Source organism: Cavia porcellus, unplaced genomic scaffold, assembly GCF_034190915.1.
Source record: "Cavia porcellus strain 051 isolate PalLab524CR breed Dunkin Hartley unplaced genomic scaffold, mCavPor4.1 scaffold_8, whole genome shotgun sequence".
Lineage (NCBI taxonomy): Eukaryota > Metazoa > Chordata > Mammalia > Rodentia > Caviidae > Cavia > Cavia porcellus.
Genome location: NW_026947491.1, coordinates 16,471,671 through 16,612,744, shown reverse-complemented (window position 1 = coordinate 16,612,744; position 141,074 = coordinate 16,471,671). Strand labels below are relative to the sequence as shown.

At 46.7% G+C, this 141,074-nt stretch overlaps 5 protein-coding genes, 5 long non-coding RNA genes and 1 pseudogene across 20 annotated transcripts in view; 4 read left to right on the top strand and 7 right to left on the bottom strand.

The window, feature by feature from the left end:
- Window positions 1–2,828, bottom strand: part of LOC100723344 (zinc finger protein 878-like) — a 9,946-nt gene extending 7,118 nt beyond the window's left edge. The window contains exons 1-3 of one of the 2 annotated variants that reach the window (XM_063254442.1): window positions 2,672–2,819; window positions 2,412–2,498; window positions 1,557–1,706 (exon numbers count right to left, since the gene is read on the bottom strand). In XM_063254442.1, the coding sequence (XP_063110512.1) occupies window positions 1,557–1,697 (141 nt within the window). In that variant the 5' untranslated portion in view covers window positions 1,698–1,706; window positions 2,412–2,498; window positions 2,672–2,819. Of the gene's footprint in view, window positions 1–1,556; window positions 1,707–2,411; window positions 2,499–2,671 lie in introns of both variants that reach the window. The other variant, XM_013147231.3, reaches the window with a different exon arrangement.
- Window positions 2,829–7,315: 4,487 nt separating this feature from the next.
- Fam110c (family with sequence similarity 110 member C) lies at window positions 7,316–19,879 on the bottom strand. Of its 6 annotated transcripts, none has more exons than XR_010049172.1 (3): window positions 18,751–19,879; window positions 15,193–15,358; window positions 7,316–7,894 (listed from the first exon to the last, which is right to left on the bottom strand). XR_010049172.1 is itself a non-coding variant. In XM_003464993.3 (2 exons), exon 1 carries the CDS (start codon window positions 19,868–19,870, stop codon window positions 18,830–18,832), a length of 1,041 nt encoding a protein of 346 aa, XP_003465041.2. In that variant the 5' UTR covers window positions 19,871–19,879; the 3' UTR covers window positions 7,316–7,894; window positions 18,802–18,829. The 6 variants fall into 6 exon arrangements, 1 of the variants encoding a protein (XP_003465041.2); XR_010049173.1 differs by having other exon boundaries at window positions 15,216–15,358; XR_010049175.1 differs by having other exon boundaries at window positions 18,802–19,879.
- A 5,305-nt stretch (window positions 19,880–25,184) lies between these two features.
- LOC111755486 (U6 spliceosomal RNA) lies at window positions 25,185–25,283 on the bottom strand (annotated as a pseudogene).
- Window positions 25,284–29,105: 3,822 nt separating this feature from the next.
- LOC134477250 (uncharacterized) lies at window positions 29,106–30,781 on the top strand. The gene is made up of 2 exons (XR_010049170.1): window positions 29,106–29,213; window positions 30,098–30,781. It is a non-coding gene; the product is annotated as an uncharacterized LOC134477250 (long non-coding RNA).
- On the bottom strand, window positions 30,026–33,368 carry LOC134477248 (uncharacterized). The gene is made up of 2 exons (XR_010049165.1): window positions 33,260–33,368; window positions 30,026–30,479 (listed from the first exon to the last, which is right to left on the bottom strand). It is a non-coding gene; the product is annotated as an uncharacterized LOC134477248 (long non-coding RNA).
- An 875-nt stretch (window positions 33,369–34,243) lies between these two features.
- Window positions 34,244–42,619, bottom strand: LOC134477249 (uncharacterized). Of its 4 annotated transcripts, none has more exons than XR_010049167.1 (5): window positions 42,439–42,619; window positions 37,886–38,016; window positions 35,755–35,879; window positions 34,444–34,543; window positions 34,244–34,353 (listed from the first exon to the last, which is right to left on the bottom strand). It is a non-coding gene; the product is annotated as an uncharacterized LOC134477249 (long non-coding RNA). The 4 variants fall into 4 exon arrangements; XR_010049168.1 differs by lacking the exon at window positions 42,439–42,619 and adding an exon at window positions 41,865–42,427; XR_010049166.1 differs by lacking the exon at window positions 37,886–38,016.
- A 10,198-nt stretch (window positions 42,620–52,817) lies between these two features.
- Window positions 52,818–83,086, bottom strand: Sh3yl1 (SH3 and SYLF domain containing 1). The gene is made up of 10 exons (XM_003464994.5): window positions 82,517–83,086; window positions 70,683–70,793; window positions 66,710–66,823; window positions 64,735–64,799; window positions 58,874–58,986; window positions 57,576–57,704; window positions 55,772–55,934; window positions 55,094–55,172; window positions 54,680–54,736; window positions 52,818–53,181 (listed from the first exon to the last, which is right to left on the bottom strand). Coding segments are annotated over exons 1-10 (1,023 nt in total). The 5' UTR covers window positions 82,518–83,086; the 3' UTR covers window positions 52,818–52,990.
- On the top strand, window positions 71,546–74,263 carry LOC111755475 (uncharacterized). The gene is made up of 2 exons (XR_002790029.2): window positions 71,546–71,987; window positions 73,923–74,263. It is a non-coding gene; the product is annotated as an uncharacterized LOC111755475 (long non-coding RNA).
- A 40-nt stretch (window positions 83,087–83,126) lies between the features above and the next one.
- On the top strand, window positions 83,127–93,885 carry Acp1 (acid phosphatase 1). 2 transcript variants are annotated; one of them, XM_005001496.4, is made up of 6 exons: window positions 83,127–83,282; window positions 86,162–86,235; window positions 86,475–86,588; window positions 90,457–90,518; window positions 92,063–92,168; window positions 92,276–93,885. In XM_005001496.4, exons 1-6 carry the CDS (start codon window positions 83,174–83,176, stop codon window positions 92,351–92,353), a joined length of 543 nt encoding a protein of 180 aa, XP_005001553.3. In that variant the 5' UTR covers window positions 83,127–83,173; the 3' UTR covers window positions 92,354–93,885. The 2 variants fall into 2 exon arrangements, with proteins under 2 accessions (XP_005001553.3, XP_003464987.4); XM_003464939.5 differs by lacking the exon at window positions 86,475–86,588 and adding an exon at window positions 86,325–86,438.
- A 1,067-nt stretch (window positions 93,886–94,952) lies between these two features.
- On the bottom strand, window positions 94,953–103,500 carry Alkal2 (ALK and LTK ligand 2). Its single transcript, XM_003464926.3, has 5 exons — window positions 102,659–103,500; window positions 100,999–101,052; window positions 100,837–100,917; window positions 98,105–98,170; window positions 94,953–95,504 (listed from the first exon to the last, which is right to left on the bottom strand). The coding sequence occupies exons 1-4, from the start codon at window positions 102,918–102,920 to the stop codon at window positions 98,106–98,108; spliced, it is 462 nt and encodes a 153-aa protein (XP_003464974.2). The 5' UTR covers window positions 102,921–103,500; the 3' UTR covers window positions 94,953–95,504; window position 98,105.
- Window positions 103,501–103,606: 106 nt separating this feature from the next.
- Window positions 103,607–105,948, top strand: LOC134477152 (uncharacterized). The gene is made up of 3 exons (XR_010049064.1): window positions 103,607–104,422; window positions 104,593–105,157; window positions 105,719–105,948. It is a non-coding gene; the product is annotated as an uncharacterized LOC134477152 (long non-coding RNA).
- Window positions 105,949–141,074: the final 35,126 nt, after the last annotated feature.

The window sequence follows — 141,074 nt, the reverse complement described above, 5'->3', positions numbered from 1 at the left end:
TCAATGTATTTATTTCATATTGAAAAAGGATCTTGACTGATAACATCATAGCACAGTGATATATGTGCACCCATGTTTATAGCAGCACAATGTGTAATAGCCAGATCTTGGAAACAACCTAAGTGTCCATCAACTGAGGAATGGATAAAAAAGCTGTGGTATTTTTATACAGTGGAGTACTACTCAGCTATAAAGAATGACCACATTGAGATATTTATAAATAATGGATGCAACTTAAGACCATACTCATAAGCGAAATAAATCAAAATCACATGTATAAATACCATATAGTCTTCCTAGTGTAAGAAATGGTAAGAGTAGATATGAGTTTATAGTAATCATGATTCCCCATTACATTGCTCTGAAGCCTTATAATGTCTGCATTCATTAATTGGAATGGTTTTATCCTAGTTTGTTTGATTTTATTATCTGTGATAGTATAAACAGCTATTTTAAAGAAAACAAGACATTCGAATAGCCAGTGCTGATTTAGTATCATCTTACTCTGAAGTCCTACTATGCTTTTGTTTTTCTGTTGCCTTTGGATCTATCCTGTTATATCTTATTGGATATTATTATGTGTGATAGTACAAACAAATTTTCTATGGAAAATGATGTAATATAGTAGCCATTGTTCATTCTTTGCTATTTGGTTCTGAAAGCCCTGTAATGCTTTCATTCTCTTGAATGGTTTTATACTGTTTTGTTATGTTTGATACTATCGTATATGAAGCTATGCTCAACTATTTCAAAGAGACATTATGGTAGTTACTGTTAATTATGGGTTGTCTTGTGGTAAAATGCTATGTTACTTGCATTGTTCTGATCTGGTCTGCTTTGTTATGTTCTCTTTTGTCTTAATCTCCTTAAAATAAAAAATAAAAAAATAAAAAAAAATGAAAAAGGGTCTGGGTCAGTTATCCAGATTTGTCTTGGTCATTTAATACCCCTAAATTTACCAAGTGTCTGATATTAAAAGTGTACACCAGCATGCCTCAGTGATGTTTTCTTTATGCAACCACTATAATCTTAATAACTCATGATGATGTGTAATCCCAATCTTAAACTACCAAGGTAGCACATATCTATGATCCCAACAGTTAAGGAGATGGAATCCATCAAAATTTCTCCCAAGTCTGGATGACTTAGTGATATCTGGCCTTAAAAATTTAAAAAAAAAGTTTTGCAGGGTCAAGATGTAGTACTGTAAATTTCTTACTTTCAGTGAAAAAGATCAAACATCTTGCCACGCAGAGTGTTTCAGTTTTTAAAACTGTGTCTAGAAACAGTCCACGGACTACAAAGCAGTCAGTTCAGAAATGATACCTCTTTGCCTTTCCAATCATAGCAATACCACATGTACACCTCCGTGTTGATGCCCTAGTTCAATGCATTTCTCAGTGTGGGTTTAATAGACAGCCCCTTCAGGAAGTTCTCCTTAGCAGAAATACTTTCCCCACCTTTGGTAATACATGAACATCCCTGAATCTTTCCCAGCACTCTAAACTATAGAAATCCTCCCTTAAATAGTCTGATTGTAAAGAATTTTTACTTACCTTATAAATAAGACAGCGAGAGCCAGGTGTAGTGGGGCACTCCTGTAATCCCTGCACTCGAGAGATTGAAGCAGGAGGATCATTGCAAGTCTGAGACCAGCCTGGGCTACAAAGTGAGCTCAAGACTGGTCTGAACTGCATAGGGAGACCCTGTATCAAAAGACAAAAATAAATAAGTAAGACAGCTAGCAAAAGAAGAGCCTGATACAGCGTTGGGAAATGAGCTATTCTACTAAGAATTAAATTGAGAATAACCAATTACCTAGGACGGTGGACCAAGGGCATACCTTTTGCACAACAGAGAATGCAGCTTCCTTCCTAATAAAACAAGTTGCAGCCCCACTCAAGTAAGTTCCTGAATTTCCAGGAACTGAGATTACAAAATATCCAGTGTTTTCCTAAAATTTCAGTTTCGATTTAACAACTACATGCTGAGGAAATGGCTTAGAGTGTGTGAGTTTAAAATGCTGTTTTAAATCATGAGCCCACCGTGACAGATGGTCACTAACCAACTGAGCACAGTAAAGATGTGCTCTGTTTATCTATAATTAACTTTGGATAGTGAGGCCATAAGGCCACCCACTTGGGGGCACTTCTGAAAATCACGGAGCTAGTCTTATTTTCAATAAAATCCCTAACTCCCTTCTTCGGGTTGGCGACCTCGTTCTTCAATGCTGTGAAGACCACGAGCCCTGTTTATGCAGTATCATGGTTGACAGTAAAGATTTCAATTGAAGGAAACGCCATCTCTTCAATTTCTCACGTGAGAAATTGAAAAGATGGCTTTTCCATCGCTGAGGAAGAATCCCAGCGTCCCACAAAGCCGCTGCTCTCGGCAGACCCGGGGATATTCACCTCCGCCTGGGCCGCACAGGAAGGGACCGTGGGGCAGCGGTGTCACAGCACAGTGTCTGCATGCTGCGGACCCAGCACTGTTCCTGCCTGGGCAAATGGGAAACGTTTCAGAGGGTGACACGGCGCTGAAGACCAGGAGACTTTGGCGCCTGCAGCTGAGCAGGGGTACGGCAAGGAGACCGCCACAGCTGTTTCTGACCACTTCCGTCCGGAACGCACCCTGCTCCATCCCATCCCCTTATCCCTTCCCGTATCGTCACCATTGCGTGCTTCAGGGTCTCCCAGGACCCTTCCAATGCAACCGGCAGCCAGGAGAAATCACAGAACAAGGCGTTCTAATCAACGAGGTCTTCTCAGCTTCGCACTTACGATGGTCACCGCGGCTCCATGACACCGGAAGGCCCTTCCCCTTGCCCCACCTGATTGGGTAGTCAGACAGCCCTCACTGCCGATTGGCTCCTGTTCCTTGGCCTGACAGCTGAGCTGAGTGTGACAGGCGAAACCAACCTGTTCCAGCAGGGGTGTAGCGCAAATGATACATTATTTATTTTTTTGTGTGTTTTGGAGACAGGTTTTCCGTATGCAATTCAGGCTTCCTTGAGTTCACTTTTTACACCACGCTGATCTTAAACTACAACAATCCTCTTGTCTAAGTGTCCCTAGTTGTTGAGATTACAGGAATGAGTCGCCAAGCCCGGCTCAAATAATAAATTGAAACCCAGAAGTTTCTGAACCATTGCAGCTATTTTAAAGACATCAAAAGGCATTATGGTGACTATTCTTGATTTCGTAATCTTTTGAAGTCATATACCTTTTATACTGGTTTGTTTTGATTGGTTTTATTCTGTTTCATCCTCTTTAAAATAAAACAAAAAATTAAAGTACTCAGAGCACAAGATAAAAGTATAAAGAGTTTTCCAAATGATACTAACGCAAAACTTTCTTTTCAATGATCTAGAAGAAACTCATAGTATAACTATCCTTTCTTTACCTTCCTTTTTCATTTCCCCCAGCCTATTTCCTTTTCTTTTTGAAAATATTCTTCCCATGTCACAATATCTATTGTGCATTTTGGATCTTATTTACTTTGTTTCTCACACCAAAGAGAAAATACAGTGTTTAAACGTGTGACTGTGATTTATTTCACTAACCAGTATGGTCTCCAATTGCATCCATTTACCTATAAAGCTCTCAAGTTTATCTTTCTTTATGTCTGAGTAGTATTCAATTGTATAAAAAGACTACATTTTTTTAACACAGTCTTGTGTTGATGGGCATTTGAACTGTTTTCTAGATTGAGTTATTATAAATTGTGCTACTATAAACATGGGTACGCATATATCCCTGTGGTATGATGTTTTTGTTTCTCCTGAGAAGACACCTGGAGGGAGAATAGCTGGATTGAATGGGACCTCTAATTCTAGTTTTCTGAGGAATTTCCATGCCAATGTCCATAGTGTTGCACCATTCTGCATTCCCACCAACAGTGGGAAAAGATTCCTTTTTCCCCACAGCTACTCCAGTATTTCTTATTCATTCATATCTTTCTGAGAGCCATTCTTACTGGAGATGGAATCTCAGTGTCATTTTAATTTACATCTCTCATATGATGAATGATGTTGAACATTTTTTCATATATTTCCCATTTGTATTTCCTCATGTGAGAAGTGTGTATTCTTTTCAGATGCCCACATTTGGATTGGATCTTTAAATTAGGGAGTCTGATTTTTTCAACTCTTTATGTGTTCTAGGTATATCCTTTGTCTGAAGGACAACTGAATAAATTTTTTCTCATTGTGTGGGTTGCCCATTTGTTGGAGAGTGTTGAAGCTGAATGCAAGTGCAGGACTGTGGTGTGGGCCTAGCATGGCTGAACTGAGAATGAGGAGACACCTCAGGGGCAAGATAGGCCACAGCTGAGGACATCTGGAGACTTTCTGGACAGTTTTCTTTAATTAGCATTGTCTGTTAATCTGAGAGGTCCTTGAACTCCTCCCATGATCCTGCTAAGGTTTCCCGCGTTTTCCACTCAACTCCTTGCTTGTTCTAATTAAATACGGGCTGCCTAGAGTCAGTCGGACAGCTGGCTGGCAGTTAGGAGCTGAATATTTCACTCCTGCAGCCCTAAAGACCATGCATGCAGCGTGTCTCATTCCTTGGTTCTTTGAAGCATTTCCTATGCAATCTGGGTTTGTTCTTGAACTCTCTTCCTACACTTATGTCTTCAAGATTTCTACTTACTTTCCCTCAAGTAGATTTGATGTTTCTGTTTTAATATGTAGATTATTGATTCATTTGAACTTTAGTACATGGTGATAGAAATGGACCTATTTTTTGTCATGTGATGTTGAAAGCCAGTTTTTACAACACCACTTACTAAAGAGGTTATCTTTCTTTCAGTGAACATATTTGTCCCCTTTGTGAAAGATAAAGTGTCCGTGGAGTTTTTTTTTGCACCATCTATTCTGTTCCACTGATCCTCAGGTCTGTTTTTGGCCAGTCCCATGCTGATTTTATCACAGAGCTTTGCAGGCAGAGCAGTAATGCCTTCTGCCTTACCTTTGCTGCCAAGAATAGTTTTTGCTATTCTAGATCTATGCTGTTTCTAAATGAATTTTAAGAGTTTTTTCTCTAGCTGTGAGGTATGCTAATGGTATTTTCATGGGGATTGCTATAAATCTCTTTAGCAATTTTTTGCCTATGGCCATTATAACTATATATGTTTTCCTCTACATTTACAACACATATATTTCCATTTTCTGATATAGTTTTTGAATTACTTCTCAGACTACTGCAATTGTTTATGCATAGATTTTTTACTTCCTTTTTTAGATTGATTCCTAAGTATTTCATTTTTTAGGTACTATTGCCTAATAGAGTATGCTTTCTCTGATAACTTTCTCAGTGAGCTTACTATTCGTGTACAGGAATGCTATTGATTTTTGAGAGCTGACTTTGTATCCAGCTCCACTACAGAATTTGGATATTAAATCTAGAATTCTTCTGGTGTAGTTTTTGGAATCTTCAATGTAGAATAGTATGTCACCCACAAATAATGATAATTTAACTTCTTCCTTTCCTATTGTGATTCCTTTTATTTCCTTCTTTTCTCTAATTTCTGTGGCTAATGTTTCCGTAACTATATTAAGTAGGACTGGTGATAGTGGACATCATTATTTTGTTCCTGAAGTAAGAGTGAAGATTTCAGTTTTTGGAATGCTTAATGTGATGTTGGCTGTTGTTTTGTGTTAGATGATTTTTATCAGGTTGAGATAAAGTCTATTTCAATTTCAACAGAGTTTTTATCATGAATGGGTGATGATGGACTTTGTCAAATGTTGTTTCTGCAACTATTGATATAATCTTGTGTTTATCTCTATTAATATGATGTATTACATTTATTGATGTGCATATGTTGAACTATCCCTGCATCCCTGGGACGAATCCTCCTTGTTCATGGTGTGTAATCTTTTCATGATTTGCTGCATTGTTTTCCAGTATCTTACTGAAGACTTTTGCATCTATGTTGATTAGCAAGATTGGCCTGCAGTTTTTTTTTATTGGGTCCTTCTCTAGTTTTAGTAGCAGGGTAATACTTACTTCAGAAATAAATTAGGAGTATTGTTTCCTTTTCAATTTCATTAATGCATTTGAGATGTAGTGGCATTAGTTCTTCTCTACATTTCTTGTAGAATTCAACAGTGAATCTTTCAAGTAATGTCCTGGTTCCCAGAAGGGACAGATGGGCAGGGAGCAGCATTCCTCACTGACACTGGTGATATAGTGTCTGATCACATGGTTGTCCAGGAAGCTGCTGCTTTATGATCTTGTTCATCTCCATGATGGGCGCCTAGGTTCTGCAGGACACCCTTGTCACCAAGAAGGACCAAGTGACATCCTCTTGGGTGTCATTTACTGATTCCTTTCCATTTTGCCCTCTGGACCCAGCACAGACATGGACACAGAGCCAAACCTGAGTCTCCCTATGTGTACTGCCTTTCCCCATGTGTGTGAAAATGTGTGTGTCATGATTGTGCAACTTTCGTTATCCCTCATGGGTTCACCTGGATGTTCCAATAGCCCCACGAGGAGACAGATCTTGCAAAGGACACCAAGAGGAGAAGGAGCAATGAGCCTGAAGCAGGGTCCCTGAGCAGGGTCAAGAAGGTGGTGGAGGAGGAAGCTGCACAGGGTTCCCCTGTCCTCTTCTCTTTCTCTGCTGCTCTCTGGGACTAAACTGAGTTCTGCTCCAGGTGTACCTGGTCCTGGAGCTCTATCAGCTGTGATCCACACTCACCACACTGCTGTACCTATGAAGATTCCGTGTGCTTATGGTGAGATCTCTGATTCTGTCCCAGCAACTATCACAAGGAATCTTGAGCTGTTTGCCTCATTTCCTTTTGACATCATCTCTCTGGGAAACAGTATGCTTCCTGTAATTTATTTCTCCTATAGACTACTTTGACTCTTTATGGTCATACTTGAAGAATAGGTGATTGGTTATGGTTATGGCAATTCATTTCCAAAAAAATAGGGTAAGTTTCTGGATCTATCTTTCCCTGAGGATCTTTCTGGAGAGGCAATTGGTCCATTTCTCAGTGTTCAATTTTCCCTTCCCTCCAGTTAGATTTTTCAGTCCAATCTGGCCGCCCCTTTTCCTCCTCCTTTGAGCACAGGGTTCCTCACCATACTGGGGCTGAGCCTGGGAACCAGTTTCCTGAGGTCACTAAGGAGAGGAAAGAGCTGTAAGGTCTCAGACCATGTGCAGAGACATAGGAATAATTTAATTTTCTAATCGGAAACATTTACTCCTGCAGTAGACAATCACTCCCCATGATGACAAAAATGACAGTTTCATTTTTAGATAATAATGATTTTACATTCAAAAGACACTTTTCAAAATGTTCAAGTTACTTTGCAGTTTATTGCTGTTTTAAGAAAATTCATATGAAAGGAACCAAAGTGGGAGGAAAATATATATAACTGTACTTGAATCTCAAATACTTTATAAGTCATCTGAACCCCGTGTATTTCGGGTCCCTTTCAGTTATGTGATGTTCAGACAGTCAGGAAACCCCAGCTTCCTGCTCTGCAGTGCTCTTGAGGCCCTGGCCTGTGCCCCCTGCTGGTCTTGAGCACCCCTGCAGGGTGCTTACATGGCCCACCTCTCACTGTGTCTCTGGCACAGTGGTACACGGCTGTGTCCTCGACTCTCAAGCTGCTTATTTGCTGATACAGCATGTTCTTGCCGTTGTCCCTGGAGATGGTGAATCTGCTCTTCACAGAGTCTGCATAGTTTATGTAACTACTATTACCACTGATGCGTGAGATCCACTCCAGCCCCTTACCTGGAGCCTAGTGGAACAAGTCCATGTAGTTACTACTGAAGATGAATCCCAACGCCATGCAGGAGAGTCTCAGGGACCCCCCAGGCTGCAACAAGCCTCCCCTGGACTCCACCAGCTGCTCCTCACACAGGACACCTGCAAACAAAGAGACGTCCTGTTCAGGAAACTGTCACACAGGTCGTTTATCCCCCTCATGCCACTGACACACTCACTTTCTCTTATTTTTCATGAATTACCTTGGAAAACAGCAAGAAGGAAAATCCAGCTCACTGTGAACTCCATAGTGAGCGGTCTGTGCTCAGTTCTGATTACCGACTGGGAACAGCTGTGCACCAGTGCTGGGCTTTTCTGCAGAGCAGCAGAGTGAGGACTAGGCTGGTTTTCATCAACACAGGGAGGCCCTATTTGTATGGCCTCCTCCTATAGATAGCTCTGGGGTTGGATATGAGAGAGATCATCACACACCACAGCTGTGAGTGTCCTGAGGAAGTTTGCTAACATTGATAGCATTCAAGGAAAAAATGACACACATTGTGATAGAGTCTTGTTCTGTGTGTATCGCTCAATTTCCTTTCACTGTTATGCATGTACACAGATCATAGATTCTTTTAATTGTTGTTGCTTACTTTGTAATCATGTAAAATAATGAAAGTGTCATAAACTGCTGTATTATCTACATAGTATCCCATGTCTTATGAGGTTATGTCCACTGTCCGGCCCTCTGCTCTCCTAAGCTGGGAAGAGCCTCCTCATACTGACCAGAGGGACACAGCCACTGAAGTTCATATCCCCTCTCCCTATAGTGAGAACATAACCCCCCTACTTTAATCTCTTGAGGTGCGAAGATTACAAGCATGCACCATCACAGCCTAGCTAGAGTTCATATTCCACCCTGTCCTCTTGCTGTTAGGAATGAGCCTGATGGTTTCATTGCCAAGATTTTCACACTGTCTCTCAATCTTCTCATTTTCATCCAAGAAAATGAACATATAGCCCTTAGAGAAATACAATTATTGTGTAAATGAAAAAATTAGAGTATATGATAGCCATATTCTGAAAAGAAAAAGTGAAGATGAAAGAAAAGCAAGCTTTCCATCTCCCTCGGACAAGCTTCACACTTTATCCAGGGTCACAAAAAATACCCAGATTTTAAAGGTAAACACATTTCCAAGCATGAGGGCCAGAAAGATTGCTGAAGCAGAGTCTTCCTTAGACCTAAGGAGGTAACTCACTGGATCCCTTAGTGGGGATGAGACTGGGACACAAGAGGACACTGGGCCACAAGCTCCTCCTTCCCTGTAAGGACCCCCTCCCATGACAGTCTCCACCTTTCAACAGTAATCTTCCTAGGAGGAAAATCTCACATGGATTCATGAGACACACTCGTGTTGATAACTTGTTTGACTTGAGAGATGAACAAGACATTAGTGGAGCACATTTCTAAGTTGAGTCATTGTAGTGTGACCAGAGGGAACAAATCTGGACCCTGGCCGCTTCCTCTTGGGATTTTTGCCTTTTCCCTCCCTGGATCCTGGCTCTCACAAAGTAGTTTTCCTTTTTCTTCATTTCCATTTCATGTTTCTGGCATGGGAAGCAATCAAATCAAGATTGCAATCTTTGGGGGCTGGGGATTTAGCTCAGCGGCATAAGCACCTGCCTTGTAAGCAGGCGGTCGTGAGTTCAATCCCTGGTACCGGTAAAAATGAAAAAGACCAAAAAAAAAAAAAAAAAAAAAAAAAAGAGAGAGAGAGAGAGAAAGAAAGAAAGAAAAAAAAAGATTGCAATCTTTGAAATAATGAGGAAAATAAACCTTTTCTTTTTAAATTCTACTTGTCAGGTACTTATCTCTGTAACAACAAAAACCCTAATACAACTCATGTTTGGTGCCAGTTCTAAATAAAATTCCAAATGCCTTAATTCTTTCTTCAGAAAACTATCTTTGTCTTTTTTTTTTTTTTTTCTTTTTTCTGGTATCGAGAATCGAACTCACGATCGCCTGCTTGCAAGACAGGTGCTTATGCCGCTGAGCTAAATCCCCAGCCCCCAGAAAACTATCTGAGTTTTTCCCCACAAATATGCTAAATAGAGTTCTTTCATTTGGACATATTTTGGTCTGACCTTAGTAAAAAATACCACTCCTAATATTAAAATTAATAAACATTTATAATCTATCCTATAGTTAAAAACCAAGTTTTTTTTTTAAGCTAAATTCAGCAATTTATTTGAGCAAGGACAAGAAAGCAACCCCCTACCTGGAAGTCCAAAGTTATAGCAGGTTCAAAGAGTTAGGTAAATTGACAGTTTCTATCACACTCTGCACCTGAGTGCAGCGCCTGTGATTAGTGGAGACTCAGCTACTTAGGTCAAGGAATTTAGACTTAACTTTTTCATTTACTTTAACTATGAAATTCGATTGCAGTTTGTGTTCCAAGGTATCCAATGTAGGGTCATCCTGACTCCATAGCAGTTCAATTTAACCTTACCAACAGAATTTTGAAGTGAGTAGCACATTTGATTTACACAAATTTGAGAAATAATACAGACTGGGATAGTTTCAGTTTATGACTTCAAATCAAAGCAAAATGAAGTTGTAGGAGCACTGGCTCCTCCACCTGCCAACCAGCCTTTCCCATAACCTTCGGACACAGCGATCCAGCAGTCCTGGCTTAGCACCAAGCGGTGCCACACAGAAGAGGCCCCAGGGCCAAAGAACTGCAATTCCCAGAAGCTCAGCCTGACTATACATTGGGCGGACCCCCTTAAGGAGAAAGTCAACTTCAGTCCTCGGCAGGCTCCCTCACGAACTAATGAATCCAGATTGCTAAGTGAGACAAGACCCAGGACAGGGCACGCAAAACGCTGGCCCTATTTGCAGTCTCCCCAAATGGAATACAATATCCTGAATCCGCAGCATACCCCCAGAACACTACAATACCCAGAACCTTTAGCATTATGTCTCCCCCCTCCCCCGCCTCGCCGGGACCACAGTACCCAGAATCCTTGGGGTGGCCCAGTACTACTGTAAACAGGGTCGTCAGACAGTGCCTACAGATTTTTGCCCAGGACTGAAGGACAGCCTCCACTGGTTTTTATAGTACAATGCACTTACGAGACATGCTAGGGAGTCTAAGGTCCATTAGTCCCGTGGGGCGTTCCTTTTCGAGACCCTGATCTCTGTATTTTTAGGAGCTTTACAAGTAACATTGACAACATTCTCCGTTTCTGTGCTACAGGTAATTTTCCACTGTGTCTTTGGACTTTGATCTTAACTAGTTTTGCTATGCAAAACTTAATTTTTCAACCTCGTGTGGTGGTCCATCCCTGCTGTCCCAGTACTTGGGAGCCTGAGACAGGAGGATCCCTCCAAGTTCAAGGTTAGGTTGGGCTACGTGGTGAGTTTGAAGCCAGATTGAACTATATAGCGAGACTCTGTCTCAAAAAATAAACCATACTTTCAATTTTTTTCATATTTTTCAATTTCTAAAAAACTAATATTCTATCTGCTAAAGGTGAGTATTTATAATGCTTGAATACCTCGTATCTTTCAGAAACCATTACTAGTTTAGTGGCATGTGCAAAGAGCTCACCCAAAGGCGACAGCGTTTGCAGAACTAGAGACAGCTGCGACGCTGAGGAAGCCAGGGTTGCTCAGGGGTGCCTCTCCGAGTGCTAGGGTTTTTCTCCTCATTAGCTTCACCCTGCCACTTCCAAGAGCAGGGCTAGGAGTACCTGGAGAGCCACTCGGTTTCCCCCTTGTTCAATATTTACAACCTGAGACATTTAAGTATTATGCAAATATATTTAATTCATCAATGAACATGCACGTTGAAACATGTAACCGTTATAGGTCATTTCATTACTCCCTCACCTGTTGAATTTTCAAAAAGTAACTAAAAGGTGAGTCCTCAATACCTGAAGGGATGGGGCTGGGGATTTAGCTCAGCGGCATAAGCATCTGCCTTGCATGAGTTCGATCCCTGGTACTGATTAAAAAAAAATATTCAATACGTAATGGGAAAACAGCAGCTGCTTTCAGATTACAGCCAGCACTGCACCTAGTACAGGAGCTATCTCCTGCAGTTCCAGTGTGAGAGTTTCTTTCTTTTTTTTTTTTTAATTTAAAAGGAAAAAGAGAAAAAAACAGAACAAAACAAAACAGTGTAAGGATACAAGTAATACAGAACTACAAAAAGAAAAAAAGAAGTAAGATATCACCAGTGAATAGATTACACACTATCATCTTTGAAATGGTGATTCGGGTCACAGCATCAAAGCATACAAAGTGAACATTCAAATAGACTGCAAATAGTTGTGTTCAGTGATCCAATCAAAAATATTAATATGGTCATCTATTTAACACACCTAAACATACTTGCTGTTGTATCCTTTTGGGCACTTTTTTTTTTCCTAAGTGAAAGAGTTTCTACAGCACCTGGGATTTGTCCAAGTTCTCCATGGAAGCAGAGAAGCAATGCACTTATTTTCAGAGATGCCCCGTTATCTATGTTTTTGCAATTCAGGCAAGACTGAAAATCAAACCATCCTGGCTTGTGGAGTCCAGTGAGATGGAAAGCTGGGCTTCCTTGTTGCTCCTCCTACTAGCCAGCCCCCCTTTCCCCACCCGGCAGCTGAGCTGGCAGATACCCCAGGCAGAGTGAGATTGGCAGAGTTTGCCTTTCCCGCGTGAACTAATGGGAAAGGTACAGACTGTACTTTCACTTTTATCTCGGTGCCCATTATCCAATGATATCAGCAAAAAGTGAAGAAAAGTCATTTTTAAGCAAAAGACTGATGAAACAATTTAAGAAGAACAAAATGCTAAGTATTCAAAACTGTTTTCACTGCACCCCATCTCCAGGAGCCCAGTGCAGCTGGCCTCAGCCGAACCCCAGAATGTGTCCCTCCTTTCCCCAAATCTGCAGAGGTGACATTGGAAAAGAAAGGGCAAAAATACAAGACAGGAAGGATTGGTGGGAGCACGCTCTCACTTTAAGATTGTTTTACCTTGGTCAAACACACAAGTCAAATGATATAAGTACTTTATTTCTTTAATACAGTGTATAAAAAATATTGCATGCTGGTTGCAAGTAGCCTGCAGAAAAATCCTTTCTTAGAAACTGCCCTTGATGACAGTCTATTCTGTTGCTTTATGGCACCACCAGCCATAAGATGGCAATGGACTCTGAACCACCGCGAAGGGCAGAGTCCAAGGAAGCCACCCCTTACTCAAGCAGCAAGGGCCTGAGGCTCAGCACCATGTGTGCAAACCCTCCCAGAAGGAGGAGCTCTACAGACATATGAATGCCTTTTATCCTAGGCCACTGCTGATCTGCAGCCGCAAGCAAATGAGAAAGACCACAGTGAAACTATTTTTCTTGCTTTGCAATCATCTATTTTCGTTCCATTGCATTTAATCATATTTTTGCATGCTACTCTTGCCTGAACAAATGAAAGCATCTTTCAGCAGTTAATGATTGTGCATTCTTGTGGGAAGTAAGCTTTTCATGGAGACAGAGTCACATTTGGTTTTTTCTTTATGTCACTCAGCAAACTGAGGTAATTGAGAGTTGGAAAAAGGCATGTCTCTCCTATCAGGATCCTAGAGACACAGGGTTGAGACATCAATCTGAAAGGACAGAGGTTACATGCTGCTTCTGCTCAGATGCACCTTGTTACCCTGTCCTCAGGTCCCATCTCTGACATCTACTCCCAGAATTCATTCCAAATGAACACGATGCCATCCCCCAGGGTATAACTCAGGGCAAAGAGCTGGTGACTCCAACCCAAACCAGTTTGATTTTTTATATTTTCCATCTATTCTGTGACTGATAAGTCTGACCCTGTTCTAAGCGTGAAGTGTTTCACTTACACATTCACCTATAAGACTAATGGAATATCTGAAAAGAAGAATTGGGTGTATAATCCTTTGGGAACTCCTCTCATCGTTGGTATCTTTTTAAACTGTGATACAGTGAACAACAAAATAGCATTTGAAGAGTAAGTGTAGGGGCAGTTTCCTCAGGCAGATCCCCTTGTTGTTCAAACATCTTACAGCTACTGAGCCCTGGACTGTCTTCTAGATTCAGATAAAACAGATCATGGCTATACAGAGCACTTGGTAGGCCATCAAGCATTCCACTTTTGCTCAAAGTATGAAAGCCCAACAAAACAACGAACGAAGAAAGACAACAAAGGAGAAACAAGGTTTAAAACCGAACTAATAAGCCAAAGCCATGCGATACAAAGGAAAACTGTCTGAAGACCAGCAACCATAAAAATAAATATTCAGGTATCTCAAAGAACTATCCTCACTATAAACATAGCACAGAGCATACTTTTAAACAAATACGTGAATATATTAAGTGGAGTAGTTTGTAAAACACACTACCAACGAGAAACATTTCTTCCCATATTTTCTCAAATAACTATGTGCTAGAAGAGATTATTTTCATTAAACAGAATAAGCTTTGAAAGAGTTGGTGCAGTGACGAATTTTTTACGTTCTCTTGGCTGCATATTCTCGCTGAAGGTTCTTAACCCGAAATCCCTTCACCCCAGGCGTCATGAGCAAGCTCGGAGTCAGCGGCTCCAGCACGCTCGGATTCCAATCGGCCAGCCACAAGTCCCGCCCCTTGCTGCAAAACACGCGCTGGGCAGGAGAGAGCCAATGGGCGCCGACTCTGTGTAAATCCTGGGGTGTGGGTGGGGCAGGACGCCAAATCCTGGAAGTGCGCCTGCCTCAGTTCCCGCCCCTGCGTGAGCCAGGTTTCCGGCCCTCTCGGAAGCGGTGAGAAAGAAATGTGGAGCCCCTGCTAACGGGGAGGCTGCAAGGGACCTAGGCAAGGGACCCCAAAGTTCGCCCTCACCTCTCGGGAAACCGCCCGCAAGTATGGAGAAGGGTTCCATCTGGCAGGAGGGCAGCTCTCACGGGTGTTAATGGATCCTTCCACACACCTCCAGCCACACGGGAACGCTGTTCCCAAAGCAACTCTCAGGCCTCTCCTGACTCATTAAATAAAATAATGGGCTGATTGGGAAATAACTCTGGTTCATAGAGGAGAGGTGCCCTGAAAAAATATTTCTCTGTGTGGTAGTGTTTGCGCGCGCGCTCTTCATTAGCTGCGGTTTTTAAGTAGAGCACCTTCTCGTGGTTACAGAACCGTGAGCTGTGCGTGCAAATCAGTTGAAAGGCGCACTTGCGATGGCACTCAGCCTTGATACTTATGCTTCTCCCCCTTTTAAAAACCAGTTCAGGGACTGTCAGAATGCATTGCGGTATCGTTCAGTTAGGGAATCAATCAAAAAGACGCCCCAGAAAGTGTTTCTCGCAGCTTTCCTTTCTCTGGCTGCCTTGCGTGAATAAGACATTGGCACCGGGCCCTTCTGCAGTTTCCAGTCCTAACTGAGCCCGTGTCCAAGGTTGGCGTTCCCACCTTCTCCACGACGCTGCTCCCACCTAAGACTGCGAGGCTCCCTTGAGACGACGCTACTTTGCTGGAAAAGCAGCAGTCCCTTGGCGCTGAGGTTCACTGCCCAGCCTTGGGGATCCGCTGTCTTCCCTGGCATCAGGATCCCCTGGCCGTTGGGCACATTGGCTTTCTGAGGAGCAAAGAGATAATGTGATTGGGACCCTGTCTGCTACAAAACATTATTGTACCAACCTCAGCCTTAGAGTCTTTGGTTTTGTGACATCTCTGCGTTTTAAAATACCTCCTTTGGTTTTAGAAATGCTGAGTTTTATTGAAGGACGCCACCCTCCAGCTTCTCTGACACAGCAAGTCTCCCACAGGCGTTCTTTGGATTCTGAAATTTGTCTTTGCTTCTCCCTCCCTGCTCCTTTGAACATAGACAAGGCCAGTACTGACTGCCAAGGGCCTGAACAACACAACAGAAATCAAGGGAGGAAGCCCAGTTAAATATTTGTAAGCAAACAGATTCCACCCTTTTCAAACACCAGTGTCTCCAAAAGGCCCCGGCACTGGCCCAAAGACAGGAGCCAGCTGTCAGCTACTCAGGTGTCCACCCTGGCTGTCTTCCTCAGAGTGCCTGCAGGAGGACACAGGAGCAGAGAAGCAGCCTTTGAGCAGGGCACCCCGTCCACGTGTCCAGTGCTGCCTGGGTGTCCCTACCCAATGTCCCGAGGTGATGGCACCTTTCACGTATGAGATGTAGCCTGTTCCATTTGTTCTACACTAACCCCTGTCTTCACCACAGGGAAATGTGGAGATGGCTGTAAAGAGCTGAATTTTTTGCTCTTAAACAATGTTTCTTCCTAATTCTCCCACAAGACAAATCATTAGTCTTTTGTACCAATATTAAAAGCAGTGATTTATACAGTCTATGTGAAATCCAGAAAGACCTATCTTTTGGCAAGTATTCAGTTTGATGAATTAAAGAACAGGAAGATGACTAATAACCAGCGAATGGAGGAGCGATTTTTCTGAGTTAAATGATGAGAAAGAATACACAAATCCCCTGTGTAACCATACCATACACATGGTCCGAGGATGCCTAGAGATACCCTGCGGTTCTGATATTTTCACTTATGACAAACATTTTTACCTCAAAGGGCAACAAACTTAGAAACGTGTAATTAGTTCTGGGTGGAGTAATTTACTAATCTGTCTAGTAAGCCAAACCTCCATATAGAATACATATGAATTCTTTTACTTACGAAGTTTACTTTTATTCATCTCCAAGTTTTTTAATTTTTCATAAGATCCTACAATGAATCTTTAAGGAATCCAACACAAATGGTAAACCACAGAAAGGGCAGAGCATGAGTTCTTGCTTCCCATGTCCTGAGGGCTCAGATTCGGTCCAGGAAAGCAGGTGTGAGTTATGTCTGTCTGTGGCCTGGGGTCCGGGTCCCCACTAGATCTCCATAGAGGAAAGAAGCATTTGAGGCTATGAGTCCTGCGTGGACACCATGAGCTCTGGGACACCAGACACCTATTCCCTCCTCTTGGTCCTCTAGGAATACAACAGTTTCAGAGTGCGCACCCTGCTGTGTGAGTCTTGGGGAGTAAGTCTGTGAAGGAAATGGGATGATGGTGACAGTCAACAGCACACAGGAGCCAGGGCAGGCCACAGGTGATGGTTCTCTGCCCTGAGCAACAATGCCAAGCAGGTTAGAGGACAATAACACGTCCCCTGGATGGGCCAAGTGGGATGAAGGTGAGGAGCAAGTCGGGTGAGAAGAATAGGGCCAGTGCTCTTGGTCCTGTATTGTTTCACTCTGGGGACTTTCCAACACCCACCCTCACTTTCCCTGTCGCCTTAGCACTCCTCTTGTCACAAGGTGGGAGTTCTTCGCCTAACCAGACTTCTCGTGTATTCCATATCTTTAGATTGCCAAGGGGTCTGCAAAGGCCACTCTGCACACTAACCCCAGATCCTGTCCAGTTTAGGATTTGACCCTGGCGCAATGGAGACGGGATCTGGAGGGGTCAGAGGGAGCTGGCTTTTATTTTTACATTGTCCCTTTTTATTTATGTTTGTGTGCATGCTATCCAGTCACCTCACCACTATCGGAGTCTACCTGCTGCCTACTGAAACAGACTTTATCACTCTCCAACAACCCAACAGGCAGTGGGTTTTTGTTTTGTTTTCCTAGTTTCCAAACTACAAAGGCAGATTTGCAGACTGTTGATTGCACACAAAATAAATAAAATGAAGGGACCAGTCACACTCTGGCTACCTCCCTTCACTGTATGGACAGGCAGGTCTAGCATCATGACCAGGTACCAGCAGGCACAGAAGAAGCTCCGACTCAGGGCCACTCTCTCTGTACCAGCCCTGGTCCCCTGGCACCACTGTGTCGCACAGGTGCCCTCATCACTATCCACTCATCTCAGCCCCAGAAAATGATTGGTAAAAAAAATTACAAAATAATCTTTTGTGTGTTTCTAAAAATTTGACTGCTTATCTACATTATTTGGAGGCTCAAACTAGTGTAAGGTACAAACGTTTTCATAGATTATAAGGAAGAGCTTCAGGCACAAGCAACCCCTTCTTGCTATTTCACGTCCCTACTGAGGGCACCGAAGAAGTTCTTGGGGCGTCTTTCTGTCCTCTGGCACAGGTGGGCGGAGCACAAGCAAGTATGTGGGAACCCTATGGGCTTCAACCCTGATAATGCTGCATCCTCATTAGTGACTCAATGGCCGACAAAATTATGATTTTTTAAAAAAAAAATTACAGACATTGCAATGTGTAATTCCTTGGTTCACAAAGAGAAACTGTGAATATTGCCTTCTCCTTCAAGGGGCTTCACGGGGCCTCAGCTTCCAAGAGAGAGCAGCAGTTCCCCTGGCAGAAGACCTGGGGCTCGGTTCTGTTTCCAGCATTTTCAGTGAACTATAACAACTGGGCAGTGCTGAACTAATTTGGTCCAATGCACCAAGAAAATGAGTTAGTCCAACTCACCCAGTTAAAAAAAAAAAAAAAAAAAAAAAAAACAAAAACGAAACCCTCAACTCAGTTTAAATAAACTACCTAAATAAAGATCTTTTCTTGCTAAATGAATGCCGAACTGCCCACAAGGTCTCATGGAAAGCCTTCCCACACTAAAGGTGTCTGGGAAAGTGCGCACAGCCTGTCTTTGTCCTCAGGTGGGGCAGCAGTGCCCGCCAGGGGGTGCAGGGGTCACGGACCTTACTTGGGGCCACAGCAAGCATGGCCCATGGCACACGAATCATAGGCTCTCGGCTCTGTGACCAAGTCCACCGCAGGGAATGGTGGCAGCCAGAGGGTGGACCTGCTGACTGACAGCAATGCAAAATTCTGATTTCTACCTTTTTCGTAATAATAAGCTGAGTGAGAGCGCGACCTTCCTGACGGCAGAGTCCACTGAAAAGAACCCTAGCCCGAACTCAGCTCTGGCTACAGTGACTATCTGGAACCCCTGCATCTCCACGTCTGGGCCCCTTTTGGCTGCAGGGGCTGAACCCCAAGCGCAGCTGGAACCCGCCCCCCAGCCGGGTAGCTACCTCTGGCCCATGCGCACGCGCAGCCCGCGCCGCCAGCTCTTCCACGAGCACCTTGATTCCTGGTCCGCGGCAAGGGCAGTCACGCAGGTCCTTGTAGCCCCTGGTCCGGGGTCTCCGCCGCCTTCCTGCAGGTGTACAGCCACTTGATGATGCGCGCGTTCCTCTCGATCACCGAGGTGGTGCTGGGCACCTGCTCTGTGAGCGCCTCCTCCTGCAGCCCGTCGTCCTCCCCGCCGCTGGGCCGCGAGAAGCCGCCTTCTGAGGTGGCCACACTGACGCTGCGCACTTTGAGCGCGGCGGAGTCGGAGCCCGCCGAGAAGTTTTCCCTGCCCAGTGCCTCCACAACCTCGGGGTCCAGGCCACAGAAGCGGAAGAAGGCGTCGAACTCGGCGCCGGGGTCGCAGCTGCGCCGGCTAAGGTCTGAGTGCGAGCGCTGCAGCCCGGCGCGCCGCACCGTCCGCGGGGACGAGGTCCGCGCTCGGGTCCCGGGGGGCGCGGACGAGGTCGCCGCCACGGGGACTCTCGGGCTCCTGGGGCTCCCGAGGCTCGCGGCGGCCGCGGCGGGCTCGGAGCCGTCGGGGGTTTCGGAGGTCCCCGAGGCTGGCTCGGTTCGCGCGACGCGTTCCGGCCGCGAGGTGGCGGGGAGCGCGGGCTTGGTCCGGTCCCGGCCGGGGCCCGGGAGGAGCTTCTTCACCAGGCTGCCGCGGGGGCCCTCGGAGCCCAGGCTACGGGCAAAGTCGCACTTCTGCCTGTAGATGACCAGCGAGTCGGGCCTCGGCTGCCGACGAGGGATCGTCGCCCTGCGGGGCACCTGCGCGGCGGGGCCCGTGCTGCGGGGCTCCGAGGAGGGGTCTCCGTCGTGCCCTGCGCCGCGGCCTCTGGACGCAGGGTCTCCGACGCCCGCCGGGCGGCGACAGAAGTGAGCGCGGTCGGCCGCCAACCGCTCCACGGCGCTCAGGCGCTCAGGGTCCCGGGGCGCGCTCGGGGCTGGCAGGGCGCGCATCCCCGACTCCACGTCGTCGCGGTCCAGACGCCGGGCCAAGTCCACGCAGGTGCGGAACGCACCCCAGGGCTGGTCCGTAGTTGGGGCGAACCTGGCCCGCGCGGGCTGGTGACTCATTCACCCCGCGTCCCCGCCCCCGACTCCGCCCGGCGTCGCCGCCCCGGGCCAGCCCAGTTCCTTCCCGGCCCCGTCCCCCGCCCCCCCCCCCGCTCGACATCCCCTCCCCCAGTGTCCCGCCCCCGCCTCGCCCCCGCCCGCCAAGTGCACCTGCTCGGGTCCCCTCCTGCGCTCGGTCTCCGGCGCCCCTGGGCCCCGGCCCCCTGCCGGGGCCAGCGCTAGCCTGCCTAGGCCAGGTGTCTGGCGCCGGCTTCCTGTCCCTGGCCCCACCATCCCTGTCTTATCCTTGTCTTCCGGACGCTGGCGCTTCTGGAAACTGGGGAAAGGCCTCTCCTCGGACAGGTGTCTCCTGTCCTTTGAACTCTGGGTGTTTGGAAAGTTTTAACTTTAATTTCCTCAGTCTGAACCTGAGCTGGAATTACCAGAAAAGAAGAGACTAGCAAAGGGGGAGTGCATCCCAAGGCAGTTTACGGGAACCCAGGCGATGGGGAAACCGCAATTCCCAGGGCAGATCAACCTAGGACTGCCAGAAGTGCAAGAACTTGCTTCAAAATTCCACTGTTTCCAAAAGTTGGGCAAAAGAGCGACTAAGCATATCTGCCAGACTAGTGAAATAGGTATGTATTGCCTCAAAGACGCGCCGACCTCGGAGGGCCAAGTCTGACCTTTGCTGGAAACACTGGGAATGCCAGGCACCTGGCCAAGGGAAGAGGACCTAGCAGTGTGTCAGTAGCCCTGGGGAAGGAGAGGCACCCAGAAAACCAAATCTTCAGGAAAAACCCAGGGTCCCAAATCGGTGGGGTGGGAGGCATGAGAGACTAGAGAAAATGAGATGGAGGCTCTGCGCTCGGGGCCTGCTGTCCACACAGGAGGTGCTGGGTGAGTCAGGGTCTAGAATGCAGCCTGCTCTCTGACCACTGCGGAAAATCTTTTTCTTTTCTGACCTTGAGCAGCTTCTCAGGCAGCAGCAGCAGGTAGGAGAGACCCTCCTGACAGGGGCCCTGGAGCTTGTCCATCCCAAACACCTAGTTGTGTTCCTCGGGCAGGTGGCTCAGTTCTCAGGGTCTTGGTTTTATCATCCATGAAAACCTCGTGTTTGTAGCTCAGCACCCTCATTGCATCACAGCATGTGCTAAGTGAGCTCAAAGACCCCAAATATGTAGGACTTTCAAGTAGAATCCCATAAAATATTTTGAAGGACAGAAGTGAGGACCTAAATAAACAGAGACATGGTAGTTATGATATTATAAAGCTATGAATTATCATGAAATTAAAAAGAAAAGATAGAGAAACGCAATCCAAGTAGAGACAAGATTCCTCCTTGTTTGTTTTTCTTTTGTTTCTCTAAAGTTTAACAAGCAATTGAAAAAATCATTTGTGAGCCAGAGTTGTACCTCAGCGGCACAGTGCCTGCCCAGCAAGTGCAAGACCTTGAGTTCAATTCTCAGTACAAAAACAAAAAACCCAAATCATATGCAAGGGTAAAGGAATGTGGTCACAGGTGCATTGCATTTAGCCATGAGGGGCCACTGAGCACTTGCTGTGGTGTTTGGTCTAAAGATCCAGTGTGTCCCACTTCATGTTGAAGGAATTTTGTATACAGTGGATTCAACAAAATGCATCGTTAAAATTTTTTAAATACTAAAAGTCTGAAAATAGTTCAGAAAAAAAACAGGAGGGAAGGGTTTTTCATTGATATCCAAGACATTATAAAATTATAATAATAAATACAGTACAATTGATAGCACCTTAGTGCAATCTTTTTTTTTTTTTTTTTTGTCTTTTTCCTTTTTATCAGTACCGGGGATCGAACTCACGACTGCCTGCTTGCAAGGCAGGCGCTTATGCCGCTGAGCTAAACCTCCAGCCCCCTTAGTGCAATCTTTTACAGTTAAAATTTACCAAATTTCCAGGAGATCTTTCTGGGGCTCTTCATTCTCTCTCTACCATATAAGCCCATGCATTTATGTGTAAGTTTTTCCCCCTTGTTGGAGTTGATGCTGAGCAGGTCGAGGTCAGAAGACTCACATTGAGGTGTGGCTGTGAGGATGAAGGTGCAGAACAGCCCACGCCTTCCACTCAGGGTGCAGGGCTCCCTGTGGCTGTTGTTCCGAAGCAAAAATGAGTAAAGATCAGAGACGGAGTCCTGAGTAACCCCGTACAGATGAGCTGGTTCTGCTTCAGACCCAAGACCAGGGAAAGACCTTCCCTAGAATATAAACTATCAGCTTCCATCCAACCAATGGAGATATCTGCCTTTCACAGTCGGAAGACCTCCAGTGCTGGAGGCTGACCACATCGAGGCAGCTTTGATGGAGAGTTTCTTTAAATAGTTACCAATATTCTAATGCAAAGGATGGTGCCTGTTTGGATGAAATCGTTCAGTGTCTACTCAGTAGGTGAGATCAGAAGTTTTTTGAACATCTAATTGCTGTTAAAGTTTAGTATTTCTTTTTATAAATGTAACACTGCACACTTAGTGCCTGCAGTACTCATAAAGTGACGTGGCGAGAACACACAATTTGTCTTGTTCTGAAGCCTTGTTTAGCCCCAGTCTGTCCAAGATGAAGCTAATGTGCAGGTAGAGACACAGTTAGTTACCCTGTTTCAGGCCTCTCCGTCCACCCGGGCAGAACGAACCCATGTTTCCTCCCCTCCCCGCTTTTCTCTCCACCTGAAGGCTGTCCAGATCCTACTCAGAAAAAAACATAGTTTGCCTGGTACTGCCAGGTATGTTGTATTTAAAGTTTTGATTGATATTTTCTCAAACTACATTATTTAATTTCCTGAAGTACCTCTACTTTTCCACATTTGAATCTCTAATGACTAGCAGAGTGTCTGGCATGCAGAAAATAAACAGAGGTCTGTCCATTGGTTTGTAGGCCTACTTTCCTGGTCAAACACAGTATTGCCATCTGTTTTTCAGCTAATTCCTCTGAACTAAGGGTTTAAAATGCATCACTCAGACTCTTATTTTAGCAACTGCTTTTCTTGTTTTGGTTTCACCTCATAATCAGAATTTGTATTTTTTATAAATATGACATATATAGACAACGAAAAATCACTGAATGTAATGCAAAAGCTAAATTATAAGTCTAACTTGAAATTACTAAATCTAATTCCTGATGGATGAATTCTCTTTTACCTCTATGAAACCTGACAGATTTGGGGAATGGCCCTCTAACCTAATTGTTTTCCTCTGTTCTACTTAGGATAATGCAAAGCTGTGGTAACAGTTTGCTAATGAAGAATAAATTCATGATTTGTTATAGTAAATTACATAAACATTTAAATGATCTTCTCGAAGTTTGTAAACAAATTATTTTCTCTATCAAACGTCACTTTTATTTTCAATAAACTCAGGGGACAAAAAAGTACTGTTTTCTCTTCTGTGCTGGGCATAAGATGCAGAAGTCTGGTGGTAGTTTGGGGATCACCTGACATATTCCCTGGGATAGTATTGCTTTATGACTCTTGTCCTAGTATAACTGTTCATACATCCTTTTGCTCTCAAAAGTGTCTTGCTTTGAATGATGACCTGTTTGTTCTCAGCAGCAAATGTCCTTGTTGATGAAGTCACAGACAGACTTCCTTCGGACAAAACAGAAGTCCCAGTGCTGCTCTCTGTTTGGAGGCCAGCACGCTAGTATCTGGAGTTCCTGTTGCTGAGCTTGCAGAGCTGCCAGGGTTCTCCCCACAATCTTCTGTGCCCTGGGCAGAGCTGAGCCTCTCCTGTGGACAGGGCTGGAGAGAGGGCTGCAGAGCCCGTGGGCATAGGGGGCAGAGCAAGAAGGAGCAAGGCCACCTGTGACAGGAACAGGTGCCGTCACATGAACAGCCCAGCGTGCCATGGCTGCCCTCAGGAAGAGACGAGAGCACATCTGTTAGGCCAGGGCGCCCAACAACATCTGCATGTTTCAGAGCCTTCCAAGGAACAGAGGGACATTACTGTGTTTTAGCACCTGTATTCCCAACTCCAGGTGGAGATTATTTGCCTGAGCTACTTTGTAACTTTCTTAGTTTACCCGGAGCATCAGACCCTTGTGCCTTCAACCAGAATCATGGTGGCCATGGTGGTGACAGCAGGAAAGGAAACAGAGCCAGAGACCGGAAGTCCATGGAGACAATGCTTTAGCAGAAAATCCATATATTTGGCAAATACTTCCAGGTCAGAAAAGGTGCACAGCCAAAAATGCTTACCAAATTCTTAGTGTGTGTCAGAGGTTACTTCCCCTTATGTTATCTATTCACTCCTTACAACACAGACATCATTAGAATGAATTAGTGATCAAAAGAGCCACACATTCTCCCCTCCCCCTGCTGCAATATCTTTTAATTCAAGCCTTCCTTGTATTGATTTTTACAAACTTATGGAAAAATTGAACGGTATTTACTTAAAAATCCATGACACTAACGAAAAGACTTTCCTTTGAATAACTTCCTGTTACATTTTCACTTGATATTTACTCATTACTTTGAATCACTCAAGTCACCTTTCTTTGAACTCAACAGCTTCATTCTCTTACACTGAGTCTAGAGTAATCCGAAAGCTCATCAGAAAGGAGGGGATGGAGGGGGGGATTTGAGGGATAGACAGCTGCTGAGTCACTGCCCAGCAGGAGCAGAGTCCCTGCCTGTACACTTCCTGCCAGTCCTTCAGGGTATGCCAAGGATCCAGTGCCACAGGTTAAAACTCATCTCACAAGCCGCCTGCTGGGTGCTGAAGCCAAACTGCTGGTCCTTACAGACAAAAGCAGGTCAGAATGACAAGGCTGGGAGATCACTGTCCTAACACAGACTCAGTGTGTCGGTCTTAAATTCAGGGCTTTGAATGGTGACATTTTAACCTGCGTGCAGAAAACCCTGGTGTCAAATGGCAGTCAAGTGCATATAATTCTCACTACAAAGTCTGATAGCATTGTGTCATGTTAATCTTCAATAAACACAGCCTCATGTCAGCACTGGAAGTTCACACTGCCCAGACTTGTCACCACAGTACAGGCCGGGCTCCAGGAACCTGAAGGCTCACATCCAGAACCTAAAGCTTTGAGCCTGGCTATGTCATCAGTGAAGGGACAGTGGGGACAGTGGTTTGACCCATGTTCCCTGGCGGATCACTGGGGAAAGTGGCTCTGCTACCCTTGAGTGGCCTGCATCAGACCAGGAAGTTTACTCAGACTGTCACTAAGATCTGGCTATTAATTAAACAGGAAGCTAATTAATAAAGCACTATGCAAAGGTATGTTTCCAGAAAGAACTGCACAATGTAATAATTTACTTTTCAAGGTAAGAGGCAGATTACTGATTTTATTTTTTTAATATGGAACATATCACAAATTTGTGTGTCATCTTGCACAGGGGCCATGATAATCTCTGTATCATTCCAATTTTAGTATATCCGCTGCCAAAGTGAGCACAGTTCATTGATTTTGAGATGCAGTTTTCCTAAAGGCCTAGGCATAGGTAGAGTAGGAAGAATCCCTCCCCAAAGAGCAGGTTCTGATTATCAGTCCAGACCTTGAAAAGGCCCCAGGTGGCCTGGCAAATGCTGGCTCTGTTGTTTCCTAGCCTTCTGCTGAGGCCTGGTTGGGTCAGTGTCTTCTCTCCACTGTGCCGAGGATTGTGCTGGAATGGAAAGGCAAAGTGGGGAGTCTGGTGGTGTTACAAGGTCTCTGTTTTTCCTCTTTCTTCACAAATCTTTTATTTCCCTCTGTTCTGAGGCTTGGGATCCCTAGTGAGTGGTATGGTTGAAAGCGTGTGTCCTCACAAGCTCTAGAGGTGACAACAGATGCAGGACCTCACAGTCCTATAGTCTGAGGGGCACAACTGCCCCCTCTGTTCTCCAGGACACTCCAGGAAGTTTGCCATGGTCACCAACTTGACATCCTTCTCTTTTAAATGGGCACTGACTTGCCATTAAAATGCCCTCTTCTGGGCCTGGGGACCCCGGGGAATTGTGAAGTAGAGGGGAGGCATCTGACCTGGAGCAAGTCAGGTCCTGAGGAAGTCCACATTTGCTCCTCTCTCACCACTCTGCAGGCCCCAGGTCATGCTGGGGCAAACACAGCCAGGGAACAGAAGGAGCACTGGGTGTGGACACTAGGCAGGGTGCCAGCTGCCCTAGCCAAGGCCACCACAGCCGAGTCTGTAGACAGCAAGCCTTGTTGGGGTGAGCCTGGGGGAGTCCATGACCAGCCAAGCCAGGAAAGTAGAGTGCTATCCTAGATGTAAAAGTCACTAGGCTTGGGGCAGTATGTTTCACAACACTGTGGAGACAATAAATAACTGATGCATGGATTTAAGAGCGTAAGAACATAAGGAACTCACAACAGACCAAAGGAGAGTCATCCGGAAATGCTTCGTCATAGAATGGCTTTATAGCAGGGCTCCTTGAGTTCTGCAGAATATCGGACACAGTCTTGGGACCAGAGGTCAGGCCGACTGCCACCCACAGCACCCTGTGTCTGGATCACAGTCCCAACACACCGAGGTTCAGGTCTGATTCTACAGAACTGCAGTTAAGAACAGTTTGCCACTTGCCTTCTTCCTTAACCATCATGCCAGGAAGCATAGCAGCGCTGGAGAAGTCATGGCACCAGGGAGCTCAGGGACAGGGAGGTCATCCTGGAGGTGGTGGTCAGGGAAAAGGGCTGCTGCCCAGGCTCTTCTCTGTCTCAGTCTCCAGGAGTGGGTATTGAGCTCAGTGGAGCCAATTCTGCTCCATGGCAGTGGCCTATGTAAGATCTATCCTGCTGCCTTTAACAAGTGCTGGTGTAGCTTTTCCTTGACACCTAACAAATATTTCAAAGCATTCTTCACTCTCTCCTATAGGACCAGAGAAGAGCCCAAAATTAATGCCTACCTTTTACATAAAACTTCCCTCAACATATATCTGTTATTGTAACTGTGCCAGTAATGTGTCTGGAGTGGGACAGACAAACTGTATTCATGCCCCATACCACTGTGTGCTTGGGCTAGGTCAGCCTCATGAGCAAGGGCAGAAGCCAGCTCCAGAGTCCTGATGTGACATCGTACAAGGCTGTCATCCACAGCCACGAAGCCTCCTTCTTCCTGCAGGGTATATGGGGTGGTGGTGGGGGAATGGGCTTTGGAACAGCACCAAGCAGAATTCATATCTGCATCTAGTGTTTCTGTGGACACGTATAAGCTCAAATCACCAAGGCTCTGTGAGTGTCCACATCTTCCAGGGTCATCTAAGAAGTGGAATGACTTCGGAAACCAATAGTCATAGCCCCTGAAGAACAGTAGATAGCCCTCAGGTCTGCACAGTCTGTTCACGAGAGAGGAAGGGTCTCTCTTCTCTCCCATTGCCCTTGACAAGTACTAAGCTGCACAGAGATGAAGCAGCTCGCCACAGGCGGGGCTCAAATCACACTACCCAATGCCACATCACACTGCAATAGCCAGCCTGCTCCCCTAGGCCTGGGGCTCACAAGGAGATCAGTGTCCTCAGTGCCCACCAATTCCCTGATGGCCTCCACTGTTTCCACCCCCGATCCAGTCTCTACCAATCACCCGTGCAGTGCTCCTAAAAGGCAGGCACTTAGGGAGATGCTGAGTCCTCTAGCATGCTGTCGGCATGCAGGCATTCTAAAATCAAGACATTTCAGAGGTCATCCCAAGTGTCTTAGTCATTTCATGACTGGGACTCCATATCTGACATCCACAGTATAAGGAAGGATTGTTTCCGCTCAGTTTGCAGAGGCTTCAATGCATAGTTGGCTGGGCCCAAGAAAGGGCCCAGGACTTCAGCCCCCAGGCTCACTGCTGGAGACCTGCACTGATGCTTCTCAGGTGTTTACTGTCTGTGCACATAGTCACCCTTTAAGGGATTTCATTAAATTTTAAAATTGCTAGGAATTCCTCCTAATTCTTTCTATTCAGTGGGTTTTTTTGAAACAAGTTCTCACTATGTAATTCAGGGTGGCCTAGACCTCATTATGTAGCCCATGATGGTCTCAAACTCACAACAATCCTCCTGCCTCCACTTCCGAGTCCTGGGAAGATAAGTGTTCACCACCACACCTGGCTTTCTTCCTAATTCAAAACACTGCAACAAGCAGGGCTTCCTGTCTCCCCATTCTCTAAGCTTGGGCCAGAAGAACTGGTCGTGAGCATCCAGCCAGAACCTTTGTCAAGATACCATGTGAACACTGCGGGAGTGCGCATGCATGTGTATCCCCACGTGGGAAGTGAGAGTGCGCGTGCGTGTGAATCCAAACGTGAGAACTGTGACAATGTGCATGCGTCTATATCCCCGCGTGGGAGCTCTGAGAAGAGCATGCGTGCGTATCCCTGCGAGGGGGCGCTGTAGGAGTGCGCATGTGTGTGTGTATCCCCGCGTGGGAACTGTGAGAGGGCACGTGTGTACAGTCCGTCGGAGCTGTGAGAGTGCGCATGCATGTGTATCGTTGCGCACGAGCTGTGGAAGTGTGTATGCGTGTGTTTGCCTGCCAGGAGCCGTGGGTGTGTGTGTTGTAATTCCCTGAGTTTCCCCAGCTGTTCCTGTCTGCCCAGGTGGCTTTGCTGAGTGAGGCTGTTCCCTAGTCTTGGACCATTCCTGGGTGACAGACTCCGGTTGTTCTGGATACTTGGCTCTCTGAAATAAAGCTGTTATGAATGTTTCCGTAATGGCCCTCGTCTACACACTTACTTTCATTTCTCCAGAGTAAAAATTTAAGAGAAATTACTGTGGTTTTGAGCTATGAGCACTTAAATGATTGGCAGATTTTTTTATTCGAGGTTTCCCCCTTTTAATTTCTTTGGGAGAGGGGTGGGAGAGAAAGGCAAATGAAAGGAATTCGTATGGGTGTACTTGCATCAACTCCCCACGAGAAACGTAATCATTACATACTGCAGATGCACTAGTACAAATTCTACAAATTTAAAAAATAAAAACTTGAATTCTTAAAGTTTAAAATGTAAGGTATCAAGTAACTCAGCCACTCGCAGCTAAATCTGTAATGTGAGAATACAGTGCTTAAAAGTAGAATGAAACGTGACTACATTTGGGATAGAAATGGTTACAGGTTTTCAGATTTTTTGTGTTTAGTTTTTTGAGACAAGCTCTGTCTATGTAGCCCAGGCTGGCCTTGGACTCAAGGTGGTCCTCCTGCCTCTGCCTCCCCCTGTGCTGAGATTGCGCCATCAGGCCAGGGTTTCAGATTCTTAACACAGTGAGCAGTTTGCAGCTTGTCTTGTGGGACTGCTCTACTATAGAGAAGGTGTGGCCCTGTGAGTTCTGCACGGAACCTGGGAGCTTCCGGGAGCAAATCTCAGCCGGCTGTTCTTGGCAGGCTCAGGCCGCGTCCGAACAGGCTAGGTGAGCAGGGGGAGCCTTATCGCTCCATCATTGAATGTGTTCACGGTGTGGGCAGTGGGGCGGGAGTAGGCTGGGCCTTCAGGGCCGCTTCCGGAGGGAGGAACGCAAAGGAAACAGCCCCAGACAGATGCCCAGGCCTCCACCTGACTGCTCAGCAGGCCTGCTCTGGGCTGGGCCCTGCTGGAGGTGCAAAGCTGCAGCAGCTTGGGTTCCTCTGGGTTAAGCACTAAGCACGCAGGCCAGGCCCTTGCAGAGGAGCCAAGTGCTCCGCCTGTCAGCCACTCCGGGCCACAAGAGAACTTGGGTTAGGAACCCATTTGGACACAGATGTGAAGGAGGGGCAGAAACAGAGCAGGAAGGGAACTGCCAGGGTGGAGCCCTAGGCTCAGAGCTCAACAGGCCTGAGGGCAGAGTCCGGGGCTCAGAGAGCATTTCCCTAGGATTCTAGGGTTCAAGAGTCACAATAACAGCAGCACCAACATTAATAATCTTCTGTATTTTGCTACTGTTTACTACATGTAAACAGTAGTTTACACTTCACTTAATTACAGTGTTGGGTACTTTTCCTTTTGGTATCTTTCAAGAAAGGAACTTAGATTTACTTTTTCTCTGCTTCTCTTTCTGTTCCTAATACGTAGAGCCATATTGATAAAAATTCACAGAATGAAAATAATCTCATCAAATTGAAGTCAATGTGTCAATTCCAGGCTTCTACTAACACTCCATAAGTTGCGTTTCTTGAATAAATAGGCAGAAGAGTAATTAGGTAACGAGTCATTGCATGTGTGGTCATACAGATGATTTCCACAAGGTTTTTTTGTTTGTACTTGAGTCTGTGTTTTTATTTATTTATTTATTTATTTATTTATTTATTTTTGAGACAGGAACTCAATGCGTAACTCAAGTGGCCTTGACTTCACTTTGTAGCCCAGGCTGGCTTCAAACTCATGACAATCCTCCTGCCTCAGCCTCCCAAGTACTGGGATTACAAGCGTGTGCCACACCTGGCTCCACTAGATTTTTAAGGATGGGCTCTTTTACAAATGAGACGATGAAAAGTGTTCCCATTATGACACAAGTAAGAGAAGTCACAGTGCCAAAAGTAAGCTGCCCTTGGGCAACTCCAGGAGGCGGGATGCAGAGCCAGAGAACAGGGGTTGTCACTGGACAGGTCAGAGAAGCCTCGATAGGAAACCAGGCGGAATAGGTAGCCCACGAGCATTCTGGATTCCTGCACGAATGGAAGCCCACGAGCATTCTGGATTCCTGCACGAAGATGAGGAGGATTTAAATGAGACTGATATGATTGACAGGAACAGTAAACTGGAACAGGGAGGGACAAGAAGCAAGGTGAACATCGAGCAGGGTGCTGAGGTCTGGGTACCACTCACCATGACCTGGTAGGCGATGGGACACTGGCAAGAGACTGGTGACCTCTACAAGAGACACATGAAGATTCTGCAGCAGGGGAACCCAGCGTGTCTGGAGGGGTTGGGAGGAGGTCATCTTTGTTTCTTATCCTGACAGTCACTAATAAATTTTGGTTTTGGTTTTATTTTAATGTTAAACAGGTTTCACTAACATCGTGGGCTTCTGATGTTTTCTCCTATAGATGCAGGTGAATTTCTAGTCAAGGGTTACCTGCCATTAGTTTAGCAGAGATGACATTAGATCAGAAAGCAGCAGGTACAGGTTTTTTCACTGAATTATTATTCAAACTCAACTACTTTTGTAAGGCACACTTGGGTTCCAGTGACTGTATGACTGAAATTTATGAGGCCTGCTTTGAAGGAAACAGAATGTACATACAAACAGGAAATGGTTTTAACTTCTTGGAGGAGGGGAACCTGCTTTTAAAAGTTTAAATTACAGAAATACTTTTTTGTAGATAGGGAAACTATTTAACAACTACAAGACCTCTTATCTCCTGAAGAAAACCAGGAATGTGGGGAGGCATAGGTGCAATCTCCGGCTGGGAGATGGGCGAGCTCTGCCAGGTCTGGATGGATTTCACATGTATTGGGACGGGGATAAATCATTTTGATCTTCAGTGCTGTTGTTTGCTGGGTGTTCACCAGCTGGCTATCCTCGTGTCTTCCATGGTGGGCATCGCTGAGCTCAACACGCAGGGCCCAGAGACCATCTGCGCAGCCTCGGTGAAGCCCAGAGGACTGCCATCCTCGGGGCTGGCTTTCATCGAAATCAAGAGGTCGCCTTGGGAGATCTTTCCAAAAATAGCAATGTGCAGCTTCTGCCCCAAATAACTGTCATACACCTGGAGAGAGACCTGGGTGCTAGGATTTCATAAAGCTCTAAGGTGACCCACCGACCCTAAAGCACAGCTGTTTTGAGAACTGTCACTGTGTGTTACCGGGACTGCCTTTCAAAGGCAATGAGAAATGACCTATCAAAATGTCCTGTGGCTGAAAATCTTGGTCTCTAACTTGGACCTTCAGGTCAGCAGAGCTTGCAGTCCTCATTCTCTATTGCCTGCAATGGGACAGGCAAGGCCAGCACTCAGGTTGACACGGGACTGTCTGTTTGCATCCATGCTCTACACAGTGATGGCGAGGCTTCTAGAGCTTTCACTGACACAAACAGCCCGCCGTACACATGTGCTATCGGCTCACCACCACTGCCCTAGTGAACCTGGGCTTCTGTTCACCCAGAGTCACACTGGGCATAGACCTCTCAGGGCCGAAGTTAAATGCCTTGCTCATGGTGGGAAATACACACAGCCAAGGGCTTCAGAGAACAACTCCACCCTGCCGTTATTCCACACTCCCATGACCCTGGGCCACACAGTAAAAAGCAAGCCCCACCTAGTCAGGTGTTGTGGACCTGAAGGGGCAATCTGAATGGCAGCGTGACCTAAGTCTTGTTCTCACTCCTCTGGTGACCAAGGCCATACCAAAGCCTGACCCATTGTCAGCCTGAGCCAAGTGCCATGGGCCATTGTCATGGTTTATATCGGTGGCCCCCAGGCCTCATTCATGTGCATTATGCATTTGTGATTGGTTCATTGTCTAGATCTTGAATTGATGATGTCAGTGCTACACATGGGGGTGGAGCCAGCATACAATGTAATGGCAGGAAGAAGGTGTATCTCCCTCTCTTGCGGTTTCCACTTTGCTGTTTGCTGCCACCATAAACTGTGGCCCCGCCATGCCACCCTGCCTTGGAGCCAACACGGTATGGACTGAAAGCTCCAAAAACTGTAAGAAATAAAGCTTTTCTTTCCCAACTTTGAGCATCAGGTATTTTGTCTCAGCAACAAGTAAAAAGTAACTAAGACAGCCATTAACCGTGGAGGAGCCAAAGAAGGTGGCACCTGGCTCCAGACACCAGACTCTACTTCTGAGGTATAAGAGATGTCAACACCGTGCCTCAAGAGGGCACTATGCAGTTTGGATCCATGCATTTTAACTACTGCTGATGCAAGACCCTGCCCCTCGGGGTGGAGCTGCAGAATTTAGACACCAAGCGTGCAGCTGGGGTACATGCTGTCATTCGGAGTGATCGGGTCTGGATCTGGGTTTACAGACATGGAGGCTACTTCCAGAGCAGGACAGGGACCCATGGAGGGTGGGGAGACTCCCCTCATCCCAAAACCATGGCCAGTTAGAACCAGTCTTGCCTGCCAAGGGAAAGCATTGCACAGCAAGATTCCAGTCTCACAGGACAACCTCATCTTCCTGCGGAGGAGCACACTAGGGAGACATGCACCCTGGAAAAGACCTGGAGCATGGGAATACAGGAGTGGGACCATTCGGAGCTGGGTAAACGCCCCACCCCTCTCTGGGTGAGGGGCCTCAGACACACCTCTCTTCTTGGGTCACATAACTGTGCTCCTGCCACATAAAATGATTCATTCACTGTATTTAGTTCTCCCTAAGTGGTTGTTAGTTGCTGGCTACAGTGTAGCACTTTCTAGAAAAATGAAATTTATTTTCCCAACAGTACTCAGTTATGACGGCAAGGATGTGATGTATGTAAAGGTGGGATGGTGACATGTGAAAGGCCAGTTACTTTAATAATGTGCTCACCATTGCGTGTCTTCAGACTGCAGACCTTGTGTCTCTTCCCTTGATGGGCTCTGATGTTCCCAACACAGGGATGTTCCCAACACAACCCTGGGATATGCACCAGGACCTGAGGGGTATCAGGGAGTAGACGCAGAAGTTAGCCATAGCCACCACTGGAACTTTTGCCAAAATTGTAGGGTCCCTGGAGTGGGTCAGCTGGATGACCCGGGGTTGTAGCGGCACCATAGGAGGCCATGACCATTTCCTATTCACACAGCAAAGGAATCAAATGCCCTGAAACACTATTAATGCAGTTCTTACACTATGACAGGGTGTGGCAAGCACAACAGAGCTTCCAGTGTGGACTTCTGCTTTTATACGGAACCGGAAAACGCCGGGGGTGGAGGGCAAAGTACTCAAGTTACTGAATCCATGACCAGTTAAGTAGCTTTTCAGATACAGTGATGATAGCTTTGTTTCTGAAATGACATTAAATAAAATAATATTTGCTCTTTTACAAGTGATGGGGCTCCTTGGAGCTGATTTTAACTCACAGGGAAACTAAATCCCAGCTGCATCCCTGAGCCACTCACAGGGTTACACCAGCTCCGCCCACTGCAGTGAAATCTACAGTGGTTCGGATCTGATTATGAAGGGAGGACTTAGCATTCAGAGCCACAATGCTGCCCTCTCCCAAGCCCTGGACATGACAGAAAACTCACAAAGAAACAAGAGTTCATTTGTGATGAACAGCGAAAAAACATGTCATCAGGAAAAAAATTTAGAGGCAACTTGGAGGGAGAAAAAGCCAACAGGAATTGACTTTAAAGGAAAAAACAGAGCAGGGCAGACAGGCTGTCCTGTGATCCCAGGGTCCCACTCCTGGGTTCAGGCCTCAAAGAAATGCACCAAAACTTATGACTTGTATGGTTAGAAAAGAGCAGAAATGGGCTGGCCAAAAGGTCTGCATGCTGACTTCCCCACGACCTTGAGGAAAGTGCCTTGCCTGGGATACTCCCCCGAGGGCAGGGGTGCCGTCGTCCGTCTCTTGGGAGCTGGTGCCATCCTGCCATCCCCTTCCAGCTGAAGGATAGCACCATGTTCAACCTGGCTTTCTGCAAGGTTGGAAATAAAAACCATGGTGAGTGAAAAGCTCCAGTGACCCTTGGTGCTTTGGACTCTTTCATAGGCTGGTCCTGGCTGACCTGGCTGAACTCTGCAATGACTCTGGCCACCCTTCTTGTCATCTTCTCTCCCTTTTTCTCACTCCTCTGGTCCCATGACCCTGGAGTCCTCATCCAAAAGCTGCAAAATTACAAGAGTCCAAAACAATAGACAATTAAAGTAGCAACTCTGGATAATTTATTGCTTCCTAGGGATGGAGTGAAAAGTCTGGTAAAATGAAATTCCTCTGGCTGTAAATCTGCTATTCTACTTAGGTTCTTGAGTTTACAAAGCCTGGGACAGATAGGACCTGAGGGGAGGTTTCTGTGCTTCGTGTGCCGTTACGGGCTTTACAGTAACAGCCTTCATCTCCTAACAGAAGTGAATTGAAATTTGATTTGTGCAGAGACATCAAGTTGGTACTTGAATGATAAATGTGAAGAAGATTTTTGGAATCCACTGTGCTTTCTTATAGACTGTGGTGCGTTGGGAATCCTCACTCTAATGGAAAATCCAGAAAGAGTGATGGAAGTTTCCTTCCCATATTTCCATGCATTTCAAAACAACGACTGCTGGTTTTTAATGTGTTGACCCAAGATGAGCCTTACAGGCATAATATGGAAAGCGCTGCTACCACTGGGAATTTAACCTTCTAATCCACAGTTTAAATCAGGCTCCACTGTATTCTCCCTACTAGGAGTGGTGCTCAGGGACAAAGCTGGATGGCTGACTCTTCAGCATCGTAAAGCAATGACCCATCTGATGTCCATCAAGTCTGTCACCTGCAGACACTCTGTCCCTAGCCTGGGACCTGCCAGCCAGAGAACCTTGGGCCTCAGAGAGCTGCTGCAAAGCTAAGCCAGGAATCCCAGCCGTCTGGTTGCCTCCACCCCGGGAAGGTGGCCTCTCCTCTGCTGGCCTCGTATTTTTCCTTCTCACCCTTCACAAATCCTCAGGGGAAAGCAAGTTGTCCTCTGGAAGGTATGGGGCAAAGCAGATGGCTGCACAAGTCACCTAGCCCTTGATAGATCTGCTCGTTGAGCCTGTGTCACTCAGATCAGACTCTGATAGTCACACAAAGATCCAACCTTGCCCTGCTGCCCACTGTCATCAGTACACCGTGTACCCTGAAAATCAGTGTGGCATTCATTTCTGCTGTTTCCAAGTGAGAACTTGTAAGCCCATGGTTAAAAACTCAGAAGACAAAATAGAAAATGAAGAGAGATCCATGGGGGTGGAAGAGATAACACAGAAAAAGACCCAAGCAGAGCCCACTGCCCTTGGGCAAAGAGGCAAACCACCGAAGAGGCAGGGGTTGGCATCTTCATCATGCAGAGCGGGGACAACTGTACCTGGGCAAAAGGACAGCTGACTGACTCCATGAGGCCACCTCACAGCAGATCTCAGGCCCGGAGGTATGATCCAAAACATCAGACAGCTGGGGAACCACTCAGGACAAAGTCTGGGTGATCTCAACCTGATGATGATGATGACGATAATGATGATTTTTAAAAAAAATTTTAGCAACAACACTAAAAGCATGATCTATGGAGAAGAGCTGCTAGGTTGGACTATCTTAGCATTAACAGTATATTTTCTTGGAAAGATACTGTTAAGAGAATGAAGATGAGCTGCAGGATGTGAGAAGATATTTGTAAAACATATCTGGCTTGGGACTTATACCTAAAAAATTGCAAAGAATTCTTAAAATGTGACAGTGAGAAAATGACCCAATTAAAACCAGGCAGAAGTTGCACACAGACTCCTAAGTGGAGAAGAGAGGAGCGTGGGAGATAAGCTCAGGGACACACACACTCAGCATCATGTGTCACTTGGGCGCTGCAATGTAAAACCGCACACAGCTTGCAGGGTGGTCCAGTGCATTGCACATCAGATGCTGGTGGGCACCAGCTCCCCAAGCCTACACTCCACTGAGGAAGCACTGCGTGTGACAGCCAGTGTACAGTTTCCTGGGCAAAACCCACAGAGGTTCTTGTGCATGATACAGAAAGGATTAACTTGCATTCACCTCGGAGCAAGTAGCTGCATTCATTGAAGGACATCAGCAGCAGGAACAGACAGAAGGGCCAAGGGGAGAAGAAGGAGAAAGAGGGTGTAGGTAAAGCTGCTGGCACTGGTGAGGCTCTTGGTGGTGCTCACAGTGTCAGCTCGTGGCTTCAGGCCCAGCTGGCTCCCAAAAGGAGTGGAACCTTTCCTGAGCACCAAGGCTATGCAGGCCTCCAGTACTTAAAGGGTCGGACACCACTGACCCCAGATGCCTCCCACTCCATCTCTCACTAGTGTTGGAACTGACCATCAGCAGCCTCCAGCGTCAAGACTTCATGTGCTTAAATGCAGACTCGGCCAGCCTGGGTTTCGTAGGCTCACCCTCCTGCAGAAGCACCAAGGCCTGCCCCACAGCATCCCACAGGGCTGAAGTAGTTTCATTTTATGCTCTGGGGTGTGTGCTCCTCAGTGTTTACCCAAGTGAGCTGCAGAGCTACGTTCACACAGTAGTACATGCATGCGTGCACACACACGCACACACACACGAGGGGATTGCTCATCCTGTCACACAGCCACCTGCAGCAGCCCCGAAGACACAATTAGATGACACAGTTAGGAACTGTGACCTCTGCATCCAAGCCCCATGGAACAGTTAGTGATCACAGCTGGTCCTTCTGGCTGCAGAGACCTTGATACTCTTCCAGAGGGACGGGGTGGGGAGGCCTTGTAACACCTGCAGGTTACCGACTGTAGGATGCACGGTACATAGGTGGAGAACTGGACAGTGCAGCTCTCACAAGCCAAACACAGCTCTGCAAGGCACGAAGCTAGTGGGCCTTTCCACGGCTTTCCAAAAACTGCTGGCTCAGGAAAGGTGGAGGCCTGACATCCCTGAAGCTGCTCCTTGAGTCAGGCAATGTTCTCTCCTTTCGTGGAGAACCTGTTCACCTGCAGCCCGCTCACCTGGATCCCTCTCACTTGGACTCCGCTCACCTACAGCCCGCTCACCTGGAGCCCGCTCACCTGCAACCTGCTCACCTGGAACCTGATAACCTGGCTCTGCTCACCTGGAGCCTGCTCACCTGCAGCCCACTCACCTGGACTCCATCACCTGGACTGAGTGTTCACCTGCAGCCCACTCACCTGGAGCCCGCTCACCTGGAGCGAGTTTCTGTGCTGGGTAGCAGCCCCCCCCCCCCCCCCCGCCAGCTGCCTGGCCCACAGGTGGAGGGGAAGGAAGAGTCCAGTGAGGGGCTTTGGCCACTAGAGGGCGCGAGAGACCGCCGGCAGCGCAACCCCGGAGCTGCCCCGCTCATCCGGCGCCCAAGGACCGGAGCGCTAAACTGATGTTCACTGCTGGGTTAGCGTGAAATCCACGCGGAAGCAGGAATACGCGCGCTGCGTGAAAGAACACGCATTTGTAAAGCAGAAAATCTGGCCACTAGCACCTCTGCAGCCGGGCGTGGTAGTACACACCTGCTCTTGGGAGGATGAGGCAGGAGGATCACAAATTCGTCCTTCCTCAGGAACTTAATAGGGTCTTGTTAAAAATTTGAAAGCTCGAGTTAGGACTGGGGAGGCAGCACGCCAGAGTTCAATGCCCTGTGCTAGAAAAGTAAAAATAAAACAATGACACGAGAACTGACCCTGTTCTTTCCTCCCTGGAGAGAGACAGCAATTCTAAGAATTTCATATATATACATATACATATACATATACATATACATATACATATACATATATATACACATATATATATTTCAGTCCCAATGTGTAATACGGATTACATAGTTCAATATATTATTTTTCAGAGTACAATATCTTAATTTACATAGGGAAAAGGTAAAGTTTATTCCAAATTAAGATGCTCATAACTTCAATGTGACCCTGAGGAGCAGCTACTCTATTTCTTCAAATAAATATCAGAATGAAACCTGTACCTTTTCTATTTTATGGAAAAAATAAAATTTCATAATGAAACAATAGGAGAATAACAATAGTACACGGCATGTTGTTATCTTCAAAGAAGTTACTCAGAGTGCAAGATATGGGCATAAAAAATTCTGCAATGATACTAGCACAAATCTTTCTTTTCAGTGAACTAAGAGAAGTTAGTGGCATAACTATCTGGTATTTTTTCCTTTTTCCTCTTCCTTCCTTTTTTCCTTCTTCCACCATAGTTCTTCTTTCCTTTTGAATAATTTCTTCCTATTTTGTATTATCTGTCGTACATTTTGATGCTTATTTACTCTTTCAGTTTCTCACACCGGGGAGATAATGTGATGTTTACACATGTGAATCTGATTTATTTTACTTATGAGTATGGTCTCAAATTGCATCCATTTACCTATAAAAGTCTCAAGTTTATCCTTCTTCATGGCCAAGTAGTACTTCACTGTACCACATCTTTTTAATCCATTCTTGGGTCAATGGGCATTTGAGTTGTTTCCAAAATTTAGCTGTTACAAATTGTGCTGCTATAAACATAGATGTGCGTATATTACTGTAGTGTGTTTTTAATTCTTTTGTGAAGATACCCAGAAGGGGAATAGCCAGGTTGAATGGGACCTCTAAAATCCAGATTATTTTAGAAAGCCTCCATATTGATTTCCACAGTGTTTGCACCAGTCTACACTCCCACTGACAGTGAAGAAGGGTTCCTTTTCCCCAGAGCCCCTCCAGCATTTGTTATTAGTTGATTTCTTGATGATAACTATTCTTTCTGGAGACAGAATCTCAGTGTTGTTTTAATTTGCCCTTAAATGCCCTGTGATGTTGAGCATTCTTCATCTATTTATTTGTCATCGGCATTTATTTATGTGAGAAGTATACATTCACCTCAGATGCCCATTTTTGAATTGAGTCTTTGAATCTGGGGGACCTGAAGCTTTTAATTCTTTATTCTAGGTAGAAGTCCTTTGTCTGAGGGACACGAGTGATACTTTTTCCCACTCTGTCAGCTGTCTTTTCATCCTGTTAGTGATTTCTTTTGCTGGGTTAAAGCTTTTTAATAGGATGAGATTCCAGTTGTTGATTCTTTGAAGTATTTCCTGTGCAGCTTGGGTTTTGTTCATAAACTCTCTGCCTACCCCTATGTCTTTAAGATTTAGTGTTTCTGTTTTAATAATCTCCCTTCTCAGAGTACTATAAATTTCAATGCATAGATCTTTTACTTCTTTGTTAGATATTCTATCCATTTTTATTTTAATTTAGTGCTTGGTGATAAGCATGGGTCTAGTTTTAGTCTTCAGCATGAGTAGAGCCAGCTTTTCCAGCACCATTTATTCCAGTAAACATATTTGGCCCCTTTGTCAAAGATAAGGTGGCTGAGTGTCTTTGTAGTTGTGTTTGCATCTTTTCATCTGTTCCACTGATTCTCAAGTCTATTTTTTTTTTTTGGCAGTTCCATGCTGATTTTATCACTCCAACTTTGTAGTATAATTTCAAGTCAGGGATTGTGAGGCCGCCTGGCTTGCCTTTGTTTCTGAGAATTGTTTTTGCTATTCTAGGTCGCTTCTGGTTCCAAATGAATTTTAGGAGTGTTTTTCTAAATCTATAAGGTATGTTAATGGTATTTCGATCGAGATTGCATTAAATTTGTATAACAGTTTTGGGAGTATGGCCATTTTCACTATGTTGGTTCTTCCTACCCAAAGGCAAGGAATATCTTTCCATCTCCTGATATCCACCTCCATCTCCTTTTTTGGGGGTGAGGAGCTGGAGATCAAACTCACGACCTTGCATTCTCTGGCCAGATCTCCTCTTTCCGAGTGCTGTAATTTTCCATGTATAGAGCTTTTACTTCCTTTGTGAGATTGATTCCTAAGTATTTCTTTTTTGGGGGAGGACATGCTGTTGTGAAGGGTGTGGTTTCCCTATTTCTCTCTCAGTGAGTTCCTTTGTATACAGGAATGCCATGATTTTTGAGTGCTGATTTTGTATCCAGCTATGCTACTAAATTTGGTTATTAATTCTAGAGGTCTTTTGGTGGAGTCTTGGGGGTCTTCCATGTAGACTATCATGTGACTTACACTTTTTGAGCATGGAAAATATCACCACAAACTTGGCATAATGTATTTAAACCCCACAGAAGTTACATAATTCATTATTCCACATCGCCTCTTGCAAGAAGCCCTGCAATTTCACTCCCGAGACGCTTGAATAGGGTTTGGAGTACAGTTTGTGGTAGATTGCTTGCCCTGCGTGGGCAAGGCGAGGGTCCCATCTACAACACCGCAAAATTGAGCTTTAAATTTTAAGTTTTTGGGGCTGGGAATTTAGCTCAGCAAATGAAAAAGACAAAAAAAAATTTAGGTGGTTTTTTTTTTTTTTTTTTTTTTTTTTTGGTACCAAACTCATGACCTTGCGCTTGCCAGGCAGCACTTAAGCCACTGAGCTAAATCCCCAGCCCTTAAATTTTGATAAAAAGCAGAAAAGATGTTCAAATGGCCCCCAGAGATTGGGTTAGTAAAACCCTTCCTCAAGCTTTGCAATGCTTTTAGTGGTAGGAAAAAGCCTTCCCTGTCGGCACAGCAGGGACCGTGCCCACCTGTCCTTCGCAAGGAACCAGGATGCTGGGGCCTCAGCACATGGCAGCCAGCAGCGCAGTCACCTGGTTGGCAGAGGAGGGGGCGCCTCCCCCCACCCCGGTCCGCATACCTGCGGCTCCACCTCACGACCCTCTCACGCACCCTGCCTCCCTCCGTGTCCCCGCCGGGCACGTCAGCGCGGGTCACTGGACACTAAGGGGGCCGCGTCAAGGGGCAGGCGCAGAGAGGCCAGTGACGATTGTGCTTCGGGAACCAGTTCCGCAGCAACGTGGGTGGCACCTCGTCTGCTGTCACGATTCACCTGCAGACCTTTTGGGGTTTATCCTTACAGACCAACTAGGCAGACACCGTTTTAAGTATCAGGGTAAGCCACAGGGCTTGCTATTCTTAGAGCGTGACCAACCATGCACAGTATTTGAATATCAGAAATTTCATGTGTTCAACCTAGTTAAGAAAAGAAAAAGATGGAATTGATTCACATTCTCACCAACAACCAAGGAATACGCAAGGAGCAGGAGAGGTTTACAGTTACATTACATAGCCAGATACTATTTTTGAGCTCAAAAGTTCACGAAACACACTGATACCACATACTTCACTTGATTTGCACACAGCTCTGTGTTTCTGCACCTGCACCTTGTAATCAGGAGGAGACTGGAAAGCAAGGAAATGAAGCTCCCTGCCTAAGCTGCAGAGAGGGGGCCGCAGTTCTGGCCCAGTTCAACTTCCAGCACCTAAAGAAAGTCGGGAGAGGCAGCCTTGGGAGGGACGTCCAGACAAAGGAGTCGGAACAGGAAGGTGCTAAAGTGACTGTAGGCGGGAAGAGGGGGTAGAGAGGACACGAAACCATGGGTAGGAGAACCTGAGTGCCTGCGGCGCGCACATGGTCGGGCTCCTGAGCTCACCTGAGGGACGTCCCAGTGCAGATCCCCAGTGGACAAACTCCACATCTGCCAGCGGAGAAGCAGCCCTGGACTCAGAAGCAGGGAACCAGAGAGCTGCACAGTGTCTGTATCACAGCACTGAGATGAGCGTGCAGCACGGGGCAGCACGGGTAGGGAGGAGGCTTGCTGTTGTCAGGCACTCCCAGAGACTGGAGTGAGTGAGGGTGCCACACGCAGGAGCTCAGCGTGCACACCCGAGCACACTCACATACATCTGAAATTCTTGCAAGGTGACTCAAGCACACGTGCATTTACACTCACACAATACATGTCTACATACGCTACACAGCTCTCTCACACAGGTACACACATCACACGCACAGGCATGTGCCTGCTAGCACAGCTCTCTCATAGGCATATACACACATGCATGTATACGTACACTTATACAGCTCTCTCTCACAAGGACACACACACATGCATACATAGGACACAGAACAAGTGGGCAGCCTGCTGCCGGAAGTGTGCAGAGTAAGGGTGACCCAACCCTCCTCCCCATGTCCCTTTCCTTCCATCTATGAGTGAATCCACTCACCTGCAGACACTGTGCGCTGCTGAATGAGCTCAGCTCCTCTTGGGACCAAAGGATGCCTCTTGACATGTGCACAGGTGACATTTCTTTTTCTTTTTGCACACAGTGCTCAGGAAATGAGAGCAGCTGCAAGAGCAAAAGAAATTCACATGGCTCGTATTAGGTACAGATGCCTAGGAGCAACTCCCACATACTCTGTCCCAGGAGCATGAATATTCATATGGCATGAAAGTCACTGCTGGAAACCAGAAAGCACCCCTGAGACACAACTCCCCTCCAGGCGCATTTGTTGCAGCCAGGCATCTTCAGCAGAGCCCAGGGACACGTGGCTGTCTGTTTGTGTCGCCCCATGGGAGCTCACATGCAGGCTGCACATGGCTCTCCATGCCATCCCTTCCTGCCTTATCACATTCATTCCTTGTGACCAAAGCCAACAAGGGTCCAGGAGTCTGGGAGAATCCTCACCAGGGCCCCTGGCTAGCTCAGAGGTTGTTCAGGAAAGGTGCCCATCTTCAGTGGGTCTCATGCTTGCACCAGGAGGCCCAGGTCAGAGCCCGAGAGCCAGTGCTGCATCCCAGTCCTGCCTGCTGCCTCCTCCCACCCCATGGGATGCAAACCTTGCTGATCTTGAAATGACTATGAGTCCCTGACTTACAACAAGCTCTGTCCCAGAAGAACAATGGTAAATTGCTTTCACTGGTAAATCTGACAAAGTGGGCCTCACACCACTGTGACACCAATACCTGACATGGACAGCTTTGGGCTCCTGAGCTGTCTCCTCTTCATCGTCGCTGCTTTTCCTCTTACTACTGGACACTCGGGACTCCAATGGAGCCCTGCACTGCTGTGTGTGATTGCCCTGCACAACACGCACACAGCAGCCCCATGTGACAGTGCCAGGCAGACATGAAGGCAATGTCTGGGATTTGTTCCCACCTACGAATGTTCCCAATGCAAGGTCCATTCCTATACATGAGAGTTTGCAATCTGAATGCTCATAAAAATGTAAAAGGTGAAATCCTGTGACCCCCCTCCAAGAAGAGCCTTTGGCACAGCCCTTGTGTCCTAGGGCCTCGCTGGCTTCCCAGCAGGCATGGTTCTGAGCTCCTGTTCCCGTGCACGGAGCACCCTGCAGCTGGTGGGAGCAGCGCCAGGCCCCTCACTGCCTGCCTTCCCAGCCGAGTGAACATCGACATCTGTGTCCTTGGGGTCTTGCTTTTGCTTTTGGAAAAGATCGAGTGCATGGGGGGAAACATGTAAACCCCACTCTGTAGGGCTGTAAACCTACATGTACTCAAGCAAGGAGGAGGGCATGAGATGTGTACCTTGAGGAGCAGGCTGTACCCCAAGGTCCCAGGGCATCACACTGGCCATGCTCAGATGGCTTTCACACCGGACCAGAACCTGTCTCACTCAGCACCAACAATAAATCTGCTTGGACCTTTCTCAGCCAAGCTGAGAACTTGGCCCGGGCACCGATGGCTACTCCATGCCCAACCCAGATCGAACCTCTGTGCCACCGGCCTGACTCTCAAGAATGTGTTTAGATTTCTGCTAGATTTGCTTATGTAAACTTTATATACAGTGAGGTCTTAATTAAAGATTTTAAATGTTGAATAAAAGGTTCGCCAGCCTAATTCGTAGTAGTAGTAGTGTTATATGTAATAGACCTGTCATATAATTTATTTCCTTTAAAAACAAGCCTCTTGTACAAATCATCTCTGGAACTTTATTTAGAATTTAAGGTCACTTGGGGTTAAGCGCCATATAAACAAAAGCCTCCAAAATGCCCAGGTCCTTTTTTGGGGTGTTGCATCTGACAAGCCGGGCTTGGGCCAAGTCTGATCAGTGATTGGACAAACAAGAGTTTGTGATCTGCAACTGGTGTGCCTTCAAGGTGACGCTGTGGTCTCCTAGTTGGGCCAGGAATCCCCAAGTGCAGAAGGTCACAGAGGGGTGCACACATCTTTCCCTTCCCTGTTTGCTTCTGACAAAGGTTTCTGTCACAAGGAATAGCTACAGAAGCCTCTCACACAGCTGTAGTCTCTGACTCTTGTCTTCCTGGGTTTGGCTGTGTGGGAACAAAGTTTCCATCAGACAGGGATTTGTCTGCAGACAGAGCAGGTGATGGGAAGAACCTACCATCCCTTCTTCAGCAGGGTCTGGACTTCCAGGCACAGGGGTAAAGCTTCTGAACTTCCATTTTCTTCTAGTTAAACTAAAAGGACAGTTCTGGGCCTCCTAGCCATGCAGTCCTGGGCTCAGAAGGATGCATGCCCAGGAAAGGGATCACAGTCAAGGCGACTCACTTGCCTGTAGTTGGGAAGGTACTCAGCAGAGGCCCGCAAGGCTGCCCTGCAGCAGCTGAGGGTTAGGCTTCAGGGAGAGATGAGAGCACGGTAATCTTTCCCCAACACTGAACACCAGGGTACTGTCCCATCTGACTGCTCACGCTCTGTTCTCCAGATGCCATCAACAGGGAAGTGACAATGACCCTCGGGAAGGACTGGACTGAGCCCTTCGGAAGCAGCTGGGGCTGTGTATGGCTCCCAAGTGGGAGGCTGGCCTCAAACAGGAGAGGCCCATGTTTGGCCCCCAGCACTGAGAGCGGGGGGCACAGAAATGCAGTGAGTGCTGAGGGCCCAAGGTGTGACATTCTCGTTACAGGCCACCAGGTCCCTGAGGCTGTGGCCAGTGGCACAGAGCCCGCATGGTGCAGTTTCTGCAGACTTTGGGTATAAACAGGACAGCGCATAACCATGAAGAGAGTGAGCAAATCCTTCCACTGTTCCCAAATACAATTCCTGTTCGGGCACAAGAATTCTTCTAAGTAGGAGATGAATTCTGGGAATCTGCATAGGAGTTATTCTAAGAGAGGAACATTCCAGTTAAATCATTCATCAATAGAAATGTGCCTAGCTCATAAATATTTAAAGGTATTACCAGGTCTTATTGCTTTTGGTACTACAAAACTAACACAATCAGAGTAATTTGGGGAGATGTATTGTATCCCACAAAACAAAACAAAACTGGTTACGAGGCCTCCTGAGAAATCCTTGGCTGAAGGAGCCCAGCTCTGCCACTCTCCAGGACTCTGTCTCCAGGGCATTGCTCCCCATGGCTGGCAGGTGGGCAGGGGGAGTGACAGACCCCCTGGGCTCATGCTGGGCTCTCTCCCTCTGAGGCAGCTCAGTACCCCGGGGAGAGGCCCTGGAGGGCAGGTTTGAGGGAGGTGCTGAGTCAGCAGATACACTGTGGTCCTTGCAGGAGGACAAGGTAGCTGACCATGGACAGCAGGCGCCCCAGCTGTCCCACTCCAAGTCCTCCAAGTACGGTTCAGTTCACTGCGCTTAGGGAAAGTTACACCGCACTGGGGAACAACATAAATCCCTCCAGGCTTCAGGTTTTTACTTCTCGAGGATGTCTGACAAGTGTCTGCAGTAGAGTGACTCACGTGGCAAGCTGATGCTCCAATGGGTCTGGAAAAATCCCACGCATATGTAACAAGATTTTTTTTTTTAAAAGCCACAGAATTCAAGATGTAGGGCAAAGGGAGATGAGAGTTTCTCACCCAGGTAAACTCAGCTTAGGGCAGCATTGAAGTCACCAGGCCAATGAAAAACACAAGTGTAAAAGGGGAATGAATTAAAAATGATTAAAATGGAAATTAACAAATACATGTGAGCAAAAAAACATACCAAAATAAAAGGAGTTTTTCCTCCGTTTTTGTTTTTTTTTTTGTTTTGGTGGCTCCCAGATTCTACAAAGGTCTGACAGCACCTTGTCCGGAGCACCAACACTTAGAAGAAAAGAGAAATTGTGCAAGACAAAAGCTTACACATCATTGCTTTATTTGCAGGCAGAGCAGCTCATCCCCCAAGGCAGGAGTGACTGTCTTCCTGCTTCCTGCTTCCTGCTGAGCAGACTCCTCTGTGGGCACCTGTGTATCTATCTCCTGTCCCTGTCCTCTGATCTGACTAACAGTGGATCGGAAAGATTTGGGGACAGCTGTATCTGCGCTGAGTACGCACAGGCATTGTTCTTACTGCCCCTAAATGACACCAGGTAACCACTCCTTGCATGGTATTTTCATGGCATCAGGTGGTGTAAGTAACCCAAACAGAAGCATTCAGGAGGGTGGGAGTGTGATTCCTATCCTCTCACCAAGCCTCACAACTCCTAGGTAGATTTTTGGGTCATGGAGGCTCTCAACCCACGGGTGGATTAGTCTGTGATGAGTTTATCTCTAGTCATGCTGGTAGGAGGTGACACCTGGTCAGAATCCTGCAAATCACTGGGAAGTTGCTGGGAGGTGTGAATCTTAGCTGGCTCCTCCTTTTGCTCTGTGCCTCCCGAGCTGCTCACAGCTCTCCTCAGCAAGGCGCCACCACCAGGCTCCTCTGCCACTCCGCTGACCATGTAAGCACTAAAGTTTCTAAAACAGAGAGCCAAAATAAACCTTCTCCTTCCTCAAACTATGGTGTCTCAGTGACAGTGACAAGAAAATAACAGAAACTATACAAGTGTTTACCATCTATCTGGGCATCCCAGGAGCTTGGAGTGTGTGAGGGTTGGGAGGTCCAGGCTTGTGCAGGTGCCTGCAGGTGATTGTCAGTTCAATGCAGTGCCCCTGGGATGTTTTGGAAACATCTTGTTGGGGACTATTTATTTCTACTGATGGTGAACAATTTGTATAACTTGTTAAACAGTTTGTTTAAAATATATATTTATCTATGGCTTTAAGATATAGTTTTTGACCTAGTACTTCAACAACTTCTCTGGACAAGTGGGAAACCAGAAACACAAAAGAAAACCAGAAACAATGTACATAAAGTTGTACATTGAAATGTAAAGCAAAACAGTGGAACTAACACAAAGAAGACATGATTTAGCAATCATTTCTTGGGCTAAGGCTATGCACTCTTACATGATAATTAAAATTTAATTTAGGGGTAATTTTTTTAACACAGGATAGAGCTGAAGATTGAAAAAGAATGTATAAAGTTTGTACTGCACAATGCAATCTCAGTCATATTTTAATTCATAAAAAGACTTGGAGGAAATAGCTTTTTCTATTTACCCAATCGGCCTGTGATTGTAGAATGGTTGTATATATACAATAAATTACACAGTCATGTACTGCACTCCATTATTTTGTTGGAGAAATGCAGGTATCTTATCTGATATTTTCGTTAATAATTAAGGCAATGAAGAAGATAATCAGTTGTGTTTAAAAACAATTGCTAAACTATAAACTTCATTTGCAAAAAGTAGGCTCCAGAGAAGCATTAGAGAGAGATGTTGTAGACATTTTTAAAGGCTATATGCATCCATGCCAAAATTCAAGAGCAATTACATGAAGAGTTTATTTTCTTAAGAATGTTTATAAATGGTTTTGAGAGAGATGTTTTATTTTTATATTCTTAGGGTACAGTACCCAAGTCGAATATAATTGAAAGAATACTAAGCTCAATGTTTTACAAACAAATTGTGTCAGCGTGTGGGCTTCAAATCACTTGCTGATAAGATTTTTAAGCAGAAATGAAGTTTAAGTTCCTCTTAAAAAATCGATGTTTTCCATGGGAGTCACTCACATCCAGAAGCTCAATGAATGCAGGGTCCTAAAGGTGAATGAAAGGTGATGGGATATTTCCATCGGAAATTCCACAAATATCGGGAGCACAAAACTGTCTTCCCTCCAGTGTGCAGGGTTATTTTGGGAGTGAGAAGAAAAAGCCACTTAGACACCAACGTTTTTCAGCTGTCTGGGTTCTGTACAGAACCATGATGCCCAGGAGACCTTGGGACACTGGGCCTTCGACAGTGTCCACAGCTGAGTCCATGGCACTGGGGCAGCACTGTGAGGCTGTGGGAGCAAAGGGGTCCCGAGTGACATTCACTTCAAAAGGTCTGTGGTGCTGAGGCCCAGAAGCCTTGAACTGAGTGCAGCCTCCGAAAGACCTTGAGCTGCTCCTTCCTGCTCAGGCATTTCCCTCTCCACCTCCCCCCATCAGATCCGGCCCAAGACCTCCAGGACCCCTTAGTTGTGCGTCCTAGCATGGATACAACCCCACACACGTGAGCCCGGTGAGATCTGTAACCCCAGCACTCAGGAGACTGAGTCTGGAGGGATACTGCAAGTTCAAGGCCAGCTTGGACCATAAATATAGAGCCTGGGGAAACAAAGAATGTGAGAAAGACACAGTTTAGAACAAATGTTATTTATTTATGTTTTTAAATTTTTATTTTTTTTTGAGACAGCGTCTCAAAAAAGAAAAGAAAAAGGAAACAATAATATTTTTTTAAAATCCCCCCATCTGCCTCTGTAGTATTTTACATCCCCATGTTAAAGAAGGCCTTTGAAGAGCACTGAAAATTAGAAACTCAGACTAAACGGATCTCAGCAAAGAGCTGTGGCCGCCACACCACAGGCAGATGGCAAGCAATGCATGGTGCAGATTTCAAAAGGGACAAGGTCTCCCCTCATCCCCTGCTCCCCAGGTGGCCTGGAAACCAGCCAGCAGCTTCGAGCCTGGATGCCCATCGCTGCCGCTGCACAGGGAGAACCAGTCCTCCTTCAGCGCTCCAGGAGCAGGGGTGCGCACAGCACCGGAACCCTCCCGCCCTCATAGTAAGGTAGACATGTGACCTTGGTCCCAGGGTAACCTGGGGCAATCTCCTCATTGTTCATTCTTTCCAGCATCTGCATTAAAATCTCCTCACGCAGACAGAGAGAAACCCCAGCTACTTTGGCAAAGGTAAGCACGAATCCAGCAAGAGGAAATAAGCACCCTGGTTAGGGTGATGTTTACCCTTTGGAAATATTCGCTTTCATTTAAATATTCGCTTTCATTTTTAAAACTATGAGATTTCTTTTTTGTCTTGGTGGGGAGTAGTACCCACCACCCTTGCACTGGCTGGGCAGGTGCTGTGCCACTGAGCTATGTCCCGAGCTAACGCTATATTATTTATAATATCAAGAAAGCAGATTTGATATAAGATATTAGACAAAGAAAACTCCCACTACGGAACTCTGCAACTGAGTGGGCAAAGCATTTCCACCTTTGTTCTTCTCTTCAGTTTCCCTGGATTCCTGTCCCATTGTTTATGACATGGTGCCCTGGACTTAACCGATCAGTGTCTCCTAAATGCTTTTCTGTTTTATCTCACCATCACCGTGGTAACCTGGGTGGCAGCTCCTCAGTCCTGATAAGCAGAATGCTAACGCAGCCATGGCTAAAATCACCACATATCATGACAGCATGATCAAACGCTAAGTTTCAGGAGGCTTCTGTGTTGTCACTATTGTGGCCGACAACTGCTGGATTTTCTCTCTGTTTCGGATGCTCCGAAATCAGCTAACGACATTAAGAATAAAATCCATTCATCTTTTTTCTGAGTCCAGGGCACATGTTTCCCATCATGGGTGCCCTGCTGGGTCAGCTTGGTAAAGCAGAGACGCTGATTCTGCTCCTGTCTCTCCCCCAGCTTGGTCGTCTGCATCCCGACACTCTAAAATTTGTTCAGACATGCGTGGTGGAGCACAACTGTAATCCCAGCACTTGGAAGGCTGAGGCAGGAGGATCGCCCTAAGTTAGAGGCCAGTCTGAGCCTCATAAACAAATTCAAAGCCAGCCAGTACTATAGAGAGACATTGTCTCAAAACAAACCAAAATAATTTTTAAAAATAGTTTATTTTAAACTGTGTCTTTCTCATGTTCTTTGTTTCTTTTCGACAACAAATTACATTTTTCCTCAGGGGTGTGGTGCTCACTTTTTCTGCTTAGAAATCTTGTGCATCTCTACTTTTGCTTTCTTTTCTTTTGTAAAAGTTACGTATTTTCATTGACAAGTAAAAGTCATGTCTAATTACAACATGTTTTGGGTATGTAAACATTGTGGGGTTGTGAAATCAAGCTAATTAGTGTATGCATCACTTCACGCACTTACCATTTTCTATGTTGAAAACATTTAAAATTTAAAAAAATAATAAAACAACAGGGCCAGGGAAATAGCATTTGCTTGATAAGTGCTAGGTCCCGAGTTTGATTCCCAGTACCCAAAAACCAAAACCAAAAGCCCCCCCAAACCAAACAACAACAAATAATAAACAAAAACAAAAATGAAAAACAGCTGGGCACAGTAGCCCACACCTGAAATCCCAGCACTTAGGCTGAGGCAGGAGAATCGCTGGAGTCCCAGGCCTGCCTGGGTGACACAAGGAGCTCAAGGTGAGACTGGAATGCTTAGTGAGACCCGGTGCACCAATGCTGAATGCCCACCTGGTGTCACTCAGTGCAGCGACCCAATATGGCTCCTGAGGTTCTTGGGGTTAAGGGCAAGAGGAAGAGAAAAAACAAAGAAAAGACAAGGCTGGGGTCAGGTGGAGCCCTTATCCTACTGATGGGAGAAAAGGAACTGCTCAACCACTGTAGCACCTTTATTTATATACTGGGAAAGATGATGTCAATTTCAGCCCCTTTGCCTAGCAACCCATTGCTTGACAGGCCTGGGCCCCTTGCCTTCTTGATGCTGGAACAACTTGTTTACATAGCTTGCTTTGGTCTATTTTTTCTGGGCTGGCTTTGCTTTAGCCCCACACATGTGATCCATCTCCACCTTCAACAGCTCGCTACAACTCAGGTGATGCATCCTGAGATGCAGATGGAAGTGTTCCTATTCCCAAGGTCAGCAAGGACTCTAGGTGACCTGGAGCAGCACAATGTTGGGGACCACTACGAAGTGGTTTTGAGCAGAATTTAAATTTTACTAATTGGCTTTCTATGTTTATCTGTGAGTCTGTTCTAGGCCTAGGCCCCTTGCCTGGCAATGGGAGTTGATTCATAGTAAGTGAACCTCTAATGAATCACTGGTCCTGGCTGAGGCCTGTAATGGCCTGTAATGCCAGAGATACCTCAAAGGGCAAGATAAGGCCATAGCTTCAGACACTCTGGCTCCAACCCTAATTAACAAGGTAGAGACTGCAACTGCAAAGATTACTCCTACAGTCTCACTTCTACCATGTCCTCATGATAAGACAGCACTACTAAATTAACTTGATTCATTACTTGGAAATGTCCTTGAAGTGACTCCCAAGGTCCTGCTCATTGCCTGCACTTTTCTCAGTTTCTCCGCCCTTTGTCCTTGGACCTAATATAAGTGGACTGACCCAGAGAATCCTTTGTCTTTAACCTCGAAGCCTCGAGCTTAATTAAAGGGTTTTGACCCTCCCAGAGCCCTACAAATTATACAATTTCTCACTTTTTATTTAACCTCCACCGTACACGGGTTTGGGAGATCGGGGATTTAGGACAGAACCTGCTAGCACACTGACGTTGATGTCACCGATCCCCTCACAGGCTCAGTGCATTCTGCGCTTTGTGTGATCATCTGAGAGGGGAGGCGGGGGGGGGGGCTGGTTCCAGATTGGCAGTCTTAGCGGCTGGCTGCACGCAACTACATGGGGCCAGTGCCCTCCACCTCAATAGACACAGGTCGTGGCTAGCACCATTCTAAACCAGAAGTCCACAGGAGCAAAGTGGAATGGGGATGGCATTGGCAGATCTTCACTGCACACAGCGGGGACCTCAAGTTTAAGCACCAAGGCCCAGTTTATGCTTGGGTTTTGGAGGCCTGGGCAGCAGTGCAGAAACAGACCGGACAAAGATCTCATCTGCCAGTAACAGATGGGGAGGGGTGGGGACTCAGCTAGGTGTCTGTGCAGGGCTCTCTCCTCTATGGGGTGGGGGTAGGGCCTCGGGACTGGTGTTTCAGAAGCTTGCAGAGGAGGTGGACCCGAGGCTATGGCAGCACCTAGGCAGGAAGGTGGAGGAGCAGGCAGAGATTAGCGTAGGTTCTTCAGGCTTTCTGACTTCCAGGTCAGGGGGTTTGGGGCCCTCGACCAACTAGGGTCCCATGGCTGCCTGAGAGGATGATGGACCTGGGCGAGACTTTCTCCTGAGGACTTTCCTTTGGGGGCTGCCACCTCTGACTCCCCCCAGCTAAGAGCAGTAATTGATTATCTGCAAAGTGACTTCATTGGGAACCCCTACTTGGAGATTGTGTGAGTGTGTGTGTGTGTGTGTGTGCACGTGACATTACAAAGTAGACCTTCTCATCATCCCTGTGCTTCTCTAATCTTCCAAACCTCATTAATCAACAGAATAAAAGTGACTGAAGCTCAGAGGTTCAGTGATTGACTCAAGTTCACATGAATTCAGCCCTGCCTGGGCCACACATCCGCCTGCACGAGCAGTCATGACACACAGCTGCGTCACACATGTAGTGATGTCTGAGGTGGAAGGCGAAAGGGCCACCATAGACACTGCAGGATGTTAACCACTAAGCATCGCATGTGATGGAATCAGTACAGTCTCCACAGATTCATAAATTAATCATTTATTTACAGAGGGAGAAAAGTATGAATTGGATTAAAAATTTGCAGCAGAAGTAATTTTAAACTTGTATTAAACAGTGCTTTTCTGGGTAGTAAATCCTGTGAACAGAGAAATAACTTTTTTAAAAATAATTTGCCATGAAGAAAATAAAATAAACTTTAATTCATGGTTACATAATTGGCTGGGAAAATGCCTGTTTGGCCTCGAAGTTTTCCTTCCCACCAATCGAAGTGTGAATCCGTTTTTGACAGCACTGTGATTCTGTCTCCAGCTTGAAAGGGCAGGTCGCCAGGTTGCTGCCCTTCAAAAGAATACAGTGCTGTCACCTCTGCTGGCTGGCTGGAGTCGCCTGAAACAAGACAGAGGATTCAGATGAGCTGCAATCTGCAGGGAAACCTATGCTTCTCTCCTTAGAGAGGAGCAAATACCTGGCAGGACCACGTCCCAAGTCCTCCCAGGCCAAAGCTAAACACTGTTCTCTATCGAACTGCGTGAACTGTGCTTGGAACTATTTGGGTTTGGAATAACCTATAAGGCGATATTATGATCCTGTACTTTTCCCACTTCAGGAGCAATCACTGCTATGGCCTGAAAGACGCCTCCCTGCATTTGGCTGCTGGAATCCTCTGCTCCAAGACAGCTCCATGAATTACACTGATCCCATGATGGCCTCACAAAAGATCCCATCTAAAACCTGGACTCTCAGCTGGGTGGGCTGGCTGACACCTATAGCCCCAGCACACTGGAGGCTGAAGCAGGAGGATCACTGGAGCCCAGGAGTTCATGATATCAGCCTGGCTAACATAGCAAGGTCCTGTCTCAAAAAGAAAACAGAAACTACCTCTGTATACCACTGGTGCTGAAGGTGCATCTCAGGAATGGCCTGAGGGTCAGGTGCGTCCTTCTCCCCAAGCTCACATGTCTCTGTTTCTGCGCTCACTGAGCCCATCTGCTCCCACCCTCTCCCTTCCCTCCCACTCCTGCTGCTCCTCCTTTCTGCCCCCCTCCTCCTTTAAGGTAATAAACTAGAATATAAAAATCTGGGCTCTGGGCTACTTTGGTGTAAACATTTGTACTTTGACCACTTTTCTCCCAAAGGACGTGTGTCCCAGGTCAAACCATTGCAGATAAAAAGTACATTTAAAAACCTGCTCTGGATTTCTGGCACCCCTAAGACCCAGCCTGGTTCCACTCAAGTCAACTGCTCCAGGACGCTTGCCTGGGACATTTGGCTCCACAAGCATGCAGCCAGGATGCCAGTGCTTTGGGACAGGATCCCCCATCTATCTGTATCTGCCTGATAGAATTTTTAAAAATTTGATACCTGATTTCTTGACATTTTATTTATGTAAAACAGTTAATTCCTTAACAGTGTATTAATTCAGTAGTGGATTGCTTTGTGACCTTTCTTATTTTGTGACTTTCATCCTTAGTGCCTTATTCATGCCTATAAGCAATTAATTCTTTCAAGAAAAGTTTCTGAAGAATGTTTAAGGAAGATGGCTTGAAGGACTATTTTTACTGTAAAAATTCTTAGTAACTTTTATGTAGTTCCCAACAATAGCGTAACATTTGAGTATGGAAAACAAATCCTTAAAAATAAAAAATCTTACGGGGTTCAGGCCCAGAAAAAGTGCAAGATTGGGCAGTCGTGGTTCTCAGCCCTCGTCACCTCATGGCTTCCACTCAGAAGCCACCAGAGGGTGGCAACACCGAATTTTTAGTGACACTTTGAAAACAGTGTAGACAGTGTCAGTCTCAGGGAGCTGAACACACCCCACAGATCTCTGGAACCTGCCAGATGGATCACAGGGTCTGTGATGGGTAATGATATATTTTTTATTTACCGACTCTCTCACGATAGCCAGGGAGCTCAGGATACAGCTTATGTTCATTTCTATTACCTGTTTAAAAAAAAAAAGGAGTCAAGGGGAGATTGAGAACATATCTTAGTGAATGAAAACAAATGAAAGAAACTTTAAAGATGATACTCTGTAGATATAAGACAGCATTTTATGAATGAGAACAGACATTTCCACCAATCACAGCAGCTGAGCGTTTATCTCATGATATACAAGAGACTGAATGTGTTTCTCACCAATACCCATTACTTTTCCAGTTGATTCTAAAGGGTAACAGTGTTTCTTGATTTCTTAACGATTACATTTAAGAGTTACTTAAGGATAACATTTAATAGTTACTTAATCATAATTGTATTTAAATCATAGCAAAAGTATTTAAATTACAACAAAATTATTTACTTTGAGAGCCCATGTTGGGCTGCAGGGGTCTTGATGACTGCTGTGGTCTTGATGCTGGTTTTGGAGGTAATTCTTTAGCCTACAAGAAAAGAGAATAAATATTCCCATTTCTGAAACCTGTTTTTACTTAGAAGTATGTAAGGATCTCTGCTTCTCTTGAGTTTATGCAGCAAATTTTAATGCTATGCACTCATTAATGAGACACCTTACAAGCTCACACACACTCTTTGGGGTCCCCCTTACCAGGGCTGGATAACAAGAGGTGGATGTGGACAGATGAGGGCCCTTTCCCCCTCCTGAGGTTCCTCACCAGGCCCCGCCTGTCAAATGTGCTGTGGTGGGGAGTCACGGGGGCAGGCTGTGACTCCTCACACTCAACACTTCAGTTTTCATCCTGAACAGCCCGGAAGGGTATCATGGTATGATGGGAAGAAACTACACAAAGCCTCACTCAGTGCTCCCTGATCTGGGCGAGGGGGCAGGTGCTCAGGACACCTGCAATCATTATCTTTAGTATTACAGTGCCAGGGCCCAGCGAGAAACACAATCACGGAGGATGAACTGTCCTTCAAATCTGCATGGGTGAAACCCCAAGGTCACACAGCATTTCCCTGAGGACTTCAGGTGGGACGGAGCATTGTACAGGAGAGGTCAGAGAACCCCGTGCCCGCGAATGACCTTTTGCTGCTCACGGGCGGCTCTCCTCATGTTGATGCGCTGCCCCTCCTGCTCATACTTTTCGGTGAAGGAATCGAGAATTTCATAGAGATCTTCTGCCTGAGCAGGCCGTGGCACATCTCCAAACAAAATGTCATAGGCGCGGATGTCCTGACAGTAAAACCTAGTCACAGAAAGGTAAGAACTGGTCTATAATAGACAGGGGTCTTTCCTGGCATGCACACATACATGGTCACCCATGGACCGCACCTTCCTCGCCCTACACTTAAACACTATCTGCAGGCCTGAGCCACAGCCACTGCTGGTCCACTTCAAACCCAGTCCAACGCAGTGAGCACAAATGTCCTAGAGTGTGCCCTTCCTGCACTGAGACACACACTTTTTCACACACACTTGCACTGTCACATGGAAGTGCCTACAGAAATGCACACACGAGCACAGACATTTCCCTAGGTTTTTTTTTTCCCTTCTGCATTTCTTACAGAAATGGTACTACACATGGGACTTTGCAATTTCACTGCAATGTTTATTTTTATCAAAATTAAATAAGGATTTGCCTTCTATGTTTGGAAGCCCTGCGATTCATTAAGCAGTATATTTGTTTTAGTTTCTCCAGGATCGGCTGAACATCAGTGGGAAAGTCTGCTGGAGCCTAGAATCAGGAGTTTTGGAAAGCTTTCTCTGTTCCCTGCAGTCAATCACAGCAGTGGTGAAAACCTCACTCCTGGTTCTGCAGGGCGAAGTCTCCTGTGGGCCTTGGTTCTTCTCACTGCTACCATTTCCCAATTTCTAGTTTCTGCCTCACGTTACAAATGTGCTGTTGATTTGCCCAAGTCGTGGCTGTGACTTTTCCCCAGGTCACCATCCCTGGTGTAGTCCTGCAGCAACAGCCCCCACAGGCTGCTTGTGGAAGAGCCGGCTCCAGCCAGCCATGGTCCTCAGATCTCACAGGGGTGATTTCTAGGCCTGTTTTGGGAAAAGCACCCACAGGCCAATTTCCCTTCACCTTTTAGGATTCCTCCAGACAAAAAGCCAAACTGAGCTGAGCACAGGGCACAAACCTCCAGCACTCTGGGAGGCCGGGACAGATAGACTGGCAATTTGAGCCCACCCTGGGTAGCTCAGTGACACTGTCTCAAGTGAAAATATAGGGGAGCAGGATGTAGCTCAGTGCACAGGCCCTGAGTTCAACCTCCCCAGTCCAAAGGAGGAGAAGAAAAAGAACAGCAGCAAAAATCTGAAACTCAAACTGCATTTTAAATCAAAATTGGTCAGTATTTGATGCAGAAGAAAGACAGAGGCAGAGAGTAATAGTGCGAACACTCTCATGCTGTTTCCACAGACCCTCATGTTTCTCTCTGTGCCCTCTACAATGCTTGGAAGATATTCTTAATATGACATCTTCCACTAGCAGAGTGTCTCCTAGTCGATAACTTGTGATCTCAGAATAAGTGGGAAAAGACATCTGCAGTGAACATATATGGTGATTACAGTCATGTTTGGCAAAACGAAGGGAAACTAAGCTGAGGAAAACACTGGAATGTGAAAACATCAAAATGCGAATGATTTTAGTCTTAAGTAGTGTTTTGTCCTCGCTTTTTTCCCTAAATAGAATTCTATAAGTACATGTTATTTTTATCTTGAAATTTTATCACCAAATACACCCTACATACATGGCCACCTCTCTCTGTCTTTAGAAGCATGTGCAAATGCACCCCATCAATTCCGACAGCTGCCTGGAGTGGTGAGGGCCGGATCCTCTCACCTGGCCCTCAGGTCCCCCCAGGAAGTGGTGGGCACTTACTTCCGGTTGGTTTCCTTCCTCTCGATCAGGCAGCTCCCTTCCAAAGAGATGCCAGCGAAGAGCCCCCGGGACCGGCAGTAGGTGAAGACAGCTGCAGGACTCCTGAGGGCCACATTGCCTTCCAGGTTCCTGTCGAGGACAGAGGGGGGATCGTGCTGCAGAGGCTACCCTGCCAGGCTCTCCAAGGCCTCCGCACAGCCTGGAGGGGTTGCCCTGAGTTGTCTGAGCTGCAGCATGACCCTGGCCCAAGATTAAGATGAGAACTACACAGCCAGGCAGCATGATGACATCGGGGCAGCAGAGGCTGGAACTAAAGCAGGAGTTCCCAGGGGAGACCCCAGGAGAGCCGGATCTGTATTCGTCTGGCGTGGAGCATTTCTATGCCCCTGGAGCAGACCCCTCTGGACCATTTCACTCCTGTGAGGTGTCTACAGGACCGTCTTTCTATAAGGCTCAAAGAACCCTGCAGCCTGTCAGGCCTGGACCTGCAATCCTGGCCTGCAGAGGGCTGAGCTGCCTGGAGAGCTCAGCAAGACTCGGCTTCAGACTTTATTCCATCTCCATTTGGGGAGGGTTCTTCTTATTACTGATTTTCTTTTCTTTCCTTTTTTTGACAGGGACTTACTGTGTATATCAGGCTGGCCATGGTCTCACTCTGAAGACCAGGTTGGCCTCAAACTCTTCATGATCCTCCCGCCTCAGCCCCCTAAGAACTGAGATTATGGGCCTGTACCACCAACTCTGGCTTCTATCTCAAAAGTTAAAAAGAGCTGGGGATGTAGCTCAGAGGTAGAGCACTTTGCCTGGGATGTGTGAGGCCTTGAGTTTGAGCCCCAGCACTGTGGGAAGAAAAGAATAGCATTTCATTAACAGAGGAGAAAAATGCACTTTAAATTTGCAAAAAATAAGATACATCCACTTCACATTTTCATGATGTAGTGTGAAAAAATATTTTTCTTTCCTGATCAATCCTGACCTTTATCAGTTAAGAAAGTTTAACTCGCCTTGGCTCAGCCTGGATGCCTGCCCTAAGTTTTATGGTTAATTTCAATAGAAGCCACAGCTTATGTTTCTGAAACACTTTGCTGCTTCTTGTGTATTCTGGTTTCAGATTTTCCGGTTCATTCCTCAGGCTGTATTCTGTGAATTTTGTCTGTTGTGACCTCCAAACCTCTGGTGAAGCATTTTAATTCAAATTTCTGCTTAATGAAAAAAAAAAAAAAAAAAAAAAAACAAACCATAGTTTTCTAGGCTTTACTCTGACATCTACTCTGAAAATACTGCTTGCCAGCACTCACCTTCCCAGGGGCCCCACTGCCACAGTGAAGTTGCCCCCTAGGGTCAGGTTCCCGCCTTTTGCAAAGGCCTCCACAGCCTTGTCATAGTTCAGAATTATCACGAGATCTGAGACCTGAAAGAGAGAAACCGCTCATTGAAACACTTACAGCTAACAAAACCTATGCTGAGTAAAACTCAGATTTACCATGTGCAGCGCAGTGCAGTTTTTATGCTGACAGGGCATACATGTGAACCTGATATGACAGAAGACAGCATGGCAGACACTGTGACACTGCTGCTGGTCCCCCTATGACAATGCTGGATCCGGGGACCTGTGGGCTGGGAGGGACGCTAAGCCCCTGACACTTCGAACTGTCATGGCCAACTGACAAACACAGGAGGGGATCACAGTGCTCTCTGAGATCCCAAGACAAACTCTCCAGAAGCCAAACCCAGAGGCCCTGGTCTGAGGGTCATACGCCCATCACCAGGAAACGCAACCCTGGGTAACTTCCTATGGGTCAGAGAGGCTCAAAAGCCAGGTATGAACCGGGTTCCATCAGTAATACCCCACCAGAATTGATTTCCCACTAACTGAAAACAGAAGGCAGAGATTCAGCTGAGTGAGTACAGCTCAACAACATGCAAACGGCCCTGGTCTCTCAGGGGGCCGAGCCCAGAGCCAGAGCAGGGCTGGGTGTCCCTCCAGCTCCATGTGGCCAAGCCTTGACCTTTGATCTTCCACACTTTAAGACTCAAGAACTGTCCTGAGGGCTGTTGGTGACTTTGCCGTATGTCCCTGGAGACCCAAGGCCTCGGGCAGGTGCCGAACACTGTGGGCGGCACGCAAAGCCTTGGGTTCCTTCTCTGTAAGCTGAGCATGACCCAGAAACCAGCTCCATGAGGATTGGGGGGTGGGGACGGAAGTCACAGTGAGGCCTGGCCTGGTCACCGTGGTCCAGGAAGCACACAAAGACCAAGCTGGCCCTAAAGGACGCCTTTGCTGGAATCTTTCTTTCACTGCTCCTGATGTTTCCAAATCAATGTTCCCCCTCTTAGCTTACAGAGAAATCCTGTCCTTGCCATGCAGGATCACACTAGAGAATGCCCCCTGGCACTGGCGGTAGGAGCCTGCTGCTGTACGCACACCTGGCCTGGAGCCTGTCTGATGCTGCTCTCCTGTGTCAGGATGGGTTCTGAGAAGGTCATGGGAAGGGGTGCAGTGATGAGCATGTCCTGGGCACGGCTCACTGCTCAGCCAGTGTGCCATGGCCTGTACCTCAACTGCACCTCTACCGGCAGAGGGGTATGCAGGCACATCTTGGCCTCTTCCCTCGGGCACAGGTGAGTTCCCGCCACTCCCCAGCTGCCTGACTTGTGAGCTCCATCTGCTCAGCACATCTCAGAGCACTTGAGGCCAGCACAGCTCTGGGCAGTAACCAGCCAAGTGCTGATCCATTTGTCCCTGTTGGTCTCTTCTGACGCAAGGGTAAGGTGATCCTGGGTTCTTTGGTGACACCACTGATTAGCCCAAGAACCGGGTCGCACTCAGCAGCCCATGGGGCCACGTGAGTTCTCAGCTGTCAGCCTTGGACTGGAGCAGAACAGATTTCGGCAGCCCCTATGCCACTGAGGGCAAGGACATCACTGCAGAGTCCCAGGAAAGTGCTCAAGGGGTTTGCACCAAGACTGATTAACTAATGAGAATTGAGGTTTTCAACTGAATAAACTCTTACATGTAAGAATGAACAGCGACAGTCAGTAGAAGGGACAGGGCTGTTCTCAGGAGGGCCTCCGTGCTCCTGACACTGTTCTGGTCCGGGCAGGGGACACCTGGTTCGAGCCAGTGTCCGTGAGTCCTGATGGCCTAGGCCCCATGTGGACCCTGGTAAGAAAGCGGCTCCTCCTAGGTCTGGGAGCCTCTGTGTATGGGTCATAACCTTGTGTGGCTCAGCTACTATCACCAAGCCGCCCAGTGGTCCTGATGTCCTCATGGGACACTGACTTGAGGGGCATTGGACAGCATTCTGGTCTCCATGGTTCCCCAAGGAGAAAGATCCCATCCACATTCTCCCTAGGAAAAACAAAATCAATCTCTCTCTTTCGCTCTCTCTCTCTCTCTCTTTTGATTTCAGTGAATGAAAGCAACACTAATCAGAATTGGTAACCAAGTGTGAATTCAGGCTTTTGGTTAAAGAAAAAAAAGGATAAATACAAAGACAGGTCATCCATTAGGGATTTTAGTACTTTGAGCTTTGCTCTAATTGTCCAGAGAAGAAAATACTAACAGCATTTAAAGCAACCCTTAGTATAATTTCCGTAGACCACTGACTTTCACAGAATCACACTTCTTTACCAATCTTCCTCTCCTACCAAAATAACTTCCTTCCCAAGGTGATCCCTCCTGCAGGTGCAGGCCATTTGCTAATGCAGACAGCTCTAGGGCCAGACAGCCAGGGAGACTGGCTGAGCTCCTGCCCCTCAGAGCCTGAGGGCCAAACATGGTGGCTGAGGGTATGGCCCCAGCATTGGGTTCCAGCTGAGTTTAGGGCCCTGGCACCTACAGCCCAGGATGTGTCCACGGTGGCCGGGGGTAGGGCCCTCTGTCCTTAGTGTCATGCAAGGTGACACAGGCCAAAAGCAGCAGCTGCAGACCTGCTGTGGAGGCCCAAAAGTTGACAGCAAGAGCAGGCTGGGAACACAGCCTTGAGAGGTGGCAGATTGAGGACATAGCCTTGAGAGGTGGCCTCTCTTCTGTAGAAGGAGCCCAGCCCTGAGACTATGATAAGGAATACACAGGACCTCTGATAAAATGGTCCACAGAAACACCCACTTTGAGCCAGCCTGCAAACCCCACCTCGTCAGCTGACCAGGGCCTTGAAGCAGTGGGAAATCACCTGTATGTACTTGGTAGAAAAGGAATTCTGCTTCCCAGAGCAGAGCCAAAGAGCATCTCAGATCAGATCCCTGGCAAAAATCATTATAAGAAGCATTCACTACTTCTATACAGGCAGATGGCAGACGAAGAGAATGGAGACCCTTGCACTCTGAGGGCTCTGTGACATCTTGGCAGTGTGGGCAGAAACCGCTGTCCTCCGGGCCACCCCCGTGTCTGCCTGGTGCCAGGTCAGGGAGGCAGGGCTCCCAGGAGGGGCCCAGGCCAGATCTCCTTGTCCACAGTTGACTGTCATAAATGATCTATCTGTGGGAGGCTGGTGGATGCCCTCAGCCCAGCATTTCCAGGGTTGGAGCACTTGCCTAGCATGAACGAGGCCCCAGGTTCCACCCCTGGCACTGCCAATACGAAAGGGAAACAGGAACTTGAAAAAGTCCTGAGAAGAATTTTCAGAGTTATTTCCCATAACATTAGGAGGATAAGCTTTGTGATCAAGTTTCTGTGAATGCCAACCATAAACAACCGGAAATATAACATTTATGGTCCAAGGGAGCAAGGTACAGCTAGCTTGACAGCTGAGGTCATGGGGATGAGGGCGTGGGCCGGACGTGGGCTTTGGTGTCCACACCCACTGCTCGGCTGTTCACCTGGCTACAGGGTGCAGACAACTAGGCATGGTTTTATACCATTCACTTCAGAGCCTTCCACTCGACTGCCAGACGGTGGGGCTGCCTCCTACTCATTCCTATTATTAATGGCTAGATCCCATAATTTCCAAAGAGCCATTGTGGAAATTCTCATTTGTGACTTCTAGGCTATTGAGATCTAATAGGGCCCTTATTACCAGCATTTTCTAAATAAGTGTTATTTGTCAGAGAGCCCTTGGACTCACATACAGGCATTGCAGGGTTGTAAACCTGGTGTGGTGGTGCATGCCTGTAATCCCAGCACTTACTTGGGAGGGTGAGGCAGGAGGACTATCAAGGTTTTGAGGCCAACCTGGGCTACGTAGTGAGTTCAAGCCCAGCCTGAGCTACATATGAAGACCCTCTTTCAAAAACAAACAAACAAGAAAAACAAAATCAGATAGAGGATTGTGGAAAGAGATACCTGGAGGGCAGACCATGTGGAGACCAGGAAGAGAAAGGTCAGCACCTTCCAGGAATCGGTCATGCTAGGACTGGGAAGATCCGACCAACAAGCCAACAGCCAGAGTTTCTGTAAGCTGTGCAAGCCATGTGGGGTCCAGGAAGAGAAAAGTCAGACAGCATCTCCCATGAGCCTGCCATCTCATGGACTGAGAATCACCAACCTCCATTCCCTTGTAAGCAACCAGTTGGTTCAGAGGACAGGCTGAATTGACAACAACTGAGGTAGAAAAAGCAACTGACCACTTATCTTGCTTGATTGACTTTGCAGTCCTGGGGCTGGCAATCTGAGCAACTATAGGGAGGGTAATATTATACAATATAGCAAATGTGGGAGATTTCCTTCTATCTTGTTTTTGAAATCCAATATTGGTCTCACTGTTCTGTTTTGTTCTGATTAACTGCTTTGCTTTATTCAATGTTCTGTTTACATTACATGTTCTGATTTTATTCTATTTTGTTTTTGCTATATTGTTTGATTTTGCTATATCTGATGGAATGGACAACTATCGTGACGATAACAAGATATACTATGGTAACCATTGTTGTTTTTCTAGTATCCTAATTTGAAATTCTGTACCAGTTTCACTGCTTTGTTTTGATTTGATTTATTCTGTTTTACTTTGTTGGGTTTTATTATCTTCAAAATTAAAAAAAAAAAAAAAAAAAAAAGAGGTACCTGGAAGGCAGAGCAGGAAGTCTAGCATGGGATCTAGAGAAATAAGTGGGGCATACTAAAAACATGCCTTCTCACCGAGCCACCTGAGGCTCCCCAAGGCCTGGCTGATTTCATGCAATACACAAATGCAGTGCTGATGAGTACAACTGAAATCTTTTCCTGGAGCGGGGGAGACAGGGTAGAGGGTGGGCCAGGTCTCCTTAAATTGCCCGGACTGGCCTCAAACTCCCTATCTCCTGCCTCAGCCTCCCAAATGCTGGGACTACAGACAGGTACCTGCAGGCATAGTTTGAAACATTCTTTTTATAAACTACAGGTTTATGCAGCAATGAGTGGAGAAAGTCAGAGGAAGAAGGCAGACGAGCTGGCAGAAGTGCCTCTTCTTAACGGAGCTGCGGATATTAAAACTGCACACAATGGTAGTTAGAGAGGAAACAATGAAAACTGAGAAGGAAACGATTTACACACATTAGAAGACTTGATTTGTTTAGTGATAAAGCAGCAGGTGAGTGATGAGGAGCAGGGCGGGGTGACCTACATTACCAGGCCTGGCTAAGCAGGGAGAACCTGGGGTGTAATTTCCAGGCCACATAATCACAGCAGCTCACCAGGAGAGGAGTCACAAGCAGCAATGCCACGAAACTGATCTGTACCCAAAGAGTCTAAAGGATTTGAATGCCAGATGTCACAGAGCTGTCCTCTGCCATCACGGTAACAAGCATGCAGCCTGGGCCCCCAGCTCTGGTTTCCCCAGCAGCCCACCAGCACCCCACAGACTGCCAGTTATCCTTTGTTGGATGCTGGGGTGCATGTTATACAAATGTAATCAAGATGGAAGCAGATGGAAGGGTGAAAGAAACCCTCCTCTCAAAGACAGGGAAGGAATCAGAACCATTAGAAAGCAGAGGTCTGGGATGGGGCTCAGTGGCTGGGTGCTTGCATGGAGTGTGGGGGGCACTGGGTGCAATTCCAAGCATCAAAAATAAATAAATAAAAGGAAGACAGGAGACAGGAGAGCGAGAATGAAAACACAGAGGACCATTTCCATAGGCGTTGGAGGCCAAGCAGAACACTAGCAAAACCTCTTGATGTTCAGGTGTGGGGTTTTGGGCCCCATAGGGGCACAGTGGCTGTGGAGGGGTGCTCGGAGCCACTTACCTCGATTCCAACTTCAAATCCCCCACCGAGGCCAGCAATCCCGATGGCCGAGGGTGCAGACCACTCTGAGGAGAACGAACAGAAATGTGTTTTAACAGTGGGACGTCCTCAGTGTATGAATAGGAAGAAAAATGCTAAACTCTAAATGATTCTGCATCAATTGTGACACGTTGGTATTTTTTTTCCATATTTTAAAATATTCTTCAAAGAGACATAAAATCATTTGAAAGTCCAGGCTCTCTCATCATGAGTTTCAGACTCAGAAGCTGCTGCTCTTAGGCTTTCCCTATCCCTTGCTGGAGTAAGACAGCTGGCTCTCACCCACTAAACACACACAACATTTGATGCTTTCAACTCTTAATATTTTTATAATCTAGCAGCAGCTGTAGTCTTTGCTTACAGTCCTATTATAGCCATAAGAGATCAGAAGGATTCAAGACTTTGTTATCCACACTCTTAGGGGTTTCATCATACTCCATAGTTTCCGTGGTGAATTTCTGAGGTGAAACTGTTGGTGTCCTCCTACGCCCAGGAAAGCTGAGGACATGGGCTGTAAATTCAGGATCATTAAACTCCTGACAAGATGCATTTCTTTGTGCTTGGAAATGCAGTACGATAATTCCATGTGCCATAAAGTGGCACACTTTAGGATTACCACATGCATATTTTTCCTGATATAGAAAGTTATGTTAAACAAGTCTAGAAAAACATATTTTTCCTTCGGCGAGGGGGTGGTGGTAGGGGGAGTGACTGGCCAAACCCTGGTGCCCAGCGCCCTCTGGCCACCGGTGCTGCCTTGCTCTCACCCGCTCACGGCTCCCTGTGTGCTTGAGACTTCTGATGGCAGAAATCACCGTGTGATGGGCCCATCCCCCTTCATTTCTAGAGTTAGAAACTATCCTGTGCCCAGGATTTGCATCTGGGGTGGGAACCCAACTTGCTTTTTTGGACAAGCACTCCCCCTCAATCCCCATCCTGGGTGCAGCTGCTGCCCAACCCCGAAGGATGGGGGAGAAATTCAGCTTCTGCAAGGAGAAGGAAGGCTCATGGAGGTGACAGGAAGAGACCTGGGATGGACCAGTCCTCCAGCTTCTCAGCCAGTCACCAGTAGTTGGAAGCCAAGGCCCATACTGGGGGCCTTCACCCAACTCCCGGAGCCTCCTGCCAGTGACCTCTGGAAGGAGCCTCTGTGGGGCTGGTTTTGCCTGTGAATATTTTGTACAGTGTTCTGGAAGAGAATTATGTTTTCTATGTTGTATGTGTTAAAAACAGCTACTAACAGAGCAATGTGTTCCCTTCTAGGACAGAACAGCAAGTGTTAAGTTGTATAAAATCTCAGCTGATCATGACCCCGACATACGTTTTTTTTTTGGTACCTGGGATCAAATTCACGACTTCGAGTTTGCCAAGCAGGCACTTACGTCAATGAGCTAAACCCCCGGCCCCGACACACATTTAAATAATACTGAAAATGTTGGTTCCCAGGACTCCTGGCAAATATATTTTAATTTCTGAAAAATCAAGTAATGGATTTTGCCCTGGAAGGTGATCCTGCTCCCAGCATGGTTCTGCCAGGTCTTGGGGCAGGGAGTTTCAGATTCAGTCTCCCTCATAGACAGAGAACTCACAAGCAGGCACTGCTTTTCACATTCACTTCCCTAATCAGAAGGCAGGTGCCTTCCTTGGGTTCATGTCCAGCATGGAAGCGCCCACCTGTGTGGCCCATGCAGGGTGTGCTCCAGGAGGAGCAGCCAGTGCTCCAGGAAGCCTACACAGAGACGTAAGACAGAGTTGGGTCTGCCAGAGCCCGGCCCAGCGGTGACCCAAGGGGACGCTCCCCATCTTCCTCACCTCCTGACTCTGCTGCTTTGTCCCATGTAGTTGGTGTGACAAGGACCTGCCTGACCCCCCCATGACAGCATCCACGCTGGCAAAGGAACCATAGCCAGAGGGGATTCTCAGGGGCCCCACTTACTTCCATCTGGAAGGCGTGCCAGGACAATGCCGCTGCCTCCCCGCGCCGTCACCAGGAAGCCGGCTTTGATCACGGACAGAATAGCCAGGCCTTTGGCCTTGGCAATAACGTGGGCTACAGAAACAGACAGGAAACAAAGTATGACCACCAGGAAGCTGGTGGCAGGACTTGGATTTTAAAACCAGATGGCTAAAATGACCTTTCATTGATATGAGAGTTGGGATTCAAGAGTAGAGATGATGTGATTCTGCCACTTTAGAGATTTTTAAGTTTATAAAGTGATTTGCTATTGTATTTACCACTAGCTTCCTGAAAATACAGTTCAGTTCCTCAATCACTGGTTTAGTTACATTTCACAGAGCTTGTGTACATAACCACTAAATGCCATCCACAGCACACCAAGTTCATTTACGCAATCCCAGGGAACACCAGGGACATAGCTGCAAGGAATTTAATCTATTATCATCCTCGACAGGTGTTCTGTCGAGAAGATGAGGTCAGATACTGCACTGCACCACACCAAAAGCTTCTGTAGATACCTCCAGAAAACAAGGAATCTCTAAGATAATCACACCATTTCAAAATTTAAATCAGTGACAGGCTCAGGAATCACACACCCAAGAGCCTGGTAGGTTGACACACAGAACACTGGTGAAGCCACTTTTAAGAAAGATACAGAAATAAAGTGGCCTCCAAGAATGCCAGTCTATTAAGTGTGACTTATTCTTGTACCTTAAGAGGTTACAAATACATTGCAGACGATGGAAAGCAGGAGAGAAAACCTGCTTCACGAAGGTCTCAAGGTCTGGACATCTTATTCAGAAGGCTCTACAGGTTCTTCCTGTCCTAGTTGCCCTTGCTTTGATGGCAACATTGGAGTCCCAGTGAGACTAGGAAAGAAGAGCCTCTCCCTGTCCATCTTACACCCCACCCCCAGGTTGGCCTCTCACTGAGGTACAGGGAATCAACCCCTCCCCGCTCTCCCCACCAGCAGAACACAGAGAAAGGCGAGACACAGTTGTCCATGGAAGCCACACATGCTACCCCATCCGGACATCTCCCATGCTCGGGGACACTGTGTACCCATTGGTCAGCGTGCATGGCACTTTCCAACCCCGCTGTGCAGTATGGCTGCTGCCAATCCAGAGTTCCTGCTTGAATTTTCCTTAGACTTGAAGGCAGTGCCTCTAGAAGGTGCAACAAGCTCCCTGAGCCACTTTAAATGGGTTGCAGGGGTTCCCTCTCCCCACCTTGCCAGTCTGCACAGTGAGCAGTGGGCTGGCTCTAGGATGGCAGAACCAGCCAGATGCAGCAGCCATCATCAGCATTAGGATCAATGTCGTTATGCGGACAAAACTTTAAAATCACTTAAGTGTCTGGTAAATAACTTCAGAAACTCTGGTTTAGGAAAATCAAGTTATTTTTTTTTTTTTAAATGGAGGATGAAGTTGTCACTGAGGTTAAGAGGGAAACCATTCCGAGGCATTGCCTGAGCTCATGTGCGTAGGATCTAGCTTTTGTGAGATGTCTGAAGTCATTGGTGTGCTAACAGGTAGTGGTCTTCAGAGGCTCGGTTCCAGGCCAGGACACGGGCCTGGCATGATCACAGACAGACCTATGAGGAACATGTCATCATCACTGGTGTCCCATTCAGCAGGCTAAACCTAGGTCCTTTTTAATCCTCCAGGGGCTCCTGATATACAGCTGTCTCGGGAGTCACTGATCAACATTGTCTCAAACCAGAGCAGAGTCTGAGTATCCCGTAGAAGAAAAAATAAGAAAATGACCCAATTCTTGTTCAAAAAAAGGTGTAGCTTGCTGCCGGTGCTGATGTAACTGCATGGAAATGTGCTCTTTGAGGCTAAAACAAATTAGATGAGTTTGCGATGTGAAAATAAAACGTAAAGCTGTTTTTGGAGGTGTTTCTGAACAGAACTTGTCCACAGCGCTAATATGACAGGAATATAAGTGACAAGCAGTCTTTAATGACTTTTGCTTTGGTGAGGTAAACGTTAAAGTACGAAATAACAAAAGCAATATATCACATTCTGCACAAAACCATTCTGTGCTCCTCACTGGATCTTCCTGCTGCCCTTGTTATGGTGTGAGCATCAAACGGTGGAGACCAGCAGGTTCTGTCCCCTGTCCTTGGCAACATGCTCAAGGGAAGAGGCACCCAATGGGGATAGGGGCCTGGCTCGTGATGCTTCTTGGTGCTTTCTCGACAGTGCTGCCTGGAGTTTACCTGGTGGATCGTGTGCTCAGGACATCCTTGGACGGGATGCTCTTCACAGGACAATCAGAAGATGCTCTTCTTTACTCTTCATTTGCATTTGTTCACAATTAATGAGAAGACTCTGTTCCTGAGCCTTCATTTGCATATAGCAAGTAGCCAACCAAGTGTTTTTGACAGAAGAGTACATATAGGGCCAGAAGATTTATTTATATGAAAGAGAGATAACATTTTAGGTACAAAAAGGGATGGCTTTCCCTTATCCTTGGGCACTGGGAGCCCTTTTACCAGCCTGGACTCACCTGGAGGTGAATTTCTTTTCTGTCTTCAACAAATACACACCCTCTATGCCTTTTCAGTGTGTCTTGTTTGGGACTCCAAGGACCTAGGAAGAAGCCCTCAAGGACCCTCTACTTGGTAACAAGTAGCAGCTGATACCAAGTTCTCTGCCAGGTGTCCAGTAAAGTCACCTTTGACATGAAAACAGCACAAGTTGACTATTTCAGAACCCAGCCTAGTCAGCTGATGCAGGGCTATTTCCCCAGATTCTAACCTGGACAAAGGCCTGTCTGTTTCATCTTCTGAAGCACTGTATCCAACACTCTCTATTTCAGAAAAATCGGATGCATCAGACAAGTCTTCAGCCAACAAGTGTTTGAGAACACAGATTGAAAGGGTTTTGGCCCAGACAGGACTCTGTAGCCAGGAAAGCCTCAACCGGAACCAGGAAGCTCCTATCTCCCCCGCCCCTAGGAATTTACCTGTGATGCCATCTTCCCGCCCCTGAGAATTTACCTATGGCGCCAAACCCTGGACCAATGGGCTACCCATGCATCCCTAATGCCCCCTTAGGTTCCACCCCAAACCGAGGCTACTTACATACTCCTCCCCTCCCCATGTGTCCGCTAGAGAGATCACCGGACTCCAGCGGTGGAGGGTACCTGTCATCTCTCTCCATGTTCTCAGAATAAAGGCCTCTTTTTGTTTTATACTTCTCATCTTTTGGAAATACTTTTCATTTTTTGGAAATAATCCTATCACAGATGACATCACACATAGGAATGCTCCACTGTCTAGGAGTAGGCCTTTTCAGTGATCAAGAATTACTGTATTTTATAAGTGGAAATACCACTCTCACACACACAGAATGCTTAGGGAAAAAATGGAATGGGTCAAACGGAACAGTGTGTTTTTTGTTTCCAAAGACTGTGGCCATACTAGAGTCATGTAAAAATAACAATGCAAGCAAAACAATTCATGGCAAGCTTTGGCTGCAAAGTTAAAGCCTTCACCTGAGTTAACTCAGAGTAACCCTGAGGCTTCTAACACCACTCCTGAGCATTCTTGGGGATAAGATTTGTTTGTGAGACAAGCTGGTGAGTCTGCAGGATTCCCTTACACACAGCAAGAGTGATGAAAGGACAGGAGAACTGAGGCAAACTGTTTCGGAACAGGGCCAGGGCCCAGGGCCCAAGGCACCACAGGAGGCAGAGGCAGGAGGGTTGGCTCCTGCCCTCAGCTCTAACCTGCATGTGGCCCCGAGGGTGACTTGGGATGGAAGGGATGCCTGGATGGCTCTGAGGTAAGAGGCTGGCTATGTAGTAGCTCCATCTGCATGCTGATGCCAGCATCCAGCCTACTCTCACCTCCACCCCCACCCCTGCATCAGCTGCCTGCAGAGAAATCCTCAGGAATGCAGAAAGCAGCTTAGAAAACAAAAACAGGCAGCCCTTTACCTACCAGGGATGATCTTGTCAGGTCCATTTCTCGAAGTTATTTCTGTGAATTCTCTTAATATTTTAGCAGCCTTCTTTGCTTCTGACTTCAGATTCGAAGGTATAGGGTTATTCACTGAAAGATATTTTTCAAAAGACATTTTAACGAAAAAGTAAATAGAAGTTAGGATAGGAGGAAAATGTTCAAATGGGGAGGAACAAGAGAGAGGAGAGGGGGAAAGAAAGAAGGGAAAAGAGAAAAGCAGCTTTGTAAATGGGGAGGGGAGGGGGTTGAAAGGAGGGTAAGAGGAGGAAAATCAAGTTACAAATTCTCTATGATACATGTGATCATTACATATTTCTAAAATGTACCAATAAAATCTAATTTAAAAAGTTAGAAATTTACTGCCATTTCATTTTTCTCAGACACAATCTAGTAGTAATAAATTATAACCCACCAGACAAAACCAGAAAGTACTTGAAAGTCCTCAGTTATTGGCTATTTCATCATTATTTTCTGACAACATCCAATCTATTCAGGTTGGAAACATGAAACCCTCAAAATATCAGAAATCATAAAGTCATGGAGTCCTATAGGGATCATAAGCAAAACTGGTCCAGCCTCCCCATGATGTATCTGAAAGGGTTTTTGCCCAGGCCGGTACTGTAGCGGGTAAAGCCATGAAGCTCCTATCTCCCCCACCCTTAGAAATTGCCTTTGGCGCCAAACTAAGACCAATGGGCTACCTGTACATCCCTAATGCCCCCTTGGGTTCCACCCCAAGCCGAGGCTACTTATGTGCCTCACTCCATGTGTTCCACGGAGAGATTGCCGGCCCGGGGTACAGATGCCATGCCCCAGGGGGTCGGGGGTGTCTCTCCCCGCATTCCCAAAATAAAGGTTATTTATATTTCATACTTCTTATCTTTTCAGCAGCCGCCAGTCCTCCTCCTCCTTCCCCCCACAGTTCTGTCAGTATCTTCTCCTGGTAAGGAACTCACCTGAACACTAGTAAACAATCTAGAACATATAATATCCATTAAATACAAGCGGCTGTTCCCACTGGAGATGTCTGCGCTGGCTGCAGGCAGACTCATATAAGGGAAAGGATGAGACACCAGGAAGTGAGTGGTTACTATAGGAACACAAGCTGGCTGGATCCTGGGAGTGTTTTCCTCCTCCATAGCAGCTTTGTGGCCTGCTGGGGAAAGTGGGCTATTTCTCAGACAAGGAATCTGATCAGAAGAGCCTGGAAGGCCCAGAGGCTGTGATGTGGAACCTGGTGAGGACCACGGCTGGGGATTCACTTCTGAGTCCATCTAGTCACAGGTATGTTTTCCCATTTCTGCTCATTTCTGGTACAGTGTGAGGGCTGCTGGATGCTGGGACTGTCACCATGTTGAGGGTCTTGGTTCTGCTTCTCCATCCAGAGTGTGTGACAGACAGCACATGACACCTCCGAGGCTGCTGTCCCCTTGTGTGGAGCCCCAGGCCCTCTGCTTTGGCCTAGCTGTGCTCTTGAGACAGCACAGTGAGTGGCAGTGGGGCTTCCAGAAGGAGGTCCCCTTGAGCCCAGGGAGTGTGATCTACTTGGGGAAAGGGTCTCTGCCAGCATAATTCAGTTACAATCTTGATTACTCATCTGGGTCCTGATCCAGTGAGGAGCACCACAGCCCCACTGCAGGAGACAGAGGAGAAGGCACAGAGTGGGCAGCCCAGGCACAGCCACTTACATAAAGGGTCCCGGCAGACCCTGCGCTGGGAGGGGGAGCCAGCCGGAGCCACAGTTCCTGCTTATTCAAAATTAGGGGTCTTGTCTGGGTGGTAACCTGGAGAGACTGAAAACCTGACATTATTTTGTTGTCCCTGCTTTTATCTACAATGGTAAAAATGAAGAGTAGCGACAAACAAGAAAACTCTCAGAAGCATGTAATTTTCATAGCAGGAAGGAATTTTAAGAAAACCATTTAAATGATGCCAATTGCCTAATATCTTCTAGAATTTTCTTCTTAATGCTTTCATTATACAGTTTGAATCTAGAAGATCTTTGTATATGTTTTTATTTTGAGACAGGGTTATACTATGTACCTCAGGCTGGTCTTAAACTCATAACCCTCCTGCCTTAATCTCTGGGGTGCCAGGATTGCAAGCAGGCCATCACACCTAGCTAGATTCACAGGGTCTTAAAAATACTCTGAGTAAGGAACATCAGGCCTTTAAAATACTTTTTATGGAGGTGGGCTTTAGTGCTGATATTATAGGCAGCTAAGTTAGATAGAAATTAATCAATCGGAGAGAGATGGATCTCTCAAAGAGGTCAGCAGAAAAAGGCATCAGAATTCTGGTGAGGCGCATCTGTCAAAGGCCAAGCCTCAAAATAAAGAAGTAGTGATCAGACCTACACACCCCTACGGGATAAGCAGTATACTATAATTGGTATCACCTGGTCCGGTAAACGCCATACAGACATCAGCCACCAGCTAGATGACCAGAGCACCTGGACCCACCCTTTCCCCAAAATCCCTTTGCTCTTTCCACGTACCCTTGCTATGTGACCTGCTTCCCTACCGGATAAATATCAGCTAAGTGGCTATACTCATAATCTCATTGGCTGATTATAGTTTGGCCATGTTATACTGGCCTTGGGATTCTGCTCTACAAAATATTCTTAGAGAAGTGGCCTCAGGGACACCCACTTTCAGGTTTCTCCTGTTTCTTGGGACCTAACTCTAATAAATCTTTCCCACTGTTAACCTCTGTCTTTCCTTGGAATTCATTCTTTGATTTCTGGGGACACAGCATATCTGATATCCGGCAGGCTGGGAGATATATTTTCTCCCTATCAGTGATGTCAAGTAGTACACTAATGATGGAACACTGTTCATTTAGAAAGAATAGCAATCAAGAAAGAAAAAATAGTAAGGGATACTTCCAGGTTCCCGCTTACCAAGATCTTACTGTATTTGTACAGTTGACAGATTTTTTTTTTTAATCAGTACTGGGGATCGAACTCATGACCATGCGCTTGCAAGGCAGGCTCTTATGCCGCTGAGCTAAATCCCCAGCCCACAGTTGATAGATTTTGAAAACTTAGGTGGGGCTGGGCTTCTTTTCTGTTTTGATTGCTAAGTGGAAGACAAGACTGAGCTGGACCAAGGAGAATAGAACTAGAAAACTGCCTAATGCTAACTCGTGTTTATGAGGGGAATGTGTCGACTTTCTGTGTGGTACAGCTAGCTTTTCCTGTTTCCCTGCTTCTTGTAGGTACCCAAGGTGAGGACGCACAGCTAGTGCCATCAGCAGCATGTCTGCCTCTCTGTCATAGCATCACAGTGTGGGGCTGTCCCAGGCGGCAGCTGCCCGGGGGATCATGAGTCACTTCTGTGCCAAGACAGTGGCAATGTGGGGCATCTCCTTACCACCTTTCCTGCCACTTGCTGGGTAAAGAACCTTGCGGGCAGGGCCACAGTGGAAGGACAAGACCCTTTTCCCACATTAGGAGACAACCAACCAAAGACTGGGACTACACTAAGCAGGGAAACTCAAGGCCTTGCCAAAGAGCAAGCTATACCCTACGTCAGTGAGTATTAAAGTTTAAAGAAATATTTCTCAGCATTATTTGCCCAAGAAGAAAGAAGAGAAAGTATTCATAACTTTCATTTTTTACCTTAGGCCTAGATTTGATTAGGTTTTTTTTAATCTGCATTCTTATCAGTTTGGAGGTGGAAAAATGAATACAACAAATCAAATATGATTATCTTATATGTTAATATTTTACCCCTGATTCTATAGTACTCATAACATACTATTTGCAAGTCCTTCTAAAAAAGCTGAAACTTTGGCTTTGCTTTTCCCGAGTGTTGCAAGGATAACAGGATTATAGTCCTTGCCATTCCAAGTTCTCCCAGCACCACACACGCCATACTGCAGACTTACGTCCTGTACCTCCCTCCAGGACCCTGCTTCCCCTGCTCTGTCTGCCCAGAGTGGTGCTGATCTATCTATACCCACATGAGAGGTGTAACATGGACAGACTAGGTGGGGAGTCTGACATAAGGACGTTAATTATGGCAAAAGACCAGAGAAACGGTGTCACTGTTTCAGGCAGGACAGGCTTGGAAGCCTGAACCCCCACAGGACAGTGCAGCTCTAGTGGTATGGCCTGGGGGCTCCCATGCAGGTGGTCAGCACCAAGGCAGGTGAGTTTGGGCCCTGCTGAGCCAGGACCTGACATTTGCGGGGAGAGGTCCAAAGTCTGCCCAAAGTCTGAGAGCCTAATCCTTGATCTGTCATACAAGGTCCCCAAGCCTGTGCTGACTTTAAGGGCTCCTGTTTACCCTAGAGTTGTGTGGCCTGCACTCTGGAAGGGAGAGGCAGCAATTCAGAACTGGCCTGACAGGGCTGGCTGGCCTCCATCCAGGCCACCAGGTGCCACAGCCACCCTTGCTCCACCACTCAGATTAACTGAAAGGAAGACGTACTGTGTTTGCTGGAGAATTACTCTAAAGAAGGGCAGCGACAACTGACTTTGTGTTCTACTCAATGCAGACAGAGCTGAGCCTCTTGGTAGTGAGGCGGGCACTGCACCTACCTAGCCAGCAGATAGTGTAGGAAGCACTTGAGCAGTACAGTGGGCAGGCAGTGTGGTCCCTGCTTCCAGTCATAGAGGAAACTAAACCTAAGGCACAGATCTTTGGCTTTAATTGAAAAGTGGAGGGAAGCAGCAAAGGGCTGCAGCTCAGGTAGCACCCAATCCAGGGGTGCAAAGGTGGAAGCCAGCTTCCGATGGTTAGCCAGCGGGCAGGGGTCCAGTGTCCCAGCTCTGCAGTCCTCATCACTGAGGGTGGTCTCCTTTCCAGGAAAGGACTGTATATGGGTGTCTTCCTCAGGTGGGCTCCATTTTTCCTGGGATCTCAGAGGACACGGGTTCAGGACAATGACTGGGACTTTAGGGTACAGCTGAAGGTCCTTGGAAATCCCCTATCCTGATGTCCCCAGTCTTAGAAGGGGTTGAGATTATATACATTTAGTGTTAATCAACTTTGTTTTGTCAATCCCTACAATGAGACTCCCTAAATGATTAACATATCCATATGCAGAGCTCAAATGGGATTCGACTCAATAGTATAAGGTAAGCAAGGATAAAAAAATGGTCAAGCTCTGGTCTGCTTTTAGTTACCCATTGGGCATCTGTAGACCCAAGTGAAGAGTCACAGTTCATAGCAAAAATGGCTTTTAACGCCCTATCTCAGAAAAAACATGCTTTTAATGAGCAGCAGGTGTTGTAGTCAGGGATTACAAGGAGACCAATTACATTACAGGACACATCATTTATAGCATTATTTTACAAAAGGTCACCCAAAAAATAAAACACAAAAGAAAGAGTTCAGGAAATCTGTCCACACACTAAGACCCAAAGAATCCAGATGAAGGCTGGGAGCCCATGCCAACATCCTGCATGAGTCCATCTGAGGACCTAGAGCCCATAACAATGACTCATGCAAGTTTGTTTCAAGGATCTGCACCGGGAAGGCCTAAAAGCCAGTGACCGAAGCTAGAAAGTCTGTGTCAGTGGGGTGAAGGATCTGTGCCAGCAGGCTGAGGAATCTGTACTGGAGCTAGGAAGCAAAGCTCAAAGTTAGAACCAAAGCTCCCCTGAAAAGTACCAGTCATCCTCAGTGACAACAAGATCCCAAGGGTGACGATGAGAACAACCAACTTCATATTAGGAAGCCAGCATGACGAGCTTCTCCTGGAGAATGAATACCACACACCTTCCCCTCTAGAGCCAGGAAGTGATGCTCAAAGTAAGGACCAGAGCTCCCCCAAAGTGAACCACAGCCATTCTCAGTGACAACAAGGTCTGAAGCTCCTCTGATGACAAGAACAGCCAAGTTTATATCAGGAAAGAAGCTCAGCTAGCTCCTCCTCGTGAACCCATGACAACAGGAAAACCAAGACCACCAAACGACAACCTTTTCTCCAGGTCTCCTTTTATGCTGGCAGCAGTCTTCAGTTGGACCATCCACACTCAGCACCATGCTGATTCAGGTAGACTGGTATTGTTGACCACCAGTTTTTAATCCACCACAGTAGGTGAGGACCCAGGAATCTGCCTGTCTCCCGTCATATGGTAGTCCCTGACTATGTAGTAACTGTGTCAGAACCATACTTTGGTTTGGGTGATACAACCGATCATGGAAGTTTATCCTTTCTCTTGTTAAAGGAGTGCCAACACAAAAATCCTAAACTTCCCTTCTGGCCTGTAAGGTCTGTATGTGTGGCATCTGACCCTTTGCAGATAAAGATGTGACCTTTTAACCTGCCCAACTGTGACCCACCCTTAGTACCACAGGACAGATCTACAGGTCCTGCAGGTAACCCCCACTGGGGGACCATTCCAGAAGTGTGCTGGCCGGCCCTAGGTGACCTAGGGCCCCCCTCTGCCTCCAGGGCTGAGCTTCCACCCAGCTGCACCCAAATTGGCCACCCAGAAGCCTGGAAAACAACCTACTTCTGGTGTAAGCAGAAGAGGGAGACACTTCATTATTAATAACCTCCAAAATCTAGCACCACTCTGGGTGTCACAGGTGTTGCCTGGTCCTCAGGGCCATCCCTCCTCTTCGACTGTGTCTCAGATACCCGCCTCTGCTCCTAGAGCTTGGGGGCACCCCAGCCTTCTGCTGTGTTTACTATCCTAAACATCCCTTGCTTCCAAGCTGGGCAATCTCAGAAAACAGGATTTCATCACCTGACCCTCTATGTTTCACCATGTTGAGATGCTGAGCCTGCACCTTGGGCCAAATCACTACCACGTGTGCACAAGTATGTGTGGGTGTTCACAGGTGGGGTGCAGTGCACATGTTGGTGTGTGTGCACAAGCACAGGATTTGCATGTAAGTGTGGTGTGTGCACCAGCATGCATGCATGTGTGGTGTGCATGTGGGGGGATGTATGCTAATATTTCCAACACACACAAGAATGCTGGATGTGCAGTAAGGGTTCAGTAAATATTTGTTACATGGATGAAGCATCTGTGTTGCATGGGGAATGAAAGGTTGAAACCTTGTGATGACTGGTTCACATGGTGGATTTAAGGGGAAAATGGGCTGAGGAATGGCAAAGTTTCCAGCTCCCCAGACTCTGAGAGAGGCCAGAGCTGAGGAGTGGCACAGCCCCAGCAGGGAGCACTGTGGTCCCTACCTTACATGTGTGCTGGATGAGGAGGCTGGGCTTCAGGGCATCTGCACCCCATAAGCTTCATGCAGCCTAGGAGGCACCCAGAACTCCAATGCTATGTATAGAAAGAACCCTGCTATTGTGCAGGGCCAGATATCAGATCTTCAAAAGCCACAGAATCACTTGGTATCCTTTGGTTTGATGACTATGAGAACAGGCTAAGCTCATCCCGGTGGGCACAGTAGTAGGCACCTGTGTCAACCCACCCCCTTCCAGGGCGGGAGGGGTCAAGCTTCACAGAAACAAGGGCTCAGGGACAGTTGGTGTATTTCTGCCATTGAGGTTTGTGATCCTGAGACAGAGGTCAGAGGATTCCAGGACAAAGGGCAGGAGTTCTCCTGGGCCTTAACTCAAGACCTGAGACCGATGAAGCTATGGTGAGTATCCCTTCCTCCCTCACTTTCGGACCAAAATCCAGAACCTCACTGAAACCAGTATTGCCCACAGTGTTTCCAGTAAACCAGATGAGAAGATGAAACTTGGGGATCATCACTGAGGGACTCCTGGGCCCTGGACCTGTTATTCATTAAAATCTAATAGTAAATGTTTTTCTGAGACAGTCAGGGACTTACAGCTGATTTTGCTAAAAACAGCGACTCTGCTCTTGTGCCCAGATGCCCAAGGGATAACTAAGCAGGATAAACTTGGCATCTCTGCATGCAGGGAGCCTAAATGTGCCAATAGAAGGTTTAATAGCCCTAAATTTAACTAACATATCTCATCCTTTTTTAAGATGGACACCAAGAGGCTTTACAAGATTGTTCAAATACCAGCTTTCACTCCTTAAAAAATGTCTCCAGTCATTGTCTTGAGCTTGCAGTCACCCTGGATTTCTGCAAAACCAAGGTCTTGAGGGCTCCAAATAAAAGCAAATTGCTCCAGGGAACCAAAGTGCCCCTTGAGTCATTAGGGGTCTCTTTGGAGCTGCAAAACTGGACTGAGAACGTGATCAACTTGACCCCTGCCTACCTCATCAGCCCTTCAAAAGCCATGCCTGGTCCTTTGCTATGGGCAGTCTGCTCTTCATCAGGGTTGGGACCCTTAGCTCCCCAAGCTGACCTCCCTTCCTTTTCTTTTATTTTCCAGTGAAGCTGCTGCTGATGCCTCACTTTTAATTTCCATTACCATGGAAACAGAGAACCGATATGCTCCTCTATCTTTTTTTCTTTCTTCCCTGGCACCGATCCCTTCCACCGTAAGCCATGTACCCTTCTAAGCCAGAACTGTGCTTTTCACTCGTCACCATGTCCCAGACCACCTGGCTCAAAGATTCTGGAGTATGCTGAGCTGGGTCACATGGCTGCAGTGGAAATGTGTTTACTGTGCCGCTGAGTATCCAGGCTATTTAGGAAGCACTGTGCTCGTAGCACCCGGAATGGGGGTAGGCTGACCCTTCTGTGATACTGGCAGAGCCTCATGACACTTGGCTACAAGATTTGTCTCCACAGGGGAGTCTGAGAGTACGAGTGTCAGTCAGCAGAGCATTAGACAGGGCAGAGAGAGAAACAGCACTTTGGGGTCATCCTAAACTTAGACTAGCCCTGGCTTCAAATTCCTCCCGGGGCTGGGGATTTAGCTCAGTGGCATAAGTGCCTGCCTTGTAAGCAGGCAGTCGTGAGTTCAATCCCTGGTACTGATAAAAACAAAAAAGACAAAAAAAAATTTCTCCCATTGAGAATATCCTTGTCCATTAAAGCCACTTTCGAACAGATTTTCTGACACACACAACTGAAACAGAGTACACAAGACAGAGATGGTATCCACAAAGACTTTCCATTTAGAACTTTCTCAGCTGAGTCACATTAGACCAGTCACACAAGAAAATTCTACAGTTAAGAGTTGTTGGGCAAACAGGCTGACCAGGGGAAGGTCACAGCTGAGATGCCAACTGTGTGGGAAAGCTCCTGGCTCATGTACCTGTGGACTAGAGCTTCCCAGCTGCCAGTGCCACCTCTCGGACGGTGGCTGCTGAGAAGCCCAGTCAGGGTGAGGTGAACTCCAGGGAGCAGCAGGGATGCTATCAAACTTCCCATACCTGCTCACAGTTCCACACGGCAGGTTTGTCAGAACAAAAACAGATGAAAAAGTGAGAAATAAGCCTGACAACCTGTCCTTGGCATCCAATCACTACTCACCCACTTTTCCAATACTGTGCCACAAGGGGTACAGAGCACAGCCCCCCAGGGGTGCAGTCACATCCTTTAACTTCATGTCACTCATGGAGTCTAAACTGTCTTGCATTCTGAGCAAATTCCTGAAAGCAAATTGTCGATAAATATTCAAATCTCTTCCTAGAAGAAAGCTGTCTACCAAACCTCAAGCTAAGAAGTTCACATGTATTGCTTTAAAAGCAATTAAAATATTTGAAATTTATTACATGTATACTAAAACTTTCCTTAAAAATTAAGAACAGTTTCTAAAATACTGGGAAGAATTTTTCCCCCTCTTTTTTTTCTTCTTCTTCCTTTTTTTTTTTTTGTAATGAGGATCGAACTCATGACTTCGTGTTTGCCTAGCAGGCACTTAATGCTGCTGAGCTAAACCCCCAGCCTTTCCGTGTCTTTTTGAGACAGGATCCCACTGTGTAGTTCAGGGAGGCCTTAAACTCACTATATAGCCCATGATGGCCTCAAACTTGCAGTGATTCTCCTACTTCAGCCTCTAGAGTGCTGGAATGACAGGCATGCACCACTGCGCCCTGTGTATGCAAAGAAATCTTACAAGGAATTGCCAGCAGGTAAGAACACTGATCTGCAGGATGTGGGCAGTCTCCATGTCCACCAAGCTCAGAAGCAATGCCCATCAATCAGGCGGTCCCCTTCTACCTTCACTGAGTTAAGTATACTGAAACTTTCCTTCCATTAATAAGCATTCATTATATGGTTTTCTTTAACAGGTGCTAAACTATGAAAGGGGTATCTAAAGGAAAAGTAAGCTTAGAAATGATTTTCCAAAGCTCCGTTAATCACTGTTGCATTTTACAATTTGCAGGAAATGGAGGTTACTTTGCTAAAATGACAAAATCCCATCCAAGATCAAAGGCAGTAGAATGCTGAAGATACACCGTATTTAGAACAAGTTGATTAAATTTTCACCAAAGCAAAAGAAACTTCATTGAACATATCGAGAGACTAGGAAAGGTACCTTTCTCAATAAGCACAGTTTTGAAAACTGCTGCCTGACAGCTACTGGCTCTGTTGCTCAGAGAACATCGGTCCACTTCCTTTGTTTTAAGAAGTCAGAGCCAGTGTCCTTGGTCACATCACTAATCTGCTACACTGAAACTGCCAACCACACTGGCCCTCTGAACACTAACCTTTCTGTGGTCTGTACCTTCACTACAGGCTGATACCTGCTCCCTAGTCTCCCCAGCTCAGGTGAGATCTTGTCTCAGGGTAGGACCACACAGGTCACTCTGGTCCAAACATCTAAAAACAGACTATCCTGGAGGATAGATCTTGAATGGTTTTAGGGCTACATCTTCTCATGATGCCATTGCAAATAAGCTAACAACCACCATCTAGCAGCCACAGGGCACAACAGTTTCACTCTATCAGCTTTAAAAAAAAAATTTCAGTACCAAATCCTTATTTCCAAATAGTGAGACATCTCCTGGGAAGAAAGATTTCCTAAACAGAATTAAAGTACCAAATCATTCTGGACAAGCAGAGTGGCAGTATGAATTCATCTTAGAGAAATTTTATTTAAACTCAGCATTGGTGAATTCATAACCAATTCTCTTCAAAACTCGATACAAACAGGATGAAGGTTCTCACTCGTGATTACTTTAACCACCAACACAGCAACTCACAAACAATCCTACACTGCTTAGGAATTTCAATAACAGGCCAGCCAGGTGGCTAAACAGCACTTTAACCAGAGACCTGTTATTCTCAGAACTCTTGTGTGCAGATTTCCAGAGTAACTCATGATTAATCCAAACATTTCCTCTCCTCACTGAAACACCTAGGTGAGCAAGAATTCAGGACAGGTAAGCTGTGTAAGCAAAGGACGGTCTGCCTGCTCTCCTGGACAGGCTATTTTTGGCCACTCACCCTTTGCTGATAGGTTGGCCCTTTTCAGTCATCCAGCTGCGCTGGAGCAGGGGCCGTGGCCACACTCAAATATTTGTTGAAAGAAAGTAAAACTGACATATTTTCAGCCAGCAAGAAAATCCCATTTCCCCACTGTTAATAATCAATGCAACCAATGCAGAACACTTTCAAACTTTAAGACAGAATAACCATCCCATCATCGCGACAAAAGAGGCCAGGCAGGTGGAATCCCTGCCGGGGTTGCGGTCTAAACGTGAGCCTTTCGGGCTTTGCAGCGAAGGTGTCGCCCCTGCCCACGTGAACGCCACGGATCACAACGCGGCGACCTGAGAACAGAGTTCAAAGAATCGCTGCTTTTAGAAAACATAAAATGAATTTCAACTCTGGAAATTCGAAACGCAGGAGTTTTCCTAACAAGGTGTTGGGGTCCGGTCCGGAAACTGTCAGTTTCCGATTCTGATATAAAGAGAAGCGACCAGGTGGGCGCGATCGTGTCCCCGGCCCTGCTGGCCTCTTCGAGGGGCCCGCAACCCGGACCGCCCCTGCCACGATCCAGATACTCACTCGCACCCAACCGCTCCGCGCCGCCGCCGCACACCTGCCAGGAAGTGGAAGGACGGCTTCGGGCCCGCCTCCCGGGGCGGGGCGCCGGCCAGCCGCGCACCTGACCAGGTGAGCAGCAGTTGTCCCCTCAGGTGCTGCCCCAGGCAGACACCGGCCCTGCGCATCTTCCAGAACGCGACCTCCTTGTCCCTACTCCGGCGTCCCAAACACCCGATCTCCTAAGTCGAGAAAGCCCGCTCGCCCCCCGGCATCGCGCCCAGTAGACTGTGCCCGGTAGACTCTAGAGCCTACGCATCCGGGCCGCGGCGGGTAGAGCAGGTGGGGTCCTATGGCCTGGCTCCAGGGGCTCACGAACCCGCCCTCTGGCCACGCCCCTAAGAGGTGGGGCTGGTGCGAAGACACGCCTCCCTGTGATTAGCCACGCCCTCCAACTCTGCCCTCCTTGACCCCACCCTGCTTTAGGATAGGAGACTGGGAACCCGTCTCCTATCCTATCTTGTCTGATGTGAAATGAGTCAAGACCCCGACCCTTCAGGCCTCTCCCCGCTCTTCAAATGATTGACATCTCTATTCCTCCAAGCTTTCAACTACTCGGGGCCCTGCCTCCCGCGGGCATGAGACCGCAAACTGCGCAGGCGCTGAGGTGGGAGGCTCTCAATGCGCATGTGTTGCGTCAGGGCGCGCACCGACGTGGTCAGTGGGCGCCAGGGACTGAGCGGGAACATGGCTGAACGCGGGCTGAAGTCGGTGCTGTTCGTGTGTCTAGGTAAGGGGATTCTGAGCTGACTTCCCCCGGTCGTTGATCTGGACCCCCATTCGCTCTGGGCTGTGCTGCTAGTCAGAAACAGGAGGAGGCTGGGGCACGAGACTTTGGATGGGCCTTGCGCCCGGGTCGCTCTTCTCTTGTCTTCCCGTGAGCTTGTGTCCCTGTCACCTAACATCCCTCCCCCTGGCCAATGTGCCCTTCCCCTGCCATCCGCCTCCGGATCTGTGTCTCCCTCCCCTAACGCCCACCCGCTGTCCCAGCCGGGTCCTTTCATTGTACCCGCTGGTGTCCCTGCCTGTCCTCCACTATGCCCACTTGAACCCAAGACCGCGGGGTCGATATTGTCTGTTCAGGCTTCCACTTCTGAGCCAGTAACCGCACTGGTGTGCTCGCTACTGTCGTTGGTCGCAGGTAGCAGGGCGTCTCAGCTAACGGGAGGTGGAGTACTCCCTTCAGGTTCTTGGTTCTCCGCGTCTCTTGGTAACCTTCATTTCCAGCCCGCGTGCCAATTTCTCATTTTCTGCACTTGAAAAATGAATTTAAAAACTAGTAATCATATATTCTTTCTCAGAATAATTTTTAATCGTAGAATTTGGACACTTCGTTCACCCTTCCTAATGGTAGAATCCACTGTTTGTGCAGTTTATAGAGCTTATCCTCAGTTCTCCCTTTAGGGGAGAAAACAAAATTATCATTGATCCAATTGTTTAGTCTTCTGCTGAGTTTGCATTTCCTACGGAGTGAAAGATTTTACTTCTGTTGGGATGGAACTCTCCCCGTCCCTTCCGTACCTTTTTCCACCCATGTATGAGTGCTGCCTTCCCGATCCTCTTGTTGGCACACAGGAGAGAGGCTTACTGCACCTCACCTTTGTGGCAGCTTTTACTGGATATCCATAATGGATTGTACTTCATAAAAATCAAACCCAGAGACTCCCTTCTTGACTTTTCCAGACCGTAGTTGCTTCCTTTGACCTCTGCAGAAAATACTTTATTCCATAATATGACAAGCTGCTGAGATTCCAGTGAGATTTAACTTTGCTGTAGGTAATAATAGTGACTTCCTTGTCGTTTTTTTTTTTAATCTTCAAGATAATAGTATATGATGCTTACTAGGTGTTTGTTGAAGTTGATGTATGAGGAGGAAAAAGTGCAAGGCTTGTCTTACTTTGTGTTGATAGTGGGTATCGTGATTTTTAAGGTTTTGGTTGAAGCTAACTGGTGCAGTCAGCACACTTACAACATTCATTTCAGGTCTAATGTCCCACTGAAGTGTTTTGTTTTTGCTTAATATTGTTGATTATACTAACATGAACCACACTGGTTGTTTCTGGGGAAATGTATGTTTGTATGTATTTGTCTTCAATACAGTTCATTTTTTTTTTTTAAGCACCTACTTTGTGGCAGGCACTGGGAATATATAGAGTAGTGAACTCCAGGGACAAAGCTCCAGCCTTTCTGGAGCACGTCTAGAATAGTGCCCAGTGTGTGAGTTCAGCTGGTGTGAAGCGTGGGAAATGAGACAGAGTGGGATATGTGGTGAGGAACGCTCTGCCCAAAGGTGACCTTTGAGCACAGACATGGAAGGAGTCAGTAGGGAAGCCATTTTCAGGCCATAGGACTGTGTGTTCTAGAACAGGGAAGCCATGTGGGTGTGCTGAGACCAGGCATTCTCTGTTCCTGAGAGCTTAACAGATGAGTTGAGTGACTATTTCTCCAGCTACCATGGAAACCTAACCAGTGACATTCTGAATGTGAGGGGAGAAGGTGATTTCTTGCACTCCTGCTGGGATCTGCAAAACTAAAGAACCAGAGTGAATACTTAACCATGAGTGGTGGCATACACTTAGGACTGCAGGATTTAGGAGGCTGAGGCAGGAAGATCGCTGAGTTTGAGACCGCCCTGAGCTACACAGTAAGTTTAAGGCCAGTCTGACATATATACTGAGACTCTTGTCTCCAAAACAAGCAAACCAGAGTGAATACTTAGCTTTGTGAACAAAACCAATACTATAGCGCCAGATAGCACATAAATGATGGTGCTTGGGTGTGTTCCTGGAGAACTTTGTCCATAGACAGCACATCTATGTAACATTGCTATATCACACAATTTTCTGTTTTTGCTCAGTTTTCAACTGTTTAAAACCATTTTCAACTATTTAAAAAATTATTCTGAGCTCTTTGAGCTATGCACAAAAACAGTGGCTGAAGAACTTTAATTTTGGGGCCCCTGTTCCAGGTGCCAATCTTGAGAGTCCATGTGAGAATAGGCTTCTCTGAGATAAGCCCTTGCAGGTTTATGGCAGAGTGAGGAAGGGATGCCATTGATTCCAGCTGTGGTGTTGAGATTAGTGCATAGGAGTTGCTGCTCTAGAGGAGAGCTCAGAGAAGTGTGGGTGCTTTTTCTGTGGTAGTCCACCTAGAGGACAGTTGGAGCTGTATGTTTTGAAATGTAAACGTTTTGTTCCTTTGGAACATTCCTTTCGATTTGGAGACAGACTCAAAGAGAAGCACCAGAGGTTTGTCAGTGGCTTGGACACTGGACAAAGACAAACATTATGAAAAGAGCCTTTTGCTCCTGAAGGAGGCCACTCTGACCTGGCTGGCCTGACTCTGAGGGAGCTGTGGTGACATCTGCAGTCTGGTTTTGATAAATAGATTGGCAACACTTCTGGTATCTGCGCAGCTGAAGTACAGTTGCTGAACTTGAGTTTGGATGACTGTCTTCCAGGTTCATCCTGCTCCACAGTGTTGGCCTTTATTTTTCCCAGGGAAGACACAGCCATCACTGGTCAGGTGTATGAGGCGGCCCAGATTTTTCATGCCGTGAGTCAGCTCTGCACAGCTAACAGTCTATGTGCCCTCTCCCTTCTCTTTAAGGTAACATTTGCCGGTCACCCATTGCAGAAGCAGTTTTCAGAAAACTTGTTACTGATCAAAACATTTCAGATAACGTAAGTACTATTCACTACATTTAAGAGGCTGCCTCACACTTCTTTGGGCAGGAAAGTGCCGGAAAAACCCTCTCTTTCTTCTCCTGCAGTGGAGGATAGACAGTGCAGCCACATCTACGTATGAAGTGGGAAACCCCCCTGACTATCGAGGGCAGAGTTGCATGAAGAAGCATGGCATCCCCATGAATCACATAGCCCGGCAGGTACCGTATGGAGTTGATCTGTGTTTTTTGTTGCAGTGGGCCATTGACAGTGGAGCTGTTTCCGACTGGAACGTGGGCCGGGCTCCGGACCCAAGAGCTGTGAGCTGCCTAAGAAATCATGGCATTAGCACAGCCCATAAGGCAAGACAGGTAGAAGAGACCTTCATTTCTACTACTTAGAGTCCCATAATCTGAGAGGCCGTGAGAGACTGATCCAGCCTATGTGCTTATTGGGGGAACTAACTACCTACATGTGCAGTTCTGAAAGACTTGCTAAAATTACATAATTCACAGTGAAATGCAGGCCAGAAGCTGGACCAACCTTGGTTTCCATTCTGTTACAAATTGTTAGACATTTAGGCATGATGACTCCTCAAATGTGTTGCTGGAAGAGAGTCACACTGTATATTCAAAAAAATCTTGGCAATTGCGGAAAGCCTTAGAAATATAGGGTAGTACTGGAGATATTATGGACAACTAATTACAGTTATGCCATTCTCACCCTTGACATCTGCTGGAGCGGTGACAAACCCTTCAGTTTCCAATGAAGGTTCCTTTGAATTTGTGTTAAATGTTGTGTGCTACAATTGTGTTTCTGATGGTTCTTCGTTTAAATGAAGCATTTGAGAACTTGACCAGTTTTTAAGTGGAATTTTCATTGGGTACAAGATTAAAGATTTCTTTTTTTTTTCTTTTAGTTTGTTTCTTTTTTTTCTCCTTGAAATAAAATGGACTTGAAAGAGAAAAAAAAAATGATTAATGGTTTTTGAGGCCCAGAGGTTTTGCTGGGCCAGAAGTTTTTAGCTCAGTGGCACAAGCACCTGCCTGGCAAGTGTGAGGTTGTGAGTTTGACTCCCAGTAGCAAAAAAATAAATAAAATTAAAGATTTTTGAACTGTTGACTCATTTAGATCTCAGGCTCGTGCATATAGTGCTGTTTTTGCGTAAGAGATATAAATTTGTTTTTCCTAACACTTCAGAATTATGAGTCATCTGACTTTCAGGTTGAATTCTAAATGTTTGTGGAGATTGATAGTGTTTCTGCCTCAGTTGTTTAAAGAAGTTTATCTGGCCAGTTGTCTTGTTGTTCCTTTGAAACTACCCCCATTATCTGGCTACCTGGTCTTTGGTGTGTTCAGTGTCAGCTTCATGGTGACACGGTGAGAGGCCATATTGGCCTCCTGAACTGTGACCTGATGATTTTCATCAGCTTTGGAAAATTCTGGGCTGTTTTTACTTTATGCTTGTCTGTCTTTCTTCTGAGAGCAATTTCTGTGTATATTGAACATAAATTTCTCAGGCTCTTTTCTGCTTTTTATTCTGGCCTGGTCTGTGACTTACTGCTGCCCCAAGTTCTGATATACTGATCCTTCTCCTGTTTTCAGGGTCTGTGAAAATGTTCTCTGATTTCTTAGTTTGATTTTTTTTTTCTTTTTTGTAGGTGTAATTTTCTAGTGAAACTCATCCCCTTTGGTCTGTTTCCACACGATCTTACAGTATGTGTGGTCTTTTGTGAGTCTGCCTTTTCTTCACTGCTATCTGTTGCTTGCTCTGCTCTGGGCTTGAGGTGAGACACACACCTTGGTGTGTGACTTCCTTGAGACTTGGATGACTGTGTTTGCTCTTGAACTGGCTCATTGCTCAAGGGGCCAGGTCGGGTTGCTGGCTGTACGGTTAGGCGTGCTGACTCAGGGCTGGGTGCAGCCCCTGGGAGTCCTAATCTGCCCCGTTTGCCCTCTCTGTGTGCTGAGAGCTGAGGTTTGCAGGGGACAGGATGCCTTTTGAGCTTCTTGACCTGGGTGGCAGTGGACCTGGTTGAGGGATGAAGAGAAAGTGCGTGGGGTGTCCTTCTTCGGGACAAGTGTCCCTCCAGGGCTGCCTGTCCTATCACCCTCTAAGCCTGCTGCAAGTCAGTTGGTGTCGGGCTTTTCCTTGTGGTCTTCTGCCCAGGTCTCCACCCAAGCAGGCTGCCATCACCTTGATGCTCATGGCATTTGGGTCCTGATCGTTCTTTTTGTGGGGCTTCCTGTTCCCTGAAGGGCCTGGCCGTGCCCCACACAATGCAAGTGCCCCTGCAGGACAATGAGAATGTCTCCTGCATTCCTCACTGTGCCTTCCTTTGAGAACCCCTGTCCCACCATCTAAACTACAGTTCTCAGAGTGTGATCATGGGACCCCTGGCTTCATGAAGCTTGGGTCGTGGGAAGCAGGAGATCCTCAGAGAGGATCTAGCCGATTAGGAGCTGAGTAGGACAGGTATGGGAAGGCGCCGGCAGCGCCTTCCGGGACTGCAGTGCTATGGGCTGAATGTGGAGCAGCAAGGAGCATCCCTCGGCTCTGTGGGGCCTGCAACCTCTGCTCTGCCTCTCGAACCACAGCTCAGGTGGCAGGCGGTAGGCAGCAGTGAAGGTGGTGTGGGTTCAGGCGGTGAAATCATTGCATGCTTTTGCATTGCAAAGTACAGTTGTTTTTCATTAAAAAATAAAGTAGAAGTCTTGAAAACAGATAATGAACTTAGATTATTGTTAAATGAATCATGCTTAGGTAGTTTTCGGCTTTAATGATGATCATAAATATTGGTAGCAGTCACTCCTGTAAACAAGTTATTTGCAGTGGGGCCCAAATAACATTGAGGGCTGATGGCCTGTTCTGCAAAGCTTGAGGTCCAGCAGGAGGCCCATACCTTCTGGTGCACAGAGTGAGGGTGAGGGTTGGAGCTCACTACCTCCTCCCTGTGTCTGGCTCTGTTCTTGCCACCCACACAGAGTACTTTTGGGGAGATTTTGTGGCCCACAAAGCCAAGTCACCACAGGAGCATGAGGACTTCAGAGAGTGTTTAGCTTTTGTGTGGTTTTCTAAGTTGTTTTTGATCATGGGGTTGATGGGCCACAAGCCAGTTCATGGCCAGCTGCAGGCAGAAATTCTTACTGTGTGTTCTTTATGACATATAAGTTACAGCTCTTTTCTTCTTGGTTATTTCAACATCTAAAAAATCTTGTGTGGTTTGACGTAGTAAGTTACAAATCACCTTTTAGGACAAACTAAGTGAAAAGACTCCAACATAATGTTTAATTCTAGGTTCTAGGACAGTTCAGATAATTAGAAAAATATGTGTAGTATGTATATTTAATATTATAGTATTAACTCAATAGATTTTGAAATGTTAGTTTTTTGTGGTATCTTTTGTAATTATTTAAATGTGACACTAAAAATTAATACTATACTGGAAAGATAAGAGTTCTCATTTTTAATGGAATATGAGTAGCAAGCATATCTGTTGTTCCTTTTCTCTCATTGTCTAATGAATAATTGCTGCTCTTTTAACCGGGTTTTCAACATCTCCTATGTAGCTTCATTTTACAGTATTTTGGAGGATTTTTCATTGAAGAAGATTATTACCTCTTTACTCTGCAGTGTGGTCATGATCTCTTATTTTCTCTTATTCTTGCAATTTACCATGGTCAAAATTTACAAAATATTTTCAATTATATTTAAAGCAGGCTCATTTCTAAATTACAGCATCAGAAAATAGTTATCAGGTTAGGGTCGGGAAAACCCTGTGTGGATGGCCTTCTTTTCTGTCAGAGGGGCATGGGGTTCAGTCAGTATAGAGAAGAGCGGGCACTCGATTCCCTCCCTGATTGCGCTAAAGAGTCTGCTCTGACCTCTGTGTTGTCTCCTCTCCCCCATCAGGCCTTGGGCTGCTGCTCCCGCAGATGGGAGCAGAGGAGGGGAAGAAAGTTCATTTCCTGTTGAGTGGTGGTCCTGAGCATAGATTTCATGGCCAAGTGTTACCTTATCCTATAACTCTTGTGATAACAGAATTTCTTTACATTGTAATTTTGGAAGTAGGTCGACTATTTTAACTTAAAAGCACCTGTATATAATACATTATTTAGTTTAGTACTTAGTAACAGATTTAGATATAATGGAGATTTTATTCCCCCAATGCTACATTTGATCCTATAGGTATGGATGGTATAAATACTAAAATGTTTTGACTTCTTATTCAATTATAGGTTACCAAAGAGGACTTTGCAACGTTCGACTACATGCTGTGTATGGACGAAAGCAATCTGAGGTAACCCCCTCAAGAGTCACTTCTGTCCTGCTCAGCGCGGTCACAGGGCAGGCTACACCAGCCAGCATGGTGGTGATGGCTCCAGTGTGCAGAATGTCAGCCTGACTTCGCAGGTCCGTCCACACAGAGGTGCCCCTTCTGAAGGGCAGGTGGTTGGCGAGACTGGAGGCTAGCAGGGCTGTTACTGCAGTCTTAGGAGAAGCATGGATCTGCACACGTGATTACTGCTGTGTGCTTCCTGACCTCGGGTGTTTTGTTCCTCACTTGTTCCTCCGTTGACCCTGTGCCCAGCCCGGAGAGGCTATGAGCAAGGAGGCTCCTTACTGACTGCAGCTCAGCTTGTGAGAGGCTGAGGGCTGGGTGTCTGTGGCAGGGCCAGCCCAGCACTTCATCAGCATGTCCATGCATTGTCATTGTGTCATTGTCAGGGGAGCTGACCAGTGAGTGCAAGGTACCCCCTCAGGCTCACATCGAGGGGTCAAGTAGGAAGGTGGAGTCCCCAAGCCCCCTGCCTGCATGCACTCCCGGCCCCACCCCTTGGGCCTCATTTGCCCGTCCCTCCCCTCTCCCCTCTGCATTGCTGGCTGCTGGGACTTGGTTCAGTGTAGTCGCGCATTTATGAACCCATTTTCCTTCTGATGCTTAGAGTCCATATGGTCTGTAATTATCTGTGCTGCTAATTACTCATAGAAGTAAACAGACACAGTTGTGATAGTTTTGCATATTTTTAAATCAGGCCTGTCACTAAATTCATTGTTCTTGTTTTTCATTTTATCTGTTGTGTGCTCGTTGTTCTCGTGTGTACTGGAGCTTGTAGGTTTAAACGTGTTGTGGACTGGACACCCCAGTGAGCACCAAGGGAGCAGTGCTTCCCCGTGAGCTGGCAGAGCTGTGTACCCTTGGCTTGCCAGAAGCTCCTGCTGGCTGCTGCAGGGGCCCAGGTTCTGCTGCCTGCTTTGTCCCACGCTGGAACCTGCACCAGGGCACTCTGGGCTGTGCTCCGAGTTCCTGTGGACACACCATGGGTTGGTCAGTGACTGAGTGAGCCTCTGTCTCTGACAGCAGCGTGAGAGGGAGCTGAGTGTTCAGAATGGGCAGAGGCTCAAGGGGTGAGAGGAGGACACTCAGTAATGGGGTTGCTGCAGTAATATGTGTGGGCATGCAGAGGCTGGGGAGAAATGGTGGCTCCTGGTGGCTCTTGTGGCTTTCTGAGTTCCTGTCTCCTCCTTTGGCTCTGGCACAGTGTCTATTTGATAGATCATCTCATTGTGTACTGCACAGCAGAAGTCACAGTCCCTGACTTAGCATCACCTATCCTGTGTGATGGAATCAGACTGTGCTGCTGCATGTGCTCTTGCTTGGGACAGTGCTGTGGTACACAGCCATGGGCAGGCTCTGTGGCTCTGCAGAGGATTTGCTTTCATTTGGAATCAGGTCACTCTGGCTGGGTTTTGATACAGATGTTTCATAAACCCCCTAGCAGATGTCCCTGTTTAACCTGAAACTGTAGATCAGAAAACTAAGTTCATATTTCGATTTTTCAGAGATTTGACTAGAAAAAGTAATCAAGTTAAAAACTGCAAAGCTAGAATTGAACTGCTCGGGAGCTATGATCCACAGAAACAGCTCATCATTGAAGATCCCTATTACGTAAGTACAGCTCCCTGAGGGGGCCTGTGGAGAGGCCGGCAGGTGTGCATCTAGTGTATTAAATGACAGGGGAAGGCCTTGTAGCTGTCTTTTTCTTGTCCTTTCAGGGGAATGAGTCCGACTTCGAGCAGGTGTACCAGCAGTGTGTCCGGTGTTGCAAAGCCTTCCTGGAGAAGGCCTCCTAGGGCTGGCCAGGCTCCACCGCAGCCCATGTGTGTCCCACCCAGTTCTGCCCTCTTCTGTGCTCAAGCCCCAGGCCCCGCCTCTTTCTCCACATGACTTAGCATTTCCCTGTTAAAGATAATTGAAAGTGTAGATCTGCAGTATTTGCAGGAGAACAAATATGCTTGATTTGGTGTTTAGGCATACAGTAAGTTTTCATAGACTAGCTGAGTGTCCCACTTCACCCTATTTATAGAAAACAGTGAACAAGCAAATATAAAACAGCAAAATGGAGACCTGTAGAGCAGGAGTGACCCACAGGCCCAGATCAGCCTCTTAGTCCAGGAGGACCTGGACAGGCTGTGCTACCTCCCTTGGTGTGTGGATGGTGTCCTCCGCTCACCTGTGTACCTCTTTGCCCAGGCCTGTGCTGGAGTCACAGAGTCCATCCATTCATCCTCAGCAGTTCCTCACCAACACTGGCAGTGTTTCAGCTCAGGCACGTTCAGTGTGATTATCTGTATGCATGTGATCAAAAAATACAGTGAATGTTTAAACTTCAAAAAAAAAAATTTACAGTAAGGACGCATTGTTGGGCTGGGGATTTAGTTGAGCAGTGTAAGTGCCTGCCTGGCAAGTGTGAGGTTGTGAGTTCAATCCCTGGTACCAAAAAAAAAAAGAGGACACATTGTCATGAATTCCCCTCAGAATCCCCATTGTTCTCGCCACTTTCTGCAGCAGCTCTGGAGTCCTCTTTGCTGTGCCTCTAATTGGGCTGTTCTGGCTGCTCTGATGTTCTGAATCAATTGAAAACGTCTCCTTTCCATGGTCGTTTTGACTTTGGGATGAGTCAGAGGTCACACAGTGCTGGATCAGGTGACCAAGGCGGATAGGGCTCACTCAGTGTTCAGGAGCTGCCTTGCCATCAGACAGCTTGGCAGCCGTGTTCACCAAAATTTTGATCACACTTTGTAAAGACATGAAAGAGATTTCAGAAAGGGACAATAGCGCTGGAATAAGAATGTTTGAAGCTATGCAGGGATTCAAGGAAGTATGTCTATCATCATCTTTTATTTAAACATTTACTTTATTTTCATGGTATCTCCTAGATTTAAGATAGGAAGATTAGTGCAAATGTTGGTTTAATAGTTGTCGGTTTTGTCTAGTTGATTTCATGAGAAGATTGCTTATTTGCTCCCATTTAAATCACTTTCCTCTAAAAATTTAATTCCGTCCAAAGAGAACAACGCTTATAAGAAGTTAACTTGTGAGCAGTGGAGGGGTGTGTCTGTTTTATATGCATGTGTAATTAGATGTCAAATACAGATTGGCTTAGATATAAAGAAGTAAAAAGTTGGAAAGTTTTATTACATTTGTATCCTTAAATACTGATTTGTTAATAAGATAGTTATAGACAAATTATGTAATTTCATTCTCAGATTCGTGGATATCAGAAAAGATGGCTTTCAGATAAACTGGGATGTTACAAAAGTATAATAGAGAAATATGGTGTCTTCCTCTTTTTTTATTGTCAAATAAAGATTTGAGAACATCACCTTTGTCCGTCTCAGATAGTCTGTGGTGTTGTGTTTCCCTGTTTGCTATCAGTACAAAGAAACAATGGAGAAAAGCAGCTCATGGCTGCCCGATGTAGCTCCTCCATTCAGATCAGGTGACCTAATCCCTGTAGAATCTTAGTCAAAAAAGTCAGTCCTTGTGCAAAGGCTGGGTGGCTCATTACCCAGAGGAACTGAAGAGCTGAGAGGATCGAGGGTGTGCACCTCACTGGCCAGGCCCCCGAGGAGGGCAGGGTGCATTACCCCTGATGCATGTGACAGTGGCTTTTCCAGCACACTTCCGCTTGGAAGCCTACTCAGCTCCTGGTGGAGTTCCTGGGAGCCACAGAAGACTCAGGAGGTAAGATTGGGCATGGGCGATGGCTTCTCCACAGTGGTTGGGAGAAGACATACAGGTGACTGACCACAGCCTGGAGCGGATGAACAAGAGCAGTTTGGCTTCATGGTTCAGCAGCTACCTGATGTCTTAAGGCTGAGACACTGCTTCTGCTCCTCTGTGTTCACAGCTGAAGTTCTCTGGTTTTCTCTGATGTTTATGTGTATATCTTAAGTCCTGAGCTGCAGACAAGTCACAGGACTTGTGAGCACTGCCCTCAGCACTGTACCAGACAGCCGCGCTCAGCAACGCTGTACGAACAGAAACAGTTGACTGGCTGATTTCCCCTTCCTCTGGTTAGATCTTGATGGATGTGTTTAAAATGTACCCCCCATGAATGTCTCAGTCTGTTGAGAAGCCTTAAGGTTCCTCTTGGTTTGATTTTTTTCACAGTATGGGAGATAGCATATTCAACTGTATTTGGGACATTTACTACGAAATTAGGCTAACCTATTTCAAAAGATTGTGTCACTAAAACATAGAAACCTCTTAAAGAAATGCTAATTTGTCCCTTACAGGGATTCTTACTAGCCTTGGAGTTTCTCTTGCTTATGTGCTTTTAAATATTGTGACATTCTGCCTGTGTGGCAGTCCCTTAGTGGAGGTGTAAATCATGAATTCCCAATGAGGAGCTTGTGGGAGAGGCAGAGTCACTCTGAAAACCATTAATTATAACAAACACTTCATTTATTATTTGTACTTATATACAGTATTTACATACTACACAACCGCTGGAATGCTATTTTACATTTATACAAAGGACAAATGGGATTGCGTGGGTATATTCACTGATTTATACTCTGCTGTCTTCAAAATATGACTGAACTTTTTAAACTTTCCATGCAGTTCCACATAATACCCTGGGGGTTTAATTGTAAAAGTAATACAAAATATCAAATCATATATACTATACGAAAATATAGTTTTAAGATTTTGCCAGTGCTTCTAAAGAAATACTTTGTGATTTCGCCTAATCAGGAAAATGAAGTGCCCTTATGTTACAGCACTACATCAAATGAGTGTTGTCAGTTTTTAAGATGAAGGATGGCACGTATCACTGTCAGGTATGCTGACCATCAACAACATACAAATCCAAAGGGATTTTGGAGGAGTCTGTCTGCAAAAATAAATCTCTGTCCTCAGGGAATGGGTGTGAAGAGAGTCCTGTCTCCCAGTGGACCAAGGCACTTCTCAGGGTTCCTGGTGTGGTGCTGCTCACAGCTGAAAGCAAACACACGTGTTAACAGCATGGCTTGCACTGGAGCTTCTGTGCTGCTCAAGCTGCGCACTTGGCTAAAAAGCACCGTGCATTCACAGGGGAGGGCTCAGCGTATGTGTGCCCTTTTCTGTGCTGCAGAAAGTGGGGTCAAGTTGATTTGGGAAAGTCAGTTCTGAGGCTGGGCCAGGCAGATATTTGCCCACATGCAAGTGCCTGTGTACGTGGTCTGTGTCCTCAGGCATGGGGGCAGCTCTGGGAAGCAGCTGGCTGGCTGCCACCTCCGTGTGCACAGGGGTCAGCAGGGCTGATGGTTTGTGTAATCCAGACTGAACTCATGTCTACTACTCCACGTTGGAGTGCTGATAACCCTTTATTTCTAAGAGAAGGCTATTGTCAGGGTCACCAGGCTGTGCCCAGCAAGCAAACCAGCTGCCCAGATACTTATTACTCAGCACTGTACTTCACTGAAAATGCCCTGGAGGTCAGCATTTGATCTGGGAGTCTATAGTGAATGGAACACTGGGGGATATGTGTCAACTTCCTCTATGGTCTGAGAAGGTCGGGGTCGGGAGTGCTCACAGATTTGCTCCCTGCCTTTGGCCTCTAAGGGCTCTGGGCTGGAGCTGGGGAGGAATCTGCCTGTCAGCTGGAGTCAGCGCAGGGTGCAAGGTGCTGTGGTGCCAAGGCTCGGCCCATTGATGGTCACCAGGATGTGTGCTCAGGGTAGCCCAGCACACTGTCCCTGGGCAGATGTGCTGTCCTGGGTTCTCCACTCGGGGGGGGGGGGGTCTCAATGTTCTGAGCCAGCCTGCAAGGCACAGAGAAGCCTGGCCTGTGTCTGTCTTAGTCATGCACTGGGTAATGGTTTGCCTTTGCAGTTTAAGTTGTTTAGAATTGGAGGAATTAAATCTGAAACGTAAGAGTTATGAAACTTTTAGCAAGGATATCCATTGTAAACTTGACCCATTTCTTGTCCAATATGAACTCTGTGACAGCTGAGTCAGCTGTGACTGTCATGCTGTGAACATGCTGCCGTCTCCCCTGTCACCTGGGACTGGTAGCTTGAGATGGGTAAGGGCTGTGCGGCCACATTTGCCCAACAGCCAGGTTCCCCTGAGTGACCTACGCTATGGGACACAGAACAGCCTGAGTGAGTCCCCCTGGTGTAGATTCAGCTAGGGCAGCTCTGGTTGGGCTCCTGCAGGAGCACCTGCCATGGAGGCAGGCTCATGGGCAGGCAACAAGGCCTCTGCTTTCCCTAGTGGCGAGGAGATGGGGACTTTCCCAAGGTGCACCTGGGCAATGTCCAGGATGGCAGTGGCCCAGCTCTATAAACATGTGGGTAGGTAAGAATAACCTCACAGCTTTGGGAGGCTCTGAGTTCAAAGAAAAAGTAGAGTTCACAGCTCACAGGTGGTACATGAAGTCAGCAGGAGAAGGGCGCAGGAGCACACACCTGGCTCTGACTCCAATAAAACCCTTTGCTTCCTCCAGATAACAGCCCTGGAGCCTGTGGCACCCTGCACTGAACCCACATGCCTCAGCCCCACCCCCATCTTTAGAAGCCCTTGCTCCTCACGGTAAAGAGGAGAGTGGCCAGGGTGACAGCACCTGCCAGGCCTGTGGGACAGAGTCCAGAGCTGCCCACCTGTATTCCCAAGCACTGAGTCTATCTGAGTAGAAAAGCACTATTCCTGTCCATTCTTTACGAGACAGAGGAGAGCAGGCACTAGGAGAGTATAATACCCCTTCTATCAGTGCTTTCTGGACAAGTGGATATTTCTGGAAACAGCCATGGTTGGACAGAGAGCCAGTCTTAGCTGTGGTGGTGTGCCCACCTCTGGTGTGCCTGGCACTCCCAAGACATCTGGGAAGCAAGAATGAGTGGACCAGAGGGTCCGGTGGGTTGTGTACAGTGGCCAAGTCCTACAGGCTGGCTCCTAAAGCCAGACTCCCAGCCATCCCCAGCTGCCTGTGACTTGTCATCCCTCCTCTCTGGAGAGCACAACTAAAGGCTATGAGAAGACGTGGATGCATTTGAACAGGATAGCTACTCTATTAAGCTTATGGGTATAGTGAGAAGACGCCAAGCCTTTACCAGATGTGCTGTAAAATGTGCAAGAGCATGCTGAGCCACACACAGATGGCCCCTGACTTTTTACCAGACCCAGTAAAGCTGGCGCTTCTAATGCTGCACTTTGGTGTTCCCTGGGCTGATACACACTACGGTTCTCTGGTATCGCATGTTCTCCAGGGTGGGGTGTTAAATGCATCTTGACTGACCGGGGTCTATCAGGATGTAACTCTTGAAGAAACACTGTGCTCACTTGGGCTGAGAAACTGAAGCACAATTTTAAAAACGGTCCTGGGTCAGGCTCTCTGGACTGAGACCAGCAGGCTACAGTCCAGGTGCCCAGGAGAATGCTTGCTGGCTCTGCAAGCTCCCAGCAGGGGGCACCTTTCGTCAGGGCCAGCGTTTCCAGGTACTCTGAAGATGTGTGAGGCTGACCTATGGGGAAGGCTGCCTGGGTCCAAGAATGGTTGTCCACGTCCCATGGGGGTTCTGGCCCTGCTGTGTGGCTCACCCAGCTTCGGGGCTTACCTCACCCCTCCATGCACGCAGGACTGACGGCCAGCCGAGTAAGAAGCCTCGCACACCTTTTGTAGTCTGCAGAGAATAAACCACAGGCCTTTGTCAGTTATGTGAACACCACTAAAATAAACAGCAGTGGGTTTTTTTTTAAGCTTATCAACTGCTCTCCCCATTTATTTATTTCTAAATATTCTGAATTTCCTGGCAGTAATATGGAGTCTGCCATGTGCAGTCAAGGGCTCTAAATTGATTCGGTAAACTATGATTCTTCAGGGACATCAGGCAGAAGGCAGGTAACTCGGGGCTCAGTGGAACAGCTGCCACCTGGTCCTCAGGCTCTGGAAACACCTCCAGCTTTTCCCCTAGGGGAACAGAATATTCCCACGTCCTGTGTGACTTGACTTCCAGGTCACACACAGCCTGAGTCCCCACCTGACCATGACCAAGTGACCATGACACCCAGACTTCTGCATTAACATTCTCAAGAGGGTAGGTCAGAAGTAGCCAAGAGGCCTGGATTGGACAAGATGAGGAAGCAAAAAGCTAATTTCTTTTTTGGTGGTTCTGGGGATGGAATTGAGCTGGTTTCTGAGGGTGGACTGCACATAATTCCCATCCCACCCTTCTGCCAGAAGCTGGGGCAGGGAAGACACATGGGAAGGTTTAGTGGTCATAGCCTTAAGGGACTTCCTCAGGGCCCAGTTCTGTGCAAAGCTGTGCTTATTTATGAATTACTAAAGGTTATTTCTCAGCAGCACAAAAATCCTGTTTTAGGGAAGCATTCATGTTCCCCTGAGATTCTGAATGAATGAGTAAACTGACAGTAACAAATCCACACAATATGTCAGACAGGAAGCTAACTTTGCTCCTGAGTCTACCTTCTGGATATTCAAAGCACATAGCATTTGGTTCATCAAGGGAAAAATGTAACCATCAGTAGTTGGTCACTGGGTTCCTGCTCTAACGCCCTTCTCCCACACTTTCATACTGTACCCCAGATACAGTGGACTGTGAGCTCAGCAAATTGTAATTGCTCCCTGGGGACCCTGGTTCTTCTGCCACTGCACTCAGTCCACAGGTCTCAAGCAGTGCCCCTCAGACCATACCATGCCAGTGGAGACCTGAGCATCTTGCCAAAATGCAGATCCTATTCCTCAGGCTTCTGAGGGACTCAATTCTGCATTCCCCAAGCTCCCAGGGCCCCTAGGACCCTCTCAGTTCTAGCATTCCAGAATGCCAGGGATTTTTCTTTTGTGCAGCCTGAAGCAGCCAGGAAATGGTCAACTTTAGTTCTCCAACTGTTTATGGGCCAAGATCAGGAAGAAGCAGCCATGCGTCTCAATGTACCTTCCACTTTCGGGGGCTAGGGTGAGCTGGGACCAGTTTTGATATCTTGCAGCCAAGTTACTCTGAGAGAAAGGAGGTAGCAAATGTATAGCACAGCACAGCATCCTGGGAAAGGGCTTTGCAGAGAGCTGGGCCCTCCGCACAGGGGCAAATTAAACTGTCTCCTCATCTGTCCATGAGAGGTTAGGTGCATGATCAGAGGTCATTTTTGCATTTAGAATATGTGTTCCTCCAGTATTATTGTAAGATGATATTCAACATTCAACAATAGAAAGGTCCTCTGGTCACAGAGCAGGTTAGTGATTCTCAAGCAACAGAAGGGAGAAGGACAATCTTCACCAGTGTACATGGCATGTGCAAAGGGTGGGAAGAAACCAAACCCTGCAGGGAGTGCGTGCTTGGTCGGTACTGTGGCCTGGGGAGTGCTGGTGAGACCCACAGCACGACGTCCTGCTTGTGCCTGGCAAAGTGCCTGCCACAGAGGATGCAGCCCTACTGCTCAGAGCACCTGCTGTCTGGACCAGGAAAGAGCCAGTGCTTCTCAAAAACCAGCATGGGCCTTTCCAGCCTGTGACTCGGCCTCAGGCTCGGGGGCTCTGAAAGAGTGGAGTGGATTCCTGGTGCGTCTGCATGGCTTTTCTCCTATCAGCCTTAAATGGAGTGATGATTTTATGAAGCACACGAGGAGCCACTTTTGGGGACATAAAATATGTTTTGTTATGGATAAACAGCCAGAAGCTCACTGCAGAGAAAGCAAAGCCTCCGAGAGAGAGAGAGAGAGAGAGAGAGAGAGAGAGAGAGAGAGAGAGAGAGAGAGCGCGTGAGCTGGGCTGAGGACAGATGGAGCATTGTGAACAGCAAATAAAATGCCTGGGTGATGAGTTATTATCACTGATGGAAAAACAAAACCTCTGGTCAGCATGGTAGAGAGGGACACAAAAGTCCGGCTACAAAGTTTGAGGCCAGCTTGAGTCCCTGCCCCAGCACTGTGCACAGCAGCGAGGCACTTGGGCAGCTCACTCCTAACCTGTGTGAGCCTTGCAGTGAGCAGAGCAAGGCGGGCGCCCTGCCAGGATTCATAAACAAAACGAGAACGTGCGCTGGGGAGTTCAGCCCATTCCTGGAGCCTGGAGTTGATTAATTCCAAAGAGTGACCATTAGTTCCAGAGAATGAGACTCCTTCTGGGGTGGTACTAGCTTACACAGAGCCTATTTCTTTCTCTTTCTCTCCCTGTCTCTCTCTCCCTTGCTGTCTCTGTCTGTCTGTTTGTCTCTCTGCCCCCGCCCCTCTCTTGTGAGCCTTGTTATCTCACCAGCTTTAGGTATCTCGGCCCCAAGGCCTGGTGCTGCCCTGGAGGCAGGGGTTGGTGGGGGGGAAGCGGGGCCTCACTTACATGCCGGGATGGTGCAGTCCCTGGTGTTGTGGTACAGCCTGTGGAAGTGTTTGCTGCACTTGGGGCTGAAGTAGAGAGGACCTGAACACAGGAAGGAGAAGAAAGTCACAAAGACTCCAGCTGACAGCAGGGAGGGCAGAAGGGTGGGGGACACTGCCTCACCTGTGAGATGTTTCAGAAACTTGTCCTTCATCCTAAGATCTCGAGGGACGATTTCTGAGTGAGGGAGAGAGGCTGTTACACTGCATGAAAGAAGCACTTTTTAAACTCAATCTTGCGTGAGGACCAAGGACTGAGCACTCATTCCTCATATCTCAGCACAAATGGGCTGGGGAGCACCCTGAAGATGCCCCAGGAAGCCTCACATCAGGGACTGCTTTCCTCCCATGAGCGTGGGCTGCTTATAAAGCTCCTCTACAGCTGGGGAGGACACAGAGATGGGAAAGACACTGGGTGAAGAAAGTTGCTTTTTTTTTTTTTCGACAGCTTGCAAGGAATTGGTCACTTTTAGATACTCATTTCAAAATTTCAAAGAGCTTGGGAATCAAATCCCATGGCATTTCAAAGTTCTAGAAAGAAAATCTGATCCTTCAAACAAAAATAAGGTTATAGAACATGATGTATCGTAGGCAAATGTTTAGTAAACGCCTCTGAGAGCATGGAGAAGACTGGTTGGTTGGGGGACATGCTGGAGTGGAAGCAGGCATAGGGCTGGGCTAGGAGGCAGAACAGGGCTCCCAGGCACAGGGTCCTCCAACCTGCCGCTTCCCCCCCTCCCCCGGCCCTCCCGCCACCTGGTCCCCAGAGATGACACTGGATACCTCTCTGGTTTTTGCCTTTGTCTCTGCTCCTTTACAGTCTGCTGTGGTCATTTCCCTCCCTCCACGTGGGCTGCTTGCTTCTCTTCCTTTATTTCCCCAAAATGCTATCACCCTTCCCACCTCGGGAAGGGACACTGGCCTAGCACCATCCCACGTGCCGGGTGGAGATGTGGCCCTAATGGCAGTCCTCACTCCTTTCAATCCGCATCAACTTGACCAGATCATTTCTGACCCAATTGTGTCATGAAAGCATTAAAAGCGCGAGCGCTTTCCTGGGAAATCCCCCACGGGGCAACCACTCTGGGAAGGGCTCCACCACAGGAAAGCAGGGCCGGCCCTCGGCAGTGAAAGCACCAGCCTGACAGCTCTGCCCGCTCCAGGGTCACAGCGGCAGCTCTGTGCAGAACCCCCGACCTGCCCTGCCCAGGAGCACCAGAAGGATGGGCCCCTGCCAGCACTCAGGCACAGACCCCTGCTTCTGCTGGTTTCTTTTTCTTTGAGGAAAAAAAAACTGATCTCTCTCTTTAATCGTATTTCTCAAAAAGCCATTCTATTCCCAAGTGAATTCCCAATGGAGTATGACTTCAGACACAGAATGCAGGCAGCAGGGGGCCGCCCAATGGCCCACACCACCTCAGCCCTCTCTGTCCCTTGGTCCACCAGCCTGCCTAGGACACTCATGCACGAGCCCTTGGGAATCCCTGGGACAATCACCTTGCGCTGTGCCTCAGCCCACAGGACCTGCCTAACACACTCCTCCTCTCTGCTCTGTGGATTCCACACCGCCAACACCCTCAGTCCCTCTGCCCCTTGTTCCACACAACCTTCTGGGGCTCCACTGCCCTTTGCAACTTGGGACCCACACCACGCGGACCCTCACCTCCTCCCTGGCCTTCGGCCCACACCGTCTGCCTGGACCCCTCACTCTGTGCACTTCAGGGTCCACATTGCCTGGACCCTCTTCTGCCCCCTTGGTCCATGCTGCCCGCCAGGACACTCACCCACTCTCTGCTCCTCTGGGTCCGCCCCATAGTCCGCTGCCTCCCTCCGGCCCAGGGCGAGGTCCGGCTGGTCAAGCAGCTGCAGCCGCTTGGCCTCGGCCGGGTGCGACTTGCGCAGCTCCTGGGCCAGCTCGGCCAGTAGCAGCCGCAACAGCGCGCGTCGGTCCACGGAGCCCCGGGGTTGCATGCGTCCCCGACCTGGCCCCGCTGTACCCAGCACAAGCAGCAGCCCCAGAAGCAGGGGTCGCCCCGGAGCGCGCATGGCCCGGCCGCGGGGCACAGAGGGTGCGCGGGTCCCCAGGACCCCTGGGCCACCAGGCCGCGTCACGCAACTTTCTCCTCTGCCCTGGCTCTGGGCCTGGGTAAGCGCCGCCGCCACCTGCCCTCAGGAACTCAGCGCCGTCGTCCCGGCTGGGTCCGTGCGCCCGGATCGGATGCGTCCGGGTTCTGAGTGTCCAGGTCCCAGTGCGCCGGGGTCCGCGTGTGCCCGGGTCCTAGTGAGCCTTGGTTCGAGTGCGCCCAGGTCCGAGTGCTTCGAGGTCCTCGTGCGCCTGGGTCCGAATGCGCGCTCTTGTCCGTGTACCCGGGTTCTACTGTGCCCAGCCCCGTGCGCCCGCGTCTATGCGCCTGGGTCCGTATCCTCCTGGTCCGCGTGCTCCTCGCCAAGCGCAGCAGGGTTGCGGGACACGGTGGCGCCGCTCCGAGTGGACCTCGGGCTCCTGGTGCCGGCCAAGCCTGGCCGCGCGCTTCTTATGTCCGCTGCCGCCGACGCAGGCGGGTCTCCGACGCAGCGGCTTTTACCGGCGCGTGGCTCGCTCCGCTGCCCGCCGCCGTCAGACCCCCCGTCCCGCGCCTCCGCCCCGCCCCGCCGTCTCTCCGCCCCTTCCTCCCGCCCCCGCCCGGCCTCTCCCCGCGGGTGCCCGGGTTCCTGTCACTTGTGACAGCAGGAGGAAAGGCGCCTTTGCCGGGAACTCGGATCCGTTGTCTAAATGTAGATTTTGGGCTTTTAGGGAGGAGTCGCCTGACTGCCTGGCATTTCCTCAGCGGATTCGAGCCACGCGCGTCGGGGACCTGCGGGCGCGGCGCGCGTCTACACAGCCGGAGCCGCCCTGCACGCTAGGGGACCGGACACCCGCGCGCCCGGCATGCGCCGGCACCTGCGGGAGGGCTCGGCCGTGTACTTCCTGGAAAGCTTTTTCTTGTAAAATGTGTTATCGGGCAGTTGCGCACTTTCCCGTTTTATAGGCGCTGTCCGGGTAGGAGCTGCACCTCCTCCAGCGACCCGGCTGGGAGAGGAGTCGTGGGTCGCGACCCAGCGCCCCGGACAAGTGCGCGCGGCCTCCGAGGGGCGGGCCGACGGGCCCGGGACCGGGCGCTGCTCCCGTCCACTTGCCCGTCAGTTAGTCTGTCCGTCTGTTCTTGCGTCCTTCTGTCCTCCGGTCTCAGCCCTTCCCTGTGCTGGCCCGCTTTTCCCGGGAGGAGGTGGAGACGGCGCGTGAGACCCCTGATTGTGCGCCTGCCTCTGCGCTCTTCCTAAGCTAAGGGTTTGCTGTCCAAATGAGAGATTTTGTTTTATTTTGGATTTTTGTGTTTGTTTGCTTGCTGGGTTTGTGTTGATCTTTCTTTTTTTCTTCCTGCGTGCAACATGAACGCAGTGCGAGTATTTCCGATGAATGCACCCGGGGAAAAGTTAAGTTTCTTGTCCCAGAGCTCTCAGGCGGAGCACCGGAATCTACTTCCTTTCCTTGTTTGAGGAAAAACCAGGTAACCTAGCAAGAGCGACACCTGCTGGTCGGTTTTCCAGCGCCAGCTCGATTGGTTTAACCCTCATTTCCCACTGTGAGGCTTCCTTTTTCATTGTTTTTAATTTTTCCCCTCGTCACATAGTTTTTTAGATTTAGATTATTTTTTAAAAATAGCATTTGTTTTTACAGACTCAAAAGCTTCACTTCTGAAAAAAAAAACACCAGTAGGCTCTCACACAGCAACTCTATCAACCAAGTGAGAATCTGTCGTCTTTGATGGCTGGGTTTCTCGACTGACTCCTTTCTACCACCAAGGCCACGTGCAACCTCGCTTGCTGGATGGCAGGAACAGCGGGCACAGTCAGAGGTCACGGGGGTTTGGTTTGGAGAATATGGCAGCTAAGGGCCCGACAACTCATGCGTCCATACATGCATGCAAGAACAGTTCTGTGGCTGAAGTAACTCTATGTGCCCTTATTTTATATAAACAACTTTTACCGATGTTTAAAAATTTAATTAAGCATGTGGATTTCCTGGTCTCCTCCTCCTCCTGGTCTCCTCTTTGCAATATGCAGCACCGTCAGGCTGAGCTGCATGGTATCTCCAGTTACCAGACACACTTGCAGTCCTGGTGACCAGTACATCCGATTGGACTAGTGTTCTCGGGCCATGGGGCTGAGCAAAGGACAGTCAAACAAGCCACCGGGACACGGAAGCCCTACTGATCAATCAGTGTCTCATCACATCTTCCCAGGTATTGTCCCTACTGGAAAACTCTGTCATTCTATGGTTGTTACTAAAAAAGACCCCAAACAACAAAATGTAATATTCCCACCAAAAAAGCCAAAGATAATCACTTGAAGTATCACCATGAGTTTTGGTATTTAATTTCATGCATAAAGTGGTGCCATAATTATATTAAATAATATTAATAATGTAATTTCCAACTGTCTACTGTCAAGGGTTCAAAAGGCCAGGAAGGTAAGAGAGAAAATGAGATCATACAGTTGACTAGAATTCCTGGTGGAAAAAAGCATTTCCTATGCTAGATTCAAGCTGTTTTCCTTTTTAAGAAAATTATGTTGGACCGTAGAAAGAAAAACTCAGGCAAGAAGAAGTATATTTAATTTACTTAATATCCATGGAAGGACATGGGATTAACAGTATAAAGTTCCTTCACTTGAACTGCAATCATCATTATCTTGTCCCTAAAAGGTACATGTTTATTTTTAGATGGGTATTAACTATCCTTAAAAACTTGTACAACAAAGAGTCCACCAAAAGTGAAAAGAAGAATACTATGTTTCTCTAACAGATGGTGTTACCCTCATACAAGGGACCATAGAGGATGTCACATATCTTGGAAAACCTACTGCACTGCTGGTCCTTAGAGAAGAAACTGAAAATGCAGTGTTGTAATCTCAGTGACCGAGGTTACCCAAGCAACAGTTCACTGTGCTAATAAAAGTCTGAAAGGTAATGGCCACTTTGAGCACCCCTTGTAATTGTAAAGGCCAAAGGTAACTTGTATTAATCTCATGATGTTTCAATAAATTTAGAATTAAAATATTTATACAAGTTTCTCTGTTTTTCAATGTGTATATGTTTTTGGGGAACAGACTGTATATAAGTCAACATGTTTTAAAATGAATTGTTGTATTTGCTCAACCATTAATAATTTAACAATCTAACAGCTCTTATTAGAAAGAAAAACAATCACCTTTCATACAAGATAACATGTGCCATAGTGACAGGTTGCTTAATGTTTAACTTTTACCTGTTCTGTTGTTTTTACTACCAATATGCTATTATTGTGCTAGAAATGTACTAGACACTCTACGAAGGTTTTAGGAAGACAAGATTTCTCATAGGACCAACTTCCTAATCTATACCAGGTATGATCAAAAGGTATTGTGAATGTTTTAAGTTAAAAAATTACAGTAAAAGACACACTGCTACAAAGACATCACCTCTTAAAATGGTCCCCCTCACTTTGAACACACTTGTCCCATCATCCTTACCACTTTCTGAAGCAGTTCTGAAGTCTTCTTTCTTGAGTGTCTAAAGTTGAGCTTTCTTGACTCCCTCAACATCCTGAACTGACTTAGAACATTTCCCTTTGATGGTCAATTTGGGTTAGGGAAAGAGCCAGAAGGCACACGGTGACCAAGGGGGCAGAGGAATCACCACCTTGACACTCATGCTACAAACACAGGGCCTCTGAGTGCCTAGCTGCCGGGACTGCTGCCTTAGGCAGCGTGACCGAGACCTGCTGACTAATAAAAGTTTGGAAGTTACTGACCACCAGTTTGAGCACTCCTTCTAATTGATGTGCATGGACAGTCCTTCCTGCTGTCTCAGCACAGAGCCCTTGGCTTCTTTTTCTTGGTGCAAACAACCAAACCCTCCTTGGAGCCTGCTTTTCTTCCACTGCTGGAGCTTTTCAAGCCTTTCAGCTCTGCTCCCTTTGGCTGCTGATGGTCACCATCAGGTTTTTGAAGCCTGAATTCCATGCTGCCTTATCATCTCCAGTCACAACAATTGCCAGCTCTCTTAACCCTAACCCTAACCCTTATCCTAACCTAATCTTAATGCTTTAAGAATGACTACCTTCAGCATCTCAGGACAAGAACACAATGCATCTGAGTCCTTAGCTGGGGTGTCCTGAGGGTGAACTCTAGCTTTGTTCCAGTCCCATCTTGAGAGCTTGTCAGAATAACCCTAACTGTTCACATTCCCACCCATGTGCTGGACTTCTGAGCCCCCAGGAATGGCCTGGTAAGCTCCACCGACAGCATTCTGAGCTTTTTCTAGCCTGTTTTCCCAAACTTTCCTAGATTCACCCTGTTAGTCAGTTTCCAATCACAGACCCAAAGTACATTTTCAGACATGATCACAGCAGTAACCCTACTTGTTTGTACCAATTTTCTAGGATTGGTACAAAGGATTGGTCAATGTGGTAAAGTTGACAATGAAAATTAACCACCGCAGACACTGGCACTATGACAGCAAGGGTTGTAGAATCCAGAGAGTGTTTGAAATGAGCTGTCTCCCTTGAAGGCAGAGGATCCTAAAGTGAAGATGCACTGTGTCCTTAACCATACCCGACAATATCCTTCCTGAGCAACCTTGGGAGCTATGGAAGGACAGTGAGTTTTGAAAGTCCAGAATAAGGGGTGGGCATTGCCTGCACTGGCACAGGGCATCAGAGATGAGCTCCCAAGGGAGGCCCGAGAGGGGACAATTGGAGAGGAACTTTCCAGAGGCCATGTTCTCCCCAGAGCACAGTACACAAGAGTGGAACCCATCTGTGGCACTGCCTTGGGGAACTGATTTCTTAACATCCAGCAGTGACAAGAGGAACCGTCATCTCAGAGGATGTGTGGCAATTAAAGTGTGTTAAAAAATTGTACAATTGTACAGTAATAAGCCTTTCCTAGTGTGAACAATCTTAAGGTTGTGTTTCATTATCCCCATTAAGTCATAAAAGAAAGCACATTCCAAATCCTATGGAACATCTGGGAATGAAGATCTGTGACTTGTTCAAAGCCGCATAGAATATCTATTCTTAGGAAGTGGACAGAAATATCCCGAATGTGTAACTTTTCACTAGACAGACCAGCAAGCAGCACTGTGACTGAGGGCTCAGACAGGGCAGTAAGGGCTCTCCTGGGACTAGGAGTACAGGCCAGAACTGAGGATGCAAGCAAGTAACTGAGGCTCCGGCTTGCAAACCAAGAGTCCAGATCAGAGGTTGAGGCTCCAGACTGGAGGCTGAGGGTCTGGTCCAGAGGTTGAGGCTCCAGATCAGAGCATATAGAAACATTTTCCAGCATAAAAGAGTACGGCATGTTTGGAAAATTTTAAGTTCCAGAGTGGAAAGAGAAGACATAATTTTAAAACCTACTGTAAGTTCTTTGAATTTCCTGAAGTCTGTGATAAATGATTGCTGATGTGAGGAGAACATTTTTACATTTTATGAGGGTAGTTACAGGGCAAGGACAAAGGGATTCAAAGCTAGTGGTAGGTCATAAGGAAGCTTTCCAACAGTGCACTCCACCATTTGCTTATCCATCCATCCTTCCTCCCATCCATCTGTCCATTCATCTATCTATCTATCTGTCTATCTATCCAGCCTCCATCCTCCACCTTTTATTCATCCATTAATGTATCCACCCATCCTCCTTCCATCACCCATCTTCCCAATCACTGGTTCCTTCTGTGACTCAACACTTACAGAATTCCTGCTCCAAGGAGTAGACACTGGCCACAGCAAATGAAGTAAAATAGAAGTTATAAGTAGTTCAAGAGTGGAAGGAAAAATAATAAAGAAGAAACAATGCCAAGATTCAAATGAACTAGAGTGGAGCCTAAAGTGTGTGTGTGTGTGTGTGTGTGTGTGTGTGTGTGTCTGTGTGTCTGTGCGTTTGAGCGCACATGTGGTTGGAACCCAGGGGTGCTCTGCCATCAAGCTACGTTCCCAACCCTTTATTTTGAGACAGGATATCACTAAATGGATCAGGCTGGTTTTAAAATTGTGGTCCTCTTGCCTCAGCCTCCTGGGTAGCTGGGATTGCAGGCATGCACCACTGTGCCCAGTAGGAATCTACATTTGATAAGGGACCTCAACCAGTATCTTTAAGATATGGCATCCGGGTTAAACCCTGGGAAACTTTTAGGTGATACAATTGAAAAAAAGGAGACAACCCAGAACTAGAGCATGGAGATGGAGTAGAGGCTAAAAGCAAACTTGGCTTCTCAAGAAAACCAACCCTTTTAAAAACTGCTTTTCCCTGAGAATGACACCCTCAGCAATGCATGCTTCTCTGGCTGCATTTAGAAGTACACAGGGGAAAAGGAGCATACGCTTGAGCTGGGAACTGTTTACAGCCTCCATCAGGTAATTCATTCACTCAGTCAGCAAATATTGACTGTGGCCCATCACAGGCTGAGCACAGTTCTGGGAAGGTTGGGATCTCGGGAAGTGCAAAGATCACTCCTACTGCTGGCCTTATTTGAGAAGAAACTTCAGCCTAACTAGAAAAAGAGATAGAGAATTAAGAAAAAGAAATAACCTAAAATAAAAATTTTGATAACGGCAGGACATCTTTCTTCTACTTCGTCAGCCTACAAGGACAACAGTATTTCAGCCAGGGCATTTTTGCTGCTTTATGGCTGGAAGGAAGCACAGCTCAGAGGCGACCTATGCTGAGGCCCAGGTGTGTTCCCCACCATCCACAGGAAAACATGGGCCTGCCCTGGCGCAGCATCAGGCAGCTTACAGAGCTTTGGGTCACAGGAAGGACGCCCATGTGTACCCAGTCTGCCCTTTTGCTGTCAAGGAGCTGTGTGGAGACCTGTCAGCCTGAGAAGGCCACCTGTGATCTCTGGCATTAATCTTGTTGTGGCTCTTGACATCTGATTTTGCCGTACCATCTGTCAGAAGTTGTCAATAAATAACTGATGAGTGCTTGATAGATTCTTCAGCTATTTTTATATCTGTAGTTCAAGCTACTTCTCTGCCATGAGCTCAGGTTATTTTTTTTTTAAAGATAAAGCACTTTCTCTGTCCTTTAAGTAATTCCCACATGCCTAAACATGCTTTGAAGTTTCTCTTCATTCCTCACTCCAGAATCAAGAGCCAGATTCCAGAGGTAGCCATAGGGTGTGTCAGTCTTCCAATGAGAGGAGACTCCTGAGGTAAAGGAGGCAGCCAGGCCTTGGAAGTGGTAGCCTGCGTCCTGTGGCCTGAGCCATTACTTTCCCATGTGTTGAATGGGTTTTCCAACTGCTTCTTTTCTATGTATAAGGTCTTTTATTTAAAAGGATTTAATAAAACAGCAGATAGGAATGTTCTTGATAAATCAAGCCACAACCATTCTTTTTTTATATACTGTTCACAGTTTAGTTAATTTCATACAAACTTGCTTCTGGCCTTCTTTTCTGAATTCTAATTTATGGGTCTTTTTCTTCAAAGGCAATATTTGTTCTCTGTTGTCTTTCTTGGAACCTGCCACCTGAAGTGGCAATGACATCTTTGTCCAGAGTATTACAGTTGCCCCCCTGTCTGTCTGGGTCATCAATGTTGGGCTGCATGTCTCTGTCCTCAGTTTCCATCCTGTGGGGGTTCGGCTTCCCCAGGATGAGTTCTGCCAAACTCAAGCTTCCGCTGCCTGTGGTCAGTAGTCAGTGAAGTACCTTGTATGTATCTTGGATTCTTCTCTCTCTCTATGCGCACACTGAAATCCTTCCATGGTTTTGGTCTCAGTCTTGAGACATCAGTCTGTGGATGGACTTATGCCCTGGACAGCTTGACTTTCACCAGTGTGTGTGCTGTGGGCCCTCCCTGCCTGGGTCGAGGCATTCTGTGGATTTGAGGTATTCAGAGGAGATTGTTTTTACTACCTTGTTTTCCTATCGATGGACAAGCGATCACACTCATATGGCAGCATTGAGGTCCTGATTGTGGATCTTTTTAAGGCCTGAGTGTCTGCCAGCTTTTGCTCTCTGCCCCCTGAGGCTGAGTCTGGGCTGGACATGAGCTCCCTTGTTAACTTTTTCTGATTACCGAGCAACGCCTTAAAGCTGAACGTTGCAATTATGAGTCTTATGAATGTAGTATGCGCTACTAAATCTTTAAAAACACAGAAGGGAGTTATCAACCTAGAGATAATAGTGGCCAGTCCTAACAGTGTTGCTTTAAGTTTGAGCATTGCCATGACTAAGAAGGATATTGGCGGAGGGAAGGGGACATATTGCTTCTCAAGTTGTGACCTTTGAGGTTGAGAAGACAACCCCTTGCTAAAGGGGCCACTTTATTGTAAACCTTGTATCTTTACCTTGCTAGAACTCTGCTATGGTCAAATATATTTTAATTGCCTATACATTTGAGTAACTGATCCTGTGTTATAACTATATTACAAAATAACAGTGGGAAGTAAATGATGCTCCACCGTTCAGAATCTTCAGATAGCGCCACCGCTAAAGGTTATCAGTAACCCTGTGTTAAGAAAGAGGTGGCCAAACACCTGAAGGTCTCAGTGGAGAAATAAAAACACCCAGCATTGACTGGGATCATTAAAAGGCATTTCTGGGCAGCGCTGGCAATGAAGAGTTGTCAGAGAATTCATCTTGCTGGGTCATTGATCGGTGCCATTTAGAATGATTGACATTCTCCTTGAGGGCTGTGATTGTATTCTTACTCAAACCTTGATGAATACTTCTAATGGCAAATTTCATGTAGGCAACACACTCAGAAGAAATCCTGTCTTATCATCATCAGGTTGAAGTCACAGAGCCATCAGGAATAGTGAGAACAAATTTATGTCGACTCCAAAGTTGTAGCTTTCACCGGCCCAGCTTTTATCTGATAGGACGTGCCTGTACAAGCAGTAAAAACTCTTTGCAGTTTTGACTTTTATTTGAACTCTTATGATTAGGAGATTTGTGAAAGAATAATCCCGAATGGAGAGGTTTGGTAATTATAACTTCCTTCATCTTTTAAAATCCATTCCGTGTTGAGAAACTGCTATGTAATGTGTCAGTGTCTACAAAGTGTGAGCAGTTGGGTTCAGAATGGAAAACAGAATCAAAGCCTCGATGCTTCAAAATGCTTGGCATCTGCAGAAATTCCATCTGAATGACTGGTGTAGTGATTTTGCTGAGCTGGCTCTGAGGCTGTGCTTTTAATTACTTGTGCGTGTCCCTGAGGATGTAGGTGAAATTTAAGTCAAAATGAATCTTACATGTGGTGAAGAAGTCTGTTAGTTAAAGAACCTGTGGGTAATTCATTTATTAAGCAAACAAGAACTTCATAAAGAAAAATCAACATTCTTTTTGGGGGAATAAATCCAAATGTCTTCATGTCATTATGTAGAAGTTAATTTTTAAGACAATTTTTGAATGTCTTAGAATAACTTGGCTATTTCTGTCTCTTTTACAGTATTTGTTGTATAAGATTTTACAACAGTTACTTTAATATTAATATGTAAGATTTTACAGCTACATAGGGATAGCAATATTGCATTTGCTGCTGTAGAGTTGTGCTTTCCAAGCCTCATTAATGTTGAGCTGCCTCTAGCTGACCTTGAGCTTGAGGTTCAAGAAGACAGGTAAAATTACATGGAACCCCTTTATGTTATCCAAGAAAGGTGCATGATCACCACCATCCCCATGGTGGTTACTTCCCATGAATCCTTCTTGAAGGGTCAAGGAAAGACCACCTCCCATTTTATAGATATTTTTTGCCTTTATATATGCATTTTAAAAAAGATGTTGAAATATTGGTCAGATCAGACATATGAAATTTGAATGGATCTGAGCCAACTCAGGCACCCTGACTGCCCAAGAACAGCCATCCCTGGTGCTGGTGCTGAGCTGGGCTCAATGGGTTCCCAGCTCCTTTGGGTCAGCTTGCTAGGAAGGCAATCTCAGCTCCATCTGCACCACACAATGAGAAACCTGCTTTCCAGCTGATTAATAGCCACATTAAAGGTTATCATGTTGGGATGCCAGGAAACCAGCAGTCGGCGGCAGGAGTGGGGAATGCTCTCAAGAGCCTGACTCTGGCTTTGATTCCATGACTTAATGAGTGATATTAAGTATTCAGTGTATCTGAGATATGAGGACATATCCATGATTTTCAACTTTCTTAAGCAGTGAAATCCCTACAGACTTTTTCCAAATGTAATAATTGGCAGAAACCAGTTAAAGGAGAAAGCAGAGTTGTTCTAGGCCAAGTGAGGTCAGGCCTCTCCTGTCGATGTCGCTCCCGGCCGGCAGGAAGGACACACGACAAAGTCTGGCAGTGGACAACCTTTTTTTTTATTTTTTCTCCGTACAGCCTGCCCTGGGATCGCTCCCAGCCGAAGCCTCCTCTGGTCCGCTCCCCGCGGCTCTTTCCATGCTTCGCTCCGAAGCCTCTACCGGTCCGCTCTCCGCGGCTCCTTCCGGGCTTCGCTCCAAAGCCTCTACCGGTCCGCTCTCCGCGGCTCCTTCCGGGCTTCTACTTCCCCCCAGGGGTGGCACCAGTATATATACGGATACAGTGTCCAATCATATTAAAGTAAGCAAGGCAAGCTGATTGGCTAACATATTATTGAGCGGGTTGTTTACGCGGTAAGCAGGAAACTAACGTGCTCGATGGGAGGGGTAATCTAACTCAGGCTTTACTCTTTACCACAGGCCGCATGATCGCTATATGCGGCGGCTCGGCAATGTGGTGGCTCCCAACAGAGGCTGAATAAAGTAGGGATTGCACATCTGACATCACATCACCAGTCTTCCAGGGTGACTGCCTCCCTGAATGCATGGGGCTCCTGGGGACACTTGAGCTGGCCCTGCCTCTCTGTTTAGATGTGTGTCTCATACAGATCGGACGATGTGATGAGCAATGGGGAGAAGCATGAAGCCAGACAGCAGGCAGGGTGTGAGCCACCAGGACTGCTCATCCTTGGGTGGCCATGATGACCCTGTTACAGATAGATCTGAGTATAGGGCCTTCACAGACCCAGAATCAAATCCTGCAGTCCAGGACCTCGCATCAGAAAATTCTAATAAAAAAGCTCTGAGATGGGTTTCTGTTCTGGAGTCAAATTGGATGTGGGAAGTGTGCACACTTGTATCATCGATCAGATTTTCCAGAGTGAATGAGCCCAGTTTTCTCAGGATACAGTGGGGTGTGTGTGTGTGTGTGTGTGTGTGTGTGTGTGTGTGTGTGCATGGTCCCACCTGGTGTGCAGGGGTCCTGGCTCCTGTGTGTGCTTCCACACAGCGGCTGTGTGGTCTCTCAGGAATGCACAGCACAGACTCTGCACCTGCAAACATCTGGAATTCAGTTCAGACAGAAGAAAGGACCTGCGGGGCGGCAGTGTTTATGCTCAGGACTGTGTTTGGCTTTGTGTCATAGGTTAATCCTGGGGGAATCATTACAGAAAGGTAGCATTAGGTGCCGCACAGCAACCATGCAAGAAAGGGGATCGGCAGAAAACATGAAGATGGGAAAGGCCGGCCAAGCAAGCACATCCCTTCTCCCACTTCCTCCCCAGTGTCCAAATGGCCGGGCCTAGGCTGCTGGGCTGCTGCTTTCCCCCTCAGGAGTGCTGGGCTGGACCTGCTTCTCCCTGGAAATCCTTGAAGAGGCTGCTGTTCCTGATAGGTGTCCAGGCTCCGCCGCAGGGAAGGCGTCTCTGCGTATAACCTTGACAGGGTTAGGTTCTGCTGTTTCCTGATTGAAAACACATGGAGATGCTGGCAGCCAGGGCCTGGGTGGGTGGGCCGCCCCTGGCCTTGGCCTCTGGGCCCTGCCACCCACTCACTGTCCGAGTGTCCCACGGGTGGGCAGCATCCTCTGCATTGCTTACCTGTATCCCGCTGAGCTATTGCATTGGCTTCTCATTGGTTTCTAAGTGCATTTATTTAACATTTAATTATTTCCCCCTTTGGCCTTATGAAAAAGTAATTTGAAGAGAGCAGAGGAGAAAGAAGAAGATGATTTTTCTCTGTTTTGCACATAGAAGTGAGGCCATCTGGTGTCTTCCAGAGTAATCTCTTCTGTGTCTGCAACAACAGCTGAAGAAAGCTGATCTGGTGTGGCAGAAAGTGACCAGCAGGGCCCGCCATGACTCAGCATCTGTGCCTGAGAAGCAGATCCCTTCCTTGGCCCTGAGGTCTCTGGACAGAGTGACCTGGTGCGGCCTGATGGCACGCATCTCCTTGCTCCTCTTTCTCGAGGCTGCTCGTGTCCCATGGCGGACTCGGCCCTGTGTGACAGGTGGGTGTCATGGGCCTAGGTATGCTGAGTGGCTTTAGATAGAGCCCGAGATCAGAAAAAGGTCCACCAGCTCTTCCTTCTGGATCACAGGCACCAAAAGAACAAGAACACTCTCCACTGACTTCTCCATTCAGCTGATGGATGACGACATGGTGGACAAAAGAATTTTCAAATGATGGAATCAATGCCTTTGCTTAAAACAAGGGTGGAAAATGTAGACACATCACTAGGGGAGTTTGCCAGTTGCAAAATGTCTTAATTCTTTCCAAACTCAAGCACCTGAGTGTAGTTGAAGGCTCTGTGCTCACATAGACAGCTGTGTGCACTCAGTGGTGGTTACCCGGGGATGTTACTCAGAAGGGCTGACCAGTGACAGAGGCCCTGAGAAGAGTCTTTCTGGTTGGGGTCAGCAGCCAGGAACAACTGGACCATATGCTGACTCCAGGTCTGTGTTTGTCATGCAGGGCTGGACAACATTTCTGTGATGAATATTGAATGCTACTTAACATCGGAGCTGGGCATATGCTTGTGATGCTGTTTAATAGAGTTCTGACTCATTTGGCAAAGAGATTTATAAGATGGAAACGGGAGACCACTGACAGTTCAATTCCTTTTTACTCCAGCTGTGGTCTGAGAGCACTGTAGAAGCTTAGACGTAGATGTTCCCAGAGCCCTCCTCTCTCCCCCTACCATCTGAAACAAGGGCAAGAAGATTCAGTCTGCATCCCCAACCCTGGACTGTGAACTTGCTCAGCTGAGCCAAGGCAGCAAAGCATGTGGTGGGTGACAGAGCGTGGGGGTCACATCACAGCCCAGGTGGATCACACCTGACCCTGAGGAAGCAGCAGCTTGACCTCCAAGCTCTGCCTTCAGTATGAAAGTGGGGGCTCCTCCAAACCTACGCACTCCCCCACACCCCACTCAGTAGCCTAGTTATGATTCATCATTCACCAAGCGAATGGGATTTTCCGCTTTTCAGCTACACGGCTTCTTGTTGCATGGTCAGGGCTGTCGGCCTACACAGGAGCAGGAGGCTGAGGGTGAGGCTGGTGCAGGGCCTTTTCCCCCCGAACAGACTCTTAGCTTGTGGCACGGGTTCTGTGGAGGGGCCCTCAGCAGTGTGGATGCCCCTGTGCAGGGTCCACATTCAGGACTAGGGCTTTGCTGCCCATCTGGCTGGGTTCCTGGGGTTTGCATGGCCGGTGCTTCTAGGGTTTTCATCTAGATGTCCTCCATAGGTGGGGATCTGGTGAGGTGACTGGATCACGGGAGCATGCTATTCCTCAGTGTCTTAGTCCCCTGGTGAGTTTATAGGTGAATGTGATGTTGGCGTGGGGTCTGGTCAGAGGGAGTGGGTCACTGGGGTGCAGCCTGAAGGGCCTATGTTCCTTCTTCCTCCCTTCATTCCTCTCTCTTTTCCTGTTGCCCTTTTTGTCCTCTGCTTCTTGTCTATCATGAGGCATGCTGCCTTCCCCAGCCCAGGCCCTTCCACTGTGCCCTTCCTGCTCATAGCCAGCTGACTATGGACTGAATCCTCTAAATCCATGAGCCCAAATAAACCTCTTCACTCTTGAAGTGGAGGTATTGAGTATTTGTTCTAGTGCCGGAAAAGTGAGTAAGACAGTGCACACCAGAAAGGGAGAGGGCTCCCTCGGTAAGGGAGCTCAATCACTTCCAGCTGTGTCCCAGCTGCCTGTGCCAAGCTTTTGCCATTACCTGCAAATGCCTGCGTCAGCCAATGACCTCCCTCACCCGTTACCCTTCTTGCAAAGCCTTCTTCACAGGAGAGCTCGGGCATTCCTGAGTCAGATACACCATTGGCACCTAAGCCCTTGTGGGTTTCAGGAAACTTCTTTGTTGCTTTGGCAAAAGTTTTCATCCTTGTGAAGCAAAAATTTTTTTTGGCTTGTTATCCTCGAGGACTCAAATTTCCTACTGCCTCGCAACTTAACAGCTTTATTTTACAGAGATAAACTTTTCAAATTTAGTTATACCAAAACTTGAAATCCAAGTCACGGTTGTAATAGTGATAATAGGGAAAAAGAAGACTTAAGAAACCTAATTTTTACATTGTTTTCAAAATAGATCGACAACCAGATGCTTGTGGAATCTGAGGCCAGCCCCTCCCTCCCACAGAGGGGGAGAGGCTTTTTTAAGAAGCAGAAAGAATAATGCATTCGTTCCTCCCTACCTTTAACAAGGGAACTTGCCGGTCACCCTGCAGGGTCTGGCCGCAGGAGTAAATCATCGGGCGGCGTCTGTGGAAAGGCGCTGTGGAAAGGCTGGGCCACGGGGATCTGGCGCCCCTTATATGTCCATGTTTAATCAACGCTGATCGGAGCAGCCTCGCGCCATCAGCACTCTGCTCCTGATGCGAGACATCTGTTGAGCGTGTGCAGGGACTGGGAGACTGTGAGGCTCACAGGAGCTTTCCTTCCTTGGCACCAAATTGTCAGATAAACCCCGAGGCTCCCGTGTTCCATAAGGAATTTGAGTCACCCTTCCTTTTGCTCACATTTCTCATCCTGGTTGCCCCCAGAAAAGGCAGGAGTCTGCAGAGCTGTCTGCTAGCCACCTGCATGGCTTCCGGCAAAGGCACCCAGGTACCACAGTGCCAAGCCCTCCATCCCCCAGGATGGCCAGAAAGTGGCAGCCAGTTCCCAGGTGTCGACATCTGTGCCCACAGAGCAGGGCTATGGAGGGAGAACATGGGTGTGACATCACCTGGGAGGGGCCTGTGCTATGTTGTGCCTTTGAATCTCATTCATGGGTATTTTTTAAAGTTGGTTTATTACTCTTTAAATAAGAAAGAATTTGTGAACTCTGGGGTAACAGGAATCCCAAGTCCTCCCTGTGAATGTAAGCAGCTTTCTCCCCCTGAAGAAACTGGAGCAGAACTTGACCTTCCCGCAGAGTCCCTTTCTGCAAAGATGGCATGTGTTGTAGGCCCTGGGGCCACTGTGACCTGTGGCCAGGTGACCCTGCCACCTTTATCTTCAGGAGCTAGTAATACACCTGCTTGTTCAGGTCCAGGTGAGGCCGACTCCCAGTCTCTTGCTGTGGCTCCAGCTGTGAATGCCCTGGTTCTAGAAGGGACCCTTTGAGTCCTAAGAATTCTCGGTTTCTCTTCACCATTTTTCAGGGCTCTCCAGAGACACTGTGAGGCACTTTGTCCAGGTGATAGCGACAGTAGAGCTTCATAGTTTTTAGTTCCCAAATTGCGTGAAGTGGTCTTGGGTGGAAGGACTGGTCTCACCCAGAGCAGTCACTTCTGGCTCCTCTAACCAAGGCAGGATGGACTCAGGGTTTGAGGAATAAAGCTTCTAGAGTAGTGGTGGAGAACGGTGAGAGACTTCATGGATGCAAACAGCCCATTGCACCACTTTGTCACTCTGCTGTAGAGCAGCAAGGGGACCTCCTGCAACCCTCTCTGTACCAGCGCCACAGGGACCAAGTGTGGCTGTCCTGAAATACAAGCACCAGGGACTCAGGGAGTCATGCGGCTTTGTGAGAAGGGCAAGCATGTCCGTTTGTCCCAGGACTCACATCTGTCTGCACATATTCTCTGTGCTTAAAGGGAAGCAGAGGCACAGGATGGGGAGCAGGGTGCCTCCAGGAGCCTGAGCAACAGAGAGGTCCTGCTCTTTGGAGACAAGCATGGGGTCACCCCTTGCTTTCCTGCACGGCATCTCTTGACAGGCTGTGGGTTCTTACGCCCTGCAGTTTGTCCCTGGGTCCACTGTATGAGCCTCTAAAATTAGTGCACATTGTTGACCCCTTGAGTTTGGGGTGACTCTGTCAGTCCCTCCCTCTGGTGTCCACACCTCACAAAGTCACCCAAGCCCTAGGACACCTGGAAAAAGTGCTGGGCATTTGGAAACCCACAGGGGTAGATGTGGACATTGATCTCTTGTTGCAACCTGCCTTGCGTTCTGGTCATGCCCAGTGGTGGCTGTGAGCCTAGATTGAGGGGAGGTGACTCTTTTCAGAGCCAATTTGCTGGCAGGGCAGTGTCGAGGCCTGAGCTCACTTTCCCACCCCTGCCTTGCAGCTCAGCTTTTCCAGATGTGCTGAGTTTCATGCTTTGCAGATTCAGAACCGAGAAGCCAGAAAGCTTATTTTCCACCCCCTCTAGGATGACTTCTGCTGAACCTGGAACTCTATCAGGTCCAAGAGAAACACTCTGTGGCTGGGAAGATGAGGGTGGTTAGGCTAGTGGTGTGGGTTAACCATGCCTGTCACATCCCCCTGGAATCCTTGCAGAGGTGGAACTGGAGAGGCCAGGCTGATGGGTGCTTCTGCCATCTCACAAAGCAGAATGAAGCTATGTCCATTTGTTTTTGTTTAATTTTCTAAGTTTTATATAGAGTTCCCATAAATAAAACATCGTGCCTTGAGAATGTGAGGGCATAAGAACAAATACAGCTTAGCAAACCTAATACTCAAGTCTCCAGGCTTGGTCTGTACGAACCCTGGACTTTACATTAGAAAATGATTCTTGGGCTCCAAATATGTGGCCAGAATGGATGGTTATCAGCAAGGTAGTGGAAGACTCCCCTAGGGTTGACACAGGGCTTCCCCACCAAAGGTCTTCTTCACCAAAAGGGGTTCCTGACCTGACTGTGCTGGACATGAGCTGGAGGTCACTTATTCTTCAGGACTCTGGTTCTGATGACTCTGATGCCATGTGTTGTGGGATAGATAACACGTACAACCTTCCACGTGTTTGTAGGTTACAGCCAACAAATTTCTCATAGTTCCAGTCTTTCCCTGGGACATTGTTATTCTCTGCTAGATTCAGCCCCAAACAATCCTATGTAAACACATAGACATCTCCATGTATTTGTTTTGGTGATGCCATTGGTGGGACATTATGGTTTCCTACCTATGTACTGATTTGATAAAAGATATGGGTGAGAGTTTTGGTTGCCTGTGATGGGGCACTGTGAAAGAAGGGGAAAAGTCAAGAGTGGCTAAGTGCACTGACAGACACACAGGGTCCTAATGATTATAATGAAGGTCCATGGGGTGATTTAGGGAGAGCTAACAAAACGTCATCTCTCAAAGATGGCTAGAGATCGTAGAAGTTAACAACCTCACAAAAATCACTGAATGAAATTTAGCTTTTCTTTTGCTTTTAGTAAGAAGAAGGCTATACAGCAGATACATTTTCAGTAGATACATAACATGGGAAAATTATCAGGCAAAGACCCATTAGAACTAATAACAGAGGAAGTTAATGTTAACTTAGTTGATTAAACAGTGGCCAGCGATAGCATGGCACAACAGTTAGTTTTGGCTATGTGACAGATGGCTTCAAAGCTTATTAATTAAAGCAGGAGTCATTTTATTTAGTACACAATCATATGGATTGAATAGGTGATACTTCTGGCTTGGGTCATTCCGGTGACCTCTCGTCTGTCTGTCGAAAGACACAGGTCTGCTGTGGGCAGTGGGACTCATGGGGTGGTCGCCTTTTGATCTGGTGTGGTCAGGAGGCTGCTGGCCAGGAGTGTTGTTCTCCATCTGGGTCCCTTGTTCTCCTTTGGGTCCCTTGAGCACAACTCAGCAGCCTGGTGGCCTTCAGGCCCTATTCATCAAGTTGAATGCAAGTCCCATCTACATGCAGAAAGGCTGCAGGGGAATCTATGCAGTAACTTCAATTGTAACTGCCAATGGCCATAAACAACCCTGAGCCCTCCCCACAGACCTGGTCCAACTGTGCTACAGTGTGCTACCAGCAGCTCCAAGGTGAACTGGGGACACACCCAGACAGAGAGCAGGAGAGGAACCAGCACAAAGAAGAGTGCATCCTGCAGCTCCTTGCGACAAATCTGCAACCAGGTAGTCTGTGTAGACATAGCCGAGCCTGCAGCCACTATGTCAGCACCAGGGCATAAAGAGACTCTTTGGAGGACAGAGCTGCTGAGGAATCTTGACCGATGCTTCTGGGTGATGGCCCCAAAAACACGGAGTGATAACCTGGAGCCTGTGAACTTTATAAGGAGGAGGGGCTCTGCAAGAGGGCTAAGTCAGGGATCCTTAAATTTGGCCCAAAGCCCCTCTGTCTGGCCGTGCGCTACCAGACTGGAAAGAACAAATGGGTGTCAGCTCGTGGTGATTTGTTACAGCTCCACAGAAAGTAAGTACGGCCAGCACAGTGAGGTCCTGTGTGTATCTACCTTAATGTCAACCTGTGTCCTTAACCTTGGTGCATGGGTGCACAGGAATTCTACTCCAGCTTAAAAAAAGCTCAAAATGTGGAAAATGAATAAAAATGATTGGGGGCAGATGCAGGGGAGACTTTGGGTGCACTGCCAGGCGGTGTCACCCTAGATGGGTGGGAGGTGTGACCCTGCCTGGACATGTATGGGGACAGGATTTGTCACAGCCAAAGGAAAGACAGGGCTAGAGGAGCATGGGGGAGATCCTGGACAGGTGGGGATTGGCACAGTCCTCCAGGAACTTGCCTATGACTTGTCCAGACTCATCCAGATGTTCCCCTCCTCTGACCCAGGTGTGCCTCTCCCCTCATCCAGGTGTGCCCCTCTCCTGACCCACATGTGCCTCCTCTGCCTTTTGTCATCCCAGAGACTTCTCCTCTTTGGCAGTGGCCTCTTTGTTCATTCACAATTTTCAGTGAGTGTCTTTGTCTGCTTTTCCTTATTAATAAGGAAGGAAAGGACTTAAATTGCCTCTGAACAGTGAAAACCAGGAAGGCCTGTGAAAGGTTAAAAATAACTTTGCACATGTTTAGAAATGCAATTGCTTTGGATTCCAATCTGCGGCCTCAGCTGGCTGTGCCGGGTGCGCCAGGCTCTGCAGACCGAGCAGGAGCTGGGGCCTCTCACACTACTCTTCTGGGATGAGAGGGGCTCACTCTGTAGCCCTGGGACTGTCCCCACACAGCTGCATAACATGCAAGTCCAGGAGCACTCCTGCAGGGGGCCTTTGCCATTCCCATCCTGCTGAGGATATGCTGAACTTTGTGTGGATTAGACAGGGTTTTTTCCCTCTCCTCTCCTGCAGCAGGGCAGGTAATTGCTCAGACCCTGGTGGAGGACAAACTTATTCCCCTGGGCTGGGAGTGGAGTGCAAGGCAGTAGGGGAGGGGCTCCCTGAGCCTCTCCCATCCTATTCTCTCCTCCTCATCCATGGGAGAATTACAGAGCTTCTTTTTTATGAAGAGATTTTGTCTTTTGTCATGATAAAGAGGTTCCCTTTCATTCCTGCTCCACTCATAGGAGGACAGTGGACTTTTTTTTTTCTTTGAGACAGGGTCTCACTATGTAGTTCAGGTTGACCTTGAATTCACTATGTAGCCCAAATTGGCCTTGAATTCACAAATATCCTCCTGTCTCAGCCTCCCGAGTGCTGGGGTTACAGGTATATGCCACCATGCCTGGTGACACTGGATATTTTTCAAACAGGCTTTCTGCATGTCTTGAGATGCATGCATGTTTTATTTTACCTGTGTGTTGATTCCAATAACTGATTTTCTTAAGTCCAACTATTCTTGCCTTTCTGGAATAAATCCGACCATGTCTGACTCTATCTTTTATTGTGTTGTTGGATTCGGTGTGCTAAAAGCAAATTGAACCCTTTCAGGATGTTAGGAGGTTTGTTGTGTCACTGAAACTGAACTTCACTGGCTGAACCTAGGTCCAGACCTGGAGCTAAGATGTCATCCATCACTGTGGGTGGCATCTTTAAGGTATGTTGTTCCTAGATGTGGGAATTAACCATATTAAGAAAACCCAGCATTGGTAAGCAGTTTCCATCACCATATACACTGCTTGTCCTACATGGTCAACCAGTCTGTAAGCCGGAATGAAAACAGATTTCTAGGTTTTGAAAATAAGAATAATAAGAATAATAAAACATTTGTTATTATCTAATCTCTTTCATGGACCATATGGGCCTAGGAAAACTGCCTGAGTATGAGCTCAGTATTACTTTTCACTGTTTTTTTACTGATAGTGATTTGTAATTAAACTTAGCTTTGAAATGTTTTCCTCTAGTTAAATATTTCCTAAGTATCATTGCATTATGTTCCTGTTTGGTGTGCAATTAGAGCAAACACAGGACAACTGATTTTCTCTGCAGCCTTCAGCCTCCAGCCGTTCTGCTAAGTTAGCTTTGTTGTAAACTGAGCTCACAAAGCAATGACTTCTGGTAGCTCTGTCTTTGTTCATGGTACAGAAGTTTATTAGACATTTTACCTTTCTTGAAATAGTTATATTTCCCCCAGGATACGCTTTACAAAGCGTGGTCCATGGATGTGAATTCATATCCATTTCCTCAGAGATTGTGTCCTCTTTCTTCATAGATTTTCCAAAGTTACCAAAGGAAATCTCTTTTTTTTCAATTCTTTAAACTTTATCTTTTCCAATAAACAGTGACAATGCAAGACAACTTTCTATTCCCTCCCACTTTGTGTAATTATCTATAGACGTCTGATTTATGGCACGACGTGACTTTCACTATGAAAATGACATATGTGATGAAGATGGGGCGTCTGCATAGAGAGGAGAGGAGGTTGCTGGAGTCGCCACCACTGCCAGGTCGGGACTGGTGCCACCTGTGTGCAGGGTCAGTTTCTTTCCCTCCTCCTCTTGTCTTGTGCCACTTCTTCCCACTGTTCTTCATCTCTTCTATGAACGCTTTTCTCCTTCTTTCCTTTTTCCTTCTTTCCATCTTGGTTTTCTTTTGTGCATTTCTTGAATGAAAAATCAGATCGGTTTAAGTACTGATTTTATACCTCATACCCACCCAGATACCCTAATATAATATATGCCTGTGACTGCCTGCTGAAACTCTGTGACGCTCACTTGTGGGACTGAGAATAAGGTACTGGAAGGTCTGCAGCATCGGAGGCTTTCACGCACTTTCCTCCCTAAGTACCTTGTACTTTCGTATAGCACCTTGCAAAGAAAAGATTTCAATCACTGAGAACACAGTAGGTGTGCTTTGATCATCCTGATTTGTCGGCAGAGGACATAGATGGCAGTTTCTGACCACAGCATCGATATGAGGTTTTCCTCTTGTTTTGACAACTGAGGTGTAGCTGGCTTGGGGTTCTGCGACAGTGAGGTCACCACACACCCCCCCGGCACCCAGGAGTGATGTGCTCACACAGCGCTTCCTGTCAGTAAGGCCACAGCTTTTCCAGGAGGGATTCACAGGCGGCAGCAGCCTGCTTTATCTAGGATGTGTTCGTGTTAGTCACGGAGGCAGCCGAGCTAATGCAAATTTAAGTCGGGGACACAGTCAATGCCTAGGAGATCTCCTTGTTTTTCCTCAAGCTGTTCTTAGAACAAAGAATTCACCAGGGTGAATGAGTCCAAACCGCAGAGGTCAGAGGTCAGACTGAAAGCTGGAGAGGGCCATGCATCAAGCCCTGCTGCACCAGGCCTCCCACCTCTCCACACCCCATCCAGGCTCCCTGAGGACTCCGACTTAATATCCTCATTATTTTGTCAGGTGCAATTTACCAAAGTCATAAAAAGCCCACTTCACCCATATGTCTTTTGAAACAGACTTAAATTCTTTCATAAACATGCTCTGCAAATGGGAGCTATGGTTTTGGAATTAAGTATCCAGACTCCGACACTCATGTATCTAACTGGGGAAGATTCTGGTTCCAAGTCTGACAGAGGGGGAGAGGTTATCTGATGAAGCAAGAATATAATAATAACTGTTTTGCAATAAGAATACACTTTGTTTGGATTCTGTCAGGAGGGTGAAGGACTGAGCCAGGGAACGGGGGAGGGGAGACTGGAGTCACCATCAACAAACAGATCCTGTCTGAAGAACTCAAATTCGTTATAACACTTAGCGCACATATTGTTGTGAACACAACCTAATAGTCCCTGGATGATTCGGGAGTTTGCTTAGGCGCTCACACAGGATGCTTGAGAAAAACGTGTTTTAGGGGCTGGGGATTTAGCTCAGTGGGATAAGTGCCTGCCTTGCAAGTGTGTGGTCGTGAGTTCGATCCCTGGTACCGATAAAAACAAAAAGACAAAAAAAAAAAAAAAATTTATAAGCAGCGAGATATGCCACCTTGCTAAAACTCCCGTACCCCCTGCTCACTCCAAGTTTTCCCTCATATCAAAGCATGTTAACTCTGTCACTTCACCAGTAAGGGGAACAAATGGTCGTGGCAATGAGACAGACACAAGACTAACGGGACCCTACAGAGGTCCCAGGAACAGATCTACGCCTCTGCTCTCAGAACTTCAGATAACAAAGACCAGATAGAGCCATTTTTACGGTATTTTCCTATGAGACTATTCTTCAGAATATATTTTAAAATTAATTTTAAATTTAGACACAAGAGTTTTCTACATTCCTTGGGTACAGTGTGATGCTTTATGATATATATGCATATATATTGCAGGATGCTAAATCAAGTTCACTAGCATCGCCATTGCCACACACATTTTTCTGGTTTTTGGAGCTAAGAACACTTAATATCTATTTTCTTGGCAAATTTCAAAGATGCAATACATCATTATTAATCACAGCCACCATGGAATGTAACAGACGACCTTGCTCCTTCTCTCTGAGTTGCTGTCTGCCTTGACCAGCATCCCTCTTGCCAGTCCCAGTTGCCCACCTTTTGCTCTGTGAGTTTGACTACAGGTAACCCATGTAAGTGAGCCCACGCAGTACTGGGATAATACGGGGGTTTTATTTCAAGGAACCCAGCCTTGTCTCCAGAAAGGTAATACTGACCTACTTTCCTTCTCAGCACCTGTTGCCCTCTTTTTGTCTTTTTAAGAAGGGCCATTCTCACAGAGTTGTAACTCACCCCTTTCTGATTAGTGATGTGGCGTGTTGGTTCATAGGCCTGCTGCTCATTGGTGACTCTTGTCTTGAGAAATAGCTATTTGGATTTCTCTCTCACTTTTATCTTGGGATTATTTGTTTGATAGCCATTGAGTCCTTGAGTTCTCCATTGTACTGTGTTATGGATATTGACCTCTTGTCAGATATATGGCTTTAAATATTTTCTCCCATTCTATGTATTTCCACTTTGCTTGGTTGGATTCTCTCCATTATTCCTCAAAGCTTTTCAGTTTGATACAATTGTATTTGTCCAGTTTTGTATTTTTTGCCAGTGCTTTTAGGGTCTGAGGTAAAACAATTTCCCAGGTCTGTGCCACGGAGCTTCCCCTGTGGTTTCTAGCAGCAGCCTATAGATTCCAGTCAGCCCCTATCAAAATCCAGTGACGTTTGTCACAGAAATGGGAGGAGGGGGAGGAAGAGAAAGAATAAGGAGGAAGAGGAGAAAAAAAGGAGATGGAGAAGAGAAAAGAAGAGAAGAAGAAGAAGAAGAAGAAGAAGAAGAAGAAGAAGAAGAAGAAGAAGAAGAAGAGGAAGAAGAGGAAGAAGAGGAAGAGGAGGACGAAGAAGAAAAAGAAGAACTAAACTTGTGTGGAACTCATAAAAAGCAATCTTAGAAACAAAGAACCAGTCTGCAGCCATCAGTCATGTGCTCTCACTTCAGCATCTACTGCGGAGTTGCAGCAAGGGGAACAAATGGTCGTGGCAATGAGACAGACACAAGACTAACGGGACCCTACAGAGGTCCCAGGAACAGATCTACGCCTCTGCTCTCAGGTGATCTTTGACAGAGGTGCCTGGCACACTCTGGAAGAATGGCCTCTGTGATGAAGGGTGCTGGCCAGTGTCCAGACTGCATCTGTCAGTTCACGCTTGCAAATAGCCACCTGCACCCTCTCTAACAGGCTTGTGGTGGGAATTGTGGAAGGAAAGTCATTGAACTCAGTTAAAATTTGCTTACTTTCAGCACAACACTGGCCTGAGATTACTCATCAAATGTCAAACTTAAACCCTGAGAATATTTGGCAGCGTGGAGACAGTTACAGCTCTAATTTGTAGTGGATCGAGAAAATTTTCACTGTTTAAATTACTCACAAGTTACTTTCATAACTTGATTCTCCAAGGTTGAAGAAAACTTCAACCTTGTAGTTGTAGTTACAGTCTTGTTGTAGTTACAACCTTGTTGTACAATCTACAACCTTGTTATAGTTACAATCTAGAGAGACCACATCTGTGTGATGCATCACTGCCAGCTGGGTGACATTTGCCAAATACATTAACCTCTTTTACTTCTACCTTGGATGGAGCCGCCGCGGCTGTTGCTCTTAGGAGCATGACTGGGAGCCCTGGAGACAGGAAATGCACTTGTCTCATCTACAATTGTGGCAGATGAGGGTCACGGTGCTGTCCTGGGGTGTGTGTGTATGGGGGGGTCTTGCTCACTTTGGGGACTCCTGATGTCACTGACCCTGTCGTCACTGCCTTTGTGCCATTGTTCTAACATGGGTAGCTTTGCCCCCGGGGGATGTGTGGTCCTGCCCAAGGGAATTTTGGTGAATGCCTGTGTGTTGGTGTTGCCTGATGGGTAGAGGCCAGGACACAAGCCTGCAGCACAGGGAGTAGCACACAGCCAGTGTGTGGGGCTGAGACTGAGGTGAGCACGTCCCAGGGATGTGGCTCCATCCTTACCCTGCACAGCAGAAGCTTTGAGCTCATCTTCCAAAGACTGAAGCTCATTCCATTTTTTCCAGCACGTACATTTCTTTCTTTTCAGTTTGTGTACAAATGCTCTGAGTATGTATAATAAAAATGCTTTTGTTGTTCGGAAAATTAATGTGGTATTTGTTCTAAAATCTAAATATTGTCCTTGAAAGTGACTGGGAAGTCATATGGGCCCCGGGAAAGGGGAGGCTCTTTCATGAGTATTTTTTAGCTCTGGACTTTACTGATATCATATTTCAGATGACATTATTCTCAAGAATTTTGAAAGATGGTATAATTAGAATCATGGAAATTTTGAGCTGGAATAAATTTCAGGGGCCTCTGGGAATTGAAGATACATGGCCTGTCTGTCTCCAGTGCTTCTGATGTGGCATCGAGGCCTGCAAGGTAAGGTTCTCCTGCTGGAGCACAGCACGGTCCAGCCCCTGGCACTGGCTGCAGGGCAACCCAGCTGATTTCTCTGTCTAGAAGTGAGGGAAACACTCAAGATGCAGACCTGTTTCTCCTTCTTTCTAAAGCCACTTGGCATTATCTCTCACAACTACCTGAAATACACACCCTGAATCTTGATTGTTTGGAAAATAGACTTTTACATCAGAACACAGTGTGATTTGTATGGTCGCTAACTATCGTCAACTACTGCACATAAACTTCCTGGTCTAGAGAGTGGTGTTGCCTTGACACTGTGCTGAACTGCAGGCCCAGGGGTGAGGTGATCCTCTGACCTGCAGTTCCAGGGACAGCATGGATAAGGACTCGTGTGGGAACATTCGTGGTCTCCCAATAGACATCGGTGTTAGTTTAACTGGGCTCTGCTGCATTGACCTGTTTGCTTTGTGGTGCTTTCCCACACTTATTTAAGTCCCATGATTGTTTCAAAGCATCAACCAAGTCTAGGGCCTTGAGGCAACGTTCAGAGCCAGGACATGTCCAGCCACTGCCCTCACGGGATTGATAGTCCAGGGATAAGAAGACACCACAACAAGAGACCCAGAGACCAACATGCAACCACAGCTGAAAACAGGTATTTCCAAGGCAGCAGTGAGTCTGGTCAGGGCCAAGTGGTTTCACTCAAGCTCTCTGAGGAAGGGCACTCAAGTCCTAGTCGAGGGATGGATGGGAGGGAGGCTCTAGGAGGAGGAGTCCACAGGTCACAGGAGCTGCTCTTTTTCCTGTTGTCAGGGCACACAGAGCCACGGAGCATCGTCCTGAGGCCCATTTACTCCTGCGCGAGGATGACAGATTTGTGACACGGGAGCACCCTGGGTGCCCATCCACCTGCAGGTTTGCAAGCGGTGGGACTGTGGGCTGTTACTACTCTCCTTTCAGCTGTGGCTGCTCCTCTGTCAAATGCAGAGAATGACAGGAGAGGTCACACTCCAGTTCTGTATGTCTGTACCCTCTGCTTCATCTCCGGACCTATCCCCCACCTGGCCCTGCTTCTCCTCAGCAGTATCAGGAAGACGCGTGCTGCATGTGGCGCCTGGAGCTGGATCTCCTCCCGCCACCCTAGGGCTGCTTCCAGTCCACTTCAATTTCTCCAACACTCAAAGCCACCTTTGCCAGGAACCTTCATCCTTCTGCTTTAAGTTACAGCCCTCCATCACCCCAGTGCCTTCTTTCCTTAGTTATCTTTTCAAGACACTAATTATACATAATTCTATACATTTTCTTTGCTTTTTGTCTGTTGCCCTAACTAGAATGAATCTTCAAGAAACTAGGTATTTTAATTTTTTGTTTTCTACTTATAAATCCAGGACTTACAAGACTGGCAGATAAAACAGACACTGAATAGAGATTCGTTTAAAGAATGAGTCTCATAGGGCTCTGGGGAGACTTGGAGATAATGCACCTAAAGTCTCTAGTGCGGTCCCCAGCACAGAGTAAGTGCACACAATGAGAAATAGTTTTGTATTTTAATAGAGGCATTAGCATTTAAATTAAAAAATTTAACAATACTGTCTTTGAAAATCGGGTGAGGACTTTTTGGAAAATTCTCTCAGTAAATGGGTCCAGGAAAACTAGATATTTACATGAAAAGAGTGAATTTAGACATTTACCTCACACCATATACAACTTCAGCTCAGAATGGGTTGAAGCTATAATGCTGTAACTGAACGCATTGGGAAAGCATGGTGTTGAGTTTAGCTGATTTCTTGGTTATGACATTGAAAGGACACACTACAAGAGACAGACAAAGCGTGCTCAATCCATGGGATTGTCATCTCTGCTAGATGCCAATCTGAGGTGTCCACTGATTCCCTTGTCACCTCAGGTGGCAGATCCTGCTTAGCCAGGTGCTGGAGAACCAGTGACCAAAGAGATGAAAACACTGGCCAGGGCAGAGAGGCTGACATGCTGATGTCACATGGGGATTATATTTCTTAGGGTTTCTGACCTCAGACATCCAGCCCATTCCCCCATAATACTTTCTATTTTTTACCAATTTAGTTGTTTAGTGAAGTCCTGTAAGCATCCACAGAGTGCCAGGCACAAGGAGAGTTGATTTAAGAGCTGAGGGCTCTGATCCCTTCTTCAAAACACAGCTTTCTACCTTCTAAGAAGCACAATCTCAGCTTTCTAAAATGATGACTTTGCCAAAGCCCCTAAAGGACACCCTTTCATGTTGGTGAAAACAGTGATGAAGTGTTTAAAGGTACAAGGTATTGATTTCAGACTTCAGCATCCTGGAATCTTGAGGCTTCTTAGTGTACAGGGTGGTTTGGCAAATCCATTCCTAACTTCCCTAAGTTGGCAATTCTGCTTCATGATTTCACTCTTTTGTCTTTAAGGGGATGAAGAGATGAATTCGTCTAAGGATTAGGTTGGTAACCATTTCTTTGTACCCTGTCACACTGGCTGTATTTCCTCTCCACATGCTGAGAGTCCAAGTCTGTTTTCCAAACATGCCTCAACCAATGTTCTGGGTTCGCAGCTCAGATGAGGGGTTGCTGCCACACAACCAGAAGTGCCAAGGATCCTGGGGAGGGCTTTTTCTCTGGGCAGCAGCCATATTGGCAGGAAACCTCCAGATTCTTGTACTTGCTTCCAAGCTGCTGCAGAAACAGACAAAAGACATCACTGAACCCCACAGTGTGTGGAGCTAGGGGGCGGTCTTCCACTTGAGGTGACATATCTGGTAGAGAATTCAGAGACTAGGAGTCCCAGGAGCTGCTATGAAGCTTTCCTGGGCCTCTAGCATTGACTCTCACAGCACAGCCGGATACAACATCTCATAAGTCCCTGTGATTGGGGGAGCAGGGAGTGAAGTTGAAACTGTGGAGTTGAAAAAGGTAGGCTTTTGAGTGTAAGCACTTCTTTATTTTGATTCTGCTGTTTCTTTTTCATATTCTGGAGCTGTTTTTTTTTTTTTTTTTAACTCTGAAGAATCCATGGCTCCGTGGTAAGAGTCTGGAACCAATGGTAGAGTAACTGAAGGACAGGATCACAGTACTGTAAGGTCACAGCAGTGAGTGACACAGAGCCTTGCTCTCATTTAACGCTGGGGTAACACAACTCCTGTGATGTAAGTGGTATTGGCATTTATTGGCTCCACCAATACATTTGATATTGTAACAAACATCATTTGGCCCTGATCAATGAGATGGCAATCTTAATTAGCCCCAGAGACAAGCCACAAATAGAAAGTGTACAGGGCGAAGAGACATGGGGACCTAACTCACTAGCAAGCACTCTGGGAGAGCCTTGCCTCGATCTGGCCTGATCTCTGATCAGGGCCTCACAGATGGGCAAGGATGGGCCAGGAGGGGCCTGCTGGGAGCCCAGGGTTATGGGTACCTTAAGCAGACGGGAATCTGGGAGACCAGCATGTTCCCACTAAGGACTTAAGAGCAGGGGAAGAAATGCCCAGTACAGTCGAAGAAGGGACGTAACCTGGTATTTTGGATCAATCAGGGGTACAGTCTCGAGCAGACCCCAGGATGTTCTGGGAGTGAGGGACCTGTCACACTGACCTGCCCTGGCAGGGGTGAAATCAGGGTGGGAAGAATGGCCCAGCATGGTGGTACACACTTATAATCCCAGCAGGGAGGTGGAGACAGGAGGATCCCAAATTTCAGCCTAGCCTGGGCCACTTAATAACTCAGCTGACTCTGTTTCAAAATAAAATATAAAAAAGGCTGATGCCAGGTATAGTGGTAAAACACTCCCGTAATCCCAGCACTCAGGAGGCTGAGCTTGGGAGGATGACCGAACTGGGAGAATGACTGAGCTGGGAGGATAACCATGAGCTTGAGGCCAGCCTGGGCTACACAGTGAGTTCAAAGCCAGCCAGACCTACATATCAAGACCCTGTCTCAAAAAAGGGGGGGGGGGCGGAAAGAGGGAAAAAAAGGGGAAAATAATATAGCTCAATGTGAGGGCCTTCAGTACTAAAAAAAAACTAATATAAATTTTAAAATAAGAATTGATAGTGATTTGAAAAATGGATGTTTAGTAATGAGTAGAAACTACAATAATACAAATTTTATTTAACAGTAAAATAATAAATGTCAAAAATACACAAAGTTGAATATCAGCAAATTCATATTTTTGACATAAAAATGGTCAGAGCTTTTATGTGATCAATCTAATGCATGTTAATAAAACTTGTAGGAGCTCCTCAACAACCACAGAAATGCTTGCTCTCTTGCCAGAAATCATGCAACCTCATTAGGCACTGTGGAGAATTGAAAACTGATGGTCAGCCTAAACACCAGCTGACCTGAGTCAGCATGGAGCTGAGGGTAGAGGGCCAAACCTGGGGATTGCTGTCAGCGTAAAAGGAGACCTGGAGAGGAACAGGCTAGCGTTGTGGGTTCTCCTAAGTGTTGTTATCTAGAGCCATCGGTTCTCTTGGAGGAGCTTTTTCTGCAGGCTTCCCTGATATGAACTGTTATCGTCGGAGCTTGGGACCTTGTTGCTGAGAATGGCTGCGGTTCACTTTGCGGGGGCTCTGGTCCTTGCTTTGAGCATTGCTTTTGGGCTCCAGATGGGAAAATGTGTGCTGCTCAAGCTCCAGGAGAAGCTTGTCACATTGGCTTCTTGATATGAACTTGGCTGTTCTCAGCACTGAAGGACCTCATTGTTGTTGAGGGTGACTGTGATACTTTTTGGGGGAGCTCTGGTTCTAATTTTGAGCATTGCTTCCTGGCTCCAGTGCAGATCTCTGAGCCTGCTGGTACAGATTCTTCATCCCACTGGCACGGACTTTCTAGCTTCTACTGCTGAGTTTTGGACCTTCCCAGTGCAGATTTGTGAAACAGATTTGCATGAGTCATTGTCGTGGGCTTTAGGTCTTCAGCTGGACTCGTGTGGGACATTGCTGTGGGATGCAGGCCCTCAGCTGGATTCTCTAGGTCTTTAGGGGTTTGGACAGATTTTCTGCACTTTCTTTGTATTTGACCTCTTGGGTAACCATTATAAATACTATAAATTATGTGTCCTGTATGTAATTGTTCTCCTTGCAACGCCTGACGACAACAGGCATCAACCAGAAATATTCTCAGAGCCCGACAGTGGCTGGAGAAATCTCTGTTCACTTCCCATTCAGTAGGCATCCCTCATGTGGGACAGACCTGGGCGGCTTCTCTTCCATGATCTCCTCCTGTCCAGGTTTCTTCCCTGCTGCTATTATAAAAAAACCTCTGGAGGTCAGGTAATTTGTAAAAAAAACATTATTTCTTCCCATCAGGGTCCTGGAAGACCATGGTGGAGACACACAGAGATGGGGTCAGCGAGGGCTCAGCTTTGTTCCCAGGGAGACGCAGTACTTCTGAGCCTTCCGAGAGCACCACAGGGAGTCCCCACATGATGAAACAACAGAGGGTGAAAGACAGCATGTGCTCCCTGAAGTGCCTTCTGCAAAGTCCCCAATTATGCCAAAAGGCCACCTCTGATGCCACCAGGATGTGGTCCCTCCAGGAATTTGAGGGACCACTCTGACCACGCAGCCCAACCCTGGCACATGGCCTGATGCTGGCCCCTCTCCAGCATCCACACTGCTTCCCAGCCTCAGCAGCCAGCCCAGGGCTCAACTTTGTTCTTCAAAAGCTGCCAGAGTGGTGGATAAGACACAAAGTCTCCTTTTCCTACATGGACTGCTTCTCCCAGTGTAGCAGGGATGTGCACACAAAAACACCTATTTCTATCTGGAAGCACCAGAGGACTGTGGAGAACAGAAACCACAGCTGCAGTGGTATTCTGTCCTGAGGTGCAGAGATGCATAACTGAGTTTCAGCTAAAGGCCGAGTATGTGACCGTGGTTCCCTAAGATCTTCTCAGAGCTCACAATGTCCTGCTGCTCTGTGAAGCTGCAGTGCAAAGCACCCCAGGGCCTTTGTGGTGATGCCAATGTAAACACACCCACCAAGCGCTGGCTGGGGAGTATGGCAGGTAAAGCTGTGTGCAGCAGAGCCCTGGAGGGCATAGTGACCATGCCTTAGGTCTGCTGTTTACTGCATTCAACTCCCCATCATTGCAGTAGAGTATTCCACTCGTTAGGAAACATTCACTGCCAAAAGTGCCTCATACTGTGCAGTGCCTGTGGTGGCTCTTACTTAAGCCCCCTCAGTCACACCAACAGTCCCCACCCAGGGCTGACCCACCGCATCTCAGCTGGCACAAGTGTGCCTGGTGATGTTCTCATGATGATAGAATTGTTGAAGATGCATCTCTCAGATGCCCCACCAGGCAACGACAGGGGACATACTTAAAGGTGTTGGATTTGATGCTTGATTGTACAGGAAGTGAGAGAGAGAATTCCCACAGTTCAGTCCATCAACAGATCCATGGATCATATAGTCATCTTGGCACATAGGTCAGCGTGCCCAGGGTCCCCCCAGATTTCAGCACATGCACAGCGTCATTCATTACAGTCCCCTGGGATGCAGAAGACCCTGCCTACCTGCACCACTGAACACTGTGGGCCTCATCTACCAGCCTTCCCTCCTCATCTCTGCAGCTACCTTTCTACTTTCTGTTTGTGTGCATTCAGCTTGGGTAAGAGGATTACCCATGTGGGAGACCGTGGAGTCCTGGTTCTTCTGTGTCCTCGTTGTGCGGGGCGACTTGGAGTTTTTCACTTTGTGTAATGGCCTCCGCTTTCATGCTTGTCCCAAGTGGCAGATCTTCTTTTTAAAGGCAGAATAATACTCCACAATCCCTTTATCCAATCATCTGTCAGTGGATATTGAGCTGTTTCCATACTTCAGCCTCTGCGAATTGTGCTGTAATGATGGGTCTGTCGCTGTGTCCATGAGGTCCTTATTTCTTTTCCTTTGACTACAGAGGCAGAAGAGGGATTCTTGACTCACATGTCAGTGCCATTATTGATTTTTCAGGGAACTCCATACTGCTCTCCATGATGGCTTCACCATTTATATTCTCACCAAACAATGGGCAATGACTCCCTTTCAGGCCTGCATTAACACTTAGCTTTTATATTTTTTGATAGTTGTCATCCTACCAAGCTGGATGTGATTTTGACTTTCATTTCCCTGTTGACCAGTTTTTAAGATACCTGTTGATCATTTTTATGTCTTCCTAGAAGAACTACCTTTTTGGCTTATTGAGTAATGTGAGCTCTTTACGTATTTTTGGTAATAATCTCTCACTAAACCTTATTTATAGAGTTCTCTCCTTTTGAAGGGCTCCTTTCACCTCGTTGGTGGCTCTGTCCCTTTTTGGAAGCTTTGTGGGATCTGGTGATTGCCCTGTTTATTTCTGTTTTGGTTGCTTTCATTGTTGATGAATTAGCCAAAGAGTCATCGCTAATGTCAGAGAGCAAAACTCTATGATTTTCTTCATGAATTTTAGTTTGGGGCCTTTAATCCAGTTTGTGTTGATTTCTTTCTTTTGCATGTGGATATCTAGTTTTCTCAGCATCATTTGCTGAAGAAACTCTTCTTTCCCATTGTATGTCTCTGGTGCCCTTGTCAAAAATGGTTTATTCTTAAATTTGTTTCTGGGTTCTCCATTTGTTCCATGAGTCCATGTGTCTGTTTTTCTGCCATTATAGTAGCCCTTTCATTATTTTAGCTTTGTAATAAAATTCAAATTTTTTTCTTTCTTAGGATTGCTTTCACTATCTGTGGTTTTTTACAATACCATATGAATTTTAGGATAATTTTTTCAGTGAACAGTGCCATTGGAATTTTGGTAGAGATTGTGTTGAAACTGTAGATCACATTGAGTAATGTAGACATTTTAATGATGTTAACTTTTACAGTTCATGGATGTAAAATCTTTCCATTTATTTGTGCCTCTTTAAGCTTATCAATGTATGTCTTTCAGTCTACCATTAAATTTATTCTATTTTATTCTTCTGTAGGATATCAAAAATTGGATTATTTTCCTGACTTAAATTGATCAATATTGATACAAAAAAGCATAACTGAATTTTGGATATTGATATTGTGCACTGTCTGTTGTAGTTAGGTTTTAAAAGTGAATAGATTTAATACAGGCTACATAATTTACAGGATTATTTTGTAATATTCAACCAAAAAGTCAAATGCAGAAGAGTGCAGGAGATCTGACTACACACTGGAGACCCAAAGAATTCAGCTGAGGCCCTGAATCCCATAGCAATGTCCTCCACAATTCCAACTGGAGGCTTAGAGCCCAGGACAATGTCTCATGCAAATATTATGCACTGGGAAGGCCCAAAGGTCAGTGGTGGAAGCTAGACAGTCTGTGCCAGCAGGATGAAGGATCTGAGCCAGCAGGCGGAGGGACCTGCACTAGAACCAGGAAGCATAGCTTAAAGGACTGGCGCTTCCCTGAAAAGAAATGCAATCTTCGTCAGGGACAGTAAGATTCTAGGCTCTTCCGATGATGAGAATACCCCAGTTCATATCAGGAAAGCCAGCGTGACCAGCTTCTCCAGGAGAATCAGCAGCACCATCTTCCCTCCAGTTCTGCTTTAATGCTGTTGGCCACAGTCCTCAGGTGGGCCTTCCATACCTAGAACCGTGCTGATTCAGTTCACCTGGGTGTCACAAGCTGACCCTTAATTAACCCACCACACTGTCACTTCACTGACTTCATTAGGGTTAATGTGTTTTTTTGTGTACTCTTCAGGATTCTCTGCACACAGCAGGCCCTGTCACGTGCAGATGGGATTGTGGGTGCTGTGCTTTCTTCTTCTTGTCAGTTTTTTCCTTGCTAATGCTGGATGTATTCTGTGAGTCAAGGGTGAGAATTGCCTGGTTTCATGCTGGATCTTAGAGGAGCAGTAAGTATTCCAGCTTTTCCCGCTGATTATGATGTAAGCTGCCGATTTTAACATATGACCCTTGTCATATTAAGGAAATTTCCTTTCAAACCAGTTTGTGGGGTTTGTTTTTAACCACAAAATCATTTGAACTTCATCAAGTGCTTTCTCTGCATCTATTGAGATGAAAAAGTTTTCATCTTTCATTCTGCTAATGTGGGGTACCTCGTAGACTTGTATGTGTCAAACCAGTCTTATATCCTGGAGTTAAATCGCAGAAGGCCATGACACATACTAACTTTAACATGGTTTCTGATTTGGGTTGCCAATATTTTATCGAGGATTTTATATTTCTCACAGATATTGGGCTGTAGTTTTCTTTTGGTGTTTTTGATATGAGTGATGCTGATGTCACAGAATAAATTTGCAAGTATTTCCTCTACCTTGACTTTTGAGGAGGATTTCAAAGGTTGATATTAATTCATTGATGTTCATTTGTTTGTTAGAATTCAACTTTGAGGCCATCCAGTCCTGGGTTATTCTTTGATGGGGGATTTTTTATTCCAGCTCCATCAGCTCACTCCTTATTGGTTTGTTCAGATTTCTCTTTGAGATTTGGTCAAGGTAGCTCATATACTTCTGGCAAACACTCAGAGCAATTAGGTCCGTGAATAGATGGAAAGCCAGATATAGACCGGCTAGAAATACCAAACAAAAGGAAGATGCTTCATTTCAGACTCGGGGCTGAACTTTCCATATCAGGACTGGTGCTGGTAGGGAACACGGTGTGAGAAAGCTCCTGCTGGCTGGCGGGCATGCTGCAGAGACAGAAAACAAACAGAAATCAGGACAGAACAATGCCTTAAAAGAACAAGTGGATTGAAAACTTTTTGCTCTGGAAACTAATGTGGTGAAATTCTGACCAGGTAGACCATCTGCTAATGGGGTCTGTGTGATGCACCTCAAGCACTGAATGAGCAGTTTCTGCCAACACATGCATCCCAGCTGGCCCTGGACCTTTGAGTATTCTCAACTCACTTGCTTTTCTAGGGACTTGTGTAATCTCTGTTGCCCCCAGTGTGGCTCTCTACACCCTCTCCGCTTTTGGGATGTGCTCTCCAAACTAGCCAACCTAAAACAGGTTTTATCTCCTTCCCTAGGAAACACACAGGCCCTTTCTGGCTTCTTCAGCCTCCACCCATGTCTACTGTGCACCACTCTGGGCCAGTGGCAAGAGAGGCCTGGAACCTGACTTCGAAAAGCGCTCTCTGGTATGCTTTGGTGAAGATCAGCTGCTCTTTGGGCATCGCTGCTCCCACAGTGTGAATGCCCAGTCTGATATGGAGAATTTCCTCCTCTGAGCTATGAACACGACTAGGCTGCCGCTTCCACGATGAGACTTGGAGTAGAGACAAAGGTGTTTTTTTAAAAGGTTGATGTTCTTCCTTGGCTGATCAACAAACGCAGCCTCAGCTGGCTTCTTTTACGATGTTTTTGCTTCCTGGATTCATTACAGATGGACAATGAAAGCCATTTCTAAGAGCACTCCCTGCTATAAAGCAATGAGTTACTACAGAAAAATGAGAGACACCTTGGTCATATCGAACTACTTAACAATCACCGATTCTGAGGCTTTTGAAAATAATGGCCTACCTCGTCTTTATTCTCCCTGAGAATTAATTCACACAGATATCGGTTCTGCTCAGCATAGCTTGAGATCTGATTTAATTATAAACCCGAGCGAGCCAGGCTGTGTGTTTGCCGTGCCACGAAGGACCACACACTCTCTGTAACCTCAGGAAGAGTCGTTTATTGTGGATCCCATCCAATGTTATGAAGTTCTGCTGTCCAAGAATACAGTTTTGAAAGATGAGGTTAGATTTAATAGTACTGGGTTGGATGAGATTTCATGAAATGAGTGTATGTGTGTGTGTGTGTGTGTGTGTGTGTGTGTGTGTGTGTTGGGGGTGGAGGTTGTAGTTTTCTCAGACCAAGCAAATTTTATTAGGCCAAATTATTTTTAGGTAACTCTATGGACCGCTTCCAATTTGTTAAATGTCCAGAAGTCTCAACATTCTGAAATCTTGTTTTATTTTCACTGAAAAACAGCCTATTTCTCACTCTCTGATATTATTTGAAGTAAAAATGCTTCGTTGTTCCATGTGGGCTGAAGAAGTGGGATTCAGGATAGGGCAGTGTGCCTGCTGTGGGGAGAAGTTCCCCTAGTGACCTCTGTCTCCCTGCGATGCTGCCTCTGTGGCCCTGGAGAAGTCAAAGGCCATGCTCTTGGTACCCGGGAGCTGAGTGGATCTCGTGCCTTGAGATTTTGGCAAACTGCCTAGGTACCTATACCATGAGCAGCTGTTCCACATCGTGCTAGAGAACCAGTGACATTCAGTCAACAAATGTGTATTTAGTATCCACTGCTCATCAACCATCGAGCCAAGTATCACTGATCACCCGCAAGTGACTGCTGTGCGACATGCAGGTCACGGCACTTTTCTCTGAGGTCTGCAGTTGAGCAGTGTCCAGGGCTGGAGGGCCACACACAAAAGTGTCCAGATCCTGTGTCATCAATCGCCAAGGGAAAAATTCCTGTCCAGAAGAGACTGGCTGGTTTTCAAGCTTCAGAAAGCCAGCCAGAGGCAGGCTAAGTTTAGACAACTAAAAATAAAGTGAAACTTGGATTTTAACATCATTATTATTATTGTTATTTGAAAAATCCAATTTTGAAATGTACTTATATGGTGGTACAAAGTCAGATTAATAAAATGTCATTGTTATCATGAAAAGAAGTCTCGTTTTGGCTCAGATAAAATAAAGAACTTCTGTAATACTTCTTTTGTTTATTTTTTCTCTTGAAAACCAAATGTACATAATTATGTTGGAGATATAAAGAGAAAAACTGTGAATTTTACCCACTGTCTTCAATCTGCTTGTCATTTACTTCTTAAAAATCATTTGGACTTAAAAGATTTGATCTATTGTGCTCAATATGCATTTTCAGACGTACATACTTGTATGAATGGTATATTTCTGATGTAGTTATAATTGATCTGTTGATATTTACCTTTCTTTTAATTATTATAGCTTTAAAAAGTACATTTAAAAATAGGAAGGATGAAGAAAGAGTCTGAAAAATTGCAATTCTAGATTCATTATTTTACAGAGAAAACATCACATTTTTATGGATTTGGATAACTAAGTGACAGGAGCTCACGTGTAAATTTTCTGAGTGTCTCTAAATAGAAAAATTCCTACCTGGATTTTACTAAGGATACCATGGTCATTTTTTAAAATTTATTTTTTTAAATTTCATTTTAAGGAGAATGAAAACACAACAACAAAAATGATATAGGATTTTAAAACAAGACGGTAGGAAATTAACAATGGTTATTATATTGCACATTGTTATTTTCAAAACAGTTGCTCAGATTACCAGTATAGGCATGTAAAACGGATCAAACAGTGTAAGTACTGTTCCTTTCCTGAACAATTAGAATTAGTAGTATGATTATCTTACACACACACACACACACACACACACACACACACACACACACACACATATATATATATATACTTTCCTTCTTTTTTCCTTTCCCCCATCCCAGTTGTTCTTTCCCTTTCAGCTGCTGCTTCTCCTTTCACAATATCTATCACACATTTTGGATCTTATTTACTCTTTCAGTTTCTTAAACTAGGGAGACAATATGATGTTTACTCATCTGAGTCTGATTTATTCCTAAGTGTGGTCTCTATTGTATCCATATACCCTATAAAAGCCGAAGTTTATCTTTCTTTATAGCTGAGTAGTACTCCATTGTATAAAAAAATCACATCTTTTTTTATCCATTCCTTGGTTGGTGGACATTTGGGTTGTTTCTAAGATTTAGCTATTACAAATTGTGCTGTTATAAACATGGGGACACATATATCACTGAGTATGATGCATTTAATTTTTCTGGGATTATAACCAGGAGAATAGCTAGGTTGAATGGAACCTCTAATCCTAGTTTTTTGAGGAATCTTCACACTGATTTCCACAGTGGTTGCACCAGTCTGCACTCCTACCAACAATGGAGAAGGGTTCCTTTTCCCTCACAGCCCTGT

Bases quoted from the DNA above. Each gene is read 5' to 3' on its own strand.
- Acp1 (XM_005001496.4), top strand. From the start codon at position 83,174: ATGCGCATGTGTTGCGTCAGGGCGCGCACCGACGTGGTCAGTGGGCGC. The intron at 83,283-86,161 runs GTAAGGGGATTC...CTTCTCTTTAAG, and splicing joins GGTGCTGTTCGTGTGTCTAG to GTAACATTTGCCGGTCACCC. The intron at 86,236-86,474 runs GTAAGTACTATT...TTTTTGTTGCAG, and splicing joins ATCAAAACATTTCAGATAAC to TGGGCCATTGACAGTGGAGC.
- Fam110c (XM_003464993.3), bottom strand. From the start codon at position 19,870: ATGAGTCACCAGCCCGCGCGGGCCAGGTTCGCCCCAACTACGGACCAG.
- Sh3yl1 (XM_003464994.5), bottom strand. The intron at 66,824-70,682 runs GTAGGTAAAGGG...CTGTTTCTGTAG, and splicing joins ACCTGACAAGATCATCCCTG to CCCACGTTATTGCCAAGGCC. The intron at 64,800-66,709 runs GTAAGTGGGGCC...CGTTCTCCTCAG, and splicing joins GGCACGCCTTCCAGATGGAA to AGTGGTCTGCACCCTCGGCC.
- Alkal2 (XM_003464926.3), bottom strand. From the start codon at position 102,920: ATGCGCGCTCCGGGGCGACCCCTGCTTCTGGGGCTGCTGCTTGTGCTG. The intron at 100,918-100,998 runs GTGAGGCAGTGT...TCCTGTGTTCAG, and splicing joins GTTTCTGAAACATCTCACAG to GTCCTCTCTACTTCAGCCCC. The intron at 98,171-100,836 runs GTAAGTGAGGCC...TATTCTCTGCAG, and splicing joins GGACTGCACCATCCCGGCAT to ACTACAAAAGGTGTGCGAGG.